The 133124-nt window shown below is 32.4% G+C and overlaps 12 protein-coding genes, 1 long non-coding RNA gene and 2 pseudogenes across 19 annotated transcripts; 7 read left to right on the top strand and 8 right to left on the bottom strand.

Annotated features, from left to right (window-relative positions):
• Window positions 1-470: 470 nt before the first annotated feature.
• Window positions 471-1749, bottom strand: LOC107921241 (uncharacterized). Its single transcript, XR_001690992.2, has 2 exons — window positions 1243-1749; window positions 471-906 (listed from the first exon to the last, which is right to left on the bottom strand). It is a non-coding gene; the product is annotated as an uncharacterized lncRNA (long non-coding RNA).
• Window positions 1750-6998: 5249 nt separating this feature from the next.
• On the bottom strand, window positions 6999-11267 carry LOC107922574 (probable beta-1,3-galactosyltransferase 4). Of its 2 annotated transcripts, none has more exons than XM_016852662.2 (11): window positions 10355-11267; window positions 9565-9667; window positions 9419-9483; window positions 9125-9336; window positions 8965-9028; window positions 8724-8796; window positions 8465-8585; window positions 8163-8250; window positions 7940-8065; window positions 7732-7838; window positions 6999-7473 (listed from the first exon to the last, which is right to left on the bottom strand). In XM_016852662.2, the coding sequence occupies exons 1-11, from the start codon at window positions 10465-10467 to the stop codon at window positions 7325-7327; spliced, it is 1221 nt and encodes a 406-aa protein (XP_016708151.1). In that variant the 5' UTR covers window positions 10468-11267; the 3' UTR covers window positions 6999-7324. The 2 variants fall into 2 exon arrangements, with proteins under 2 accessions (XP_016708151.1, XP_040942944.1); XM_041087010.1 differs by having other exon boundaries at window positions 6999-7639; window positions 10355-10866.
• Window positions 11268-33766: 22499 nt separating this feature from the next.
• LOC107921393 (heterodimeric geranylgeranyl pyrophosphate synthase small subunit, chloroplastic-like) lies at window positions 33767-35109 on the top strand (annotated as a pseudogene).
• Window positions 35110-36548: 1439 nt separating this feature from the next.
• Window positions 36549-38075, bottom strand: LOC107921028 (uncharacterized). The gene is made up of 3 exons (XM_016850882.2): window positions 37636-38075; window positions 37478-37534; window positions 36549-37329 (listed from the first exon to the last, which is right to left on the bottom strand). Exon 3 carries the CDS (start codon window positions 37317-37319, stop codon window positions 36708-36710), a length of 612 nt encoding a protein of 203 aa, XP_016706371.1. The 5' UTR covers window positions 37320-37329; window positions 37478-37534; window positions 37636-38075; the 3' UTR covers window positions 36549-36707.
• A 9751-nt stretch (window positions 38076-47826) lies between these two features.
• On the bottom strand, window positions 47827-48228 carry LOC121213547 (uncharacterized). The gene has a single exon (XM_041086338.1). It carries the CDS (start codon window positions 48226-48228, stop codon window positions 47827-47829), a length of 402 nt encoding a protein of 133 aa, XP_040942272.1.
• Window positions 48229-48357: 129 nt separating this feature from the next.
• On the top strand, window positions 48358-49871 carry LOC107917291 (aconitate hydratase, cytoplasmic-like; annotated as a pseudogene).
• A 408-nt stretch (window positions 49872-50279) lies between these two features.
• On the bottom strand, window positions 50280-51661 carry LOC121213828 (ATP synthase gamma chain, chloroplastic). The gene has a single exon (XM_041087009.1). It carries the CDS (start codon window positions 51534-51536, stop codon window positions 50403-50405), a length of 1134 nt encoding a protein of 377 aa, XP_040942943.1. The 5' UTR covers window positions 51537-51661; the 3' UTR covers window positions 50280-50402.
• Window positions 51662-51682: 21 nt separating this feature from the next.
• On the top strand, window positions 51683-54523 carry LOC107917897 (uncharacterized). Its single transcript, XM_016847301.2, has 9 exons — window positions 51683-51989; window positions 52597-52653; window positions 52819-52871; window positions 53107-53158; window positions 53258-53320; window positions 53411-53470; window positions 53574-53604; window positions 53899-53940; window positions 54053-54523. Exons 1-9 carry the CDS (start codon window positions 51878-51880, stop codon window positions 54114-54116), a joined length of 534 nt encoding a protein of 177 aa, XP_016702790.2. The 5' UTR covers window positions 51683-51877; the 3' UTR covers window positions 54117-54523.
• Window positions 54524-67785: 13262 nt separating this feature from the next.
• On the top strand, window positions 67786-74316 carry LOC107943386 (uncharacterized). Of its 2 annotated transcripts, XM_041087008.1 has the most exons (9): window positions 67803-68022; window positions 68146-70439; window positions 70605-71251; window positions 71338-71475; window positions 71570-71749; window positions 72016-72210; window positions 72747-72845; window positions 72923-73522; window positions 73637-74316. In XM_041087008.1, the coding sequence occupies exons 2-9, from the start codon at window positions 68162-68164 to the stop codon at window positions 73997-73999; spliced, it is 4500 nt and encodes a 1499-aa protein (XP_040942942.1). In that variant the 5' UTR covers window positions 67803-68022; window positions 68146-68161; the 3' UTR covers window positions 74000-74316. The 2 variants fall into 2 exon arrangements, with proteins under 2 accessions (XP_040942941.1, XP_040942942.1); XM_041087007.1 differs by having other exon boundaries at window positions 67786-68022; window positions 68146-71251.
• Window positions 74317-75436: 1120 nt separating this feature from the next.
• On the bottom strand, window positions 75437-78402 carry LOC107943391 (uncharacterized). Its single transcript, XM_016877142.2, has 6 exons — window positions 78117-78402; window positions 77853-77980; window positions 76924-77093; window positions 76777-76854; window positions 76177-76321; window positions 75437-76090 (listed from the first exon to the last, which is right to left on the bottom strand). The coding sequence occupies exons 1-6, from the start codon at window positions 78229-78231 to the stop codon at window positions 75677-75679; spliced, it is 1050 nt and encodes a 349-aa protein (XP_016732631.2). The 5' UTR covers window positions 78232-78402; the 3' UTR covers window positions 75437-75676.
• Window positions 78403-79706: 1304 nt separating this feature from the next.
• Window positions 79707-83070, bottom strand: LOC107957504 (cleavage stimulation factor subunit 77-like). 2 transcript variants are annotated; one of them, XM_016893025.2, is made up of 4 exons: window positions 82264-83070; window positions 81523-81582; window positions 81092-81244; window positions 79707-80234 (listed from the first exon to the last, which is right to left on the bottom strand). In XM_016893025.2, the coding sequence occupies exons 1-4, from the start codon at window positions 82396-82398 to the stop codon at window positions 80136-80138; spliced, it is 447 nt and encodes a 148-aa protein (XP_016748514.2). In that variant the 5' UTR covers window positions 82399-83070; the 3' UTR covers window positions 79707-80135. The 2 variants fall into 2 exon arrangements, with proteins under 2 accessions (XP_016748514.2, XP_016748515.2); XM_016893026.2 differs by having other exon boundaries at window positions 79707-80225.
• Window positions 83071-95753: 12683 nt separating this feature from the next.
• On the top strand, window positions 95754-96670 carry LOC107943388 (protein translation factor SUI1 homolog). Its single transcript, XM_016877141.2, has 2 exons — window positions 95754-96019; window positions 96128-96670. The coding sequence occupies exon 2, from the start codon at window positions 96163-96165 to the stop codon at window positions 96499-96501; it is 339 nt and encodes a 112-aa protein (XP_016732630.1). The 5' UTR covers window positions 95754-96019; window positions 96128-96162; the 3' UTR covers window positions 96502-96670.
• Window positions 96671-97060: 390 nt separating this feature from the next.
• Window positions 97061-100925, bottom strand: LOC107943387 (calcium-dependent protein kinase 33). The gene is made up of 10 exons (XM_016877139.2): window positions 100868-100925; window positions 100499-100787; window positions 99606-100372; window positions 98784-98927; window positions 98530-98682; window positions 98303-98418; window positions 97971-98138; window positions 97759-97886; window positions 97468-97567; window positions 97061-97380 (listed from the first exon to the last, which is right to left on the bottom strand). Exons 3-10 carry the CDS (start codon window positions 100336-100338, stop codon window positions 97309-97311), a joined length of 1614 nt encoding a protein of 537 aa, XP_016732628.1. The 5' UTR covers window positions 100339-100372; window positions 100499-100787; window positions 100868-100925; the 3' UTR covers window positions 97061-97308.
• Window positions 100926-123556: 22631 nt separating this feature from the next.
• On the top strand, window positions 123557-124777 carry LOC121213827 (NEP1-interacting protein-like 1). Its single transcript, XM_041087006.1, has 4 exons — window positions 123557-123776; window positions 123871-124022; window positions 124134-124394; window positions 124480-124777. The coding sequence occupies exons 1-4, from the start codon at window positions 123626-123628 to the stop codon at window positions 124624-124626; spliced, it is 711 nt and encodes a 236-aa protein (XP_040942940.1). The 5' UTR covers window positions 123557-123625; the 3' UTR covers window positions 124627-124777.
• Window positions 124778-128778: 4001 nt separating this feature from the next.
• LOC107933424 (uncharacterized) lies at window positions 128779-132254 on the top strand. Of its 4 annotated transcripts, XR_005909279.1 has the most exons (4): window positions 128780-129073; window positions 129826-130055; window positions 130472-131097; window positions 131868-132254. XR_005909279.1 is itself a non-coding variant. In XM_041087005.1 (3 exons), exons 1-3 carry the CDS (start codon window positions 128795-128797, stop codon window positions 132070-132072), a joined length of 714 nt encoding a protein of 237 aa, XP_040942939.1. In that variant the 5' UTR covers window positions 128779-128794; the 3' UTR covers window positions 132073-132254. The 4 variants fall into 4 exon arrangements, 3 of the variants coding, with proteins under 3 accessions (XP_040942939.1, XP_040942937.1, XP_040942938.1); XM_041087005.1 differs by lacking the exon at window positions 130472-131097 and having other exon boundaries at window positions 128779-129073; XM_041087003.1 differs by lacking the exon at window positions 130472-131097 and having other exon boundaries at window positions 131847-132254.
• The last annotated feature ends 870 nt before the right edge of the window (window positions 132255-133124 follow it).

Here is a 133124-nt window from a genome sequence, read left to right as displayed (position 1 = left end):
ACTCAATGGCAAAATATATTGACATCACGCATCACTTCTTCAGAGAGTTAATTGAGAGTGGTATAATCGAATTGGATCACATGCAAACTGAAAATCAATTAACTCGTCTATGTACCAAGATTCCAAATGCTATATGATCCAAAAATTAAGGAATAAAGTAGGGCATGTCAAGTTTAACTTGTTATAAAAGGCATGACACTAAAACAATACAATCTAGTGTCTTTTTGCATATTGGGGATTTTTTTGGTTCCTTATTCTTAGTTTGGAGGGGTAAAAATTGTGAAATATTTTACTTTCTTTATTTTGGAGGGAAAATCTAAAAAAATTGATATGGGTTTTTATGAGATGTGATTGTGTTTTAATTTGATAGTTACTTTCAAAAACAATGTGAAGCCTAATAAGGATATTCTCTTTGGAATTTCCCTTTTGCCACAAGATTTCAAGAAATTTTTCTTCGAAGTAGAACTTTCTTAAGAAACTCCTTCATGTGTGGAGTGAAGTTAACCAGAACCTCCACTCCCTCTTCCTCAAAGAATACTCAACAAAGATCACCGTCTCTAGCTCATTTACAAAAACATTCTAAGGAGAGTGATGAAATGATGAAGGTATCTCCTCTGTAGTTCCTCAAGCTGTCACTCAAGACATCCTACACAAGAACAACCTCCAGTTGTGTCACAATTTGCAGTTAATCAAGGAAATATAACTGTACAAACCCAATAATGCCCGGGCCCAGACCAACAAACAAGCCCAAACATTTAACCCTAGCCCAATACTTAAATAAAAGCAGAAAACCCTAGTAGCAGCAAGTAGCCGCCGCCCTCAAACGCCCCAGCAGTTTCCAGTCGCCGCAAGTTTCGGCCTCCACGCGTGCCGTTTCTCCGCAAACACCGCTCCTCAAGCACGTACCTGCAACAAGCGAAAGAGAAGAGCAAAGAATCGGGCAGCAATATGCCAACAAACAACATAGTAGATTTGTTGAGATTTTTTCTATTTTTTTTTCTTTTCTATTTCGGCTATAAAAGGCTGATTTCAAGCACTGTGAGGGGGAGGGATTCAACGTAAAAAAGGGACGAAAAGAGAGAAAAATACAAAGAAACGAAACAGATACAGAAATTTTTCGAATATATAAGGTGTCTATTCCATTTTTCATCTTTCTTAGTTTCGTTTCGTTTTTTTTTCCCTTTTAGCTTTATTTTATTTTATTTTTTATTTAAAATATAAAGAAAGGAGGAAAGGACTTACCTGGTCGCCGGAGTTGTCGAGCCGGTGTCTTCTCCGGCGAAATCGGGGCATGGGGCACTAGGCTCAAACGGCGGCGCAAGGAAGGAGGGGGTTTTGAAACCCTAACAGAGAAAAAGGAAAAAGAATCAAGGGTTTTTTTTTGTCTGTTTTAGTTATAAATGTTTTTTTTTAAATTTGGTTTAAATAAGAAGGATAAAACGGCGCCGTTTCAGCCTTACGACCCGCGCGGTGACCCGACCCAGGGAAGGATCCGCGCATTTCTGTAAAAGGGGCCAATTCCACATTTGGTCCTCTGTTTTATGAGGGGTGTTTAAATCAGTCTTTTTATTTTTTTAAATTTGGTCATATGTTTTAATAATGTTCCAATTTGGTCCATGTTGCTGCGCCGCATTTGGGAGGTTTGGGTACATTACCCTTTCGATCCTCCTACTGTTGCGCGCATCTTAATTTGGTCCTTATTTAATTCCCATCTTTAAATTTGGTTTCAAAACTTCGTTTATTTCTAATTTAATCCTTAATTTGTTATTTTTCTTTTTATATTTTTTTAATTATTATTATTATTATTATTATTATTATTATTATTATTATTACCATTACTATATATATACACATATGCATATTCTCTACAATAATATATACATATATTTTTTTAAAATGATTTTTATAAACCCATGCACCTTACTTATATATATATATTTTTATTATTATTCTACTTGCATAACTTTTACATACTTTCATATACATTTATATTTTATATAGATATGCATTGTTGTAACATATTTATTTCCTATATTTTATAATTTAAAGCATACATGCATTCTCTGTTACATATACGTACACATTTTTCTTTATTATTTTATATATTTCATTATTTTATATACATATTGTGCATATATAAGTATTTAAATTTCAATACATACGTATTTCCATGACTTACCAATACATGTACTTATACTTTTTCTTTTTTTTTGTAAATATATACACATGTACATTTTAAATTAAAGTATTTGTACCATTTCGTACTTGAACCTTTAAACACAACTTTTGGGAAATATATTTTGGTTTTGTCAAAGCATTAAAATCGTTTTTATTTTTAATTTGGTATTCATGATTCTCGGGAAAGATTGTGTCCTAACTTACTGGATTGCGATTATTTTTCGATGAATTTAGAAAGCCAAGTATTTGTTTTGCAATAAATTCGCAAATTTTAAATAAAAGCTTATTCTCGGGAATTCAAAATGTTGGGTCCTAACTTACTGGTCATGACATTTTCTTCTCGAAATAAGAATTTCCAAAAGCAAAAGGCAATATTCGGGCATTTTGAAGATTTAAAAACATTGTGCCCTAACTCACTGGGTGTGGTGTTTTATTTCTTTGAAATAAGAATCTCTTATCATTTTAATTCATTCATGAAATAAAAAAGTTTTCTTTTAAAATCTTTTCAAGTTTTCGACACCAAGGCATAAATAAAATCAATTTGGTACCAATTTTGGGCGTTACGAGGGTGCTAATCCTTCCTCGTGCGTAACTGACTCCCGAACCTGTTTTCTCAAAATTCGCAGACCAAAATTATTTTTAAGGTGCGCCGATCACACCTTAATAAAGGATCGGTGGCGACTCCAATTTTTATTTTTTTAAATCGACAACCAATTTTTTGTTTTCAAAAAACGGTTTCGACAATAACAATCCCTTAAAAACATAGGGTAGATAATTTGGTTTATCCAACTTACTATTCTGCCTCAAAATATTGTTGCTAATGAGTCCATTGAGGGAGGAAATGAGATTGTTTCTAATGTTGTGTAGGAGCTTAGAAAGCAGGTTAAATAATTAGATCATTTAATTGAATAAGGCTCGCATGTTCAATATTAGGCATTTGATCAATTGATTAAGGGAATTACTGAGAAAGATTCAACTAAATTTTTAGTAGAATTCCAAGGCTTTGTTAAGAAGGTTGATGAAGCTAAGAAACAAAATGAACTAGTTGTTGATGAAGAGACCAAAACTAATGATTCTAAGGTAGTTGTGACCTCAATTGCAAGTGCTTCTGCAACTCAAAAAAGAACTAGGGCTGCAATGACTAAAGCCTTCGAAATGGAGTATGTAAGGAATTGTTCATTCTTGAGGTTCCTAAGAAAAAGATATATTAGAGAAAGAGGAAAGCTCCTACTACTAAAGAAGAAGATGATGATGATGATGATGTGCCTTTTACTAATTTGGCACCTCAGATGGTGAAACATAGATCCAAAAGACCTAATATCCTATCTTTTATATAATGCAGAGCCTAATAAACTTTCCTGCCAGTGCGGAAAGGATGAAGCTCATGGCTCAAAAAGGCTTCATGAATGAAAGAAATATTCATGAATCCAGATTTATTGAACATGGCATTGAGGTCTTTGTAGAGAGGAATGAATTGATTCACTTAGTAGCTTATGTGAAGCCCTATGTCAAGAATGTGGTCCTGGAGTTTTATGTCTGTCTTCAGAAAAAACCAATCACAAATGAGAATGATCAATACTTCACGTAAGCCTATGTAAATGGGCACTATTCACCTTCAGCCCAGCTGTCATCAGCAAGTTTCTGTACCATACAGAATATAATGAATTAGAGGTGAGCAAAACTCGATTCGACTCGAAAAAATAAAAATAAAAATCGAATTTCGAGTTAAACGAATCGAGTTATTCGAGTTATTCGAATTAACTCGAATTTTTTTAGAATTTCGAGTTCGAATCGAGTTGAGTTTTCGAATTCGAATTATTCGAATATCAAACTATAATATTTTATATTTTTACCCCAAACTCCTAAACCTTTTTACTTTTCCTTCAAAACTTTTATTCCTTCCCACTTTCCCCCCAAAACTTTTACTCCCCTCCCCTCCCCTCCCAACCCCCCAATCTACCCAAAATTCATTTCCTACCAAAATTTTACTCTCCCATTTACTTTTTCTCAAAATTTTACTCCCAAAAACCCTCAAAACATTTTATTTTCCCCCAAAATTTTTACTCCCTCTCACTTTTCCCTTAAAACTTTTATTCCCTTCCCATCCCACCTCCCATCTATCCCAAACCCTCTCCCCTCCAATTTTTTTTAATATTTTCCCTCCAAAATTTTACTCTCCCTATTTACTTTCCCTCAAACTTTTATTCTCCAAAACTTTTTATTTTTCCTCTAAACTTTTACTTCTCACCCTTTACTCTCAAATAAAAAATCAAAATTATCCCAAAAAAAATCACTAAACATAAATAGTAATAGTTTTATTTATATCTACTATTTATATTATTAAATTAAATTTCACATTTTATATTATTTATATTATTGAATTGTTTAGTCATATTGAATATTTATATTAAAATTGAATTATTAATTATGCCATAACATATTCGTGTTAAAATTTTATATTGGTATCAATTTCACATCTTATTTTTAAAATAACTTTTATTAAAAAATCATATTTTTACATTTAATATATTTTTTTAATTCCAAAATACATAGTGACAAGAATCTGAAGATAATTGAAACAACTAAGCAAGCAAAGAAGCTAACCAGTATATAAAAAATTAATAAATAAATTATGAGGTGATGAAAGTTAATAAAAACTTTGATTAAAGTGGACAAATTTTATTACGATAGGTGACAATGGTTACAAGTACCCAAAATTATTTTTTAAAATTTAACTCGAACAAATATATTCGATTCGATTCGATTCGAATTTCATCTCACTCGACTCGATTCGAAAAAACTTCAAATAAAGTTAGGATGATAAAATGAGATTCGAAAACTCGATTAACTCAAAAAATTTCGATTCGATTCGATCGAATGCTCACCCCTATAATGAATGATAAATTTGTCTTGATTATGATCACCTTACTGAACACCTTACCAACAAAGTCAGAACCACATGTCTTGAAGGTCAAGATTTTAGGACATCAGAACAAGAACCAAATTATGATGCACTGCAAGCCTTTGCAACTCGGAATTGGCTACCATCTAAACAAAGCATATGTGTAAACAAATAGATGGTTTTCTTTTGTATAAGGTAGCATCCTTCATTCCAATTGATCTTGGTAAATTAATTTTTGATGAGATTGTAAAACACACAAAAACCAAGAACAAGAAACATATGCTACTGTTTCCCTCAATCAATCAAATCCTTCTGCAACAAAAGAAAGACTTAGTGCAGGAAGGAGAAGTCCTTGAAGCACCACAACTCATCTAAGTGAAACATAAGGAAACATGCAGCTGTTGGTTTGAATCTTGATGAAGAAGACTTTTAAGCTGACGAGGACCAAGTTGCAAATGGGTCTACAACTGCCAGTACAACTAATGCTAAACGAGTTAGATTAATCGAACATTTTGATGGAGTCGTGCACTACACTACAAAGCTTATCTTCTTGCTCAAACCATCTAACCAAACCTTTGGATATAAAAGAAAAAAAAAACACATAAATATATGATGTTAGGCCTTAATTCGTTCACATTTACATTATTCTTGAGTGATTTTTAATTAGTTCATTTTATAACTAGTTGGGGTAAAATGAGTTTTAGATTATTTTTAGTGATTTTATGTTAATTTTAAAACTTTGTAGTGCTTTTGATTAAATAAAATTTTTCAAGCTCTTTTCGTAAGCATGGAATGAGTTTTACAAAGAAACCGGAACCTACCTTAAAAGGCTGCGATCTTGGTTGGATTTCTAAGGCAAAATCACGAATTCAGGTGGAAAAGACCAAAAAACTCATTTAAGAACAGAAAAAAGCAAGCAGGCTTAGAAAGCCTCGTAAATAGCAAAAGCAACGAGGCATCCTTAGACTTCTAATTAGGTTTTCTTAGCTTTGAGTTTTGTAGCCATTTTTACATTCAACATTCATTTTTTCTTGTGCATTGCAACAACTTTTTTAGAGATTATTTATATTAAGGTTTTTTTTTGGTTTCATTTAATTCTCAATTAACATTCTTTATTTTAATATATTTCATGTTGTTTGATAATTTACAATAAATTAGATTATTTACGTAGTTCAGAAATCTATAAACTAATGTCATAGTAATTAGAATAGGATTAAAATTAGATATAAGAACAAGACTATGGATTAATTTTATGATTTGTGTGCATGTATTAATTCTAAGTGCGAGCAAGGTTAATAGGAATCCTAAAGAAAAAGTAGGTTGAGAGAGTTCCTTACTCAACCATAGTGATCTAGCCAAAAACTTATGCAAGAATGGTTTTGGGTAAAACGACCAACCGAGAACAATATTGCACTTAGCACGAGATTAATAAGTTGTTAAATTACTTGGAGGTGTTGGGTGTGCGACAGTGACATTTGTGTTTTTAGAACTTTACTTAAATCTAGAGATACATCCATGTATTCATTATCATACTGAATCAAAGTTGAAGAGTAATCGAGTGTTTTTATTGTTTATCTATTAAGTTATTATTGATGTTGCTTATTGGATGCCATATGGAAGTATTATTGAAGCACAATTTCAGGGATATCACATCAACTCTAGCTGAAAATTTGCAAACCTACTTGTTTACTTGGTTTTGTAGTATTGAAGAGAGCACAAATGTATGTTATCTTGAGTGCCAACACTTCGTAAGCAAATTGTTTTATGATCAATTAGTAGTTCTATTGACTTAACATGACCCGTAATAGCCATTGGCTACTGCAGTGTTTGAACTTGTGACGTCCAATTTTTGAAGAAATATTTATCACCCTTTTCAATCATAATCATATACCAGTCAAAAAGTAGAGTGAACAACTAATTCACGAATCAGAACTCAAAAGGGAGCAATGGCTTACTTATTATGGAGTTTGCCACTCACACCAAGAAAAGCAAACAAAAGAATGGTTAATTACAAGCTCTTCTCCTCTCTTCCTCTCTCTATATATAACTGCTGTTTGCAGTCTCTTTCTCCCTATATAAAATGGAGCAGACATTCAGCAGCTTCAACCTCTTCTTTTCCCCTCAACCCATTCATGTTTCTACAGTTATTACAGTCCCTTTTTTTTTCTCAACTCTCAATGCCCAAAAACCAAGCTCGTTTTGTTTCACTTGCTTCCCTCCTGAGGTTGGAGGAACTGGGCTTCATTAGAAAGTTGCAGTCCGTAAAGCATTATTCCCTTCTCCGCACCGCCGGTGAACATCCTTCATCCTGTCAACTGACCTGCAAATACCGCTGCAGGTCCAGTCAAATGAAGCAACACAGATGTTGCCCGCTTGAGCCTTCCATTCGCAATCTGCAGCAATGTTTGTTATTGTCAAGCTTCTGCTCACATATAATCCCAGAACTCAATGGTACATCATTCCCTGCTCTGCTATTGAATAGCCCAGGTGGTCTCATATGACCAGTAAAACCACTTATTTGATAACAAGTTCTTTAATTCGATGGTTCAAGCTATGCGGCTTTACAACCAGATGGTCGTTTCAAGATGCTAAACTCGATCAGATGTGATAGTAAGAAAATAAGAAGAAAAACAATGAGTATATAACATTACCTGTGGTACCACAGCAGAGTCTGCGGTCATCTATATGATCGACATCCAACCCGATAAACCATGATCCCAGTGAAACGTCTTCGTTGGCATACTTATGCAGCACATGCCTGAAAAATTATTGTTTCACAAGAAACGAAGCACATAAAACACAAATGAATTTCAAACACAGATAATATGATACTATTCTTCGGAGGATGCAGGAACTTACTGGTTAATGGATATGTAAGATGCCAAATCTTTAGAGATGGCATATAGCTGCCCCGTAGCATGACGGAAATACTTGTTTCCCTCCTCACCGAATTTCCAATATTCAGGTTCATGGTATCTTACTCCCCTGTTCACAGATGAGGAAAAAGTGAGAAAATTTTAAATAAAAGGTAATAACTTCGAGCTTTTAGTTAAAAACATAATATTGAACATGTTTGGCTTACTTTTGAGCAAGAACCGGACCAGATTTCATGCAACCAATGTAAACCCTTGGCTTGGACCGATGTCTAGCCAAAGTTGCTCCAAGTGTCGCTGCAAAAGAACATGGATAAATCAAATTTAAGAAAATGTACCAAGGAAAGCAACACCAAGAATCATTTACATAGTAATCTATAAATCCCGAAAGAGTAGAAAAACTCTCGATACTAATTTGAACTTTCAAGCGCAACATACATTTTGGCTGCAACATGAGAAAGACTGTTTTCCCTAAACGCAAAACCAGGCAATAGTATATTGCTTCCTTTACCTATATTTACATGCACATCATCATCAACTTTTACATAGAAATCAGCGTCCCACAAAGCAGCGGCAGTGGCAAAGTATGTCTTTGTCTTTGCTGATAATTCGAGGTAACCCTCAACATGCTCCTGATCAAATGAAATTTTTACAAGAATTAGAATATTGAAGAAAAGTTTTGTAGCTTATGGAATGCAGAAAAGAGCTCCTTTGTGTAGGCTCATGTCGAATAGAAGATGCCGACAACGAGCAAAGATTGAGGGTAGTACCAGCCTCAGAATGTCACCATGCTTCCGATCTTCAGCTTCAATAGCCCTATCAAGGATACCCCCTGAGGTAGCACTGTCAAAGGACAGATAAGACAAGAAATTGAGAAGATCGTATATGAAGCAATAACATTATAGACAACCAAAGATGTATCCACTGAATATTAGCCCAAACAACCAAAGGCTTTTAACTCGAAAGTGAACTTCCAACTAAACTAGCTTTTAACTTGAATAAAGCACCCACCTGTGACCAATTACAAATCGCATTACAACTCCCTTCTCTTCTTCGAGCTTCTTTCGTTCTTCACCTGGTTTTTCATACAGATGAAGGAACAGTAATGATTCATCTCACATGATGCACCAAAATGACTATTATATGGAATAAAAGAGCTCAATTTGCAAACCTTGAGGCATCCAAGTAGCACGAACTGAATCTCTTCGTTTTCTGCTGCTAAAAGCAGTATTAATACCAACGACCATTAAATATTTCCGTTTCCCACTCGATTCAGGGATTTTCAGGTCATCCGAAATGGGAGAGCCATTAATTATGGATTCCTGCATGGCCCTTGCAGTAGCTAACTCCATCTCCAAATTCGATATCGTTTTATCCAGTGTTCTGCATTTTACATTTAGTAAAACATAAGTCTTCCGCTAAATTAACCAAAAATGTAAGGGAAAATGCACAGATATAAGCTTACTGTATAGCATTAGGAGTCTTTGAAACTTCCCCGACTATATTCTTCGATCCACGCTTCACATCCTTCTGTTGACAGAATACATCATATGAGCTAACCAAACCTAACAATAGGTGACTTAACTTTCAAGTATTTGAATAAACACTCACTTGAATCGGATCACAACCCTCTGTAACTAGTTTTAACCTTTCATCTTTAATCCCGGTTTCTAGCGATACAACCTTATCTTCAGCTTCAGGCACTGTCCACATTCTATGCCAAAACATCTAATTAGTTTGAAATTCACACTGGTAAAAGAAAAATAGGACAGAAAATATCGTAATTATCGATCTGGGAGCACAAGTACACTCGTAATATTTGAACAAATTCACACTAACATCGCGGCAGATACCTCGAGTAACAAATGTCAGATAAAAGAACAGCAAATTAAGTGCTTGCACATTAAAAACGCCATGTCAAACTCTTTGAACTTTTAATCACCTTGATTTGATCTCATCACAGTAACAAAGCAAAGCTCAAATGGCCAAAACCTTAAATCCACCATAAAAAAAAATCATGAAACAAAGAACAGGAGAACCTACATAATACTCTATGAACTGCAGATCTTTGCTTTACAAGATCAAAAGTTTTCATAAACATTATCCATAAATAAGAACCCCACAAACAATATCAGAAAACTTACTAAAAAATGCCTTAAACCATGGTCCATAGAACTAATTAAATGAAACAGGATACTGCTTTCACTAAATTGTAAATACAACCAAAAACAAGACCATCCTAAATCAGGAAACTTGTAAAAGCCAAAACAATTTATGGAAATCAGAAACAAAAATCATAACTTTAGAAGCACCAACTTTCACCAAACTGCAAATACAAGCTACAACCAAATCAAGACATGGAATTTAAAGAAGCTAAAAAGAAAAAATGAGATAAATTTACCTATCGGAGAAGAGCATCCCAGCACAAAAACAGCCAATGCAAAGCAAAAGAGTCCACTTCTTAGTCACAAAAGACTTTGTATTTGACTCCAATCCTTTACTCTTCCAACCCATTTTTTTTTTGAAACTCTTCCTTCCCTTTCTCCCTCTAAAACTAATCAAAATCTAAATCAAAGCAAAACCCATTTCTTATCTCAAGTCAACAAAGTCAAAATGACCAAAATCTTTCAGATCCAAAGATCCCAACTTTCCTTCAAACCCAACACCAAAACACAGATAAAACAGCAACCATTTATTCCAAAACAAAATGTTTTTTCACTTAGAATTTGTATCTTTAAATTGGGTTTTGAGAATTCTTTCTGCTGGAAAATTGCAGAGAATAGAAAACTCAAAACTTGGTGCTCTTTTGGAAGAGCTCTTGGTGATGACCCCCAACAACTTCAACTGTAGAGTTTTTCTAATACAAGCATATATAGAAATATGTGATACAATTAATTCGTATAATTTATACAACCGACATTTAGAAAAGTAATTTTTTATTTTTATTTTATTTTTGATAGGGCTGTACATTAAATTGTCTGTCCTAGTTGTACATTTATTGACATTTTAACAACTCCCCTAATAGCAGTTGTTTGTTTGATGATTAACAATGGAACAAAAATGAGAGTACCAGTAGCAGCTAAGCTTCTATTTCTAGATCAGAAACAAAGTGGATTCATATTTGAAACATATGTTTTCATATATTGCTGCTATTTTTCATGTTATTTTGAAATGGATGCGCACCATTTGAATTCAAATGACATATGCAAACACAACTGCATGTGTGATGTTTTATGTCCTGATTTGCCCAAAGACAAAAATTCCAACAAGAAAAAGGGAAAGGAGAACAGTTGTAGAAAAAAAGAATAACAAATCACATGCCCTAAGAATGTAGCTTAGTGGAGAATATTTTAGGCTGTCAAGAAACCTGACATGTTGTTTCAAAAAAACTTTGAAAGATATAATTAGCTTAGTTTAGTTTAACTTCTTCATTTTTTTTTTCTGTTTAGATTTTGCTTTTGTCCTTACAAAGCAGCAGCTCCAACTGTTCTAAAATCCCAACACTTACAATCATTCATCATAGTATGGTTAGGACACATGGGACACATGCAATGAACATGAGTCCAATAATGGATTTTTCACAGGTTATCAAGACCTATGGTTCTAATTCAAGTTTTGATGTGTTTGAGACTGAGAGATTCAGATCACAACACAGGCTAGTTTGGTCCCAGTTCCAGCACAACTATTTTGGGTTTATATATGTACATATTTTTACTAAAAATCCAGGAATTCCAAGGTAAACTCCTTTGTTGACCGACAGTGCCATGAGTTTTTATTTATTTTCTTCTTTAAAAAATGAGTGATTAAAATGTAACATCAAACCTTCTAGCTTTGACTTTGGGAAGAAGACTCTATATTGTCTCTTATACGTACCATATATATATTTGAAAACAGATAAAATGTCACCATAATATCTGCTTGGAAAGAGAATGAAGACCTACCATTAAGTATGTTTTGTTTGATGGATGAACCATAAATTATCTTTCATTAAAGATATCAAAGTTTGATCATTTGTATCATATATGTACCACACATCTTATTCATTAAGATCTATTCTTAGTATTTGCTTTATATTGGTAAATCCTAACTTTCTATTTGCATGTAAAGATACTGTTGATTTTGTCCCTTCAATGCATGACAATTATGAACCAAAAGCTGCAAAATGCACTAGTGGATTTCATTTTAAGCCCTTTGGGGGGTGTTATGAAGAGCCTTTTCCTTGCCATTATAAGATCAACTTTAAGTCAAAAAGATTAACAAATTCGCCCATTATATCAAAATGATTGCCTTCTCTCTTCTTTCCTTTTTTTTTTTTAAATATTTGGTGGTAGGGGTAACCTCCATTGAGTTGAAAAGCAGAAAAAGGAAGCAAAGAACCTAAGCCCCCATTGAGTAGGCTACACTCTAAAAGGTTAATTAAACCCTATTTGCCTTCACTTTGTTGCAATTTTGAGAGATTAATTGGAAAGTGTCTAGTTTCTTGTTCTTCTAAGTAATAAAGAGGGGTCTGTTAATGAGTGTGGTTAATTAAGCCAAGTTGATGTGATTAACCATCATCAAAGTGGCCCCAATCACATGAGCAAACATCAAAAATTGGAACCCCCTTTTGCCATATGATTGTGGGTCTGAATCCCATGAGTTGGGCAATGGCACTAAATATTCAAATATAGATGGAAATTTGAGCACCAAACCTTACGTATTTTTTTCCCTTTTTAAAATTAAACTTTTATAATTATATTAATAGATAGGAACGATTCTGCGTAAAACTAAAGTAATGTTACATGTTTTTATAAATTTTGTATATCATCCATGTCAAGTTTTTAATAAATTAAAGATTTCTAACTATTTTTTACGTAAAAAAATTAATAGTTATATATATTAATAAAGACAATCGTTTGAATCAATATAGCTGAAATATCGCATTAATTCGAAAATTTACAAGAACAGCAAATACAATTATATTAATAAGTTTAACAATCGGATTGTTAAAATATTAATCATAAAAAAATATTTTTGAAGTGGGTTAAAATACGTAAACTACTTGAGTTTTATGTCGGTTTAAGTAAATCTCTTCCTTAATGTATATTATCAAGACCAATTATTACAACCCATCAAATTAGCTTAAATTAAAGAGACTCGAATCTAAATGGCGACAATTATAATGATAGCTTTTGAAACAAGAACTATGAGGGCCAAATCATTTTTAACCTTAGAAGAAAGTTAACTCTTAAATTCAAGATTTAGGGTGAGTTTGGATGGGCGGTGCGTTTACCTGCGGTTAGTGTAAAAACAGCGGTGGCGGTGAGATTAGATACTGTAGGGATACTGTAGCGTGAGACAAAAAGTAAGCTAAACGCAACGCACCGCAACGCACCCAATCGCCCATCCAAACCCACACTTAATCTTTTTCCCTCTTTTTAGCTAAAATATCTGGATAATCTTTTAGTTTCAAATTTACAACTAGGTTGAAAGTAAGATTATAACTGCAATTTGGGTATTTTATATATATTTTCTTGAAAAAATGATTGAAGAGTATTTCAGTCTAAGGGACTCTTTTTTTGGTTGGCTGAGGAAATGCACCCAAAGAATTTCAAGCAATACAATTAAGCATTGAACACCCAAATATTTTACCATAAAATTCTCTGCATTTCTTTTATGGGAAAGAAAAACAAATACCGAATACAAAAATTACTTGATTCTGATAGTCCTTATGTCTTACTTAATTTCCATCCCATTATAAATTTTCTTCATTAAAAAAATAAATCACCCTAAAACTTGTATTAAGCGGTGAAAAAAATGAAGTACTGCTTTAATAAATTATATCCTAAATCTAATACTTGAATTTATTCAATTTAATCTAAATCATAATTTTATTCTCCCTATAATTATCATCCAATCTAAATACTCAAATTCCCCAAACATATCTTACCATTTTCAACACTACACAATTGGTTTAAGGTGGAGACTATACCTTGTTAAAATCCTCTAACTTGTTTAAAACCTTCACTCTTTAGATAAAAAAAAAAAGAGAATAAGAAAATGCTAAGAGTTAGTCTATGAGCTGTCCTCATGAACAGTATATATTTATCTATTAAATAGGACTAAATTGAAATTATTGAGATGTGGTAGTTACTAATTGAATTGAAAAAAAAAAGAGGTTAATTAAACTCTATTATTAGTTCTCGTACTTTATGAAAGCTGTGGATTTAGTCCCTATACTATAATTTGATTACTTTTGATATTGTATTTTTCAAATCGGTCAATTTTAGTCATTACACTTTTCAAATTTTGAAACTTTAGTAATGACCCAAACAACAATAGTTAAATTCGTTGGGTTAAAATTCAGTTAATAGTCATGAATTATGTGTATAGTTGTAGATTTAATCAATATTCTCCAATCGGATCATTCTGAATCCCTATACTTTTTGAATTTTTGAAATTTCAGTGTTGACACAAATGACAGTCATTAACCCATTAATTAGATTTTAAGGGCGTAATACGTAGAAATAACAAGTTGACACATCAGGTTTTGGAAATAGTAAAACTTAATTTAATGAATTAAAATTTGAAATTTTGGTGAGGACTAAAATTTTAAATTTTGAAAAGTACAAAAACTAAAAATGACCAAATAAAAGTATAAAATTAAATTCATAACTTTTGTAAAATATAGGGACTAATAGAAGAATTTAACCAAGAATAAGTTATATAATATCCAAGTACATTTGGGGAAGTAATTAATCCCAGTTTCAACATTTCAAAAGGAGGGTAGATCATTTTCCTTAGTGGGTCATGGGGTCATGGCCTAATTGCTTCACATGAGCCACATGGTGTCACCTAACATTGTGACCAATTGCATGTTCATTTCACATGTTTGTTTACTTTATATACTTCACTCATGGGCCATTGACTTTGCTTCCATACAAACTAAATGAAATTTATTATTTCTGTCTTGAAAACTTCATATTATGTCTTGACAATTGGATAATTAATTGGTTAATAAAAAAATAGTGGTTGGTATTTTAAGAAAATTAATTACATTATTAAAATTTAAATAATAATATTGATAATAATACGGATTTAAACTCTGTCTTATATTAATATTGTTAGGATTTTGAAGTTTTTGAAATTATATGTTCAAATATTATCATATATGAATTATCTTCATATTTGTTTTTGTTTAAATTTTATTGTGCATAAATTTTATTTTAACATATTATGATTATCCATATGTTCATGTTGATTTTAATTGTAATTATTTGAATATATTAATTATAGTAGTGCTTAAAAGATGTTAATTTTTTTTTTATTTCTCAAGGTATCTACCAGAACGAACTCGTAACTAATCTTTTACATTCTGTAGGCCCATTAAAAAAGTAGATACTGAACACGAATTTTAAAGATATTAATTTTTTATACCAGATTGAAATAATAAAATTACCCCTTTTTTTATTCTTCAGAAGTTCCATCAACCCACAAATTATAGATCTATAAATTGAGTTATCCTTTTCAAATAGCTAAACCCAACCCAACTGCCAACATCATATCCATTCTCTTTCCAATCATCATGAAATCCGATTGGGCTTTTCTTTCTAGAAAATAAATGAAGTTTGGGCCTCCTCTGAGGCCCAATCCATTTATTTACTTTTTAATTTACTCATTTTCAGTCCCCTTCAACTTTTTCGTTAACTTTGTTAAAAAATTAGATACAATCACAAATTTAATCCCTTAACTTTTATAATTACTATCAATTTGACCCCTATTATTTTTTTCTTATAAAAATATTTAAAAATTATATTAAAGAACTATAGAATAGTTAAAAAAATTTATAAAATTTTGAAATGTGTTAACAAATTAATCATAAAAATTATGAGTTTATTCTTACCAATTGAAAAACTAATTTTCTTAATAATGAAACTTGGAAAAAAATTTCTCTCTCAAATTCTTCCCACTTTTTTCTTTTATATTCCCTCAACTCTCATAGTTTCCCCTAAACAAAAGCTTCACTCTCTCTTTTTCTAGAAAATCGAAATCCAAAGAGAATGAAAAGAACAAAAAGTCTTCACGTCTTTTTGTTTTTTTTTTTCATGATTTCTTTCGATTTTCCTAAGAGTCACAACCTTCTTTGTTGCAAGGGTCTTGAAACCCGATGAAGCACCATTTTTATTGAAGGCTATTCTCCAATTTTCTGAAAATACAATTTTTTTTAATTTTGGTTTCTAATTTTCAAAAAAAAATCAAGAATTTTCTTTTAAATCTTTTTGTGCTTATAAATAACAACATGCATACAAAAAAAAAGGTAAAAGATACAATTTTTTCAATTCTGGTTTCTAATTTTGAAAAGAAAAAAAATCAATAATTTTATTTTAAATATTTTTTGTGCTTAATGAAATAACAACATGCAAACCAAAAACAAAAATAAGTGAAAAGAATTTTCGGTAGAAGATACAATTTTTGTAATTCTGGTTTTTTATTTTCAAAAGAAACATCAAGAATCTTATTTTAAATCTTTTTTTGTGTTTAATAAAATAACAACATGTAAACCAATAACAAGTGAAAAGGGATTTTCGATTAAAGACTGTGTATTTATTTCGAATGTCATTTTGTATATTTTAGGGTAAATTATCAGTATGTTACGTTTTAATTACTTACGATGTCGTGTTATAATATTTTAGTCATTGAGCATTAATTGTTGTTAACAGGATAACAGTAATCTGACGTGACACATTAAATCATTATTTCAAACAAAAATTTTAGGTTAAATTATACAATTAGTCCCTATATTTTTTTTAGTTTTGAGCAATTTAATTTTTTCTTTTATATTCTTTGAACTTTCTTTTTTTTTTTTCATTTTCTTCTCATTTTCCCTTTGTTTCTCTCCCTTCTCCATTTCTTTTAACTAGTTTTTCTATGTTTTCTATTTGTTAAAATTAGTCCCTATACTTTTATTTTTGTTGAACAATTTAAATTTTTTTATTTCTTTATTTTAATTTTCTTCTTCCCCATTATTTTTTTCTCTTCTCATGTTTTTCACTACAGAAATATAATCTTTTCCCACCAAATAAACCAAATTCTTATTTCTTTCACGTGATTCCTAAATTGAAATTTACTCTAAACTGAATATCAATCATTCGTAATCAAATCTTGATTTGAATATAACCTGATTTTGAAACTAAAATTGGATCTAACTAATCAATATAAAAAATCATATCCTTAATCAAATCTAAACATAAATTGAATTATTTATATTCAAAACAAAATTTTTCCATTTCCAAACTTTTATAAAATCGTGTAGATTATTCATTTCCTTTTCTTTTATTTTCTGACGAATAAAATCAAGTAAACAATAAATTGATCTAAATCTTCTTAGATATTCCCAAGCAAGCTTGATTGGAAGTCGAGCATAGATGAACCAAAGAGAGAAAGGAAACATGGAACCAAACTAGTTTGGGTAAAGTTGAGGGTAAGTTTTGTATGGTGGTCGTTTTAGTCATTGAGAGTGTAGAGCTTGTTTGAAGAATTCATGAAACAACGTAGTTTCGAGAGGGCGAGAATGTTGTAGGTAAGATATATAAGGTGATCGTGGGGGCTGGTGAGGAAGTTAAAGGAACATACTTAGGAAACTTTGTTGAAGGTGGACTGTCATAAGTCACGACTAGCGAGGCCTTTGAGTGAGGCGAGCTTGTGGACTAGGTTATTGAGAGATCCAAATTGGTTCGTTAAAACAATGATGGACGACGAGGGTTTGTAATTGTGGGGTGAGAATATGCAAAACAAGTTTAATTTTGGTTTTAGCTTTCGCCTTTATTTTTTTCATAAACATAAAAAAAAAGTTTTAACAAATGGAAAAGATAGAAAATTACGTTAAAAGAAATAGAGAAGGGAGAAAAACAGAGGGGAGGTGGAACTTGAACCCGTAACTGCATAACCATTGTCAACTAGGCTCTTGAGTTATACTCCATCGTGACCGCACATTAACATCTGTCAAGTAGGAGCCGTAGTTATACTTCAACCTATGACCATATAAACACCGTGAAGTCCGAGCCCAAGTTGAAATGTGATGGGCTTCTAAGGCAATGGTTCCATCTTGACACTGCAAATGAAATGTATGGGTCTTTGAGCCCCACCGCATTATTGTGAACTCAAACACACCTTAAAGCTAGCACATTGTCTCCCTTAAACACAAATAAATCTTTCCGTCGAAAATTTTCAACACTAAAAAAACCAATTGAGAAGAGATTTTTTTAGGGTTAAGGGGTGGTGGCTGAGAGAGTTTATGGAGTAGTAGGAGGAAAACCCTCCATTTATATAGGCAAATGGGTGGACAAGAATTGAAAAAAAAAAGATGTATGCAACCAACAATTTTAATTTTTTGTAGTTGTATCGCCTGACACATCTTTCGGTACGTGGCCAACACGACTGATCCCCAACTGAGTCAGTCTGCTTCTTTCAAGTTGACGAGTTGTAGTAGCCACTTAAAATGTACCACATTTTGAGATTTATCGGGCATTAGAACACCACTGATTAACCTCAATATGAATGCTCGAGCGTGTTTTTCTCTTTCAAGGGCACTGAAGGTGTCGTCGAGATAACCGAAATTATCTTCCTACTATTTCATCTCTATCCAACTACCAAAAACTTGTCCGGCACCTTGCCTAATAGTTGCTCACAAATGTTGCTCCAACCGCTAACGACCACTAATCTCGTAACGACTGACACATGCATCAGTAAACCGAGTTGTAAAGCTACGTCCTCAAGTATGATTGTACACTCCCCGCATAGGGGATGAAATATGTGTGTCTCGAGTCTCCATATTTCCACCAACGTGCTGATAAGTGTGGGATCCAATCTACACCCCCTAGCATACGAGACACGTGCAAGAATCCCAACTCTTGCAAGTATCGTTCAATTACACGAGGTGCCCTCCATGATAGATTGTGTATGTACGTCTCCAAAATTTGATTTTCGACCTGGATATAAAAAAATTATAATTTTAATAATGTTAACAACTTAATAATGAACTTAATTAAAATTAAAAAATTAAAATATTTTCTTACTATTTGTAATTGAACGCCAAAAATGTGGTTGTCATCAAAACAAGTAAGAGTATTTACTATTATAAAAATCACTTGAAATGAATACAATACGTGATAGGTCTTGAGAGAATTGGATTTGGATGTACAATGGAGAAAATGGATAGGGTTTATATAGTAAATATATTAGTTGTTTTATAGCCATTTAGTTTTGTGACCGTTGAAATTTTATCGTTGGAAAAATATATCCCTATGACACACTTTCCTGCCACATAAGTAGCAGAGGACGCATTTTCATTTTCTCTCTCCAAAACCGACCTATTTCCTTAAATATCCCAAAAAATGGCCTAAAACCATAAAATTTTTTAAAAATCACCTTTTTTTATAAAATTTAGCCATTTATTATTGTTGTTTGTATGCACTTTTAGAAAGATAAAATGTTTATTTTAAACATGACGTTGTAAAATAGAAGATTTAAGGAAGGGACAAAAATGAAATTTTATTGAAAAATACTTTTACAAAAGCCAAAATTTTTTGCTTTTTAGCTTGGCTTAAAATCAATCTTTTAGTTCAGAATCATGGTTTGAGTTGAAAAATATTTTTCAACCTCAATGATAAACACATTTTTAGTATACATTTTGTTGCTTCAAGTAAAAGTTTATTTCAATTATTTAGAGTGGAGTTCACATATTTGTTAAAAACGTGCTAGACTAGGCTTTGATTAACTGTTAAAAACATTAAATTTATTAAAAATTAATAATTTCAATTATTTAATTTTTTACACATGTTTGACAATCCAAAATAAAAATAATAGAATAGAATTATTTTCCCTATAATAAAGTGTGAAAAAATAGAGAATACTTTCAATTACTTCAATTTTATTTTTATTTATTTTAATATTATATTATCCTATAAAAATTTTATGTTTAAAAATTGACTTTTGTTTAAAATAAAGTGAAATATTTAAAAATTAAGGATAAAATGTCGAATATATATTTTAATTTAAAATTTATATTTATCAAACAATCTAATTATATTTTATAATAAATTTTAAGTAATTTATCAAATAAGTTTTATAACTTTAATTCATTACTTAAATTTTCAATGCTTACACTTAAATTTTTAGTTTACCAAACAGCACCTAATCTATAAAAATTCTTTGGTGCATTTTAGTAACTTTCATCTGCTTATTGTTTCACATTCTTACAAAAGATTTTGTATTGAAACGAAATTCATAAATTAATCTTGGGCTAATATACTATTTGGTATATAAGTTTGGTTTTAATATTTAATTTGGTACTTAAGTATCTTTTTAGTTTTAATTTGGTATTTGAGTTTGATTTCAACGTTCACATTGGTACCTGAGTTTTTTAAATTTGATACTTGAGGGGTTTTTTTTTGTCTCAGCTAAACCTAAATTTGACTTCAATGTTCAATTTAATACTCAAACCTTTTTTTTCGTAATTAAGTACCTATGTTTTTTTTACTAAAGCATACTTGTCAAATTTTCATTGAGTCACATAATGTCATGTGGTCTGGGTACCAAATTAAACATTGAAATCGAACTCAAATACTAAATTGAATATTGAAATCAAATCCAAGTATCAAATAGTGTATTAAACCATCAATCTATGATTCAAAATCTCTAAAATTGATAATTTATAAATCGACAAGTCGGGACCCAACGCCATAATTTTCCCCAAGGCTGAAGGCCCCAGCCAGATCCATTCCCATCAACTCAAGTCTTACACACCCCACAATTTCGTGCTCGAACCACAGGCAGGTTGTATGCACTGTCACCAAAGGCACAATAACTTTTTTGTCCCTCTAACTTTATAAAAAAATCATTTTAGTCCATCATTTAATTTTTGTCTCCTTTAACCCTTAAATTTGCATTTTTTTGTCAAGTCACCTCAACTTATGAAACAATTTAAATTATTTTAATAGTAAGAAATATTAAATAAAATTATAAAGAAAAATAAAGACAAAATTCGCCATTGTGCTATGGCGATTTCAACCTATGGAATAAAGAAAAAAAATTCCTTACGGAGCAACTTATCCCTTAAAAAAGTTAAAATTATTGTTAGTCCCTATAATTTGACAAAATTTAAGATTTAATCCTTATACTTAAAAAGTTAAAAAAATAAGTAGTGTTATTGTTATTATTTAAAAGTCTCAGCCCTACTATTAAAATTGTAAGTATTATTTGTAAAAATTTGATTAGATTGTTGGCATATTGATTTATAGAAAAGAAATATGTTAAATTATCAAAATTTCATAGCTTTTGTTTGGCAATTTTTTTACTTTTTGATGGTTGCGGTTCGTCGAGAGTCGCTATTTGCTCGCTTTCCAGATGCTTCTAATCTCAACTTGTAACTTGGAACTAATGCATAATAAATTTAAGGAGCTAATTCTGCATGTTGTGTGGACTAAATATGAGATTTTACCTATTTATGTTATTAATAAAGACAAATGTCAACTAATCAGAGTGGCGCAGCGGAAGCGTGGTGGGCCCATAACCCACAGGTCCCAGGACCGAAACTTGGCTCTGATACTTTTGAAATGATCCATTTTCATATTTGTTTTGGGCTAAGAGCAATTATTTTTTACTCAAGATCCTAATTATAGTAATTAGATTGAAATTATGACCATAAAATTAAATAAAAACTGCACATATTTTTCAATACAATTACTTGCTAAAAAAGTTATTTATATTATAGGGTGTGATAAAGAAAATATAAGATATGTTTATCAAAGTTTAATTGAATTGATACGTAATTAAATATATTTTGTATTAAATTCTACCTATTGTAGAGAAAAATCATAATAGGTATAATTATAACCTGATAATAGGATAATATAAAAATAAACTAAGATTGTTAATTACTTATGCAACTTGCTCCCCATTTCTTTATTTATTAACATGGTTTTTTTAAAACTTAGGGTTTGTTTGTTTGGTGGAAAATATTTTCCGGAAAATATTTTTCTTAATTTCCAGTGTTTGTTTCGTGGAAAATAAATTCCTATAGGAAAACATTTTACAAAACACGGGTAAACGCAAAGCCAATTTATGGAAAATGTCTTACCGATTTCTAAGCCGTAAGACATTTTCCCTTCTCTTCGTTCTCCCTTCCTCTCTGTTCATCTCTGTCCATCGTCCCTTCTCTTCGTTGGCTTCACCAAGTAAATCTCTGCCTCGTCATCTCCGTCGGTCGACCGACCGTCGTCCTTACCTCTGTATTTTGAAGAAACTTAGCAACCACAGTCGAGAAAAGAAGACCCAGAAGGTTTCTCTCTCTGTCATCAACATGTATTTTGCCTATAATTTATGAATAGATATCTTGCTGTTTCTACTGGTTTTGACTTTTAGGGTTTAGATTTTTTTTGTTTATAGTAATTGCTCTCGCTTTGCTTGGTTATAGTATGTATAAATTTGTATTGATTTGGTAACAGAGGAAGCTAGTTGGATTCCTGATCAATGGGGTCATACTCGATTTAGAGCCTTAATTGTTTCTGCAGACAACGCGACAAATCAGAAACATTTAACTGGTTTGCGCTCACTTTTGAAGGCAAGTTTCTGAACTTTTGATTGGTTCTCATCTGCATATATCTTCATTAGTGCCCTCATAATTATGTTTACTATATAATTTCTTCTTCTTATTATTGTTGTTGGGTATAATTCTGAATAATCATTGTTGTGTTTCCTTATTGTGGTTAATAGGTTTGTAAAAAAAAGCATGCATGTCCCCCCTTCTCACAATCAAAAACCTTGTCTAAGATGCAGGGGAAGCTAATGCTAACTTTCAGGATTCTTGCACTGGCCTAATTACAGTATAATTATAAATGTTAATAAGTCATTGCCCTTTTGCTTTTACTCTTGATAACTTGATTCTCTCCAAGTGTTTATTTGACATTAGATGTCTATGAGAGCATCTCATGCCATGATTTTCCTTAGATTCTAAGCAAATTGGTTTTGTTCAAGCAGTCAATGCATGACCATGTTGATGCTTGGCCATTCAAGGAACCAGTTGATGCTCGCGATGTCCCTGATTATTATGACATTATCAAAGACCCCAAGTTATTACAGTTGCAGGTGGTATAGAATATCATCATCAAATTATTTCTCATGATAACTTAGGCTTCAGTTTACAGAGATGCTCGTTTGTTTAGAACAGTTATTGTTATACGAATGGATCAAATATATACATGTATGTATGCATATATATTTATTAAAGATCCTTGAATATTATCCTCAAACTGTTGTTCTTGAATATCTGGACTTGTTTTTTTTGTCATAAACTATTTATGCATATCTCGAATGAGCCATCACTTGCACCACAAAATGACCTCAGGGAATTCAATTGACCTTATTGCGTTGGTAGTATCATAGATGTGGTCAAAAAGATTGTTTTTTATTCCATTTTGTTTTTGGGGATGACAGGTTCTGATATACGAATTGATTAGCTACTTTACTTTTTACAATTTTTTGACCTGCTAAATTCGGATATTTTGGCAGATTCAGATCTTTGGTCTGTTTGTTAATGCATATTCAGACCGAGTCACATAGATGTAGTTAGTTTTGCCTAAGTTTTTGAGGGACTTGGTTCATATGTTCCCTTGCTCAATTTACAGCTGAAGATGCATATGTTTTTCTGGTTAACTGGTTTGAAAGGTTTCCACAATACAAGCATAGAGATTTCTATATGTGGATAATGGAAATTGAGTATTATTATAAATAAATCATTGCAATATATGTAAAAACAATTTCAAATATAAAAATTTATTAATATATATTAATATAGGTAAAAACAACTTTTACGAAAAATATTTTCAGGAAATCTGCCAAACAGCAGAAAATATTTTACATAGATTCATCCAAACACCAGAAAATATTTTCCAGTAAATCATTTTACAGAAAAGTAAAACATTTTCCAGAAATCATTTTACGGAAAACATTTTATTGGCAAACAAACGGATCTAAACTTAATCTTTATTTATTAACATGGTTTTTTTAAAACTTAATCTTTTCAACTTTAAACTCCCACTCTAACCATTATCACGGTTAGTAATTTCTATCCAATTTTGATAATTTAATATATTTCTTTTCTATAAATCAATATGCCAACAATCTAATCAAATTTTTACAAATAATACTTACAATTTTAATAGTAGGGCTGAGACTTTTAAATAATAACAATAACACTATTTATTTTTTTAACTTTTTAAGTATAAGGATTAAATCTTAAATTTTGTCAAATTATAGGGACTAACAATAATTTTAACTTTTTTAAGGGATAAGTTGCTCCGTAAGGAATTTTTTTTCTTTATTTCATAGGTTGAAATCGCCATAGCACAATGGCGAATTTTGTTTTTATTTTTCTTTATAACTTTTTTGTCTCCTTCAACTCACTATATTGTTTTTAAATAAGCCCTTAACTTATAATTTTTACTCATAAAAGCCCTTTTATTTTAATATTAAAACAAATATATTTTACCCAAAGTAAAACTATTTAAAAAATATATAAACTAATTCATATTTTATGTTGATGTGAATAGTTTATTAAATAAAAAGGAATTTAAAATTTCTTGAGAGTGCTTATATACATGATATCCTTAACTACTCTTTTGAAAGTTTTGATTACTTTTTTAGATTTTATGTTGATGTTAAAGTGTATATAATTTTTATTGCATCAACAAAAAATTAAGATAAGAGCTTGAAATTCAAAATATATTTACTTTAATACTAAAATAAAGTGCTTTTATGAGTAAAAACCATAAGTTAAGGGTTTATTTAACTACAAAAATAGGTTAAGGGCTTAAAAACAAGATAGTCAGTTGAAGGGGAATAAAAAGAAAATAATAAATAAGGAGGGCTTACAAGGCAATTAGCCATATTTAAAGTTTGATATCGGGACCCTTTTCCTTTTTTTCTAGCAGCCACTCTAAATAGAAAATTTTCATAATAGGTCCCTAAATATTTTAGATCATTATATTTCAGTCCAGTGCCTCCAATTTGACAGGCAGCACCAGTAAAACTATACCATTTTGGTAAATAATTTTATGGGCATACCATTTCAGTTATTAATTTTATTTTTTTGTATTATTTAAGTGAAAAAGCCTTGATACAAGTTTTAATGTCTCTCTATATAAATCAAGATAATAGAATACATTAGTTGGATCTCGATACTCATAGTGTTAAGTCTCTTTGAATGTAATTCAAGCATCCCGACCACTTAAATTAATGTTAGTGGCGTAGTTTCAACATTTATGAATTCAAGATTCAGCCAATATTTATGAATAAGTATTACGTTCAATCAAACAAATAAATAGTTTATCTCTAATGAATAAGGAGAATGCAAGTGTTAAATTCTCTACTTTTTTGCTCCTATTTTCACTTAGAATTATCTTTTTAACACGCTATTCTCTAAATGGTTTTATTAAAGTTTCAACATAAACACATACTTCTCTCAACTATAAATGTTGTAAAATTACTCAGGTTTTTTTTCCTTTTTTAAAATTTTGTTGCTTATTTTGTTACAATTAAAATCTAGGTAAAATATTAAAATAGTCATTTTTGTTTACCTCAAGTTACATTTTAGTCACTTATATTTGAAATGTTACGATTTACTCACTTACTTTATTGTGTTATAACATTTTAGTCACTGAGTAGTTAATTGTTGTTAACGGTGTAATGGTAAGCTAACGTGACACGTTAAATCATCATTTCAAATGAAAATTTTAGCTTAAATTCTACAATTGGTCCCTATATTTTTTTCATTTTGAGCAATTTAATTTTTTTCTTTAATGTTATTTTAACTTTCTTTTTTTTCTTTATTTTCCATTCTCTTCTACTTTTCCCTCTGTTTTCCTCCCTTCTTCATTTCTTTGAATGTAGTTTTTCTATAGTTTTCATTTGTTAAAGCTAATCTACAAGCTCGTCTCATTTGAAAAAAATAAAAAGTATAGGGTCTAGTTTTAACAAATGGAAAACATAGAAAAATTACGTTAAAAGAAATGGAGAAGGGAGGAAAACAGAGGGAGAAGCATAAGAGAATGAAAAATAAAGGAAAAAAAAGGAAATCTAAAAGAACATAAAATGAAAAAAATTAAATTGCTTGAAACGAAAAAACATGGGACCGATTGTACAAATTAACCTAAATTTTTTGTTTAAAATGGTATTTAACATGCAACGTTAGCTTACTGTTACACCATTAACGGTAATTTACAGCTCAATGACTAAAATGTTACAACGTGATAACGTAAATGACTAAAACGTAACATTTCAAACATAAGAGATTAAAATATAACCTGAGGTAAACAAAATTGATTATTTTAATAGTTTACCCTAAATTCTATTATTATTATTATTATCATTATTAAATTCTTTCTAAATTTTAGTAATTACATTTTTTTTTAAATTTTTAATAGGAGGAAAATTAAACTATTTGAGCCGGACATAATGTTTATTTTGGTGAGCCGAATCAAGGTAAGTTAATGAAGGTTATTTAGCGAGGGTTGGTTTATTAGCAGCAACTAAAATGTCCCACTTAAAAATGGTGCTAGAGTTGCTTACTGTCTCACTCAAAAGATGAAGACGAGAAACCATATACTTTTCATTTTTCATTCGAATAACCTACCATAAAGCTAGAAGATGTAGTTTGCCTTCCAATCAACAAACAACCTATAATTGAATAGAGTGCAATTGATTTATTGTTGCGATTTATCAATCATTAGATCATATTCTAATAATGAGAGAATGAATGTGATGGGAATAAGCTGAAATTCATATGACTTATAAAACTTATCAAGTCGGCTCTCAATATTAATGCAATTTTCAAGCAAATGAAGTTTACATGATATGCATTATAATAGCAATGTTGTTGCCAAACAAATTTGGCAACTTGGTTTGCTGTATGCATCTAAATCTATTGTTGATAGCTAAATAGCTAAATTCAACTAAGGTGCAATGACTAGCATTCTTGTGTAGGACGTTTTATAGGAAAATGTGACATTATTTTAAAGAAATAAAGAAATATTATCCACCAGTGTGGTGATTAGTGTATCTCAATTCCTTCGTAATAATATATTAAATTGTAAATATTTATCATTTCTCTTACTATTAATATCTGAACATTTTTATTAATTTACCGATTACTTGAATCATACCTGTTATTTACTGCTATGTTTATATCTGATGATGAATCTGGTCACTAAAAAAGTACCCTAACTATTTTCTTTTTGGTTCTAAATATTGGGATACGGTCGTGAATGGCATCATTAAAAATATCTTCAAACTTATGGCCAATAGATCTATTGAAGATATCAACATCAACACGTGGTCATTTATTGACCAAGTCTATCTTCATATTTTCTCTATTTATTTGTTGGCTATTTTTAACTTATTTGATTGGCTGTTACCAATTTTTTAGTGAATTTGTTTTGCCTAAAAATAGGTCTTTGCTAAGTCTATAAATATGCACTCATTTCATTGAATAAATCATCAACCCTTTGCATCTTATTCTTCAGGTTAGTTATTTGTTCTCTTTATTTTATTTTATTTTTTCCGTTTGTCAGCTATTTGTTCTTCAATCTGGTATCAGAGCTAGGTTCTCTTAGGCGCTGTCAAGATGGGCGATCTTCAAGTGGTTGGTGGAATCAAGAAACTCAACAACCAAAACTACAATTCTTGGTCTACATGCATGATGTCGTACTTGTAAGGTGAAGACTTGTAGGAAGTAGTAAATGGAAATGAGGTTATATCGCCAGAAGCAGAAGACACGAATGGTGTCTTACGGAAGTGGAGAATCAAAGCGGGTAAAGCGATGTTCGCCTTGAATACCATAGTCGAAGAAGATGTGCTTGAGCATATACGTGATGCTAAAACTTTGAAGGAAGCTTGGGATACGTTCACCGAACTGTTCTCAAAGAAGAATGATACGAAGCTCTAACTCTTAGAAAGTTAGTTGTTTTCGGTGTCACAATGTGACATGGCGATCTCACAGTATTTTCATAAAGTAAAGATGCTATGCAGGGGGATTTCTGAGTTGGATCAGGAGGCCCATATTGGTGATACTAGGATGAAACGAATCATCATTCATGGTTTGAAGCCAGAGTTCAGGAGTTTCGTTGCTGCCATACAAGGGTGGCAAACTTAGCCGTCGCTTGTAGAATTTGAAAATTTGCTAGCTGGTCAAGAAGTCTTAGCTAAGCAAATGGGAGGAGTCTCGTTGAAAAAGGAAGAAGATGCACTCTATGCCAATAGATGCAGGTGGAATTCTAAGCAACATACCACCGGTAGATCCAAAAAGAATAATGACAAGGCAAGAAGTCGTCAAGGCGGAGAGAACATTCATGTAGGGGGAGCTTCGAAGAGTCAAGACTACGGAAAAAAGTTTGAAGGGAGCTGCTATAATTGCGGAAAGAAGGGTCATATGGCGAAAGCTTATTGGTCGAAAAAAATCAGTAGAGAGTAATATAGCTGCTTCCAAAAGCGATGATGAATATGATTCTGAGGCACTATTGATAGCAACAGCATCTAAAAAGATTGGTTACAAGAAAGATTGGGTTGTCGACTCGGGATGTTCAAATCATATGACGGGTGATAAAGAGAAGCTGCAGAACCTGTCAGAGTATAAGGGAAGCCGGGTGGTTGTAACGGTGAACAACTCAAAGTTACCGATAGCTTACGTCGGTAATACGGTAGTCTCTTTTCAACATAGTGATACCGAGGTGTCACTCTAAAAGGTCTACCATGTTCCAAGTATGAAGAAAAATATTCTCTCAATGGCACAGTTAACATCTTCTGGTTATTTTGTTCTCTTTGGTCCACAAGATGTGAAAGTGTATCGAAACTTGGAGGTTATAGAAGAACCGGTGATAAAGGGACAGAGGTTGGAATCAGTCCACGTAATGTCTGCAGAAACTGCATACGTAGATAAGACAAGAAGGAATAAAACAGCAATTGTGTGGCACATGCGACTAGGTCATGTTAGCTATTCCAAATTAGATGTGATGATGAAGAGGTCAATGTTGAAGGGACTTCCACATCTTGAAGTGAAGAAAATATACAGTGTGTGTAGGCTGTCAGTATGGAAAAGCACACTAGTTGCCGAACGAAGAGTCTAAATTTAAAGCTAAAAAATAGTTAGAGTTGGTCCACTCTTATGTGTTTAGACCAGTTAAACAAGCTTCCATTGGTGGGATGAAATACATGGTGACTTTCATCGACGATTTCTTGAAGTATGTGTGGATTTACTTTGTAAAGAAGAAATCTGAAACTCTTTCAAAGTTCAAAAAGTTCAAGGAGGTAGCAGAAGAGGAAGTTGACAAAAGGATTCATTGTCTACGTAGTGACAATGGAGGAGAGTATACCTCAGATGAGTTTTGTGATTTTCTTCAAGAATGCCGAATACGCCATTAGTTCACATGTGCTAGCACTCCTCAACAGAATGGCGTAGCAGAAAGGAAGAATAGATATTTGACAAAAATTTGTTGAAGCATGCTTCACGCGAAGAATGTACCATGACATTTTTGGGCAGAAACAATGAGGACGGCTGCATTTGTGATCAATAGGCTTCCTCAACAAAGGTTATGTTTTACTTCACCTTTTGAAAAATTATGAAACATGAAACCTTCAGTTTGTTATTTCAAAGTTTTCGGATGTGTTTGTTATGTATTTGTACCTGATCACTTACGTAGCAAAATGGACAAAAAGGCTATTAGGTGTATTTTTGTAGGGTATGACAGTCAAAGAAAAGGGTGGAGATGTTGTAACCCGACTACCGGAAAATGCTACACATCTCGAAATGTGGTGTTCGATGAAGCTTCTTCATGGTGGTCCTCAGACAATGAAGTATTGCCAGACTCAGATGGTTTTAAAGACGTAGTGCAATCTTCTCAAATCTAATTGGGTTTAGATAAAACTAAAGATGTAGATGAAGAATGTAGTGTCGAAGAAGGTGTAGCTCAAAGTCTTTGGCAAACTGGTGTGTATCAACAACCAAGCGAACAAGATGAGCCTAGTGCAGTGGAAACACCAACTTCGTTAAAAAGGTCAGCAAGAATAAGAAAGCCAAATCCAAAGTATGCCAATGCCGCCATAGTAAAAGAAACAGATGCAAAAGAGCCGGAGACATTCGAGGAAGAGTTCCAGAGTCCAGAATGGATTAAAGCAATGGAAGAAGAAATTGTCGTGCTAGACAAAAATCAGACTTGGGAGATAGTGCCAAAGCCAAAAGATGTTAAGCCTATTTCTTGAAAATGAGTATACAAGATAAAGCGCCGCACAGATGGATCAATAGAGAGACACAAGGCTCGCTTGGTAGCTCGAGGGTTCTCTCAACAATATGGACTAGATTATGATGAAACGTTTAGTCCAGTTGTAAAGCTTACAACTGTACGAGTTCTATTAGCACTTGCAGCTTTCAAAAATTAGAATTTGTGGCAAATGGACGTGAAGAATGCATTTTTACATGAGGAGCTGGATCGGGAGATCTACATGGACCAGCCGATGGGCTTTCAGAATCAAGATCATCCTCAGTATGTGTGTAAGCTACGGAAGGCGCTTTATGGATTAAAACAAGCACCGAGAGCTTGGTATGGTAAGATTGCTGAATTTTTTACTCATAATGGATATTTGGTGGCAAGTGCGAATGCTAGCCTGTTCGTCAAAACTAAAGGAGAGAAGTTAGCTATTGTGCTAGTCTATGTGGATGATTTAATCATCATAGGAGATTGTGAAGAAGAAATTTTTTGAACTAGGGAGAACTTGTCAGTTCGCTTTCAGATGAAAGAACTTGGATAGCTCAAGCATTTTCTTGGTATAGAGATCGATTATTCTCAAGAAGGAATATTTCTTCATCAGCAAAAGTAGTCCAAAGATTTGTTGAAGAAGTTTGGAATGCTTAAATGTAAGCCAATCTCGACGCCAATAGAGCCAAATGCCAAAATATGTGCTTATGGAGGGAAAGATTTGGAAGATGCTACAATGTACTGGCAGTTGGTTGGAAGTCTTATCTACTTAACTTTAACAAGACCAGATATTTCTTTTGCAGTTGGTGTGATAAGTCGGTACATGCAACATCCGAAGAAGCCTCATTTGGAAGCAGTTTGTCGAATTCTAAAATATGTGAAGAATACGCTTGGCTATGGTATTATGTATAAAAGAGGTGGAGGTTGTAAACTAGTTGGTTATTGTGATGTTGACTATGCATGTGACCATAATACTCGACGTTCAACTACCGAGTATGTTTTCATGCTTGGGTCGGGAGCGATTTCTTAGTGTAGCAAAAGACAACCAACAGTGTCTTTGTCAAACACCGAAGTGGAGTATCGAGCAGCAGCGATGGCAGCCCAAGAGAGCAGTTGGCTTATGCAACTGTTAGGGGACTTGCATCAACCAGTAACGTATCCGATTCCTCTGTATTGCGATAATTTGTCAGCAATACGTTTGGCAGAGAATCCAGTTTTTCATGCAAGAACTAAGCATGTGGAGGTGCATTAACACTTTATCCGAGAGAAAGTCTTGCAAGAGGAGATTGAGTTGAAGCATGTTAGAACGGAAAATCAAGCTGGAGATTTATTTACAAAAGGCTTGAGTAGCAATAAGTTCGAAAGCTTCTATCATCAGCTGGGCGCGGCAAACAAAGAAGAAGTTGATGTTGAGGGGGAGTATTGAAGATATCAACATCAACACGTAGTCATTTATTGACCAAGTCTATCTTCATATTTTCTCTATTTATTTGTTAGCTATTTTTAACTTATTTGATTGGCAGTTACCAATTTTTTAGTGAATTTGTTTTTGCCTAAAAATAGGTCTTTGCTAAGCCTCTAAATATGCACTCATTTCATTGAATAAATCATCAACCCTTTGCATCTTATTCTTCCTGTTAATTATTTGTTCTCTTTATTTTATTTTATTTTTTCCGTTTGTCAGCTATTTGTTCTTCAGGATCTTCTAACTAGGGGTGAGCATTCGATCGAATCGAATCGAATCGAATCGAAAATTTTTGAGTTAATCGAGTTTTCGAATCTCATTTTATCATCCTAACTTTATTTGAAGTTTTCTCGAATCGAGTCGAGTGAGATGGAATTCGAATCGAATCGAATATATTTGTTCGAGTTAAATTTTAAAAAATAATTTTAGGTCCTTGTAACCATTGTCACCTATCGTAATAAAATTTGTCCACCTTAATCAAATTTTTTATTAATTTTCATCACTTCATAATTTATTTATTAATTTTTTATATACTGGTTAGCTTCTTTGCTTGCTTAGTTGTTTCAATTATCTTCAGATTCTTGTCACTATGTATTTTAGAATTAAAAAATATATTAAATGTAAAAATATGATTTTTTAATAAAAGTTATTTTAAAAATAAAATGTGAAATTGATACCAATATAAAATTTTAACACGAATATTTTATGGCATAATTAATAATTCAATTTTAATATAAATATTCAATATGACTAAACAATTCAATAATATAAATAATATAAAATGTGAAATTTAGTTTAATAATATAAATAGTAGATATAAATAAAATTATTACTATTTATGTTTAGTGATTTTTTATTTGGATATTTTGATTTTTTATTTGGGAGTAAAGGGTGAGAAGTAAAAGTTTAGGGGAAAAATAAAAAATTTTGGGGAATAAAAGTTTGAGGAAAAGTAAATAGGGGGAGTAAAATTTTGGAGGGAAAATATTAAAAAAAATTGGAGGGGGGAGGGTTTGGGATAGATGGGAGGTGAGATGGGAAGAGAATAAAAGTTTTGGGGGAAAAGTGGGAGGGAGTAAAAATTTTGGGGGAAAATAAAAGGTTTTAAGGGTTTTTGGGAGTAAAATTTTGAGAAAAAATAAATGAGAGAGTAAAATTTTGGTGGGAAATGGATTTTTGGTAGATTGGGGGGTTGGGAGGGGAGGGGAGTAAAAGTTTTGGGGAGAAAGTGGGAAGGAGTAAAAGTTTTGAGGAAAAAGTAAAAAGGTTTGGGAGTTTGGGGTAAAAATGTAAAATATTATAGTTTGATATTCGAATTATTCGAGTTATTCGAATTCGAAAATTAACTCGATTCGAACTCGAAATTCGAAAAAAAATTCGAGTTGATTCGAATAACTCGATTAACTCAAATAACTCGAAATTCAATTTTTTTTTTATTTTTTCGAGTCGAATCGAGTTTTGCTCACCCCTACTTCTAACCTTATTGTACTTTCCTTTCTCCTTTTTCTTTTTTTAATCTAAAGACATTTTGTTTTTTACTCCACATGATTACCGTTTTGACCAATTGAGTTGACTATACTTTTAGTGCAATTCCAAATATGTATTCTAAAAGTAATTATTTGAAATTCAATACATCTCATGTTTTCTTTATTTTTTTCTTGAAAAATATTGAGATAAATGATTTTGTTTTACCATAAATGTGAATTTTAAATTCGTTATTAACTCAAATGAATTTAAGCGTAATTTTGATCGGTTACTTCTGAGATCAATCTAAACTAATTAAGGGTTAATATCAATCCTTAATTTAGTATCTAAACTTTTTGTGCCTCAATTCAATTTGGTACCCAAACCAAACAACCCAATGAACGTGTACTCTAATAAACAAAATATAAGTACTCAATTGGGACAAAAAAAATAAAGCTCAGGTACCAAATTGAACATTGAAACTAAACTAGAGCACTTAAATAGGACAAATAAAAACTTAAGTATCAAATTGAACATTAAAATTAAATTCAAGTACCGAATTAAACATTAAAACTAAATTCAAGTACCAGATAATATATTAACCCTAGAATTAATATGAATTAAAACACATTTCATACTGTTTCTTTATAACCCCTCAAGAGGTTAAACACATTTCATATTTTGATGCTGAAACACGTGTCCCACGTGTGATCCCTATTCCAACAAGCAACATCAACTTCATATTTTAATTCCAATAGAACCACAAAAAATAGCAGACATGGTAATAGTGACATCCCATGTTATATAATTGTCCTGCGACTCTCCTCTTCCTCCACAATCTCCATTAAGTAATTCCAAAACCCAAAATCTCCTTTCTTCAACATCTCATCCATGGCCAGAGCTCTCTCCCATATCCATGGCAACCCAATATTCCATGTTCCTTACACACCGATTCCCACACGTCAATGTCCTTCCAATTTGCCTTGTAGGCTTTTCAAAGTCACCATGTCGAGTAACCAATCTTATTGGACCTCCATTAACGCTGACATTGAAGCTCATCTCAAGCAAGCCATACCGGTACGAGAACCCCTCTCTGTTTTCGAACCCATGAACCATTTGACGTTTTCCGCCCCACGGAGCACTGCTCCTGCATTATGCGTGGCCGCCTGCGAGCTTGTCGGGGGTCACCGGGACCAAGCTTTGCCGCGGCATCAGCACTTCAGCTCATGTATGCAGCTTCCTTCGCTCACGAACACCTTCCCTTGACCCAAAGCTGTAGGCCCAAATCCGAGATCCAACATCTCTACGGTCCAAACATTGAGTTACTCATCGGGGACGCAATGATACCATTTGGGCTCGAGCTGTTGGCCGTATCGGATGATCCGACTCAAAAGAATTCGGATCGAGTATTACGTGTAATGGTCGAGATCACACGTGCTATAGGCTCACAGGGCATGGTTCATGGACAATATTACGAAGTAGAATACGAGTCAAGCTGTATCAGACAAAACGAAGGTGCTAGTGAAAAATACGAAGGTACATTACATGGTTGCGTGGCCGCGTGTGGCGCGATATTAGGAGGCGGAAGTGAAGTGGAGATAGAGAAAATGAGAAGGTACGGTGTATACATAGGAAAAATACAAGGAATGATAAGAAGAGATGAAAGAAAAAGCAAGGATTTGAAGGAATTGGTGGAGGAGACTAGAAAATTAGCCACCAATGAATTGAGCGGTTTCAATGAGGCAAAGGTTGAAGCAATATCTAAGCTATTTTGAGCCTAGTTTTATGTAATGTCCAGGGTAAATTTGGCAAATGAGTTAATAAATATTGTGCTTTTCTGTCGTGGCATCTATTTGTCCACGTGTTGCCAATTTTCTCTCTAATATTTCGAATTCAATTTTATTAGATTTTATAAATAGATGTTTTAAGAGAGTGAATTAACCGTTAGATTTACCATTTTCAGGGACCCAATCCCCCCACATGTCTATTACTTCTATCATTATTGTGGCTCCCACTCTTTTTTTTTTTTATGGTGTAATTACTTGTTTCATCCTGAAAAGTCATTTTATTTTTTATTTAATTTTTAAATTTGTATTTTTGTTAAATCACCCTAAAATAAATAAAAAATAATATTTTTTTATTTTACCAATGTGGCATACATGTGGATTGTCATGTTACATTTAATTAATTTTTTAAAATTTTAAAAATTCAAAAATTTATAAAAAATATTTTTTACAATTAAAAATAATTTAAATGTTTTTTACAATTAAAAAGTCATCATGTCCTTTATGCCTTCGGTGACAGACGTGTACAATGGACATAAGAGAAAGGATTCTATGAAACAGAGATATTATCTCTTCCCAATAGTTTAATGCCACGTCAACAATTTCATCTTGAATTTTAGGAATTGAACTTGAATTTTTCCAAATGAAAATGCTGATATGACATTAAATTGTTGAAAAAGAGATACAGATGATGTAGCGCCACTATTTTATACCATCATAATATAATATGATATGGTATAAAAACATTTTCCTAAAATAGATTAAAATGGTGGAGTTCAAGTCCCTTTCCCTCGGCTTTGAGATTTAGGGCCAATAATGAAATCTGGGCATAGGTCATTGCAGGCTTTAAACATCACGAGAGCAGCCCACTTTCATTTTTCCTAACCCTAAAATGATTGAGGCCGACATCTTTTACATGAGACAAACAGAATTCAGACTTATTGAAAAATGTGCTAAAGTAACTGTTAGATTAAGATTAGATTTCTTTCAATCTCAACCATGACTCTTGGACAACCCTTTCCTTCTTTGATGATTTAGCAAGTCGGATGTGATTAAAAAGAGGTGTTGATTAATTATGCATCCAAATTTAATTGAAAACATAGATAGCAACTTAGATAATATTTATTAACAAAATCTAAATATTATCTTATTACATCACAAAATAAAAGAATATCATGTAATCACAAAAAACGTGATAGAAAGGAATCTAGAATAGAATGCGTCGTTTTACAAGTTTGTAATAAAATATGAAAAAGAAACCTATTCAATGAATGGAAGAGTTTTAATTGCCTAACCCCAGAGCCTAAAATGATAGAAACAGAAAGCAACATGACCAATATGGTCCCAAATCCCAGTTTTGGTACCTAGCAAGGCTTGGTTCAACCTTGTGAATGATATCATGATATGGACACATCAGGCACTAGGTTGAGTTGGTTCAATGCCAACTTATATCACCTTCCTTTGTACTCTGCATAAATTGATTGCATGTGGAAGGAGATGCCGAATGATTATGTCAAAATGGGTAAAATCCTCATCAGCACCTTGACAAGTATCAGGACTCGAATTTCACTGATAATTCAAATCCATGGCTATAATTGAATATTTTCTAATAAAAACACATCTGACAATGATCATTTGTTCATTCAAAATCCCTATACATAAACATTAGACTAACAAAATACCAACATTGAAAACAGTTCCACATTTGACATTTTACCATCTATGAATTACAACAATGGGGAAAAGCTTTAACATTGACCATTATTCAAGGAAACCTGTTTTTGTTAAAACTGCATTTCTCACTTTCCTCAAATCCCTCCCTTTGAGTTTCCTCCCAACACCTTCAAAAACCGAGAAAGAAGATATCTGACTCCTTGCAAGCCTCTTAGCAAGGAATTCATGTGGTGGCAACTTTGAATTGTACTCATCATCATCATCATCATCATCATCATCATCATCACTGTCTGCAAAACCAACCAAAACCCCATCACCATCCCCATCATCATGATCATGCCATAAGCCATTGGGACCCTTCTTTGACTTGTTTCTAGAGATGTTAGACCAATCAGGGATGTTGACAGGAGCTGATTGCTGTTTAACTCCATTAGCTTCATGACTGGAACTGGAGCTTGAACTGCCAATATTGCTACTGTTATTAATAGTAGAGAAAGTTCCAGGGATCATCCTTGCAGCACTTGGGAGATGTCTTCTAACAGGAACAGATGATTCAATGGATTGTTGACCAAGTTTGTTAGTAGAATCTTTTCTTTCCTTGAGAACTGCCCAAACATCTTCTTCCTCAAAATCCCCATCTCTCAAGGATCTCCATACACCACTCCCCTGCCTGCTATAACTATACCTATCACCTTCCATTACTGAATTCCTACATAAACATCATCTACTTTCAACTTTCCTCCAAATTCAACATATTTATACAAAAACAAACAGAGGGTACTTGCACAAATAATCCATACATGTTGGCAATGAATTAAACATTTATCTAGGTAAAAGAAAAAAAAGAAAGCATCTACCTTTCCTTGTGTTAAGAACCTCCAAAAGCCACAACTTTCCCAAGATTCTAAAGTGGTCTGCATCATGAGAATGAAATTTCAGTTAAAGAAAAGGGGTTTTTTTTTCAACAAATAACAAGAAATACAGATTCGAAATCCAGATATCTTGAGAATCTCACCTATAGAAATTGATACAAAAATTTTCAGAGAGATGATGACAAGGTGTTTTTTTTTTCTTTTTCAAAAGGAACTCAAATAGGCAAAGTGGAAGACAAAGAGCAGTGAACAATGAAACAAAGAAGAATAAGACAGGCCATATAGTTTTTGTCTTTACAAATCTGCTCCTTTATCAATGCGTGCTTACTGCCTCAAGTGTTTTGCTGTATTTTACTGACTTTCCTTAAATATTTTCCCAGGGTGAATCAGACATGCATGAACATCTAAATCCACATTAACTGTAACACCATTTTTACAAAAAGGATTTTTCATTAGAAAAATGGGTATTGATATTTTGAAAGAATGGAAGAGAAAAGTGAGAAGTTGATCTTGAGATGTGAATTATTGGTTATTGGTTTGAGCAAAAACAGCTTTGATTAATCTCCCCACTAGAGAAATACAACTATAGGGTTAACATCATCATTATCTCATTTTATATTCTCTTTTGGCAAAATGTGGGTTGTCTTATTACAGGATCAAATTGTATATTATTTTAATTAATTTTTTTTCTTTTCCTTCTCCCTTGATTTTAGCCATGTATTAAAGACGAATGCATCTAAATTACAAGCTATAATAAATAAACCATAGTGTTTGGTTTCCGTACAATTTTTAATTGAAAGGAAAAAAAATGGAGTTATTTGTCACACAATTATATTTAATAAAAAATTAATTATGTATTTGATTAATCAATAGTGAGGCAGCCGAATTGCTGATGGTTTCCAACAGTCACTTCTTTTAATAACAGTCACTAATTATGAAAACATTTCGTTACGATAACATTTCACTTATAACAGTAACATTTTTATATATAAAATACGACTTATTAAATTAGTTCTCTATAACAGTATATGGTCTAAATTTTCAAGTAAAATTATAATTATTTTATATAAGTAAACTTATTAATTATCATTTATTAAATAAAAATTATCTCAATTAAAATATTATTTCAATAAAATGATTAAATTTCACAGATGAAACTTATTAATCGTATTTTATTAAATGAAAATAATCGTCAATGGGTGGAATTAACGACACCAATTCAATAAATTATTAAGTTTCTTAATTAAATATTCTACTATGAATTTGAAACATCATAAACTTATAAATTGTGATAAATTAATTAATTTTATTTGATAACTCATATTGATTAATTGAACTTATTAAATTTATGAACTTTATAATTAATCATGCGAAATAACGTAAAATAAAATATGCATAAGCTATTATACATGTACTTGTTATATGTTTTTTTAATTTTGTTGATTTGATTCGCACTCTTTCTTCTTCTTTTTTAACACAGTTCTCAATTTTTTTTATTTGATGAAAATTCACTATATGAGTTCTATTGTAAGCTCACAACGATTATCTCTCTATAACAACATGTTGTTTATAGTTGTATAATAGCCACCTCTCTATATCAAGCAAAATCACCATTGTTATCAAATTCTCAAATATATCACCATTGTTAGATAATTTTCTTGTTTTAGTCACCTAATTTTAGTATGTTTTCATTTTGGCCTTTCACCGTTAATTTGGCTAACGACAATGTTACTATACATTTGTTTTAGGGTGGGTTTGGATGGAAAGTGCGTTTACCTACGGTTAGTGTAAAAACAACGGTGGCGGTGAGATTAGATACTGTAGCAATACTGTAGCGTGAGACAAAAAATAAGCTAAACGCACCGCACCGCACCGCACCCAATTGCCCATCCAAACTCACCCTTAGTCATCCAACTTTAATAAATATTATTTTCGTCACTCATTTCCTTTTTTGGAATTAATTTTAGTTTTTTTTTACATAAGGTTTTACAATATAAAACTTATGTACTTATAAGGAAGAATGTAGGTTTTATAGGGAAAATCATTTTATCTTTTAAATTTCTTTTATTTTTCTTTTTTAAAAATTAATTTTAGATTTATTTTTCAAAACAAGGGAAAAACCTAGATCTTTATAGGGAATTATCTGGTTTTTATGAATAATTCAATTCCCTGTAAAAATATAGATTTTTTATTTTTTAGAAAAAAAATTAATTAAAAAGAGAGAGGAAATGAATAACTAATATGAAAATTTACTATTGGATAATGAAAACGAGTATACAATAACATTGTTGTTAGCCATGTTAACAACAAGTGACCAAAATGAAACATTACAAAAATGAGAAAACTATCTAATGGTGGTGCTAATTTGAAAAAAGAAATATTTCAATGACTAATATGAAAATTTATTAAAATTGGGTGACTAATTATAAATTTATTAAAAAAGAAATTATTTTATGGACACTTTTCACCACATCATCCATGGTCCATTTCCAATTATATAATGATATTTTAGCAGTTTTTTTTCCATATCATTGATACATAATTTTGGTAATTTTTTTTTACTATGAACCCCAAACCTTGAGGGATTGTAAATGATATGATGGAAGGGTCCATAAAATAATTTCTCGAGTTTTTGCTCATTCTTTTAGTTTTGAATTTAAATTTATACTAACTATTTTTTGTTTTATGTCTAATTATTGTAATATATATGTAATAAATAAGTTTTTTTCTTATATATTTTATTTATATTTGTTAACTTTTAAATAAAAAAAGTAAAATAACCTAGCTTTTTATAATTTTAGAGTATACCTAATTATTATTGTAAAAGCCTTTCTCTAATTTTATTGTACTTTCTTCAACTGCGTGGGAATCATTCAAGTCATGACATCAAGCTCAATGGCCCATTATTGATATTTTTAGGATCCTAGGTGAAATAATAAATTGGGATCCCTTTTAAAAAAATTTATAAAATATAATATAATAAAATAAAAATATATATTAGTAATAAAATAAAAAATTGAGGCCCCTTTTATTTCATTTTTTTCTACTTGCAATAAATTAGAAAACTTAAAAGGCTGACTTTTTTTTTCACATTAAAACTTGAAAAAAAAATTTAGACCCCTTTCAGCACTAGGCCCTAGACGGTTGCACTCTTAAACTACCCCCAAGATTGGGCCAGTTAGTATAAGCTAGATTTCTTCACACACTCACTACATTGGTGACAAAATTAATATTTCAGTCACTCAACTTTGAAAAAATAACAAAACAGTCCTTTTAACCATTTTCGGTTACAGACGTAACAAAAAAATGACATGGCATTTAACGGTGGGTTAGCTATCATTTTAACAGTCCTTTTTAACCTTAAACCCATTTAAGAGCCCTGGGAAGTAGAAGAAGAAGATAAAAAGAAGAATAAGAGAAGAAGAAGAAGAAGAAGAAAAAGAAGAAAAAGAAAACAAGAAGAGGAGAAGAAGAATAAGAGAAAATGGAAGGAGCTTCGTATCAACGATTCCCAATGGTCAAAATCCAGGAACTCAAAGACGACTACGCTTCCACGGCACCAACACTTCCATGGCCAACGCCCTCCGCCGCACAAGTTGAGTGCATGTGCTAATGCACATATGCAGTTTGTGCATTGATTCTGAAGTTTTTTTTCTTTTGATGATAGAATGGACTTGATATCAAGGTTGAAAAGTCTAGAAACATATAAAGAAAAGGAAAAACAAGGCTAAGAAAGTCAGAGGTGTAAAGAAGGTAATTGGGGTGTTTGTTCATTCAACTATTTTTTCTTGAATTTATTTTATCTATTATTTGTGACTTTGCCCACATTGCAGACTAAGGCTGGAGAGGCTGCCAAGAAAAAGTGAGATCCCCATAGATATGAACTAAGTTTCATGCAGCAATACAATCAAGCCCTTACTTATTTACCTCAATTTATATTGTTTGCCATTGAACTTCAAATGTGTAATGTTGAGTTCATTCTTCTTTTGAATATCCATTTGGATTTTTGTATAATGGACCTACTTTACTTGTTCCTATGGAAATTGAAATATGAATTAGTACCATGTTATGTCATCTAATGCTTTGAAATTTGTATTTACCAATTATTGGTCCTTTCTTTTTCTTTGAATCCTATAGTTTGTTCATGTTTGATTGGAACCACTGACTTTCATGGTGCTTGAGTGCTTGGTTTTTCAAGGATGAGGGTGGCTTGGGGTTGTTCAGCAACGGTTGTTGTGGCTCCTGATTTGTAGCCATTGTTCTGTTGTGGGTTTGGCCCTTTGGTTTTTGTTGAGCAACAACCCATTTTGATTGAAAGAAAAAGACCCAAATTCAGGAGATGGTAAAAGACGAGGTTGAGGGAGAAAAAAGATGAAGAGAAAGAAGAGAAGAACAAGAAAAAATAAAAGAAGCATAAAGAGAAAGAGGTTGAGGGAGAAGAAGATGAAGAGAAAGATGAGAAGAAAAAGAAGAAAGACACAGAGAAGGACCAATCATCTTTTCTTTTCTTCTTTGACCTTTTGACTACTCGTCCAACGTGGCAAGTTAACTGGCCACATCAGCTAGTTAATTGGCCATGTCAGCTATCCCGTTAAGTTTGTGACGGAAAATGTTAATGAGTGACTGATTTGTATCTTTTCAATAACATTAGTGACTGTTTTGTTATTTTTCCAAAGTTGAGTGACTGAAATGAAACCTAGGTGACTGTTTGACCCTTTGACTACTCGTCCCACGTGGCAAGTTAACTGGCCACAGCAGCTAGTTAATTGGCCACGTTAGCTATCCCGTTAAGCTTGTGACGGAAAATGTTAATGAGTGACTAATTTGCCACTTTTCAATAACGTTAGTGACTGTTTTGTTATTTTTCCAAAGTTGAGTGACTGAAATGAAACCTAGGTGACTGCTTGACCCTTTGACTACTCGTCCAACGTGGCAAGTTAACTGGCCACATCAGCTAGTTAATTGGCCACGTTAGCTATCCCGTTAAGCTTGTGACGGAAAATGTTAATGAGTGATTGATTTGTCACTTTTCAATAACGTTAGTGACTGTTTTGCTATTTTTCCAAAGTTGAGTGACTGAAATGAAACCTAGGTGATTGTTTTGTCAGCTACCCCAAAGTTGAGTGACTGTTGGTGTAATTTATCCTATAAAAATAAATATACATATAATTGTTGGTACTTAAATTATATGTTTTCTCACTTTAGTACTTGAATTATCATTTTTGTCTTAGTTTACTCTAAAAAATAAACTTGTCAATAAAAATGTGAAATGTGACATTATTATCGGACACCAATAAATTTATGTGTAAAATGGAACAAAAATTATAGTTCAAATAACAAAATAAAAAAAAGGTTAAATACCAAAATGAATAAAAGGTATAATTTAGGGGTTAGATTGTAATTTAAACTTTTTTAAGTGGAGTACTGCTTTTAAGAAAAGCTTCTTTTATTATTTTTTAAAAAGTAAATTACTTATATAACCCTATCAAATAATATATTTTTATCATTAAAGCTTTGATTCAATGATAAAATGGAGTGCGGAGCCCTTAAGTATTTTGAAAGTTAAAGTTTGAATTTTATCGTATGTATGAATTTCCTTCAAATTTATTCTAGGTTTAATATTTGTATATATATAATTGTAGTCGAACCATTTTAAAAAGTAAAATAGTTTTATTTAAATTTAATTATAAAAATATCTTAATTTTTTTAATTAGTGTGAAGAACACATTTAGAATAAATGGTATCGGAGAAACAAGTGTTTAACCCCATTCAATCCGAAGGGAAATTTTCGGTCATTTTCATGCCCCCGTTGGTGCCCTTTTTATGAATGGGGCACAAAAAGGTTTTCATTAACTTGATCCATATATAAAAAATTAAAATTTTTGGAGAGATTAAATACCAATAATGAGATTGTTTAATTTGAGATACTTTGAAAACCTTTTGATGTAGAAAAGTTGAGGCTCACTTTTTATGCAAGTTGAAGAGGTGGTTTTTAAGGTTAAAATATTAGCCGAAAGGTATGATGAAGTCAATAAAGACGGGAAATCCAGCCCATAGATATGTAGTTTAAGCCTAAGATAGACAAATCCAAATGGGATTTGAAATGCTATACAATGTTTCATGTCAAACAAAATTACACCCCAAGTAGAAAAGATAATATAATTTGAGATTAAGGGGAAAGTTATTGAAGGCATTTAGATACTATATATATTTTATCAGCTTTAACATTCACACATGATGGTGTTGATGACAGTGAGTAGTGCGGAATTATGTTCGAGTCAAAAGAGGTCAAGAGTCGGGAAAATTTTGATTATCCCTTCAAATTTTTTAATAAGAAGCTTAATGAAACATTCCATTCCGATGATGAGATTTAACATCAAACTAACTGTGACGGTAAAATTAAAGATTTGATGAATAATCCAGAGACAAAATTGCAAGAATGAAAATGATATGTGGCAACGTGGCCCACATGCATCAACTGGGTTCAAAGAATATGGCAAAGCGTAAACTAAACCAATTAAAATATTTACGATGATTCGATGCTTTTCAAATCAAACTCTTGTTGAAGAACAGGAATGTGTTTTGTTTTCGCTGTTGGCTCCATTGTCAAACATAAAGACTGCAGGTTCATGCGCGATGGTAGACTCATTTCCCTGTGAAAATTAAAAATAGATAAATAAACACATGCTCTCCACCGTGGCGGCCATGAAACCTACTTCCTCGCTTTCTTGTCTTTTTCGTCAGCCGACATCTCGTTGATTAAAACCAAAAATGAAAAATAAAATTTCTGTAACCAGGATTATTTCAGTTAGTTGAATATCCAGTGAATTCAGAATTTCTTTTAGGGGATTCAAATTAAATTATTAAGTATTAAATATAAATTTTATTACTATTTTATTAATTTTAAAGAAATTATTTTTGAGTTCTTTGAGGGGTCAAAGCACAAATTTCCACTATATTAATGTATAATTTAATCATTTATAAAAGAGTTAAAAATTATAATTTTTAAATTTTGGGGATTAAGATCCCTATCTACCCTTGGGCCCTATAAACTAATTATTGTTTATTAAATTAAAGAGTAATTTTCTTTTTTACTTAAACTTTTCTTACCAATATGAATAGACTGAATTGAACACTTGTTAATATTTTAATAATAATTATTATTTAAATCTCATGAATTAAATTGAGATGAATTTATATAGGAAAATAATTGGTAAATGTATAATGGAAGGTAATGTATTATCTAGTTTCTTTATTAAAAGAATAAACTAATTATTGTTTATTAAATTAAAAAGTAAATTGATAATTTTTATTAAAATTTTTATTTATTTATTTTATTAAAAATTGATATGGTTGACAAAATAGTCAAACGAATACATAGGGCGTGCTACATGTTCCTTATTATGATGTACAATAGAAATGGATGGAATTTTTAATAAAAAGACCAATTTGCTTTTTGATTTAATGTACAAGGATTAATTTACTCATTTTTTGAGTCAAAGGGGTAAAATACAATCTAACTCTTAATATAAGTGTCTCTATAATATTTTTACCGAAACTAATAGCATTCAAATGAAAACATCATTAGAAGAAGAAAAAAGAAAGTACTTGTTAAATTTGATCCTAAATTTGATGGGTTCCAATGGGGATTTTCCTTATAAGTATTAAAAACAACTTTTAACTTTATTATTATATATATTAATAGTAAGCAGTTGATTGAGTTTATGTCATTTTTCGATCGGATTTTAACTAAGTCAGAAAATTATCAAAAATCTATTTTCTTTTATAAAACAATAAATATGGGTATATATATATTATTGTTTTCTTTAAACCTAAAAGCATAAATACATATAATGAAAACCATAATTTAAAATCGAACAAAATGAATCCCATGTGATGGCATGATGGTCAATGGTGCTCACTGTTCTAGGTGTGGCCTTAGCTTGAGTTGTACTAATTGTGTTTATTATTTAGATTTTTGCACTATTATTGTAATTCAAAAAAAAAACCAAAACAATATTTTTTTAATATTTTAATTTTATCATTTCAACTAAATTTAAAAATAATTAATATATCAATTTTTTTATATATTTATCACATCAACCGCAATAATTTAATCAATTTTATTATATTTAATATATATGCAAATTCCCAAGCCGGGTTTACCCAAGTTATTCGGAGGAGATTAAAAATTTGGACAGTCGGCAAATGAAAATCCGGGCATCTTTTTCAGGAAAAAGATTTTCCTTTATATACCATGTGATAAAGAAAACTAGCTGACAATTTTCTCCACCAAACTGCCATTAAAGGTGTAAGCATTAGCTTAATTGGTCAAGATGAACAACCATGACTGAAACACGAAAGATTTTAGGACAAGAACAAACTTCCACTTATCATTCTTAAATATACAGCAGAATCTACCTAACATATTATCACCAGTGGTACACAATTCCACGTAATATCATCTTTTTTTAAAAAAAATTCACTATTATATTTAAATTTCAACACGCTCTCACTCTTCACATGTAATCTGGACGAATGATTAATGAATTTGTGCATGAACTCAAGTTTGAAAGAGAGAAATACAGTTGTTAGCTCGAATATAATTAAAGTGTCCAAAGTCATTGGATGAAGAAATATTGAAAGGGTATGGGAGGTGGGGGAAAGATAGTACTTTATATCAGATTGAAAATTGAAATTGAAGTTGATGACTCAGAAAGTCATGGTTGGAGCTTTTAGTGTAAAGTTCAATTATTGTGTTATTACTTTGTGGAAAGATCATTCAAAAGAGTACTAAATCTAAGGATTTGAAAACTAATAAAAGCACAATACTTTCCAAGCATGTGTGGTCTCTTGATTTCCTGAAAACTTTGAACACTATTTGCTTTAGGATTTTTAACAATGTCTAGAAATACATTTAACTTGGATTTGGTCGTTTTTCAGACAAGATCAGCATAAAGGTTTTGGGTAGTTTGAAACTCAGTGCAAAGAGACTAAAACTTATCAAATGGTTGAACATAATGCTACTTGGATCCTCAAAGTTAAGACCAGAAATCTGAAACTATGAACATGTAAGGCCTATTTGAAAGCATAAATTTGCTAGGAATTTGTCTGTTTCTGTTACATGTTGCCTGAGGAAGCATAACATTTCAATTTATGACTATTTTTGGAGAGACACAGATGCATCATCCATGATACTAGAGTGGCTTTCAAGAAATAATGAATTAATGTAAGATCATTACGTCTCGACTGCTGAGTAAGCAATAGTCAGTTTGATTTGAGTTAAACTGTTCAATTCGGTACTTGTAATGACTGACTCTGATTGGACGCAATGAATGACAAGTTTTATGTTCAGATACAAGTAATGATAGGATTCTCCAAATGGTGATAAGGGTAACATTCAGGCTTCATACAGGAACAACTTTGGTTTTTGGATTGATAGGAGCATTGAAGTACATGATTGGCCACAATAATTTGCTTTGAGAGATAAACAAACAATAATAACATAGATGCAAGTGACTACTAAACTAAGAACCATGAATAGGTTTGGACAGAAATGTTATAAAACAAACAAACAACATATCAACTTTCAACGAAGGAACAGATTCACATAAAGGCCTAAACATAAACTTTGGCTGTAAGCAATGCAGTATTCTCCAGACTTCACATTCAGGGATCATTCAGTTGAGAGTTTGAGCTAGATTTCAACTAAGAAGCTTAGTTTTAGAACCCTGGAATCAGCTCTAGTTCCCAAAGTTTCTCTTCATTGAATATTGCACGTTTCTTACTTCTTGGAAATGATACAACTAAACATAAGGCAACATAGACAGATATGGCAAGACAAATTGGTTACTTGAGATTTTAATCTACCAGAAGGATAAATTTCCCCTGTTTTAAAACCTGATTCAACCTCAAATCAGCTTAACTAACGACATTTGATTCAACAAAAGAAACCAATAGTGTAGTTTGACAAATCCCATTTGTCCTTGATCATGAAAAAGATCAGAAACAAGAACAGTAATTTAAGATGTGAATGAGAAAGACTAATTGTATTTCTTTGATTGACCACTTCATACAAGGACAAGAATATTACTGTTGAGTTATCCTTGAGTTCCCTAGGAGACCAAAACATTGGTTTAAATGAACATCAGTAGTTATAACTTACAATCACTTGTGTCATAAACGAAAGGAAACAAATTTTGGGGTCATTCCACCATAATTATAAGCGAAACTTCACATTCAATTTCCCTGTAAAATCAATACCACAAAAAGGAAGAAACTTTACAAGAGAATGCAAAGAGAACCCTTTTTTTTTTTTAATTCACCACTTCGATTCAATGAGCCACAACAACATCATTGTTTAGCACGTTAATCAACAAATTATCACCATTTCTATTACTTCTACTCTCACTATTATTATCGTTCTCCCTAGATTCTAAACTTTGACTAGAAGCCTGAAAATTGACAAGCAAAAGAGATTTGGGAGCCAAAAGCTTCTTCCTTTGGAGACAACATGAACCTCCATAGATCTTGCTAAGGAACCTTGGGATCTGATCAAAATCTGAAATTTGGATCTGGGTTTGGCTTGGACTCAAAGATGGGATCGAGTCAAGTCGAAATAGCTTGAGCTTGTTGGATCTGGCATTGATTTTGGAGTCCCTTAGTTGGGCTAAAGCTCCTGGCTTTAGATACCTGTGGAATGCTTCAGCCTTGAAGGATCTTGAAATGGATTTCATCTGGAAAATTTTGGGAAATTTAGATGGATACGGAACTGTGGAGTAAGTAGTAGATAGATATTTTATTGGATGAGAAAAAATGGGAGAGTTTTATAAGGGAAAAGAGGAGTGTTTGAGAAGCGGGAAAATATGGGTGGGAAAATTGGAGAAATAGGGCTGAGAAAGAAAGAGAATGTTTTTAGGGCTTTGAAAAAGGTAGGGCGGGAAATCCATGCATAGTTGGACTGAATCACGTGATTTCTCTTGTTTATTAGAGATTTTAAGTAGCAACAGGGTTAAAATTTTGGAAGCAAGAGGTTTTGTTTATGTAGAAATAAAATTATTCAAAATCTAGTTCTTGTGATTTTTTTGTGCTTTATTAAATTTAAAATCAAGTTGCATCGTATTTTAACATTGAACAAAAATTTTACGACACTATGTTTTTTTTATCTACAATATTCCTTTTTTTTATCGAATATTAAACTTCACTTAATACGCTTGCATCGAGATTTAAAGATAAAAGGAAAATTGAGTCAAGCAAGGAAATGAATCTTTATTTTGTTTGGATATTATATTTTGATGGAATATGGAAAAGTAGAGGTGTTCATAGATTCATCATAAGTCTAATTTTAAAAGAAAATTCTAGGTTTGGATCTAGGCATCAGAACCACTCAAATGACTTGTTTACTGTTTAAAAATAATAAAAATATTTTTTAAAAATTTTAATGATAAAAATATGCAAGTAAATTGTTCTTATGTTTTTTTATTTTTTTGAACAACAAAATGGATCAAGTAGAGGGACTTCAATACCTATGGTAGTCGTCGAGGCAATGATGAGGTGATGGCAAGGGGTGCATTTGCCAATATTCTCCTTGTTAACAAGCTCTTGAAGGGGGAAGTTAGCCCCAAGATAATTCATGTCCCAACAGGAGATAAACTCAATGTATATGATGCTGCAATGGTGCGTGTTAGCATCATTATTTAGAAATACATGACTTAAGCTTAGACCCTATTTAATAAATACGGAATATCATCTACTCGCAGAAGTACAAGGCCACCGGGCAGGACACTATTATCTTAGCTGGATCAGATTATGGAAGCGGCAGCTCACGAGATTGGGCGGCCAAAGGCCCAATGTTAGTGGTGCAAATAGCCAAATACATCTAAATGCCATGTTTTTTTTTTGTTTCTAGCTCATCTTATCTATCAATATAATTCACCTTTCTTCCACTTTGTTTAGGGAGTCAAAGCAGTGATTGCTAAGAGCTTCGAGAGAGAATCTGGTCGGTATAGGGATCATAACATTTTGTTTCAAGGCTGGAGAGGATGCTGATACACTAGGATTAACAGGTCTCGAGCGCTATACAATTCACCTACCAAGTAAAATCTGTGAGATAAGAGCAGGCCAAGATGTTACCATCACAACCGACAACAGAAAATCCTTCACATGTACTGTCCGCTTCAATACAAAGGTATGTCACGACTCAACAGTTTTATGAAGAGAAAAGGGGAGGGTTTTTTGTCAAGCATTCAGGATTGAATTACCAGCTTTATGCATATAAATGTTGCTAACTTGCATGAGAATTAATCTGCAGGTGGAATTGGCTTACTTTAATCATGGTGCAATACTTCCATTCATCATTCAAAACCTTAACAAGGAGTGAAGAACTTAGCTTCAAATCAGTAACCTCTCCACTTTGCAATCGACATTGCTTGACCTCTTTACAGGTTATTGGGGAGGGGGGGGGGGCTTCTGCATATGATCACTAGCGGAGCAGAGAGGATTTGCATGTACCCCAAAGCATTTTTTTAAAAAAATGAAAAGAAGTGTGTTATACCATATATATAAATCTTGAATATATTTATTACAACACATTAATGTTGTTAAAATTCGTAAAAATCACCGCTTCATTTTCTCTAGTTTCAATCTAATATGTACTGTAGAACAAAAGTGCAACACCAAATGTAACCTTGAAGCACATAAAGTAGTTTAAATTGCGAGTAAAGGCACCATGCTGAACAGTGAGACATAGCATATGGTTGAAGATAAAGGAGCAATGAAGCAAAAAATATTAGAATCATTGAACAAATTCCTCTTTATTGCAATCATAATCAAAAGACTATGCACTTCATAAGGATATTGGAGGAAAGAAACATACAAAGTAAGGAGTAGTAAAAACGGTCCAATTATGAATTTATGTAAGTGCCTCAGCTCCAGCAACAATCTCCAGAATCTCACCGGTTATTTTTGCCTGTCGCTCCCGATTATAGACAATTGAAAGATTCTTCTTCAACTCAACTGCATTATCAGTAGCATTACTCATTGCATTCATCCTAGCTGCAAGCTCACTCGCCAACGATTCCTGCAATGCCCTCAAGATCTGACTGTTCAAATAAAGAGGCATCATGGCATCAAGAATTTGAACCGGATCTTGCTCGAACTGCATAAGAGGAGAAATTGGCCCTCCTTCCACCCTCACTTTATCCCTCTCCACAGCCAGCTTCCCTTCCTTGGTTGTCAACATAAACAACTCATCTTCCACAGCATCAACACAATTCCCATTCACATCAAAAACCTCCCCTCTCACCGACAAAGGAAGCAGAGTACGGATCAACGGATCCGACTTCACCAAAGAAACAAACTTTGTGTACACAAGCTCAACCTTATCGACCTCTTCAGTAACAAACAATGAGAAAACATCATCAGCAATCATCTGAGCTTCTTTTGCAGTAGGAAACCCTACTCCTTCAACAAATCTTTCAACCGAAACATCATCTTTCCGACTAAAATAAGAATTACCCTTTTTTCCTACACTAATAACAGTGTAATCCAATCCAAGACCTTTCAAATTCGAAATCCGGGACTCAGCCTTTTTTATCACTGCACTGTTGAAACTACCACAAAGACCCCTATCACCAGTTATAACAACTAGAGCTACTTTCTTAACAGGCCTAATAACAGTTAAAGGACAATCAACATCGTCACATTGTAAACTTTCATTAATAGTGTAAAGTAACTCAACTAAAGCCTCAGTAAAAGGCCTACCATTGATGACAGCTTCTTGAGCTCTCCTAACCTTTGCAGCAGCCACCAGCTTCATTGCTTCAGTGATTTTTTGAGTGCTTTTTACTGTTTCAATTCGTTTTCGGAGCTCACGAAGGCGGCAACGAATCCGAGTAAAGGGTGAAGGAGATTGAGAGAGGCTTTTTGGTGGTAATCTTTTAGAAAATTGGAGAAATGGGTTTTGGTTAAATTGATATAAGAGTATATTTTTATTGGAATTTGAAGGTTTTGATGAGACCCAAGTCGGTAGATTTGATGAATACATTATTGAGAGAGGGGTTTTTGCAGGGTTTTGGGATTAAGCTTAGAATCCGATCAAAGTGACAAACGATTGCTGTTGGGGCTTTTTTTTGTTGTAAGACTCTGTTTGGGCTACTTTTATTAATAAATGAACCGAGTTTAGATTAAAAGAGAATTGTTTTTGAAGTAACAAACAGAGCCTAAAAGACAACCCACGGGTCACTTCCACGTGAATTAGAACTTTAAGACTTAAAACGGCATGTCGTTTTGAGCTACTTTCAGAGACCTTAGCTTCACCCTCCAATGTCGCAAAGTCCTTAATTGAAGTTACCAAAAAGCCGAAAGACCGCAGCTTTAGAAGCAGAGATGTCAAAGCTGTTGTCTAGAATTGCTGGGTTTTTCAGCAACAGAACATTCATTGGTGTAGATAAAGCTGGGAACCGTTACTTCACTAGAAAAGAAGAGATTGATGGTATTTGTAAGTGGGTCTCATTCCCTTTTCTTTTTTTAATTTTAAAAAATTTCACTCTTATGGATATGGGTACTTGTTGTTGATCCTGTTTGTTCCTTTTCTGTATGGGTTTTTTACTTGTGATTCTTGTTTGTGTTTTTAAACTTTTTATTTGAATTATTGGATTATTTGTCTGGGATTTTGAAGAGTTGTATGAACATGTGTATTTTGTATTGCATTTCGTGTTTATAATTGTTGCAAATAGCTAGCAATTTGACATCTGGATTCCCCTTTGATTTACTTTTCTTTTAGCTATTGCTTGTTGGGAGATTAGTTCTTTGTTTATGAAATCATGTAGGGTAAGACTTGAAGCCTTCAAGGTCTAGCTAGATATGTTTATTTGATGTCTTTGAGCTGGATTTTCATTCTTGTCTTTTAAGGATTTTTCGAACTATGATGCTATTTTACTCCAAGGGCCTCGTCTGAATGTGGGGTTTAATCGTAAGGAGGTTTCAAGAAGGAGAAAGTAATAAGGAAAATAGCAGGCCTGAACACCGTATTTGGAATTAATGCAGATTTTTGTTGCCATTACTATTAAGTTTCTTTGACATTGTAATTTCTGTCTATGTATTAGTAAAGGAGAAAAGATGGGTGGAATTCAAAGGAGAGCAAGATCCAACATCCATCTCAGGTAAGCTTGCTCGCTCTTTACCCATGTCCATTAATCATAGCATAGAATAGAATAGACAATGATACTCTCAAAGTAACTAACCGGTATGTTTGTCAAAAGCTACCTTAACATGCACTACATTTTTTTTATCCTTACTTATGGTTTCTTGTCGTTCAATTGCTGTAGTTGAATGGATATGTTGGTTGAACGGGCAGCGAAAAGTAGCTCCGACTCCAGAGGTACTTACAAATGCATTATCAAAATTTTTCTCGAAGCACCAAAACTTTCCCTCATCAAAAGATGAAGTGAACCATAATTATACATTTAAATGGATAAATATCTCTTAAACAGATAGCAGATTTGATGAAAACATTTTGATATCAAATCTTTTACTTTGGTTGCAAGTTTTCCGGGTAAGGATCCTGGTGGAATGATTTCAACTCCAATTTGACAGTTTATTGTTTCTATCTTCAGGAAATGATGGAACTTGAAGCAAGGCGTGAACGTGTTAGGCTTAATGTTGCCCGTATGTATTACTAGTACTAGTAGTATCAATTTACACGTCTCGATACTAAATTCTCTGATAAAGATTTGTCTTGCCTTTTTCTTTTTTTTGGGAAAAAAGTTCTGAAGAAGGAAGAAGAAGAAAGGAAAGCCAGAGAAGGCAGTAGGAAGGCTGTGAGCTCGGGTTAGTGTTTAGCTACTGCTTTTGTGTTTCCTCATCCCCTGTTGCTATATTTCATTGTCTAGATGTTGATAACTATACTGTAACTTAAAGGTAAAGTTGGAGGTCCAGACTTAAAAAGCTTCATTCGGCAATTTCCATCTGCTTCAGAAGGTATTATATTCTTTTACTGAGCTGTGCATCTGTTCTAAAACTTAATCAATATAATTTATCAAAGCTTTGCTGCCAATGTTTTCATTCTTATGTTTTTACTCAGGTGACAAAGTTGAACAAGCATCAGATGGAAGGTAAGAGACAACAAACTATTTTGCTACTTGAACTAAACATTGCTGAGAATTGAAGCAATAATAATGCTACTTTGTTGAATTCTTTATCGCTGTGGTTTTATCTTTTTCCTAATCCGATTCCTATGCTGGATTCCCCTTTCTTTTTAACTCTCCCTGCATTGCACCGGTGACCTTTTTTTTTTTTTTTTTCTGGTAAAATGAGTTGCCATTGGAGCTTATTTGTTTTTCTTTTTATCATATCATGATAATTGCTCAATACTATGAACGCTTAAACATCTCATCTTGTATTTACAGGATCAAAGAAACACATGAAGAAAAAGAAGAGCCAATTCCAGAGTAAGTTTCGGTCCCTTTTCGAAAATATAGCTTTATACATGGATACTCTCAGCTCACTATTCTTGCTAACACGAATTATGTGTTCTTTTATCCTCCAATCTATTTTTTTCAGGTCTTCGGAACCAACAGGATCTGGTGCAACCTATAAGCCAGGAACATGGCAACCACCAACATGAAGATAATCAATGCATGTTGAGAGCTGTTTACGGCACCATAATGCCTACATTTCTGCCCTTCGATTCATACCACAGAATCTACTCTGAGATAAACCACCATTGTTGTCTGGTGAAGCCTCAATTTTGGCACTCTAAACGAACACATTCTTTAGCGGATCACATTTAAAATTGATTTTCGTTTTTGGGTTTTGATGGATGATGGTTGGTATTCACATTTTATCCATCAATGCATGATTTGAGGGCTAACCCCAAACCTTTTCTTCATGTTGTAGAGGTGATAAAATATTGCTAGTATTCTTTTGGTTCACTTCTCTTGAACATTTGAACATAGACAATACTATTCATTAATCTTAGTTAAAAAAGAACTGTCTGAAAGAGCTAAGAGCATAAATAGCTCTGTTTAGCAATGCTTTATATCTTCCTTTTTAACCGGATTATGTGTAAACCTGTTTATGGGTTGGGCCATTCGCTTGAGCCCGGAAGTTCGCTAAAAAATTGGAGGGTTTGGATGAAATACGAGGTTTGAAAAATGAGTTTAGATAAAAATTAATGCCCATTTTTTATATAAGCTGGGTTTTGGGTAATATTCTTTTTAGGTTGAGTTTAGCTTGACCCAATTTGTCCCAAATATTATGTTATAAAATAATATTATATTAATTATATATGTTAAATAATAATTATATATATTTATATTTATATTAAATCATTAATCCAATAACAATTAAATTCATTGCCCAAGGCTTGAAAAAAATTTATCTAACTAAATAACTCAACTCAAAATATAAAATTTTAAAATTTATATATTTAATACAATAAAATATTTATTATATTTACGGTAGTGTTTCTAAATATAGATAATTTTTAATGCATTTTTATCGTGTTGGAAACTTTTATTTTAGTTTTTTTAGTTTTTTAGTATATTATATTTTTAAATAAAATTAATCTAAAAAAATCAAATATGGGCAGACCAAGTTGGGCCCGAGTTTTCTTTTCTTAAATTGAGTTGGGTTCAAACAAAAAAAATTAAATCTATTTTCTGGACCGAATTAGGTCTGAACTTGAAAAAGTGACTTAAATATCTTATATTGACCCGGCCATTGAACACCTTTAATTATGTTTTGTGTTAGCTAATTTGCAAAGAAAACAATCTTCTTTTCATGGTATAAGACTTGATAAGCTAAGTCTACTATTTAACTTTTTTTATTTTTAAATGTGAAAGTATAAATTACAAAGAGCGTTCCACTGTGGTTCTTCATCCTCTCCGGCTTTCCACCACCAGTCGCGTGGTGGTTCTGGCAGCATTCGCCTTCTCTTCACTTTCTCTTTTGCATGAGGGTGACAATTGAGCCCTTTTGCTGAGTCGGTGGTGGCCAGGGGTTTTGGGGCGAAATTAAAATATATATTTTTATAATAGTAAAAATATAATTTTATAATTTTAATATGTTATATCTTTATAATTTTTAAAAATTTAAATCAAATATTTATTATTTTTAAAAATTAAAATATATTTTTATCATTATTAATTTAAAATTTTATAAATTATAAAATAACTTAAATAAAAAAATTTCATATTTGAGGCTCGAGCCCATTGGATTAGCCACTCGTGGTGGCTGATTCCCATCCTATTTTTAGCTTCTTTTTCACAGTTGTTGTTTCAAGCTAACAATATCATTTTATTTAATGGTGATAGGAGTGAGGGCTTAGCAAGGGTGGCTTTCACATCAAGGCGGCTATGCTGGCTTCGATGGTGTGTCCACTAATGTGATCGACATGAATCTTCCTTTCCTTCATCTTTTACCAACAAGGAAAGGCTAATTCAAGTATGATTATGAGTCTCGATTTGTAAAGCACTACAATAATAATAAAGAGATTTGGTTATTAAATGTTGACAAAGATGTGGGTGTTTATAAAATTTTCAAACAAATACTTCTGAGAATGAGTTCCTCTTAGAAGAGTCATTAATTTTCTTGTAACCACTAAAAAAAAACCTTCCAGAAAGTTGTCACCGTCGTGCCAGGACATGCAGGCACCATTTCAATTTTACTACTTTTTTTACCTATTCAAACTTTGCTTTCTAGTCCAAAAACAAAAAGGAATTCTAATAATTATTTTATAATTAAATTAGTTGAGCGATTTTTCATTATTTAAACATAAAATTTTAAAATATAGTTTCCTCCTTTTCTTCATTATATATATTAGTCAACTAGTTCACCAATAACTATGATTTAAAATGTGAAGTGGCAAAAAGTTCTAAATAGAAAAAATCAAAATACTATAATATATATATATATATATAATCAAAAGAAATAGCTAAACATTTACATCATTATTTTCTTCTCCTTTTTTAACCAAACAATTCTCAACGGAAAAATAATTTTGGGAACCTTTTTATTTTCGTTTAGAAGTTTAATTCAATTTGAATTTATAATTGAAATTTAATAGGATTATTGAATATCGGTGAAATAGGGATGAAAATTCAATTATGTGAGGAATAATTTGATTTGAAAGGTAATCACGTCTGTTATTTCAAATTTTACTACGTAGATTTTGTGGAAAGGGTCTTTACGCAAAGGTTGAAGTCTGTTAAAGGGATCAGTCGAAGGTGTCTTCTATCTCGATACATTTTTGTGTTTTGTATGGAATAGTTGGGACATGGTATTCATTCAACTACTTCCAGTGGTAGATGGTGTCCTATTCGATTATCTCAATTCAGGCCGGAGTTATCCCACCTTTTCTTTATTGATGATCTGATCATCTTTTCCAAAGCAAATTTGAAACAAGCTCGGCTTCTCAAGGAAACTCTGGATAGTTTTTGTGCTTTTTCGGAGCATCGGGTTAATGTCTGCAAGACTAATATTTTCTTCTCTAATGGAGTTGACGAGGAGCTAGGTAACACGATAAGCACTTTACTTGGATTTCAAATGGTATAAAATCTCATAACATATCTGGAGTGCCTTTATTTCAAGGTAAAATAACGAGCAATGCTTTAAGGTTTGTGGTTGAAAAGGTTCGCAATAAATTGCATAATTGGGATTCCAGTCAGCTTTCTCTTGCGAGCAGAATTACTTTAGTGCAATATGTGCTCCTGATAAGGAATTGAAGCGGAGGAAGTGGAAGAATGATCGTATTCAAGTTGTTCGACTCGAAAGAAAATATTTGAATCTAATATGAAAGGAATAAATAAACAAATTTAGTAATAAAGAAATCGAAATAAGTAAAAGAAGAAATTTGAGAATACAGAACAAATAAAAATTATAAATAAATAAGAAATAGATATTAAAAAAACAAAATGGAAGATGGAACGATAAATCAATGGATGGATAAAAGGATAAATGTCTAATTGAACCCTTTTGAGATATAAATCTCAACAAACTTAATTAATGGCTCTAATCAACCCTCCAATAAATAATCCTTGACAAATTGAAGGGTACAGAATGAATTCTCATAGCCCGCTAACAAAATCGAGAAGAAAACTACTTCTAGAAATCACAAAAAATAAATCTTGCACAAAGAAACTAACTCTCATAGTTAAAAACTTTATTAATGAAAATAATTATCTGCTTAATAAACAATGAAGAAGCATTTATATTGGCTAACTAAATACATCCAACTAATACTCTAAAGTATACTGAAACTCTAATTAATCTAAACAAGAAACAATTTTAAACTAATCTTTCTTGTTTGCCTAAAAAACAAAAATTGCTAAACAACTTAAAATATTTAAACAATATCCAAAATTCGGAATAAATAAATAAAACCTAATAAATATAATATTAGGCTCATATCTAATAAAAATTAAGCCTAAAATCGAATCCAATATGATTTAAACTCAAATTAAAAACTCGAAACTCATAATTTCTGTCATAATCCCATCTAAAAATTCTATTCGCTCAGTTTTCACTAAAACGATCATAACTTGAGCTGCCAAACTCGAAATTGAGTGATTCAAAATGCATTTTGAAGCGAAGAGATAAATATTCAAACATTGTGCAGACATCTAAGCCTTATGTAACACCTCATACTCAACCTAGACATTATAGTTGAAACCTTATAATTACATATGTACGTTTGAAAACTAGAAACCTAAAATTTGGAAACATTTCGTAAAACAATACTTGATAACAATATTTCTAATTTTTAAAGTAAAATTGTCTTATTCAGTTACTTCATTTTAACTTCAGAAAAACACATACAAAATTACTTAATTTTGCAACGGGAACCTCAAGTTAAAACAAAGTTTTGAAAATCATAATTTGGTTTTGAAATTCAATGCATTGCAATTTGAATTAAAATAATCTACAACATTAAAGCAGTTCAAAATAAAAAATAAAATCCAAAACATAAACAGTCTCCAAAAGTCCAAAAACAATCTAACGGAAAATAATATTTAAACTGAACAGAGTAATTAAAAAAAACTTTTTTCAATCGAGCTCCCACCACATCGGTCTGTCCTAAGTCTGTTGGTTACTTGAAGGAAAAACAAACATAAAGTGAGCTTACGGCTTAGTGTGTAACACATCTCAAACAACAAATCATTAACATGTAAATTAACAGATAGTATTTCAGATTTATGCTTAGATACAAAATCAGAAATATTTTTATTCATAGAAACAGATGCAGAATCAGATCCTACCCCCATCCGCTACACTCCATCTCTGATCATCCTCACACACCAATTAGGGTATCAAGTATCCATCTAACCCCACACACCAATAAGTGAGTGTATGTCACTTTTTAGAAGTAGTGTAGTCAAGCTGCCAGTTAATAATATGCGGTAAATCGCCAGAAGCATATATACATGGCTGAGCCACTAGAACATGTATATGTGGTTTTAAACCACCAGATAAGGCAGATAATTAAACTGCCAACGTTTCTTTTATCATATTATATCCCAACCCAATGCACATGTACATACTAACAAGTAATCAATATACATATGTCATATATGCTTTTCGTATGTAATCATGCTTTTAGAATTGTCATAACACAGATCATACATATATGATTCACATACCTTAATCTAGAGGTGATTATGGGTTGGGCTACCCGGCCCGATCCGACGGCCCGCTCGAAAAATAAGAGGGTTCGGGTAAAAATATAGGCCCAAAACATGGGTTTGGGCAAAAAAATGAAGCCCGTTTAGAAAACGGGCCGGGCCTCGAGTAAAATTTTTTTTCCTCGGGCCCAACCCGTCCCGGCCTGAATTATATATTAAATATATTTTTTTATTTTTAATCAAATATACTTTTTAAAATTTAATATGCTATTTTCTTTTTAAAATAAGCTATTTTAGTGTTGTAAAATTTAATATGGGTCGGGCTGGGCCAAGCTCAAACTTAGCAATTTTCTTTTAGGTCGGACTTAGACAAATTTTTAGACCCATATTTTGGGCCTGGCCTGGACCTAGAAAACGGGCCTAAAATTTTATCTGGGTCTGACCTGAACCTAACCCAGCTCGACCCATGATCACCTCTACCTTAATAATATCACCTACAGACGCATATTAACAGATATCATATTTTCAAGACTCATTTAAGCAATATGGACCCTACGAATAGTTTAAATATGAATCGCAGATCAAAATGACCCTACGTGAATTTCCAAAAAATAGGCCCACATGACCCAGCTAGCTTAGCGCATGTGACCCACACAGCCTACACATGCCCCAAACAACCCAGACCGTGTGGTCCATATAGTTTGGCACACGACTATGTGACATCGACAGTGAGTTTTTTGGCTTTTTGCTGTTTATTGTTTTTACGAGATCGAGTCACATGCCTAGATATTTTCTGATGCGAAACCAACAACATGAATATCAGAATCTAAAATCGACATTTAACACGCTCAAATCAATAATGATTCTCTAAAAACTAACCTGTTAAATCAACAACATATGCCAAGCGGGCCTAAAATTTTATCTGGGTCTGACCTGAACCCGACCCAGCTCGACATATGATCACCTCTACCTTAATCATATCACCTACAGACGCATATTAACAGATATCATGTTTTCAAGCCTCATTTAAGCAATATGGACCCTACGGATAGTGTAAATATGAATCGTAGATTAAAATGACCCTATGTGAATTTCTAGAAAATGAGCCCACACGACCCAACTAGCTTAGCGCATGTGACCCACACAGCTTACACATGCCCCAAACAACCCAAACCGTGTGGTCCATATAGTTTGGCACACGACCATGTGACATCGACAATGGGGTTTTTGGCTTTTTTATGTTTATTGTTTTTATGAGATCGAGTCACACACCTAGATATTTTCTTATGCGAAACCAACAATGTGAATATCAGAATCTAAAATCGACATTTAACACACTCAAATTAATAACGATTCTCTAAAACTAACCTGTTAAATCAACAACATATGCCAAGCGATAGTCCTAACATCACCAATTAACCACAAGCCCAATTAACAATTACATACCCAAAACGAGCAACTCCCAACAATAATTAATTTACTGGAGGAACGATTGTCTCAAGATCCTCATTCACACAAATTAAATCTACGCCACATAAAAATAATAAGTTCATCCTTCAAAAACCTCTTTTAAAATCTAGTAGCAAAACACTTACGCACAACTGCACGAAAGATTAATAGTGCGAAAGGTAGAACACAAAGAAGCAGATTTCCACCACGAAGGTAATAATAATGAAAGAATGAGAGGGAACAAAGATTGTATCACAAGAAAGGCGTAAGGAAGAAGAAGAAGAAAGAAAATAAAAGAAAAGAAAAAGAAAAAGAAAAACAAGAAAGAAAAAAAGTAACAGACATGAAAAGAAGGGAAAATAGTGGACGGCAGCAGTGGGGGAAACTTATGGGCAGTTTTGGAAAATAAAATTCAAAAAGAAAATAAAATTAAACTAGCCACTTACCTACTAACCTAATCATCATCTAAACAGATTTTGTTTTTTGTTTTCAGAGTTTAAATTCAACCGAAATACTTCTATATGGACGGCACATTGAAAAGTTAGCAAAAATTATTCTCGTTTGCTCACACAGGGATTCAAACACAAGACCAAAAAATTAGCTGAAACCTTACCACTGAAGCAACATGTTTGTTCCTATCAATGGACGCGCACAAATGGTTTTTAGCCTAGATACTCAAACTTAGGGGTTTTAGACAAAATTTAGCCAAAATACCAGGAAAATGATTTGAACCCGAAACCTCTTAGACACTACTTACAACACTTAACCACTAAACCAAATCAAATTACTTATCAATTTCTAACAATTCAAAAACTTAAAATTTTGGGCTGTTACACATAAATGCCTGGATCCCATCCTAAAACTCATCACAAGTTGACTAATCTTTTCAGTTTGAAAATTGACAGCTTGGTTGAATTCGTGCATGTATCATTCATCATTTTCTTGAAAAGATTCATCCTCATATATTGCCTTTAATCGAATCTTGGTTTGATTTGCTTGGCCTTTGACCTTGTTGTTGGGCCTTGAGGTAGTGTAAGCCCATCACATCTATGGGTCTAAAATTGGGCCTTGAGACTCACATTAGCTTATTTCTATTCCTAATTACTTTATGCAGTCCATGATGTTTCCCAAGTGTATCTATGAGGAGATCGAGTGTATAGACAAGTAATTTATTTGGGGAGCATCGAATGGTAGGAAGAAGATGACTTTAGTTAATTGGGATTTTTTGTGTCAATCTTTTGTTTGTGACGGCCTTGGAATCTGACACTTGGAAGACAAGAATGCTTTATTTTTATTAGGTTGGAGTTCGCTATAGTCTCAAAGGATAATATTTTATGGGTTCGTGTTATTCTATTGAAGTATATCATAAATGAGAGGATGTCAGATAGTATAGCGAGAGGGAGATGTTTATTCTTTTGGAGGGCCCTTGTTAAGGTATGACCTTTACTTCGTGAGAATTTAGTGTGGTTTGTGAGTGATGGTTGATCTATTTGGTGTTGGAAGGACTCTTGGATTCTGCACTTAGGGTCATTGTTTAAACAAATACCCTCTCATGGAAATCTTTTATCAGATTGTCAGCTTAATGAAATGGTTACAGGAGAGGTGCGTGGAATCTTGAATTGTTTCATGTTTGGCTATCAAAAGATTTTGTTAAAAGAATTGTGAGCATTCTCGCTCCTCATCCATCAATAGGACTGGATTAGATCACTTGGTTAAACACTCAAACAAGGTCTTTCTCTATTAAAAGTGCGTATTGAGCTATTTAGGAGACTTCGTGGCATGTTAAAGCAAGGTTGTGGAAAGTCCCTTGGATGTATAAAGGACCACAATGAGTTCGAGTGTTCCTCTGGCTTGTTTTCAAACAATGGATCCTTACTAATGAGGAAAAAGTAAGGCGGGGCATTGGACAATATCACTCTTGCTCGTTTTACCATAACGACTCAGAGGATATTCTACATCTGCTTAGAGATTGCTTAGCTGCAAAAGAGGTTTGGAGTGAGGTTGTGTCTTTCAATCAATAAGGTAGTTTTTTTTCCCAAAAATTTACTTGAATGGTTGGAATATAACTTAAATGATCACTTATGGATGCCTAGTGTGGGGGTTAGCTGGTCTTGCCTTTTTGGGTTGCTTGCTTAGCGTATCTGGAAAAATAGAAACATTTTCACTTCCCAAGGAATAACTTGGAGCCTTCGTGAAATTGTAAAAGTCTTTGATAGTTGGGTGAAACAATATGCTTTGGTTCATATGAAGATCTCACCTGGATAGCACGAAACAGATTCAGGTCCTTCTTATACAGGTAATTGGTGCCTCTTACATATTGATGGGGCAGTCAAGTCGGGTGTAGGCCTTATTTCTGCAAGGGGAGTGTTGCAAGATCATAATGGAGAGTGGGTCTTTGGATACAATCATTATTTGGGGAGTGTTAGTGTTTGATGTTGAACTATGAGGGGTTTTGGATGGTCTGATTCTTTTTCACAGGCAAGGACTTGACAAAGTGATAATCTACAATGTTAGCTTAGAGGTGGTCAAAGCTATTTAAGATGGGCAATTGATAGTTTCGAATTAACCTTGATAAGGAGGGTTCTTCAAGTTCTTAGGGAAAAAAAATAAAACTGCAATAAGAAAGGTGTTCGATTTTTTAACGAAGTTCTTGGGGGAGCTCATAAAAATTTGGTCAAGTGAAACTTTTTCATAGTAGTTTAATATAATTATTTGTTTATCTTTCAAAAGAAAAAAAAGAAAAGAAAATCAAAAAGCTTTACTTTTTATTTTTACCTAACAAGGTAGATTGCTTCAATACCAAACATTTTCTTTTATTTGTCAAAGGGAGCCTTTAAATTTAATATAAGAAACATGTGCCATGAGATGAATCTGGCTACTTGCTATACATTTTTATTATTTTCCTATTACTTTTGCTTATTTCTCACTCCTATTTCTCATTTTTTAATACTGACTTTGACATTATTTAAATATATTTTAAAAATTAAGGATTTGTTTGAATGTAAATTAAATGTTAAAAATTTATTTAAATACAATAAAAAAAGTTCTCTGAATGGAATGATAAGAATAGTTCTAAAAAAAAAGGCAAATATACTGAAAAAAATCAAAGGGGAAAAAAGGGGAGATTTGGACCAAAAAAAATATGGAACTTTTTTCCTCCATTTATGGTTAATGAATAATGATTTTTTTTTTTGAAAAATAATGTAAGAAAGTTGAGAAATAAGTTGTTAAGATATAAAAAAGTTGATTTTGTTTGAACAGCTGGCTCTTGTTCATGGTTTCCCATTACAGATCTATAATATGGCAGACACAACATGTAATGCAATTAAGGTTGCTATCAAAACAAACCCAAAATAAAATTTTGGGAAAGCAGTGTTGAAAGATGTAACATCTTTTGTTTTAATGTCTAAGCTACATCACCATGTTTCACATCATCATTTAAAGTTGATTAAATATAAAAAATTATTGATATTATCGATTAAGTATTGATTCGGTTAACATCGACATTATTATTTATAGAGGAAAATATGAATTTTATATGTTGAGGTGCGTTTATTTTCTTATTTAATAAAAAAATTATTGATTATTTTGTTTCTTCTAGATAACCCCACAAAAAATCATATATTTAAAATAATTATATTATTGGTTAAGCAATTAGTAAATAAAAGTGGGATAGTGACCCAATGTTAATCCATTGAAATCATATGGCACGAGAGAATATATATTTAATTTTCCAATTGGAATCATAAAATGTCCCAATCAAGTACTATTTAGAGCGTTGAGGGCATGCCCTATTCTTTGGGTCCATTTTGATTTATAGATGAGCCTCTACAGTTCTTGTGGTTCACCTTTATATCTGCATAGGGTAAATTATAAAAATAGTTATTTTTATTTGTCTCAGATTATATTTTAGTTATTTATGTTTGAAATGTTATGTTTTAGTCACTTATGTTATCGTTTTGTTACAAAGTAGCCACTCTGCCGTTAAGTTTCGTCACCTCCCTAATGACAATCCTACATGGCAGTCTAAGTAGATTTTAAATGCTAACTTGGATGTCCAATTGGGATAAGAATAGTTTTTTAGTCAAAATGAAAAAAAAAGAAAGAAGATGAACGGTTTTTTTTCTAGTTCAAAGTGTAATTAATTTAAAATTTTTAATTAATTAAATTTATTTAATTAAATACCTATTCTCGTCCCAATTGGACATTCAAGTCAGCATTTAAAACCCATTTGAACTGCCACATAGGATTGCCATTAGGGAGATAACAGAACTTAACGGCAGAATGACCACTTTGTAACAAAGCGATAACGTAAGTGACTAAAATATAATTTGAGGCAAACAAAAGTGACTATTTTTGTAATTTACCCTTTTTTAATGTATTTAGTTTTTATTATAAATTTATTTATTTTCTGAAATATATTTTTTAGTATCCAGGTTAATTTGTTTTCATTAATTCCATCAAATAATTTTAATTTTTTTATCTTATTTAAATGTGTAAAATATTTGTCTAACTATAAAAAATGCTAGATATATACACACTATAATTTTATAGATCTATAAAAAAAATATTTGTAGTAAATTACAATTATATTTTAAATTTAATTCATCAACAATTTCAAATATTAAATTTAAGCTTAAAATATGTTTTTATTTTATCTATTTATTTAGGTAATATGTTTATAAGGTTAAAAAGTATTAACTTATATGTCTCTATATTTGCTTTGTATCAAATTAATTTCTCATATTTAATTTATATCTAATATTTTTGTTTTTATTTATTTAAAATGAGGTCTAATTAGATACAAATCTAAAAATAATAATTTTCTTAAATACAAAGGACATAGGAAAAAACAAAATAAAAACCCATGTTCTCCGCAATAACTACCAAGGAAAATAAATATCTTGTATATATTTTTATTGAATGCTGTTTAGTCTAGTGGTGTAGAGCATGCCTAATATTAATATATACCATTTTTTTTATTTTAAAAATTGATTTGACTTTGACCTTAGCTGTAATTAGTTAAAAACGCAAAAGTTAAAACAAAATTACTAGGAACAAAAGGACAATAAAATGTACAGAAGAACGATCTTTCAATTGTCCTATGGCTGCTGCCGACAAGTCAAGGAATTAAAAATAAAATAAATATAATATAAAAGTAAACTAATCTCCAATGGATTTTAAACTTAAGAGTTTTTTCTTTTATGGGGATGAGACGGGAAAAGGCAATTTTTTTCTTTTTTCTTTTTGCTTGAAAGGCGGGCATGGAATAATTTTGACATTTTCTTGCTTCGCTCCGCCTCGTCTCGTCTCTAAAATTTGAAATTACCATTTTAACCATACATGTTTAACTTTTAAAGAAAATAAACGTTAATTATGCATTAAAATATTTAGATGAGATATTCATAGATCCCGAGTTATTGCGAAGTAAAAAAAACAATGAAATTATGAAAGTAAATATTCTCGCATTTATTGCTACAACGCTGTTCATTCTAATTCCTACCGCTTTTTCACTTATAATATACGTAAAAATTGTCAGTCTCATGTCTTAAATAAAATGAATGGACTAGAATCAACAGTATCTTATAAAACTCAATAGTATGGTAGAAAAAAAATATGAATCTTTATGCTTCTATATAAGTGAAATGCACGTTAAAATTATTAAAAATAAGAGCAATATAACGAGATGATTGTGAATGTATCCAATAATAAAAATAATTAAATTAAATCTTAGATCTAACTTAAATTTTATAATATCTCAATTAATATTTTTGGACATATTCAAATTGATAAAAGAAAAGAAAATTGAATAATTGATGTATGATTTATAATTTTAGTGGAATAAGAAAATTGAAAATTGAATGAAAACAAAAATCAAAATCATATTATACTTTTGGGGAAACTTAGGATACCTTTTGAATAATAAAAAAGAGAGAGAGATCCTTGAAATGTTGCATTGAAAGAGGGGAGGGAATCACAGAGCTCACGAGCTTTCTCATCTCCTCACACCTGCACCATCACTACACACAAAAAGCTCCCTTATCTCTTCTCTCGCCTTTCATCATCTTCACCCCCACTTTTTTTTTCTTTTCTATATCATATTTTTATTTGTTTTGAAATATTATGTCTATAATTACAAGTAATAAATTTAGAAACATGGTCAAATTAAAAACCCATAATTGATAAGTTTTCAAAGTTGAGGAATGCGTAAGTAGCAGAGGTGTCTATGTATCGAGTCGGTCGAAGTCTGATTCTAATTTTTAAAGCACAGACTCGTTATTAATTTGGCCTAATTCGTTTGAAAAGTCTATTTTATATATTTTTATTATTAAAGTTAAATTCAAATCAAGTCAACTCGTGAACAAATCTAATAAACGATGTCTTTGGCTTCCTTTAAATATTTTAATCTCTTAAATAATATTTTATTTTGATTCATAATTGAATTAAGCAAAAGGGCAAAATGAAGAAGTTGGAGATTTTTTATTGTATAAAATAAAACTCATAACTTAAAGTAGATAGGACTTAAGAAAAGAGGTATGCGTCTCAAATAGCAATGGGTGATCTCACCGCTGACATCATAATTAACTTCAATATCAAACAACAATTTTTTTCTTTAAAAAATAATTCTTATCCACTATCATCTTTGCATATAAAAAGTAATTCTTTAATGATTATAAAAAAAAACAAATTGTTTATGGGTAAGTTTGAGGCGCTGAATTTAAGGTTTTAAAATTAATTAAATCAATTATTAAAAATTTATAATAAAAATAAAAAATATTATTAAAAGTAAAAAACTCGATTCAACCAAATTTTTTAATCTAATTTAATGATTCCAAATAGTTGACCTTTTTATTACATGTCAATCAATTCTAACAATCATAATTGAATCAAATTTGAATTTTATTTTATATAAATTAAATGCGGATTTAAATTAGGATTTTTCAATTTAAATTTATAATTTCATCATATTTTATAATGGATAATTATTTAGATGGGTATTATTAATATTTGTTTTTAAAAAGAATTTATAAGGTTAAAAAAAAAATTACTTTTCAAATGTAAAATAAAATTAGGAGATTAGAAAGACTAATTGCAGAATAATTTTTCAAGTAAAATAATATTATTTTTGTAATTTTCCCAATTAAAGAAATTGATGTGTAAATAAAAATTAACGAAAAAGGAAAAAGAAAAGGAATTTTACTGTGAGATAGTTTCATACAGTCACAGATAGTAGATGACTCCTTCCTCTCTTTCTTCTCTCTCATTTCTCTTATATAATATATATAAAGGAGAGAGTATATGTATATTTTCGTTTTCTTCTTAACTTTTCACAGCTTATTTTTCATTTAATTTGCTCTTTCTTCTGTGGATTCAATTGATCACTGCATTTTCCGGCATTGGCGCCGCCGAGCTCACTCCGGCTACTGCTTTTTTGGCCATTCCATTTGGATTCGTTTTCGAGTAAGTTTTTGAACTTTTGTTCCTTAAGATCTATCTATCTATATATATTGAAAGAAAGAACATATTTTTCTATAATTTTTAAAGTGTAATTTAGATCTAATTTTTTATTTATTTATTTTTTAGTTAATTTGGAGCGAATATGACTGTGGATGAAGTGATGGCCGTGCATGCGGTGGAGGAGGAGATGGCGGCATCGTCTTCGTCCAAGGTTGAGACTGTGGTGAAGGAAGATCACGGGAAAGAGAACGAAAAGGAAGATTCCAATGGCACCAATGGGAAGACTGTCAGGGAAGACACCGATGGTGACGGTGATTACGTTTACGTTAACGGAAACGAAGCCGAAAACGGAGATCTAGTGGAGTCGAATCTTGACAAAAACGGCAATGGCATTGGTGTGGAAGATCAGGGGTTTGAGAGTTTGGAGACTAAAGGAGAAGTCAAATCTAAATTTGATTTGGTAGAAAAGGATGAATCTTGTATTGGAATTGTGGATCAGGACAAAGAATCAGTGGAACTGTGCCACGTGAAGGCTCCCGTTGATGAACAAAAATCGGGGGATCTTGTCGAGGGCGGTCCTGTTTCTGCTACTAATGCTGGGATGGCTGATCAGAATGGAATCTCTGAATTGACTGAAGATGTATTTGTTGATAAGAATATAGTTAAACACACTGTTTCAGAAGCTGCTGTTGTTGATTCCAGTGCTAGACAGAGTGATGAGATTTCTCCTGTCCCTGGCCCTGATGGTAATGGCTCGGCTAATGATAGTGCCCTTGATTTTAGGTCAAAAGAGAATGAGGGCTCCGAAATAGCTGTAGCTGATGATGGTGATTGCAGTGGAGATGGTTTAGTTAATGATAGTGTTGAAGCCCCTGTTTCTGAAGCTGATGTTCTTGATTTCAGGTCAAAAGAGAGTGAGGGCTCCGAAATGACAGTAGCTGATGATGGTGATTGCAGTGGAGATGGTTTAGTTAATGATAGTGTTGAGGCCCCTGTTTCTGAAGCTAATGTGCTCTATTTCAGGTCAAAAGAGGACGGGGGCTCTGAAATGGCTGTAGCTGGTGATGGAGATTTCAATGGAGATGGTTTTGTCAATGACAGTGTTGAGGCAACTGTTTCTGAAGATACTGTTCTTGATTTCAGGTCAAAAGATAATGAGGACTCTGAAATGGCTGTAGCCGATGATGGTGATTGCAATGGAGATGGTTTAGCTAATGATAATGCTAAGGCCACTGTCTGTGAAGCCAGCGTTATCAATTCCAGGTCAAAAGAGAATGAGGGCTCCGAAATAACTGTAGCTGATGATGGTGATTGCAATGGAGACAGTTTAGCTAATGATAGTGCTAAGACCACAGTCTCTGAAGCCAGCGTTATTGATTCCAGGTCAAAAGAGAATGCGGGCTCTGAAATGGCTGTAGCTGATGGTGGTGATTGCAATGCAAATGGTCTATCTAATGATAGTGCTGAGGCCACTGTCTCTGAAGCCAATGTTATTGATTCCAGGTCAGAAGAGAAAGAGGGTTCTGGAGTGGCCGTAGCTGCTGATGGTGATTGCAGTGGAGATGGTTTAGCTAATGATAGTGCAAACGCCACTGTCTCTGAAACTAATGTTATTGATTCCTCGTCAGAAGAGAAAGAGGGCTCTGAAATGACTGTAGCTGCTGATGGTGATTACGGCGGAGATGGTTTACCTAATGATAGTGCTAAGGCCACTGTCTCTGGAGCCAATGTTGAGGAATCTGAAGTGGCTGTAGTTGTTAATGGTGATTGCAGTGGAGATGGTTTAGCTAATGGTTCTGCTGAGGCCGCTGTCTCTGAAGCTGCAGTTGTTACTAGGAATGAACATAAAGGGGTCTGTGATGATGAGGTTCCTATTGTCTCTGTGCCTGACAGTAATGGGGATTGTTTCCCTGATGTTAGTGAAAATGACACTGTTTCAGAAGCTGTTCTTGTTGATTCCAGGGTTGAACAGAACGACGGTGTTCCAGTCTGTGTCTCTGGTTCTGATACTGTGGAAGATACTTCAGAAGTTTTCAAGCCTGAACAGAATGAGTCTGAAGCTGATTCTCCTGGTCCTGTATCTGATGGTGATGGTTATGGATACAGGCCTGAGCAAAATGGGTTCTCTGGAATTGCTGAGACTGTGCTCCCAGATGTTGCATCTGGAAATGAATTGGTTAAAGATGGGGAAAGTTTAACAGCTGTGGATGACTTTCCTGTGGAAAGTGGTTCAGATTTGGAACCAAATACTGAACGAGATTTGTGCTTGGAGGCAGATATCCATTTAGAAAAAGAAACCGGTAATGGTTCTTTATCTGATGAATGTGGAGAGGCCTTGCAGGATGTTCACACTCAGGATGGTATTTCAGAGGCAGTTCAGATTGACAACTCCAGTGATTCAGGTTTAAACTCACAACAAGGTCAGTCTTCTGAATTTGTGGAAAGTATAAATGAGAATGTGCATGTTGAAAGGGCTACTACTAATGATATGGTAACTGACTCAGCTGATGTTGCGGAAGGCTCATCCTCTAAAGTTATGCTCAGTAATAATTTAAGTATTGAAAATGGTGTTATTGATACTACAGATAAGACTTTTCCACCTTCTTCTGTTGATGATGAGAAACTGGAAACTGAAGGTGAGAATAGCAGAGTGGGTTTAGATCCCTGTCTTGTTGAGAACTCGGAGATGGATATAAAGGCTGAGAGTGATTCTATTGATGATAAATTTAAGTCAAGATGTGTGGCAAATGATGATGATTCTATCATATCCAAAGAGGCCGAGGTTTCAAAAGTGCTTGTTGAATGTCATAGCACTGAAACTGATGAGAAATTGGTAGCTGTGGCTGATGTTCAAGATGATAGTAACTCGGTTGCTGCTGTAAGTAATGATGAGAAAGCAGCCGCCCCAATTGAACAATTGTCTGCAGATATTTCTGACAATGATGAGCTTGTATATGAATCTAGAGAATCAGATTGTGATACTAACAACAATGAGCAAACTTGTGCTGTCATAAAGGGTGGAATTCAGTTTGGTAGTGTTGTTACAGGTCAAGAACCAGAAGAACCAGAAGGCGTTGATGAGGTTGAAAGGAAAAGTCCATTTTACTTTTTGATCAGGGTCCCAAGATATGATGATGAAAATTTAAAAGAAAAAATCAGGCTTACTCAAATTAGAGTTGATGAAGAAACTCAAAGTCGGGATGCCATTCGAATTGAAATACAAAAGATGAGGGTAAGAATGTTCATGATATCCTTTCTGAAAAAGAATTCATATATTTGTTTGTTTCTTTTCTAATGGTTGATAAAATGCTTAAATAGGCTGTTTGCAAGAAATATGGCGATAACATTGATGCTGCCATATCCCAAGAAAGAGCAGTACGAGATTTGCATAGGTCCAAACGTCAAGAAATAGACTCTATTCAATCTATGATGAACATTGAGGATATTGATGCTCAGGTAAGTTCCTGTTTTATTCCATTTTGGATATTTTTGTCTATATTTTCTTTTTAAATATATGATTGATTGTTCTCACCATATCACCTGCAACCAGATACGAAACATGGAGCACATGATACAACATGAAACCATGCCTCTTAAGGATGAAAAACAGTTTATTCATCAAATCAAGCAATTTAAGCAAACTCGTGAGCGGATCTCTTCTAGTATGAGCAAGCAGGATGAAGTTCAGCAGGGTTTGGACCAAAAAGACCAAATTAAGGAGCGCATGAAGGTAGTAATTTCAGTTTACTCTTGTTATACCTGCCTTTATGTTTTTTTTTTTCTTTTTCCTACTTTGCTTTATGATTATAGATTCCCTTAGTATTGTCTACTAAAATTGTGAAGAATTGAAGGGAGTCATTCCTTAGTTTTATTTATTTGATAATAATTAATGTAGGATGATATCCACCATGTTAGTTGTTAGACCGTACATCTTTGTTCTGTACTGTTAATACTTTTTTTTATTGCTTATTTAATTTCATTCTTCTCCATGTACAGCCTTTAAAGAAAGAAGCAGATCAATTGAAAGTCAATCTCCTGAAGGCCGAGGCAGTTACTAAGGCTGCTAAGAAAGAGTATCACGATGAAACTGAAAAGTTAAACAAATTGCAGTCCCAGTTCAAAGCTGCTGATGACATTCGCCAAGAAGCTTACGCGCTGCTGCAGAGTTTGAAGAAACAATCATATGAGAAGGTACTTCTAATCCCTGCGAGCCTTTCTTATTATGTATAGGAAGATGGTCATTATTATATCTCTCTTACATCATGCTAACTTCTGGTCACTCTAAGATCCAAAAAAAAGTGAAAGCGCATATTATAGGAATGAGATGTGGAAGTTATTGTACACTTGTTTTTATGATGTATCATGCATTGTTAGTGTTTCATCCATTGAATTGTATATTGCATACCAGGATTGCTTTAAGAATGTTTTCCCATTATTTTCCTGCTGTATCTGTTGATTCAGCAGGTGTTCCTGCTGGAACTAATTTTGTGGTTTTTATTTTCTATTCTGAACTATGTTTAAGGTCAATTGAGATACTGCTTCTTATCTTCTAGGCTTCTTGCTGAAGGTTGATCACCATTCCTCTAGTTTTTTACTTCGTATCTCTTCAATACAGTCTGGTGTTGTAGTGTAATAAAATTGCATTTTATTTTTCTGTTTAGGTTGACTATTTGTTTATGAAAGTAAAATATTGATAAAAGATGATGACCTACTCTTGAATTTTGCAGAACAAATACTTCTATCAGTACAGGGATGATGCAAAGGCAGCAAATGATTTGGCTTTGAAAGGGGACAAAGAGGCACTCCAAAATCTGTGTGTTAACCAGGTGAGCTTATGCTTTTAATTTTAATTCTTGAATGTCAAAATCGTATGTATATTTGTCTAAAACAGTTGATGGTTCAGGTGGAGAAATTTATGGAATTGTGGAACAACAATGATGAATTCCGTAAAGAGTACATCCGATGCAATACCAGAAGCACATTAAGGAGGCTGAGGACATTAGATGGCCGTGCACTTGGTCCTGATGAGGAGCCACCTGTAATTCCTGCAATTCCTAAAGTTGTAAACGAACGAGTGGCCAAGGATCAAACAGTTTCCAGCTCAACTTTGGAAGAGCGAACTCAAGAGAAGACTGCACCTGCAAAAGCTGAAATAGCTAAGGCTAAACCTGCGGCAAAGTCCATGGAACAAAAGAACCTGACAAGTAAATCAGAAAAGCCTGTGAAATCTGTCCCTCCTGCAAGTGGTTCAACCACTGCTTCTAGCAGGGATAAAATTGAAGAAGCAGAAGAAAAACCGAAGATAACAAAGGAGGAAGAGGAAATGGCTAGGAAGGCAGAGGAATCGAGAAAGGAAGAGGAAGCAGCTAAATTAAGGGAGCAACGTCGGTTGGAGGAGATAACTAAAGCTAAGGAGGCACTAGAAAGGAAGAGGCGAAATGCGGAGAAGGCACAAGCCAGGGCTGCACTAAGAGCTCAGAAAGAAGCTGAGCAGAAAGAGAAGGTAAATTCCTCTTGTTCATTCACACTATAATATTCCATATTGGGTCCTTGTAATGTAGCAATACTCGATACATTTTGCCTGTATACGGATTCAGTGGAATAATCCTTCATGCAGGAAAGAGAAAAGAGGGCAAAGAAGAAAGAAAGAAGAAAGGTGGCTGCAGCAGGAGTAGGGGATGCAAGTGTTACAGACGAAACCGAATCTGCTCTGACTTTGGAAACTCCAGCTGAAACTCCAAAAGATTCTGAAAGTAAAGAGAAACCTGTGACAGTGGCAAAGAGGTCTCAAAAGCCACCACAGTTCACAAAACAAAGCAAGGCAAAATCCATTCCGCCGCCACTTCGTAACCGTGGTAAGAGAAGGATGCAGCAATGGATGTGGGTCCTTGTTACATCCCTGATTGTTTTGGCCTTGTTTTTGGCCGGAAACTATAACTTCTCTTTCAACTTTGGGCTGCTGCAAAAGTTTAACTTTTAGACACACACATATATATATACATATATTGGCTCAATTAGCTGGCAAGTAATCAACATAGACTGGGTCGATATCTCCATTTGATATAGGCAATTCTTTTGTGCTCTTCTCGGGGTGGGGTTTTTTTTTTTTGTCATTATTTATTCCTTAGTCTTGAATTCTATTACAATAGTGTCATTGGATTAGATTGGTTGACGGTCAACTGCTAAGTTAATATAAGAGAACTTCCACTGGTATTGTTAAGTTGGTGTGTTGATGGACGATATATTATTATTATTTTATTATAATAATAATAACGAGATACTATACTGGTTTCTTTATAGACTTCTCCCTCTACTATTTCTTTCTCCCTTCATCAGAATTATTTTGTTAAGGAATCTTACTTTTTTTTCCTATGTTAAAAATACTCAACAATTAAACTCTGCGGTCATAGAAATTATATTATCATTTTATCATAGAAGAATATCCACAAAAGAAATAGATACTTATTTTCGGAAAAAAAGTATTGTTAGATGGCTAAACAATCTTATTTAAGGGTTAAAGTGGGGCTTTGGGTAGTTCTAGACATTATATATATAAAAAGAAAAAGAAAAAATATGGCTAAACCATCACTTGAAAAAATAATATAGGAAAATATTTAGTACAAAATCAGTGAAAAAGGACTTATTTAGAAATAAAATAAATTAAAAGTTCTTGTTTATTGAAAAATATAAATTAAAAGTTCCGGTTTATTGCAAAATTAGAGATGAATAACACCACGGTTAACCCTTGAATGCCAATGAATAAAACAATTTTGGATGTGACTTTGTCATCAATATATCCTTATTATGTACCAAAGGTATGAGACTTAGATCCATATAAAAAAAAAGTAAGAGTTTTCCTAGTGGAGTTTATATGGATTTAGACTGGACTAAGTTTAATAACTAACTTTTGGGGTGTGATTATTTAAAGATCTGTATCACCTTTAATCGAATAATTCAAATATTATAGGATTCATTCTTGGATTTTTACGTTTGTTAGTTGTTTAAATATGAAATGACACAAACCTTGAGAATTTACACCTAATTTTCTTTAGTAATTTGTGAAAATTAAATAAAATCAAATTCTTATGTATAAAATTGCACAAAATCATAGTTCATATATAACATTGCACATTTAACTAAAATCCATATATAGTTTTGAGATTTATCAATAAGCACAAAAGATAAAAGACCTTGAAGCCAAACATGAGAATCAAACTCATTTTTTACCCTTAGTCAAATGAGTTCCAACATTCAATCTTTTATCTCAAGTGGACTTGATCTTTGAAAGTGGAACTCAATTGAGCTCTAGCCAAACTTTGAGCTTGAGTTTCGATTTGTGCTCTACTTGACTCAATTACACCCCATAAACATACGTCCATGAAAGGCGACGTTATAGAACAAAGTATTAACATTTGCATACAAAAATCAACAACTTATACTAATTTAAGCGTGCCCTCCAATGTTCCATTTGTCTCCGAGAGGATGATGATGGATATAGGCAAAGAATGCAAAATCAAAGTTATTGCCAAAGCCCTTGCTTACTCCATCATGTATTTTACAGGTTCTATTACACATCCCCGTCCCCCAAAAAAACGAAAATAAGGTGAAATGATGAAAGCTTATGGTCTATTAGTGCAGCACATTTAACATATCTTGATCAGCTTCGACCATGTAGAGATTTGGTTGCTTTTGAGGCCAAAGCTAATGCCTTGGCTCGTGTACTTGTCATCATCCACTCCCTCTCTGCACGGCGCTGATGCTGTCTTGCATTTTTTGCACGCTTTGGAGCTAAACGTGTGTCTCTTTCCACAAAGGCAAGTCTAAACTTTTCTGCTATGGATAACTCATTGGCACTTGAAAGTGAAGGAGACATTGCCTTTGGCATAGATCGACAAATAGACCATGTTTTGGGATCAATGTCCTCAACAATCGGATCATCCAAAGCAACATCTGGAAATGCTTCCCTAGGAACTTCAGTTCCTTTAAAACCAAAGAGTGAGGGCTTCGGATTTACAATTATCCGTGGGCATTCAGCCGACAACATCTCCAATGAGTCTTCATCAATTTTCGGCTGCCGAAGAAAAGCAACAAGGTTTATTATCAAGCCTTGACCACATAGATTTAACGGGATGAAAATAAGAAAAAGCAAGTCATTACCCACACAAGCCAACGCAAAGACTGTGCACCATGACCAATCTCCATGGTATCAAGCTCCTCCCAAGAATCTCCCTCCACATCATTCAGCTTTGGCTTCAGTATGCCTAAGCATCGCCGGGCTGTTGACTCGCTTGAAGGGCACCCTCTGCAATATTAACTTTGGTTCATAGCCTGTTTATGAGGTTTATACCCCTTGTCAAACCCTAATGTCCTGCTTCAATATCATTGCATGCGATTGAAACAGGAAAAAAAAAAAGGGTCGAAAGTACCAAGTCTAACTAGTTTCATGCGCAAAACAGTTCAGTAAGCTACAATTATCTGTCTTCAGGGTCTGACAAGTTCAGAACATTTTAGAATCAAAGTGCTTATTCATTAATTGAAAACTAACAAGGTTCAACCAAAATACCACACATCTATCTATTCTACATAAACCATCTGATATGAGATCATTATTATTTATAATGTTAAAGCATTCAAGATTATCTTGTTAGTGAACCCATAAATTTGAAGAACTTAGAGTGGAACTCAATTATTCAAATATATAAAACATGAAATTTGCATGAACCCTAATAAATAACATGCATGGAGATGAGAGTTTACCCGCATCTCATCGTCTCCAATGAATGACAGTGCCGTACAAGTTCAGAAACACCATTGGCAGTAATTTTTTTGCATTGGCTGCATAGAAGCTGTCTCAGAAACCGGTTTATCAATTGAATTCAAAAGATAAATTACATATTTTCATACCTTATATCCACAGCCCGAAGAGATTTGCACATTTCAGCTACTTTAGCTAAGCCAAAATTGGAAACATCTGAACCAGAAAGGTCAAGAATTTCCCAAGAACTATCGGCCAAGGAGACGATGACATCATCATTCAGTAATTTTCTTCTCCTTGCTATTGCTGCCAATGGTATCTGTCATCATCCAGTAATGTGACTAGGAATACTAATAAAATACTTCTTAAGCAAAGATTGTAGAAGTAAAATCAGAAAATACAATTAAACAATCCAACAATGCAGTTCCCATAAGCATAAAAATGAACCCTAGAGAAACATAAGATAATACATTAATCATCTTCATCTTCCCTCTAAAGCTAATCCTTACAATTGCTGCCAATTTTATCTGTCATCATCCAACAATGTAGCTTAGAAGAATGCTAATACAAAGTTTCTTCAGCAAGGATAGTTGATATAAAATCGGGACTTATAATTAAACAATCAACAATGAATGAAAGCAATTCCCCCAAGCACTAAAATGAACCCTAGGGAAATAAATGACAATACTTAATCATTTACGGGATGGAACTATCAACCTAAGCAAACAAAGTCTTACAAATACATCATCTCCTCAAAAGCTAGTCTTACAATTGCTAGCAATGTGCCCTAGAAGAATGCCAAATACTAATACAAAGTTCCTCAAGCATGGTTCTAGACATAAATAGACATATCATTAAGCAATTCAATGAATGAACGAACGCAATTCTCCTAAGCATGAAAATGGAACTATAAACCCTGGGGGGAAAAATACATTAATTACCTACGGATGAAACTATTAACCTAAGCAAACAAATTCTTCCAAATTAATCATTTCTTCGAAAACTTTAGGAAGCAAACCCTAATACAAGATTATTTAACACACGCAATTAAGGATTAACAGATAAAATTAAATTTCACCTTAATATCCGCGGGAAAATTAACAGCAATTTCACTTAAATCCTCGATAATTTCCTCCAGATGCCGACCAATAACTCCAAGGCACAAGCTCACTAAACTAGGAGGTTTCGTCTTCTCAATGCGTAACCCTATCATAAAAAATCGTAGTCTTTTTTAATTAATTCAACTACAAAAATTTTTTTGTTCTTTCAATTTCAATTACAAATAACATAGAACTTGCATCAAAATTTAAGAGAAAAAATGCAGAAGAGAAAAAGAGAATACTTGATGAGTGAAGAGAAGGTATCAAACGAGAGGATTTAAAGTTCCAATCAGCGTTCAGATCGAGCTTCTTCAACGAGATTTCTACGGCTTGTCGAGCAGATTTTCCCTTTTCCATCAAAATTTTATTTTTTAATTATTCAATTTCGTATAGAAAGAGAGGCGATGCGATGAATTTGGATTTTTGATTAACTTCGCTCCTCTTTTATACGATTAAAAAACCATACCAAAATGATTGCCGACTTCATCAAGAGAGAAAATAAATAAATGAACTTCACCAATAGTCCCTATATTTTATTTAAAATTACGTTTCAGTTATCAAAATTTTAAAATTAACAAAATTATCCGTTATTAAATTATTATAAAATAATCACTCTTATTATTGAATAATGTACATTTGATATCACAACATTTTGCACATGTATTGCCACATAATTAGCTGATGTGGTGATAAAATGTTCTTACAAGAACATGATACATATTTAAATTATTTGGCAATTTGCAATTGTAGCATATCCTAGGGCAAGTACTTGGAGTCTTCAGTAAGGTTGCCAAAGCTGCCATCTGTGTTGTTTAGCGTATCTTATAGTATAGCCTTTTTATATGTCTCAGGGTGTTGGTCTTCGCTTGAAACTTGTTGAAACCATTTTTTGAAAATAAAAAAAATTTTAGGTTGTCTACTTCTTAAAAAAAATTAAAATTGGGAATCGTCACCAATCTTTATTAGGGTGTGATTGGATCACCTAAAAAACGGCTTTGGTCTACAAGTTTTAGAAAAACGGATTCGGGAGTCAGTTACATATGAGGAAGGATTAGCACCCTCGTAACGCCCAAAATTGGTACCTAGTTAATTAATTAGGGCACGTTTGGTTCGCTGTATTGGATTAGAGGTGTATTGGATTAGAGGTGTATTGGATTAGAGGTGTAATGGAATAGAGGTGTAATAGCAAATCAACTGTTTGGTTGAATGTAATGGAATAGAGGCGTAATAGTAAAACTGTGTTTGGTTGAATGTAATAGAGGTGTAATAGCATAATGGAGAAAACTAAAATGACCAGAATACCCTTAGCATAAATTTGTTTTGGTAAATGATTATTGTTATTGTTATTTAAATTTTAATAAGATTATTTATTATCAAAAATAAATAATTTAATCATATTTAAACATAATTATTATTAAATATATTAAATATATTATAATTAAAATATATAATTTAATAAAATTCTTAATAATTAATATTCTTATATGAATTTACTCAAATCATAATATATGATACTATAAAAGATAATTTGAAATGATTAATATTAAATATATTTTAATTAAAATATATGATTTAATAAAATTTAAAATAATTATAACTAATAAATTATCTTATATGAATTTGTATAATTTAAAATAATTATTATTACATATAATTTAATAAGATATAATTTCATAAAATTATTGATAATAAATTTTCTTATATGAATTTATATAATTTAAAATAATTTATATAATAAATCTATTGTATAACTTTCTCAAAGAGGTTCTTTCATCGTCGGGCATGGGTGTTGAAATCAAATACTTTAAGAAAAATGAATACTTTGACAGGGGTATAAAAAAGGGATACTTCAAGCAAAATGAAGAGTCGGAGAAACATAGCTCTGTATATTCTCTCAGTTGCTATATTTTTTGGTTTTCTTACCTTATTCTCTGAATTTTCTTCCTCAATGAGGTTCTTTTTTATTTTTTGATTTTAGCTTTGCCCCTATGGCATGAACCTTGTGATGAATTAAAAAATTAAAGAAATATATAAAAATGGGTAAAATTACAATGAATCATTACTCCAAAGTTATAAACTAGTTATTCTAATATGATATTAAAATGCCAAGAGTGCAAAACAAATAATTTTCCAAGGATACCAAATCAGAAGGGACTTAAAAGGCCAACTAGACAGAGAAATTCAAGCAGATGCATCGCCGTATTTCATCATTGATATGTTGCATTTTGGATCATAATTCAAATTCAACTACAAATTATAGGTTAATGGGTTTGAAGCAGCACCAACAACTGTAGCCATGGGATTCGACAAATTGGGAGCAGCAAGAATTGCAGTAGTGGTGTTTGATGGAACTGTAGTTCCTACATTCAAACAAGTTTAGTCAGTTAAGTATCTAGCATTTCAATATGATTCAACAAGCATACAATTCAATGTTATAAGAGGTAAAAGCATAACATTTGCCACTCTAAGTCATGTCAATTGCCGGAAGGTAAATGAGCAGAACTGCTAAAAGCTGGTGACCTTTAAAGCCATTATCAAGCCCAAAAGAACAGCAAAATAAAATAATTCGTTGTACATATCAGATATAGATTTTAAACATCCGACCCCAGCCTCTCTCAAAACCTTCCCTCTTCTATCTCGATGAGGAAATTACACAAAAAAGGGAATGGAAAAAAGAAACAACGTAAAATCCTAACAGCTATAATTCCTTAAAAGTTACACCAAGGAGTATAACTGCACCGCATCACATGATCAACCAGCACCGTTTCTATTGAAGTTAATATATTGAAAACGGAAATATATTCCTTGTGTGTATACACTCCATTACACAACCTATTTATACTAATAATCAGATATACTAAGAAGGAAAGTCAAAGATTACACATTACACAACCTATTTATGCTAATAATCAGATATACAAAGGAAAGTCAAAGATTATAAATCCTAATGTGGTGCTAGTCAATCCCTAGAATCATGATACCTTAAGACTACTATCACAACAAGAAGCATATTTTCGTCAAATAATTTATAGCCAGACAAATTAAACATGCAAAAACTAAAAGGGAATGAAGTAAAAGTATCACTGAGAACTTCAATAATGCATCTTCTTCACAAGTGCACATGAATATTTACACATAGATCAAACAAATGAATGAAGGATGCAACCTAGAATGTAATCCATCTAAAATGACAATGCTATATCCTGATAGGAGTAACCTCTTGTCTGGACAAGTGATCAAGATCCTTGGAGGAACAGGGCCAGAGATCCTTGAAACTGTAGCGTGATATAAGATCTAGTAGAGAAGTCTCCAGTGCAGAAGCACCCTCTTCAATTGTTCCAGAAAGAGCTTCTTTCCACCTTTGTTCAACCTACACGGATAAAACAATAGTTATGGCTCTTCTTTGGCGGCCCGGGGGGAGGGGGCGAATCAGCTCAAAGAAAAACAACTCCCAAAGATGATGATTGGGGGTTGACTAAAATATAATTGAAGATATTGTTCAGCAAAGCAGATCTAGACCAGCTTCAAAATAATATCAAGAACTCCTTCATGCATAAAGAAACAAGGATCTAAGAAACCTTCAACAGCTTCGAAAACACACTGGAAATGTATTAAAGTACCGGGTATGATCCAACAGAAATTCTCTACCTTCAACATGCTAGCTAGATCGCCATAAGTTTTCTCGAACTGGGTGAATCGTTTCCAGATCTGCAAAGGAGGGAAATTTCAAACATTAGATGCTATAATGTTAACAAATATAATCAAAACTCACTGTTTTACAAACAAAATATAAACTAGTCATTTCAAAATATACACTTTTTGAGAATAAGAAAACATAGCATTTTCAAATAGTAACTATTTCTCAGCTCTTCTATCATACGCTTGTAAAGGTGTAGTGTCAAGGATGTGAATGAGAAGATTAATTAAGATGCTGCCACCTTCTGCTGGTTCTAACTGCTCAGAAGACAGTAAGATTCTCTTCAAAGTGCAAAACAGTAAAACCAAGGATGTGGACACTTCCCCTTACGGTTGGATATCTATTTCCATTTTCATTTGAGGGTTGATAATATTTTGGACAAGGGCTATTAGCAATGACTTATAGAAAATTTTATAATAAATCAGAAAAGGGATCTGTTCTTGCATTCACATCCTTAGTGGTAGCTGTAGATATCGACACTGATTAACTATATACAAACTTAATTCAAGTAAACTACTCACAAAATTTCATGCTTCTCTAATCCTTGTCATACAATGTACAAACTTAATAAAACTTCTCCAAGAGAAAAAAACAGTGCCCCTGTATGCTCTAGATTATTCAAAAAAAGAAAAAGAAAAACTAACTAACTAACTAAAGAAAAAGGAAACAGTTTATTAATTTCAATATAGTACCTCAATAGATTCTTCTTGTGGTAGTGAGCTTAAGGCTCGCTCAAATAATGCCCGGATGTTTCTGTCATCATTCAAACAAGACAAAAAATCTGCATATCTGCACACATCAGAATATAACAGTGTCTTTATCCACATTGTACAACTTTAATTGCAATGAAAGCAATGAATCATTTAGCAGATTATATGCAAAAATATTAAGACATTCAGCACACTTAAGAACAAGTTGATCACAGCCAAAGAACACTTGAGGCGCACAAGTTTACATTTATTTAATATTTAAAATAATAACTTCAAACTACATAACAGATCAACAGGGCCTTCAGCACTCAAGCCACATGCAGGGAACTCGCACGAGCTGTTCTTAATCTAATCTCTTGTTCTTACCAACAATTTCTCTTTCAAAACTAAAAACCTGATTTCACTAACGTTGTAGGACTAAGAAAACTTGAATTGAGAACTCTAAAACAATGGTTCATGTAATTACTCTTCTGACTTAGATGGTTTGGATGGGATTAATCTAAATAGTCTAAGTTTTCATAAAACAAATGACTGAATACGTCAATTTCCCTCTAAGCAGTAACTAGAAAATCAAGAATTTTAAATGATCTAGATTGAAAGTAAAATTATTGTTTAATTAGCCGTTGAGGCAACAAGGGTAAATATAATAAAGGGAAAGGAGTTAACACTTCGACTTATCTCAAAATTTACTGGCATGACATTTGAACTCTTACTTTCAAGTTGGAGAGCTAATATATATAATGCTTTTACTACCAGTGTTCATTTTCAAGAAAAACATCAAAGAGAACAAATTCCTACAAAACTATCCAACGAGGTAACAACTAACATGCTAATAAAAATAACGAAAAAACAAACATACTCAAGAGGGTTTTGGTGTGCGGAGCAGATAGTGTTGGGAGGAAATGGGGAAGGGAAATTTGATGCCGAGACGAGAAGAAACGATACGACAGATTAATCAACGGAATCAGTGGGAAATGGGAGGAGAAAATGATTAGGACGGAAGAGGAGAGGGTCGGGTAGGGAGGGAGGGTAAAACAGAGAGATGGGGAGGGAGGCCGGGCGTAATGGCTAATACAACGATTTGGGAACGGATTGTAAAACACGGGAATTTGGGGATTAGGGGCGTAATGTAATACGCGCGTAATGGCTAATACAGCGAACCAAACGCCGGATTAGGGGCGTAATGTAATACGCGCGTAATCGGGGCGTAATGGATTGGGTAATACGGCGAACCAAACACGCTGTTAGTGTCTTAAGGTCGAGAATTTGGAAAAAACGTAATCCTTAGCAAAACTTAAAAGGCTACGTATTAAGACCCTTATTATTTCAGAGAAAGAAGATACCACACCCAATGCGTTAGGGCACAGCATTCTAATTTTCCCCAAAATGAATTGGGCCAAAATACTTGCACAATAAAATTTTAAAAGAACATCCACTTATCCAAGATTTAAGAAATCACACCCAATACGTTAGGGCACGATTCCTCTAGAATCCCAAACTCGGAATATTTCCTTTACTTTAAAAGAACATCCACTTATCCAAGATTTAAGAAATCACACCCAATACGTTAGGGCACAATTCCTTTAAAATCCCAAACTCGGAATATTTCCTTTATTATTTTTAAAAAAAATCTTCATTTCGAGAAATCAATGCGTCACATCCAATACGTTAGGACACAACGTGTTGAATTCCCAATAATGAGTTTTTATTTTTTTTTTATTGAAGAGAAATGCTCGATTGTCAGATTTAACGAAGAAAATCGGAACCCAATACGTTAGGGCTCAATTCTCTTGAAAATCCTAAATACCAACATTATCTCAATTTTAAAAAAAATTATCTTTAAATTTGAGTAAAAAATGATGTAACGTGATTTTATACATACAAATGCTATAATAATAACAATAATAAATACATAATCGACATAAAAATAATATAAGCAAATGAATAAAACGAAATAAAAAAAGGGTAATCCATGACATGCAAAATATTAAATGTAAACACAATTATACAATGGATGGGATAGCAAACAAATAAATAAGGATCAAAAGATGTACACATGGAAATTATGAAGATTAAAAATATACATATAATTTACAAATAAAATTTTAGGTTATAGAATTTACATATAAATACAACACATAATATACTTATGAAAATAAGGAAAAAAAATAAGTATATTTTAAAAAAGGAAAAAAAGGTGAGTATTTAATCACTTAAAAACGTAAATATATACATATATATATGAAAATATTCATTTAAAAAAAAGGAAAATATTCTTTTTTTAAAAATATATATATGTGTACATATAAAAGGAATATATATAAATAAAAAAATTAGAATAAAAATAATAATTACACTATTAATTAATAAAATAAATAAAAAGAACATAAAAAACTAAATTGAATTGCAATTAAAAAATCTGGGGTAAATCCACAAATAAATAAAAGTAAAAGGACTAATTTGAACGCACGAGTTACATAGAGGGGCTGGAAGGGAAATTTTCCCTTCTCTTCTAAAACGACGCCGTTCAAAAGGATTAAATTGGAATTTAAAATAAATAAAAGGGTAAATTAAAAAAAACAAAAAAAAACTTAATTACAAAAACATTAAAAGGCGGAGGGGCTAAATAAAAATAGAATAAAATTCGCAGTGGTATCACCTTCTCCTTTTTTTTAAATCGTAAATAAGTAAAAAATAATCGAACGAAAAAAAATAGTAAGCCACCTTTAAAAAACTGTCAATCGTTCTTTTTTTTTATTTCTCTTCCCTCCCTTTTCTCTCTTTTTTTTTACAATGAAGGGAGAGGCCTCTATTTATAGCTGAGCCTCCCCAAATCCAACGGTACAGACCAGTTACATCAACGGCTGAGATTAAAGGGTATCTACAAATTAAATCTCTAAGATTACAAAATCATATATTCTAAGATTGCATATCATATCCAAGATTATATATCATCTCTAAGATTGCATATCATATCTAAGATTGCATATCCTTAAAAATTATGTTTCCATATGTGAGCCCGGGCTAAAATTGGGTATTACAGCTGCCCCTCTTTACTCGTTCTTGTGTAACAGGGACAAAACAAAGACTTTAAAAATGCCCGATTTTGTCCGGTCCTGCTGGATCTTGGTACTCTTCTTCTTTAAGTAGCCTCATTCCTTCCTACTACATCTTCAGAGGTATAGGAATTAGTGCTTCAATCTACTCCACTACAACTTCAGGGAGATAAGACTTGCCATCTTCAGTCTGCCTCACTGAAACTTCAGGAGGATAAGACTTGCTTCCTTAGTCTGCTCCACTGCAACTTCAGGGAGATAAGACTAGATGCGATCTGCTCTCTGTAACTTCAGAGAGATAAGATCTGTGATTTTAATCCGCTCTACTGCAACTTCAGGGAGATAGGATTATCGGCTTTAATCTGCTCCACTGCAACTTTAGGGAGATAAGATTTGCCATCTTCAGTCTGCCTCACTGTAACTTCAGGAGGATAAGACTTGCTTACTTAGTCTTATCCACCGCAACTTCAGGGAGATAAGACTAGATGCGATCTGCTCTCTGTAACTTCGGAGAGATAAGATCTGTGATTTTAATCTGCTCTACTGCAACTTTAGGGAGATAGGATTATCGACTTTAATCTGCTCCACTGCAACTTCAGGAAGATAAGATTTGCCATCTTCAGTCTGCCTCACTGTAACTTCAGGAGGATAAGACTTGCTTACTTAGTCTTGTCCACCACAACTTCAGGGAGATAAGACTAGATGCGATCTGCTCTCTGTAACTTCAGAGAGATAAGATCTGTAATTTTAATCCGCTCCACTGCAACTTTAGGGAGATAGGATTGTCGGCTTTAATCTGCTCCACTACAACTTCAGGAAGATAAGATTTATCATCTTCAGTCTGCCTCACTGTAACTTCAGGAGGATAAGACTTGCTTACTTAGTCTTGTCCACCGCAACTTCAGGGAGATAAAACTAGATGCGATCTGCTCTCTGTAACTTTAGAGAGATAAGATCTGTAATTTTAATCCGCTCCACTGCAACTTCAGGGAGATAGGATTGTCGGCTTTAATCTGCTTCTCACTATCTTAGAAAGATATGATTTGTCGTCTTCGATCTGCTTCACTACTGCTTAGGGAGATAACATCTACAATCTTCAACCTATTCCACTACTGCTCAGGGAAACAAGGCTTGGTGGCTTAAATCTGCTTTCCACTATCTTGGAAAGATAAGATTTGTTGTCTTCGATCTGTTCCACTATTGCTTAGGGAGATAAGATCTACAATTTTCAACCTTCTCCGCTGCTGCTCAGGGAGACAAGGCTTGGTGGCTTAAATCTGCTTCCCACTATCTTGGAAATATAAGATTCGCCGTCTTCGATCTGCTCCACTACTGCTTAGGGAGATAAGATCTACAATTTTCAACCTTCTCCGCTGCTGCTCAGGGAGACAAGACTTGGTAGCTTAAATTTGCTTCCCACTATCTTGGAAAGATAAGATTCACTGTCTTCGATCTGCTCCACTACTGCTTAGAGAGATAAGATCTACAATCTTCAACCTTCTCCGCTGCTGCTCAGGGAGACAAGGCTTGGTGGCTTAAATCTGCTTCCCACTATCTTGAAAAGATAAGATTCACCGTCTTCGATCTGCTTCACTACTGTTTAGGGAAATAAGATCTACAATTTTTACTGATCTGTTCTCTGGAGAACATGACCTGTATAATGAACCTATATTATGCCTAAGATTAGGATGGCATGATCCAAATGCGTCAAATGCTCTTAACTAGATATGTGCGAATGATGTTTGCATGAATGTTTTTTTTAAGAGAATGATCCCACCTGGGTTATCATTGTTCGAAGGTTATTAAGGCTTTAACAGTGACGTGCTACAACGCTTTCTTGCTTGGCTGGCTTTTCTGAAGAAATATTTAGCAGGTTGCCCTCACTGTAAAGCTCAAAGTTTAATCCATTGGGGCGCAAAAATTCATACCATTGTTCTCCCACTGTAACCCAAGGGTATGTGGCTTTTCTTCAATCCTCTCCTATCACAACTCAATGATACAAGATCTAAATCTTTCTGGTCTTTTACACCATTCCCAGGGTGTCGTACCAAAAGCTCATGCGCAAATGAAGGCTCTCTTCCCTGAGGTAACCTCTTTCTATGGCCCGGTGATCATTACTTTGTCACCCACCTGATGTCTTTTTATTTTGTTCGATCAATGTTTTTTGACAATAAAATCCAAAGAGATAGTCTTCATTTAGACTCTTCCTTCTCAGATTTCTAACCTTTTTTAAAACTTGGTGCGTTCTAAACAATAGTCCTGTTTCAGGTTCCTGTATTATTTAGAAACTTCTAAAGTAATATGCAAAACCTCCATTGTGAAAGTTTTATTAGTCCATTAATCATTATTCCAATGCAACATGTTTGCTAAAAGGGTATAACAATGGATGAGAATACAATTGGTTCTGAGCATAGCTCGAAAGGAATAAATTATCAACAAAAGTAGATAAGGATAGCAAAGAAATTGATTGGGAATGTGTATCTTAGAAAAGAATGAAGTATTCCAAGAATAACAAATTCAATATAAAAAAAATTGGATGCCCCAAATATCGCAGCTTGAACTTCTCTGTACAAACTTTCTGAAGACCCTCCTGAGTTTGACATGTGTTTGAGAGATCTACAGTACTCTGTCGCTGCCTCAAGATGTCGTCTACCCTTTCCTGTTGATTCAAGTATAGCAAGATCATCATATGCCCCAATCTGATCAAAATTTGAACTGCTCTGATCACCTCATGCCCCATTTTAATCAATATTTGAGCCGCCCTTTTCGGGTTTTCAACTCAAATCCCCTTTGGTCTGAAGGCGTCCTTTGCAGATTTTCCTTTTACTTTTTCTTTTTCTTTTTTCCTTTTTCCTTTTCTTTTTTCTCTTTTTTTTTGAAATATTTTTTGATTGAATCTGAACTCATAGGATTAGGCATGTCCTTGTTATCCCTTCTGATCGACGTTTTTCCAGATAAGGCCCTCAATATAAGGTCCTTCTCAACTTGGATAAAATTCTTTTTGTATGGGAAAGATCCTCTTCAATACCAGGTCCCTCTCAAGGAGTTCTCTAGTACGGATCCTTTTTTGTGAGGTCGCATCATTTTCTTTTGGCGCATTTGACCATGATGGATAACATTGAACATTCATCTTCAATTAGATCTTAAAACTTAGAGTGAAAGAATCTTGCCTTCAATAGGCAAAACCACGATAGGCCCAAGAGAAAGTCATTGCCCCGGTAGAGTTCCTTTTTTTGCCATCTTTTCTTTGGGCAATATAGCATTAATCGTGAACAGACTGCAAACTTTTGATATTGTGCTATTGTTCAAATTTAGTACATTGTCAGATATGATCCTTTTGGCGTTCTATATGATTCTTCAAGAATTGACATACGAAGTAGCTTCCACACATTTAGTAAAGTGATTGACGATCACAGAGATGAATTGATGGTCGTCAGACTCTTTTGGCGAGATCGACCAAATGACCTCTATGCCCCACATAAGGAGAAGTCATGTACCCTGATAATTCTTTGTAGGGTGAGATCCATTTTCCGACTTGTTCTACCATCCTTAACAGGTCCAGAAATAGGCTACGATCTATGACATCTTCAAAGTTATGAGATCCTTCTAAACACATGTCTCGCTCAGAAGGAGATTCTGAGTCAGTAGCAGCATCACTCATGTCATTGATATTTGAGGACCCATAGTAATTGTAAAAGAATATACAAAAGAATGTGTGAATTTACGAATGATTATTTATACAATATAATTATGAACGAAAGAATGATGTGGAAGAAAATGCAAAAGAATGAAAGAATAATTACTCGCAAAGAATAAAAAAATATTGGCTCAAATACAAAGATGTATGTTATTAGAATAATGATGTTCAGACATGAGCCTATTTCACAAAGGAATTCCTATCGTTTTTAGGCTAAAAGCAACAAGAATGTTCTGAACATTACTCTAAACAAGCTCTAAAGACTACAGAGATTTCTTCCGCAATCCAATTACTTAGAACACTCCCAAATTTTATAAGGGCAGACATCTAACAAGGTCCCTTTTCAATTGTGTCTCCGTATGTGAACACTTCTCAACACCTCTTCATATATTGCATTCATACCATTATCAATCATGATTGGGTAGTGAATTTCCTGCATTAGATGAGTCATCCAACTTGACAATACCCATGTTGATGAATTTTTCAACTAGCTTTTTGAAGGCAATGCATTTCTCTATTGAGTGCCCCGTAATTCCCGCATGATAATCGTATTGTGCACCTGTGTCGTACCATTTGGGATACGGGGGCTGTGGAGGTTTCACACGTAAAGGAGCAACAACATGCATATTGAATAAGCTTTGATATAGCTCCTTGTACGATAATGAAATTGGCGTGAACTGGAGATTTTCAGTACATGGCTTCACATATGATTCTTGCTTTAAAGGAACCTGATGGCTGGTGGTTTCTGTCTTTAACCGGCCCACAGCGATTGGTCTTGGGTGGCCCTTGTTATATCTGAATTCATTTTTCCCCTTATTCCCTTTCTTCCTAGAGGCTTTTATAGTATCTGGGTGCTCTATCTTCACCTGTTTTATTTTTGATGAATTATCAAGAGCAACATGATTGGATTTTAAGTTTGTCAGGCGATATACTGGTGTCGATGTACCAGTCAGATATTGCCGGGATCTGATAGTAAAGAGTGCCTCTTGTGGACATGCGTCTGGTTGGGCCTGGACACTTATCAAGGTAAAATCTGGAGAATATATAGGGTCCTCATTATCATCCCTAAAGTGAGTCTCTAGGCTTTTCCCTTTACCCAATAACTGGGTTAGCTGGCTCATATTTATTTGGAATTCTAGCATCTGATTCCTCATTTCTTGTTGAAATTCAGTCAATTGCTTTTGCATCTGTATTTGCATTTGCTCTATTCTCTCCAATCTTTGGTCCATGCCTCTTGGCTTTGCTCGGGTACTATAACAGTGTTCGGTTGATTGGTTGGTTTCCAGATTAACTGAGGAATGATGTAAATTAATTAGAATATTTTAATGTTTTTAAATGCATGTGAAGTAATGCAATGCATGAATGCAAAAAAGACGTCAATTTTGATTCAATTCCATATAAGAAAACCTTACTAGAAAGCAAATTTCTTTACATAAAGCGAATTACAAGTAAGATTTTGCCTTAGTACCCATAACTCTGATCTTCCTAAGTAACAAAACTAATTCTTGCCTCCGATCCGACTCTAATTCATACTTCATACTCAGCATGTCAGCCTGTACTGCTAAAATCTGTATGTAATCAACTACTTCTCGAATCTAGACCACAGCTTCCTTCATAAGATGATCTCTGCTCCTAACTTGACTCTGAAAGTGGTGGAGCTGTTCATTATTACTACTTTCGTTTGCGTTCAAGTGCTTGATTTGGATTTCACAATTTTGCAGCATCGTTTCTAGCTTTTCCAAGGAATGCACTTGCTGTCCCTCTTTTGCTTAACTCGTGCAGCGACCCACTACTCACTCATCCATGTTATACCTATTAGCTTCTTTGAAAAGGTTGGCACATTTACCGTTCTCGAGTAAACTCTATCCACTTGAAACTTTGAACATCGGAGTAAAGCCACATATTTTTCTATCGTAGGTACCAAATCGACATTCCCAAACGTGAAGCAACTGTAAGCAGGATTCCAAAACTGGGCGAGGGCTCGAAACAAATGTTTGTCTACCTTCACATCAAGCAAATAAGGCAAGTCCCCATAATTGTCGTAAAATAACTGCCTAGCCTTATTATTCCATTGATTCCAAATTTCTTTCAACTCCTGCAAATTGTTTTGAGTTACACTGATGCGAGTAAAATCCTATAATTCCGATACATACCTATCGGCCAGGATATCACCCTTTTCTTGCTGCGTTGTTTCAGACCAAGTTCGGACAGCCGCATTGTCCTCCACTTTATCAAGAAACCCTTTTTCCATGTCAAGCTTTCTATCTAGCAACCGAATCTGAACTGACGCCTTTTATGATGAAATGAAATGACATGTCATGCAAACAAAATAAAACACAAAAGGTCAGTGTCATATAATATAAAATATAATCAAGAAATAGTAAAACACCTAATCGGATGTCTACTAGGGTTCAGTATAGTTCTACCTAGGGTGGATTCCTAAGGTTCATTATATGAAGTTTGGCTTCTAGGGTAAAGGTACCCGAATCAGCAGATTCCTCCATCCTCACCCATTATAGGCTCATATGGATCGAGTTCGGTTCAGGGGAATACATTTCCCTATGACTGCACGGAGATGAAAATCTCACGAAGACATAGGTACGGATGTATCCTGAAAGCAATCCACTACCCTACACAGAGGTGAAAACCTCACGAAGGCATAGCTTCTCACTTCCACTTAAAAGGGTACAAATGTTCAACTCATGAAATGTATAATGCAAACAATATTTAAGGAATACGATAATGAATGCGAATGGATGTTATGATTTTTTTTAAAAAAAATTTCTCGACCGTAAGACAAAAATTAATCAATTTTGTGGCTCGACTCTCTTCTTTTTAAAAAAATTTTCCCCAGTGGAGTCGCCAAGCTGTCGAAACCATTTTTTGAAAACAAAAAATTTAGGTTGTCGACTCTAAAAAAATGAAAATTTGGGAGTCGCCACCAATCTTTATTAGGGTGTGATTGGATCACCTAAAAAACGGCTTTGGTCTACGAGTTTTAGAAAAATGGATCCGGGAGTCAGTTACGTATGAGGAAGGATTAGCACCCTCGTAACGCCCAAAATTGGTACCTAGTTAATTAATTAGTGTCTTAAGGTCGAGAATTGGAAAAAACGTAATCCTTAGCAAAACTTAAAAGGCTACGTATTAAGACCCTTATTATTTCAGAGAAAGAAGATACCACACCTAATGCGTTAGGGCACAACATTCTAATTTTCCCCAAAATGAATTGGGCCAAAATACTTGCACAATAAAATTTTAAAAGAACATCCACTTATCCAAGATTTAAGAAATCACACCCAATACGTTAGGGCACGATTCCTCTAGAATCCCAAACTCGGAATATTTCCTTTACTTTAAAAAAACATCCACTTATCCAAGATTTAAGAAATCACACCCAATACGTTAGGGCACAATTCCTTTAAAATCCTAAACTCGGAATATTTCTTTTATTATTTTTAAAAAAATCTTCATTTCGAGAAATCAATGCGTCACATCCAATACGTTAGGACACAACGTGTTGAATTCCCAATAATGAGTTTTTATTTTTTTTTGATTAAAGAGAAATGCTCGATTGTCAGATTTAACGAAGAAAATCGGAACCCAATACGTTAGGGCTCAATTCCCTTGAAAATCCTAAATACCAACATTATCTCAATTTTAAAAAAAATTTATCTTTAAATTTGAGTAAAAAATGATGTAACGTGATTTTATACATACAAATGCTATAATAATAACAATAATAAATACATAATCGACATAAAAATAATATAAGCAAATGAATAAAACGAAATAAAAAAAGGGTAATCCATGACATGCAAAATATTAAATGTAAACACAATTATACAATGGATGGGATAGCAAACAAATAAATAAGGATCAAAAGATGTACACATGGAAATTATGAAGATTAAAAATATACATATAATTTACAAATAAAATTTTAGGTTTTAGAATTTATATATAAATACAACACATAATATACTTATGAAAATAAGGAAAAAAAATAAGTATATTTTAAAAAAGGAAAAAAAGGTGAGTATTTAATCACTTAAAAATGTAAATATATACATATATATATGAAAATATTCATTTAAAAAAAAGGAAAATATTCGTTTTTTTTAACTATATATATGTGTACATATAAAAGGAATATATATAAATAAAAAAATTAGAATAAAAATAATAATTACACTATTAATTAATAAAATAAATAAAAAGAACATAAAAAACTAAATTGAATTGCAATTAAAAAATCTGGGGTAAATCCACAAATAAATAAAAGTAAAAGGACTAATTTGAACTCGCGAGTTACATAGAGGGGCTGGAAGGGAAATTTTCCCTTCTCCTCTAAAACGGCGCCGTTCAAAAGGATTAAATTGGAATTTAAAATAAATAAAAGGGTAAATTAAAAAAATAAAAAACTTAATTACAAAAACATTAAAAGGCGGAGGGGCTAAATAAAAATAGAATAAAATTCGCAGTGGTATCACCTTCTCTTTTTTTTTTTAAATCGTAAATAAATAAAAAATAATCGAACGAAAAAAAATAGTAAGCCACTTTTAAAAAACTGTCAATCGTTCTCTTTTTTTTTATTTCTCCTCCCTCCCTTTTCTTTTCTTTTTTTTTTTACAATGAAGGGAGAGGCCTCTATTTATAGCTGAGCCTCCCCAAATCCAACGGTACAGATCAGTTACATCAACGGCTGAGATTAAAGGGTATCTACAAATTAAATCTCTAAGATTACAAAATCATATATTCTAAGATTGCATATCATATCCAAGATTATATATCATCTCTAAGATTGCATATATCATATCTTGGATTGCATATCATATCTAAGATTGCATATCCTCAAAAATTATGTTTCCATATGTGAGCCCAGACTAAAATTGGGTGTTATAAAACTTATGTGGAGTTGATATCAGGATTACATAAAATAAAGTACTTTTTAAGGGTGATTGCACATAATGATGAGTACAAATTGTGGCCCTCAAGCTGAAGACCATATAGATCATGTCAAGGCACACAAGTCTGAATACGGTTTAAGGCGCAAATGCCATACCAATGGTCATGTCGGAAGAGCTAAGCCCCAAGGGCAGCCATTCTATCGAACATGGAAGAGATGGAAAACCAAATGAGTGGACAACAACTGTTAGTGTGAAATTCGTTCTCCCTAATGCGTCTACTTGATGAACAAAACCAAAACCTATGACAAGAGTCAGAAGGGCTATATCAAATACAACAAAAGCAAAACGGGGAGTTAGCATCGTCCAGCCTCGGTGCACAAACACCAAGTCCTTTGAGGCCAATCGCAAAGCAAAATAAAAGAAGCATAATAGGAAAACTGTAGAGATAGTCAAAACCAAACACAAAGGAGCAAAGGAGGAATGTCATTCCAAATGGGCAGAGAGGAAAGCATGATGGTCGCAAGGTGGGGAGTGAGCTCAACCAGCCAAGCCACTCACATGGCACTCAAAATACATGGTTCTGCATTACAAATTATGCATCTAAATTTGATATATAAGTAGACTTATACATTAGTTGGATTGCATTAGAGGTGTAATGGGTCAAGCTAGGCCGGGTTCAACTAAAATCTTAAGCCCATTTGTTAGGCTCGGGCTTAAAAATTAGTTTAAAATTTTGTCTAAGTTCGGCCTAGATAAAAATACTAAAACCAAGTCTGACCTGATCCGACCGTATTAAATTTTTTATATAAAATATTTTTAAAAAAATATAATACATTAAAAATACAAAAAATATTAAAATAAATATTTCCTAACAAATTGAAAATAAATTTAAAAGAATGTATACTTAAATAATGCTAAAATAGATGCAACTTAACAAGCAACTACTTTTAAAATAGTAACAAAATTAATAATAATACAAAAGTTATACAATATATCCAAACAATATCAACAAAATAATAGTAACATAATAGTAAAATGGTAGCAAAATAGTGAGAAAACAATAAGAAAATAACAACAAAACAGTAAAAAAACAGCAAGAAAACAACAAAAAACAGTTTTTGTTTTACAAATTCGGGTTGAGCCGGGCTCGCACAAAAACCTTATCGAGGGCCAACTTAACTTCTAAACGGACTTTATTTTTGTCCAAGTCTATTTTTCGAACTTATATTTTTACTCAAATCATTTTATTTTTCAAGCAAGTATTAATCAGACCGACAAGTTATGAAAAGACCAAAACTGAATTTAATAAGTACAATTCAATAACTCATTTTTATATTTTTTATAAAAAAATAAAAATTTTAATATTAACTCCAATTCATGAACGTGTGTGCGCCCGGGTAACAGCTGGTGGGGAGTTAGCAGTCGACGGCCACCCTTTTGAATCAGGGTGGGACGCGGATGCTGACCTTTACTTGCTTGACTTAAGAAGCAAGTTATACATATGGTCAGCCTTGTTGACAGAAAAAGAAAAAGAAAAAGAAAACTAATATCTTATCTAAAATTTCAAACAGTAAAATGTTGAAAAGAAAACAAAATTCAACAAGAAAATGTGTAGTTCCTTTTGGCAAAAGCAAAATCAAATTGGTGGCTAAAAGAGGCCAACTTGCCAAGCATCAGTTCCGATAGCCAAATCGAAGCAGAACAGAATAATCTAATAATATTTGATGGACTATCTAACATTTATAAATATTCAGATAATTTTTAATTTACTAATAATATATATTCCAATGGATTTAGATGGAGTTGGGAACCATAGCTTTTTCTCCGATTTCCAGATTCTTCCCCCTTTTTTTCTGTTTTCAATCAAACTCCATCTCATAATTATTCCTACTCAAACAATCTCGACCATCCACGTTTCAAGATTCTGATCACAACTCATCCAAAATACAACCTTAACGTTAACCACAGTTAAACCTCCTTTTCCTATATAAACACCCCGCTTCCCTTCTCATGTCTTCATCCTCATCATCGTATCAAATCAGAACAAAACTTCCAAAGCTTTCAGACAAGACTAGGTTTGGTTTCTTATCAAAAACCCTTTTCCTTTCTTAGCTTCATGTTCTTGTTTGGTGCTTTCATGGGATGATCTTCTAACAGTTAAAGGTTTGTTTGTTCTGTTGCAGTGATTCGTGTTCAAAGAACCAAACAAGCCAAGTACATGGTTGATTTGGACGTTCAGATCCCTACAACTTTCGATCCATTCGCCGAGGCTGGGGAATTTGGTGGCACTGGAACCAAGGAGTATGTTCATATACGGATTCAACAAAGGAACGGGAAGAAAAGCTTGACGACGGTTCAAGGCCTGAGGCATGACCTGAGCTACGAGAAAATCCTCAAGAGTCTCAAGAAGGACTTTTGTTGCAACGGCAACGTTGTTAAAGACAAAGAGCTCGGCAAGATCATTCAACTCCAAGGCGATCAACGCAAGAACGTGTCGCAGTTCCTCGTTAATGCCGGGATCGTCAAGAAAGACCAAATCAAAATTCATGGTTTTTAAGGATAACCCAAGTTGCTATTTATGAAAAAAAAAATCAGCACTGTCCCTTTATTAGCTTAAATAAAACTCTAGTGCTGCTGTCTCTCTAATTTATACACCCTTGGTGGTTTTATACTGTCATGGAATATGGGATTTCTTTAATAAAAAATGGGTTTTTTATTTGCTTTCAGAACTTTGCCATTTGAATTCTTAGCAAAGGTCTATGAAACTTGGTTATTGGTTTAACTGATCTATGGACCTGTGATTTTAAGGCAAAAAAATAAGGGCATCATGTACAACTTTATATTTAGATTTATCTGCTTGACCATGTTGTCCGAGTGGGATCAGGTAACCGGTAGGTTCGACCGGAAGAACCCGTGTCGAATTTATGATTGCCCACCAAAGGGATTGTTGGCAACAAAGATGGAATCTAAACCTTGTAAGAGAAGTATAAATAACAACTAGTAATGAATCATATGAAAACTTTCCATAAACCCTTTCAAGCTAAGGTTTTATGGAGTTTCTAAGAGAAAGGCCGTTCGTGGAGGTAGGTTCAATATTTACTTTAAACAAATGGAAATCAACATAATATGCTGTGCATTCATGGGTTTGAGTTTTCCTAGCTCTGAGAAACCATAAGTTTAATCTCTCTTCTCAAAATCCGTCGATAAAAAACCATATGTGAATATATTACACTCAAAATGAAAAACCAAACCAGAGAAAGTCGTGTAATTGACTGCCTACACCATCTCTTAGAAAGTTATTTTGCACTACATTTGGGGGGAACCTTTTAGCTGATTTCTGCAAGACCAGTGTCGTGTATAAAATCTAAAAGAGTTGTGTGTGTTGGGTTCCGCTTCTCATCATGTCCCGGAACTCCTCGTAGTTGATCTTGCCGTCCTGTAAACAAAGGCATAAGTGAGAACCGATGCATCATATGCAAGAAAAGAGAATGTGCTTCAAAAGGTAGAAAACAGGGGGGCTTACGTTGTCGGTGTCAACTTCGGATATTATTTCCTTGATTGTGTCATCATCACCCATTCCGTATTCTTTCATGGCTGCTTCTAGCTCATCTCTTGTGATATACCTGCAAAATGTTTCAAACAAGTTATTCAATCCGATCATATAATATGATTTAATGGTTAATTCGTGTCATTGATGGAGTGTTGCCCCAAATGTGATTAATTCACAGCAGCCAATTCTTATACGCTTCACACAAAACTCGGAATTACGAGCTACTGTCCTAAAATGATGCTGCAATTATACAAAAATACTCACCCACTGTTGTCCTTATCAAAATGTTGAAAAGCTTTGTAAAGATGTTCATCTCTTTCAAGCCTATGTCTATGCATTGTAGCAGTGATGAATTCAATGTAATCAATACTACCATTTCCATCCACGTCAGCCTGCAACAAGTAAAAACCGAGAGTTGGAAGCTATGATATGAATCGAAAAAGATAGACATACTATAGATCGAATTATTATCTTACAGCTTCCATTAGTTGCTGCACCTCTGCCTCTGTGAGCTTTGATCCAAGTCGAGCTAATCCAGTCTTAAGTTCTTCATAGGTGATCGTGCCACTGTTGTCAGTGTCGATGTTTGCAAACATTTGCTTCAGACCCTGGATTTCTTCGCTAGAAAGATTTTCCGCAATGACCTATATTATAATCCACCAGGCTTGTTACTTGATGGCAATTAAAGTTCACATTATCAATGGTATAATTGGAGATTGCAAAATGACTACCTGGTTGCTATCGTATATCAGTAACAAACTACAAATTCCGGAAAACAATTATAGCATATAAATAAACCAAAACTTACCTTTAAGGCAAGTTGCTTTAGTTTGTTCATTCTTCTGAATTGCTTCATTCTAGAAAGGACTGCACTATCTATAGGCTTGTCTGATGCACTTCCACCCTCTCTTATCCATGGATGCTCTGCATAAACCACATAATATCAATCTTGTTCGGCTTGACATGAACTACAATAATCCGTACGCAGTAGAATAACACACACATGTATAGGATGTGATTGAGCATCATAAGTACCTAGGACTTGAGTAGAAGTAATCCGCTTTTTCGGATCCTGTGTTAACATCCGGCGCACTAGGTCCTTGGCACTCTCTGAAATAGAAGGCCATGGTTGACTTTCGAAGTCAATTTCTCCTTCTAAAATAGCATCGAATATCCCCTTCTCCGTTTCTGAGAGGAAAATCGTTCGTTTAAATTATTTACTAACATGAAATAGCAGTTCTGAAGGCAATTCAGTGAAGTATTTTCCTTGATCAAGCTTTGAACTTTACCTGCCCAAAATGGAGGCACACCACTGAGTAAGATATATAATATAACCCCTGCACTCCAAATATCGATTTCTTTCCCATATTTACGCAGTAATACTTCAGGAGCAACATAGTACGCGCTCCCGACTATATCCTTGTACACCTTTCCTGCAAAAGGTACCAAGAACAATCAGAAAAAAGGAATGCCAATGGTTATGTTGCACATGAAAATTCAATTATTGCTATGCTAGTACATATCACGCGGATGGATATGTGAATCAATGTATCCATATGTAGAAAAAAACTACAAACAGCAGCTATGCCTCTTGCTTAAATGAAACTTAATCTTCTGGTTCGGTTTAAACAAAACTTATTCACTGCTAAACAACATTAGACCACTGACCTATTCAGCTTCTAAACACAACTTAATCGGCAAAGTAAAACAGACTGCCATTCACGGTCTTATTTAGTAACAAATGATTATCTCAGAGAGCAGAAGTTGAAACTTCAAAATGCCATAGTCACACTCACAAATCTTTTACAATTAAACCAATTTCAAATCCACAAGAAGACGATGAAGTGAAGGACATGGTCAAAACAGTTGGGAAGATTACCCTACCTTCCATCTTAATCAGGAAGTAAATGAAGGCCAAACCAATAATATTTCAGAATTCAATTGAACTTAATTGACTTATTCTTCTTTCACTACTCATAATATCATTTAGGGGTTAAGGATAAGATCAATTAACCAATTTACACGGACATCATATAGATCCTCAAACAGAACATGCTAAAACAATGGGAATATGCATAAATTTCCTGAAATTAGGAGTGGCAAGAATTTACCATCTTCAAAGAACACTGACAAGCCGAAATCGGTGGCCTTCAAAAGAGCATTCTCACCCTTGCTAGACAACAAGAAATTCTCAGGCTTAAGGTCCCTATGCATCACTCCCATAAAATGGCAAGCATGGACAACATTCACAATTGCCCTACAAATGGAAGCAGCTGCCCTTTCACTATAATGTCCCTTGGCAATAATCCTATCAAACAATTCACCACCAGCACATAATTCCATTACAAGGTGAACAGATAGCTTATCCTCATATGCACCTTTAAACTCCACAATATTAGGCTGTCCACTCAAATGCTGCATAATTTGTATCTCCCTTCTCATATCCTCCTTATCATTCCTCGTGACTAATTTCTTTTTGGATATGGTCTTGCAAGCATATTGCTTTCCAGTTGAATTTTCAATACAAAGATAAGTCACACCAAACTGACCTTTCCCTAATTCTTTACCAATTGTGTAGTGCACCCTTATATCTTCAAATGGTTTACCAAGAATGGTGTCAACCCTTGGGGCAACAGGCTTGGGGCTTGGTGATGGAGCCACTGGCTTCCAAGATGTTTGAGTACCTGGTTTTTCAGGGATGTGATGGAATTGGGATTGAACTGGTGCAGGCCTAACAGGCTCCTGGTACCTTTGTTGGTGCACAGCAGCCGTAGTTGTTGGTCCTGATCCATACCCATTATGCTTTGGCTTCGAGTCTTTGCTTTTCGTCAGGCAAGAACCCATCTGGTTTCACTTGTAACACCCAAAATCACCAACACTGAAAAAACAAAAAATGACCCAGATTCAGAAACTGAAAGAAAATTAAGAAACTGGATCAGAATTCAATGATTTACTAGAAACAAAAACAACCCAGATTCAGAAACTGAAAGGGAAAAAAGAGTACCAAGATAGTGACTCAGGAATCTACTGAGAGATTTGATGAAAAAAGAATCAAACTTTAGGTTTGTAAAAGAGAAGGATTTATATGGGATTAAAATAAATATATAGAAGTTTCAGGCTTTGAAGAGGCTAATTGCTATGAGACAAAGAAAGAGGGGGAGGCTTGGCTTGGGTTGTTGAGTTGGTCAACTGAGTTATGTTGGAAAGACGAAATTTTGATGAGACCAAAGACAGAGAATCTTCTTGGCAAGAGATGACAGCAAAGACAAAGAGCAGCCAATGCATCTGAAAACCTGTCAATCAAAATATTAAATAAAAATGAAGATGCATTAGCTGTCTCAAGTCTTAAAATATTTTTTTCCTACCATCATACCATGTTTTGGGGGAATAAGATCTACATCTTCTTTATTATTTACGCTGCCATATTATTTTAAGTACTTAATTATTTTATCAATTCTTGTAATATATGATTTACACAAACACATTTTACTTTAATTTCCTTTTTAATACCAAAAAGCATTATGCTTGCTTGGATGCTAAGATATTAGTTTATGGAAAAAGTTGTAAGCAATATTGATTAAAATTGTATTTATAAAATACTTTAATAATGTTATTTTTCGATAAAGATAGGTTGTTAGTGTTATTCATATATGGGATCCGAGACTAAGAATATCCACATGTGAGTTAGTATATAAAACTATTTTAATGATGAATGCATTATTTCTCTTGAATATGATTTGATTAAAAGGTGGTGTACTTTATTCTTTTTAAATTTAAATATTTTTTAATCTGAAAAAAATCAAACCATTCGCAATATATCTATTTATAAACCACAGGATCAAGCTTTTGGAATTTCTTTATTTAAGATTCATATATTTATTACTTAAGAAATAATATTGTCACTGAAAAACATGGCATAAACAACGGGGAGATAAACCCAAAAATCAGAGAGCCGAGATTCAATGATCATGAAAAGATGTGAGAAATCCTGAGCCGCACGATCATCATAGGAATTTTCACAAAGTGGGTCCCAGTATGATAAAGTGGGGTCCAGCCAGTGGTAGAAAAATTGACGGAGGAAGAAAACGTGGAAATTGGTTGGAGTTGTTAATGACTCAAAATTAGACGCTGGAATTAACACGGTTTTACTAAAACCCAATTCAATTCCCAAACTTAAATCAAGACTTGCACGACACACGGTTTTCTTGTATAGAATGTTTCTTACGTAGAAACAAGAATGACTAAATTTGAAGCTTCCTATTTTATTCTTGAATTTTCTTTATGTCACTATTATAATCAATGTTTAAGTCCGAAGATCTGTTTTTAGAACAATATTTTTTATCTAAACTCAACCCGATCTGAATATCATATATTTTTATATTTTTATTAAATCACTAACCCAATATCAATTAAATCCATTACTCAAAATTTTGAAACTAACTCTAATAAAATAAAATATTTATTATATTTATGGTAGTGTTTTTTAATATAAATACCTTTTAATGTGTTAGAAAATTTTTATTTTAGTGCATTTAGTGTATTATATTTAAAAAAATTAAATAAAAATTAATATTAAAAAATCAAATATGAGTAGGCCAAGTTGGGTTTGGGTTTATTTTTCTTAAATTGGGTTAAGCTTAGGCGAAAATGTAAACTCATTTTTCGAATCAAACCCAAACTTAAAAAATTAGTTTAAATACCTTGTATCAGTCTGACCCAAACCAAACCCGCCTTGTCCCATGAACACTTCTAATTACAATTTTTTTTAAACTAATCGATGTTTAAAAAAATCAAAACCCAACCCATCGAAAATCTAACCTAAGAAAGATGTGAAAGGGTTGCGTAAGATAGGCATGTTGGTGTTGCTTTAGAGAAGCAAAACCTAAGGAGGAAAATTCTCTACTTTAGAAGTTTGTGCTTTTTAATCCATTTGTTTTTTCTTTCCCTACAAATATAATTATTTTTTTATATTAAATTATAGATTAAAAATTAAATAATATTATATATTGTAAGTTTATGTAATTTGAATTTAAAAATTTAGATCCAATTATTAACATCATAAAAATTCTTTTATTAAAACGTGTGGATGTGAAATTTTAGAAATTAAAAAAAAACACTCAGTAATCATATAATAAAAAAAATAAAATTATAATAAATTTGAATTTAAAAGAGTTAATAATTCTTAAAATTTCACATAACTATTTTAATCAGAATAAAATATTTACATGATATATAAAAATTGAGATATTAAATTATATAAAAAAATTAAAATATAAAGATTAAAAAATATCAAATATAAATATAGCATAGGAAGTAAAACTAAAATTTGGATTAGATTTAAAAATTAACAATCATTTAAATTATTTTATTTGTGTTTTTGTAATGTTTGGTATTTGTTTTAAAGTGAAGTTCATGGGCTAAGCCCAAGAGAGTATCCTTTCAATTTATCGTATGGGGATTTAGGCCCATTAAATTATGGTTCCATGGTTTTGTGGATATTTCTAAGTAACATGCATAATGAAAATTTAAATTGTTAATTTTATTTAAGTACCAATTCGTAAAAATAATATTTTTAAATTAATACTAAAGTCTAGTTTAGGAATACTTTTTAGAAAAAAAATTATTTTTGGGGAGAAGTTAAAAATTTTACGTTTTGAAAAAAAAAACTTGTTGACCAATTTTTGACTTGAGAGAATAACTTTTTTTCTCAAAAAGCAGCTTGTTTAGGAATATTTTTGTCCTTAAAAATGTTTTTGAAACAAAAAAATACTTTTGAGAAACATTCCTAAACTAGATCTAAATAAACCATTGACAATAAAATGGGTTTAAGTACTTTAAAAAAAAATTTCTAAATTGAGTTGAAATAATTGTATTAGTAGCCCATTTTAAGAACTTGAATTTATACTAAAAAAACATTTTGTATTTTTTATATGAATATCAAATACAAAAATTGAACTTAGATTGGGTAATTCCAACCTTGGAGTTTGATAGCTAAAATCTAAAATTTAAAATTCTTTCTTAAAATTGAAAATTTACAAAATTTAGCTCATTGATTTGTTCCTTTTTCTAGTTCTACATTGTTATTCAACCTTAATTATGAAAAAAACAACTTTATCATATATATATAATTTTAATAATATATACAAATAATCTCTCAATTCAATAATATTATTTATTTTGTTGGTATTTTTTATATAGATTCTATGTTGAGAAATCTTAAGTAAAATGAAGTGTGTTAAAAGGCACACCTTTTATTACACCTGCATATGTTACGGCCGCGCAAAATGAGTTTGTAGTTGTGCGTATATTTCAAAATCTTCATATTCCCTTGGGATCATTTGGCTCGTTGGGACTGACCTATCATATAAAATAGATTCAAGGCTCATCTATTTGAATCCTGATTGAATTGAAACACCCCAGTAAATTATATTTTATCAGAATCATTCTTGTAAATATTTAAAGATAAATATGCATAGAATTTAAATCTTGTAGGACTCTCTTATTGTTGATGGAAATTATTCTCCGCTATTGATGTAATTCGATCTGTACCATTGGATCTAGGGGAGCTCAACTATAAATAGAGGCTTCTCCCTTCATTTGTAATCACTTCATTTCTTTCTAAGTTAAAGAAATATTTGAGAACATTTTCTCAAACACTTGGCGTGCACTTTCTTTTTGTGGCTTTCTCTATTTGTTCATAGTTTCCTCCTTTTCAAAGTTTACTTCCACAATTTCTGCAAGAGTTCTTAGTTTCTAACCCTAAGACTGACTTAGATAGATTTGAATCCAAGGAATTGTCTAGGGTACGAAAATTCTAACCTTGTGATACATACACAAAGATAAAACAAGAAAATAAAATATAAAAAAGTTATTAATGTAATTAGGATTACGAGCTTTGTTTAGAGAAAAATTCTCGGATAGGATGATTGCAGTTTTATTCAAGTAGATTTAATAGTATAGTATAATGCTTTACCCATTCAAAATGAAAAAGTAAATCACATAAGAGTTCCCAACAAAATAATGCACATGTGTGTCTATGCATTTTTTAAATGTTATGTTGAATTATATTATATAAAAAATGTGAGTCTATTTGCCAATCTTTTAGAGCTCTAATGTTATGTCAGGTGTTATCCTGTTCATGCTATTTATAATAGTCTTAGTAATTAACCTAGTAAATTGAAAGTATAACTATCAACTAAGTTAATTGTTATAACTACTATAACAAATACCAACAAACTCAACAAATATGGATACTCTAACATGTTACACCCAAATTTCGCGACCCCATCTTATGAGTCAACATTTTTTACTAAAGAAGATCACGTTACGAACTTGACATAAACGAGACTCACAGATATTTAATCCCCAAACATGTCAATCCATACCTAAACCCTGTCAAGGACAACCTACAATGATAAGACACCTATAGACTTGTAATATCTCGAAAATTATTACAATAAGAAAGTAAGATAATATCCTTGATGTAGTAAAATAAGGAAATAAAGTGATAAAAAGGGTAATATTGAGTTATGTCAACATTGGGAAGTATATTATGACATATTAATTCAAGAAAGGATTAAATTGCAAAAGTGAGAAAAGTTTTGTTGCCCAAGAGTAAATATTCAAAATTTGAGGGGTTAAAGTGTAAATACAAAAAAGTTGAAGGACCAATAGTGTAAATATTTTAAGGGTGGAATAATCTAGAAACTAAGAAAAATGGATGAATTAGGACCAAATTGAAAAGGTGAAGAATTTTGTGGGACTAAATTGCAATTTTACCAAATTAAGTGATGACTCAAAGATGGAATTTCAAAAGATTATAAAGGGAATAATGGTCAAATAGAGAGAGAATTCTAGAAGGTAATGATGATGTTTGTGATATTTTTAATTAATTAATTAGATAAATATTATTTAATTAATATTTTATTAAGATTTTTAGTATAATTTTATTATTAAATGATTAATATAAAAGGGAGGAAAGATGATGAAAAAAATTATCATCTTTCCATGCAACCAACGTTAGAAGAGAAGAGAAGAGAAGAAAGTTTTGCTTTCTTTACAATTTGGTCCTTTCACCAAAAATTCACTATTTTCACCTAGAAATCAAAAGAATTTCCATAGCTTCCAAGAGAGAAAAATAATAAGGAGACAATGGGGAGCTAGAATGTCAAGTTAGATTCAAGAAATAGAAGCTGGAGGAGAGAGAAAATCAAGTTAAAGATTGAAATCAATAGCACAAGGTAAGAACATCAAGATTTTAATATATTTTTAAGTTTGTTATTGTTGAAAAAGCATGGAAATGATGTTATAGTAGAGTTTTCTTAAATAAATTCTTATGTTATTGATATAGTAGTGAAGGGAAATAAGTGAAAATGAGGGGAAATATTATAGAGAAAGGGAATTAGGGAGTTATAAACTTAGTAATCAACATCTTGCACTAAAACAGTTTTGGACAGCAGCAGTAGGTTAACTTTGAAAAATCACCATAAATTGTGGAAATTGAATTAGAGGATGAAAAAAGTATGGAATTAAATATTATTAAGTCTAGTTTCTCATAGAAGAAACGGTGTAAGTAATGGAATTGTAAATCATGAGATATAATAAATTTTGTGAGACAAGGTCAGAATGAATTCGGATTCCCCTTTTCTGACTTTGGAAAATCATAAAAAATTTAATAAAAATAATTAGAGGCTTAAATTTATATTTTTAAAATCCTGAATGAGTCTATTTTCAATAGAAACAAATGGAAACATCATCCAAATTCTGTACAAAGAGATAATTAATTTTTAGTGAAGAGGGGTCGGAATTATCAAACAGTGAAATAGGGGAAACTTTAAAGAATAAACTGTACTTATTGGATAAATCAAAAATTCTAAAAATCTTATGGTAAGAAGATATGTGAGTCTAGTTTCATATGAATTTAGTGGATCTTAATTTGGAGTTCCGTAGCTTAAGATATAAATAATTTAGTGGCTATGACTCAAGTGGACAGCTTTGAATTAATATATAAATAAATGGTGGAATTATAGATAATGTTACATATAAGCATATTATACATTAATGATGTGGAATGGAGATGTAATACTCCGAAAATTTTTACAGTAAGGAAAGTAATATAATATCTCTGATATAGTAAAATAAGGAAATAAAGTGCTAAAAAGGGGTAATTTTGAGTTATGGCAATATTGTGAAGTATATTATAACATATTAATTCAAGAAAGGATTAAATCGCAAAAGTGAGAAAAGTTTTGTTACCCAAGAGTAAATACTCAAAAGTTGAGGGGTTAAAGTATAAATATGAAAAAGTTGAAGGACCAATGGTGTAAATATTTTAAGGGTGGAATGATCTAGAAACTAAGAAAAATGGATGGATTAGGACCAAATTGAAAAAGGTGAAGAGGTTTGAGGGACTAAATCACAATTTTACCAAATTAAGTGATGACTCAAGGATGGAATTTTAAAAGATCATAAAGGGCAAAATGGTCAATTAGAAGAGAGAGAAATCTAGAAGATAATGATGATGTTGGAGATATTTTAGATTAATAAATAAATAAATAAATATTAGTTTATTAATATTTTAATTTGATTTTTTTAAATGATATTATTTTATTATTATTAATTAATTTAGTATATATATATGTGGAAAGAAGGATGAAAAGCAACCATCCCCACCATTTTTGCATGCATTAACGTGAGAAGAAGAGGGAAAGAAAGAAAGTTTTGCTTTCTTTACAATTTGGTCCTTTTACCAAAAATCCACCATTTTCACTTAGAAACCAAAGAAATTTCCATAGCCACCAAGAGAGAAAATTGACAAGGAGACTATGGGAAGCTAGAATATCAAGTTAGATTCAAGAAATAGAGGTTGGAGGAGAGAGAAAATCAAGTTAAAGATTGAAGTCAATTGAGCAAGGTAAGAACATCATGATTTCAATATATTTTTGAGTTTGATATTATTGAAAAAGTATGAGATTGATGTTAAAGTAGGGTTTTATTATATAAGGTTATATGTTCTTGATATGTTATTGAAGAGAAAATAAGAGCAAGTGTTGAGAAATAGTGTAGAGAAGGAAAGTAAGAGTGTTATAGACTTAGTAATCAATGTTTTGCACTATAACAGTTTTGGACAGCAGCAGTAGGTTAACTTTGAAAAATAACCATAAATTATGTAAATTGAATTAGAGGATGAATAAAACATGAAATTAAAGCTTATTTAGTATAGTTTCTCATAGAAGAAACGGTGTAAGCAATAGAATTTTAAATTATGAGGTATAATAAATTTTGTGAGACAATGTCAGAATGAATTTGGGTTACCCTGTTCTGACTTTGGAAAATCATAAAAAATTTAATAAAAATAATTATGGGTTATAATTTATATGCTTAGAATCCTTAATGAGTCTATTTTAAAAGGAAATAAATTAAAACATCATCCGAATTCTGTACAATTAGATAATTCATTTTTAGTGAAGAGTGGTCGGAACTTTCAGACAGCAAAATAGGGGAAACTTTAAAGAATAAACTGTACTATTTGGCTGAACAAAAAATTCTTAAAATTTTATGGTAAGAAGATATGTGAGTCTAGTTTTAGGAAAAATTTACGGATCTTAGTTTAGAGCTCTGTAGCTCTAGATAAAAATAATTTAGTGACTGTAACTTGACTAGACAGCTTTGAATTTAAATATAAGTGAATAGTGAAATTATGTATAATGCTATTTAAGTGTGTTATATGCATCAGGGATGTGGGACGGAGAGGAGGAGGTGGACAATAAAGTATATGAATGAATTGTGTATAATTGGTTATATTCTTGATTATAATTGATAAACGATGAAATGGAAATGATGCTTATATTTGTGCATTATTGGTCATGGTCTAATCTCATATATGAAAATAAAGTTTCATAGTATGTGTGTATGGTATATTCGGTATATGATTTTGGCATAAAAAATATCATGAATGGTTTATGAATTAACACATGTTGGTAAGCGTGATACATGAATAAATGTTGTGCTCATCCATGCTTATAATGCTTATGCTATATGTGTATTTGGCTAACACATTTAGTGTTGAAATGAGAATAAAATAAAAATGCGAAAATTGAATAAATGATCAAATTGAGCGGAACGCCGAATTTGAGTATTTCTGATCAGTGACAAGTGACAAAGTGATAAGTGGTAGCTTTAGCTACACTTATCTGATCAAGTGACAAAGTGATAAGTGGTAGCCTTAGCTACACTTATCTGATCAAGTGACAAAGTTATAAGTGGTAGCTTTAGCTACACTTATCTGATCAGGAACAAGTGATAAGTGGTGACAAAGTGATAAGTGGTAGTTTTAGCTACACTTATCTGATCAAGTGACAAAGTGATAAGTGGTAGCCTAGCTACACTTATCTGATCAGGGACAAGTGATAAGTGATCATACGTAAGACCATAGTTATACTATGGCAAAGTGAAAGTGAAGTACTCAATTTTCCGTAATCGTTCCCTAATTTGATTAAGGATGGTAAGTGACAAATGGACCCAAAAGAATTAAAGAAAATGGATAAGTGATAGTGTATTTATACCAGGATGATGCTGTTATATAAGCTAAAATGATATATTCATTGCAAAATTTAGAATTTCATAAATGTGTTAATGAATGGTATAATCGATAAAAGTTGAGTTAAATAGTAAATACGTATTAGTGTTGAACTTAATGACATTAAATTGTACGCGAATTAAATGAAAATTGCTAATGATATGATTTAAATTGTCAGCATGACAAATTGCGAATTTAATGAAATGGAAATGAAGCATTAAATTGCATGAGTATGTATCGGGTCTCGTAGGCCCTAATTATTATGATCATAATATTTTGATGATATCTTATGAAAAATTATAAAAGCATGTTAATAATTTTGAAAATTTTAATTTAGATGAAATTTTATAACTCGGTTAAATACGTTTACAAGTGTATGTGTTCTAGTAATGCCTTATACCCTATTCCAGTGTCAGATACGGGTAAGGGACGTTACAGGAGAGGAGGAGGAGGAAAATAAATTATTATTCAACTAGCATGAGTTCTCATTAAAAATGACCAATTTGCATGTTTTAGGTTCAATGACTAAATTGAATAAAATTAATATTTTAAGGGTAAATTGGTAAAAATGTCAAAAAGTGACCAAATTGCATGAAATTAATTTTTCTATTATTTAAATTAATAAATTGAATGAAATATTAATTTATATCAAGATTGGGTGGAAATTCAAGGAAAATAGAAAATTACCAAAATGTCCTTGAATTTTAGTATTTCTACAATTTAGCCTGGTAAGTTCGTGTAACTTGAATTATATTCTTAGATGATTGAAATATATATATTGGATTGAGAAATTGATTTGAATTGTGAACATGAGAAATTGTGAATTGAATGAAATGAAAATGAAGCTTTGAATTACATGAGTAAATATTGGGTCTCGTAGGCTCTATTTGTTATGAATATAATATTTTGAGGATATGTTGTAAAGAATTATAGAAGCACGTTACTAATTTAAAAGTTTTATGGGCACTAAGAAAAGATGCCAAAATACTTTCTCTTTTAAAAATAAGTTCCCAACTCTCTTCTATAAGAGTCTCCTCTCCAATCATTTCTCCATAACCATATCTTGATCATCATAACTTACCTATAGCTCTTCATCCTTCAGATGAACTGCTTTAAACTGCCTCAAATTCATTCTTATATCAACAATACGTATATAAAATGTAGCCAAAACTACCTTGATACACCTACATTCGAAAAATAGTTAATCAATTTTTTAATCATAATTGGATATTATGGATTTCTTTTTACATAAATGAAAGAAGTTAAAAAGACCTCTCCAATCTCTCTCTCTCTCAATTTAGATATTGAGTAAATTGGTTTCTTTCACAACGATTGGAGAAATTTAATCCATGTCAATCTCAAAAGTGAGCAACTAAGGACAATTAATCACAATATTAATATTTTTTTGTCAATTTTACATAAATTTGAATAGTATAATAACAAATTTAACTCTCATTATTTACACAGTCTATCAATTTGGTCATGATTTAACAAATTTAGACCACAATATTTTGTAAATGAGTATATGTTGAGGTTAAATTTGTTGAATTTTTTTAGAATCAAGACCAAATTAACAAAAAATGTAATCATTGAGGGTTAAACTTGTTATTATTGTAACACCCCCATTTAAGAAGAAGAAGAAGAAGAAGAAGAAGAATATTTATGGTAGAAGTCCTTGAATAAGTGATTTATAAATAAATAGTAGTATAAAAAATTATGATCGTTTTTAGAGGAAACTGTGAGACATGAAAACATAGAGAATTATTAGTAGGAGTATGTGGTTGATGGGTGTTGATGAGCAGTATAGGGAGTAGGGTCGATCCCTCAGAGACTGGGTTTACTTCAAATTGTTGCTCTCTTGACTAGATTTATGTCGGGGCAGTTGTCGTGCCCAAGATATTAGGGGGGAGAATAAAATTGAAAACCTGGAACCTGAAATAAATAAATAAAACGCGTAAAAAGTAAAAGTTGAAAATGAAATAATAAAATGCAGTTAAATAAGTTTGAAGAAAAATTAATTAGAATAAGCTCAGCCTTAGGCACGGATGTTTCCTCGTCTTTGAATCGATCCTCGAAATTAGATGAACTCCTCCTATCCAATAAGCTAGTTATAGCTACCAAGGACACCTCGGACACCAACTCTTCCTTGTGTAAATTAGTTATGGAACGTCCAATAACTAACCCTTACCGATCGAACAACCACGAAACGTTCGTGATTTAGAACTCCGGCAGCTTTGCGTTCTAGAAGAGCCTAGCTCGAACCAATGTCCTCAACCGCGTGGGACATTTAAATCCAATTACTACTTCCCTTGACGGAACCAAACAGCTATCTCCACTTAGCACGCCAATATGTTCACAGAAAATCGATTAGAAACGTTCCTTTCGGAATTCCAACTGTACGTCTAACCACACTAAATCAAATGACGTCTTTTTGACTTAATGTTGATCTGACTTTGTGAGTTGAAAAAATCATACTCTTAATCTGGAGAAATAATAATTACTGGAATTTAGGAGTTAAATCACTCGGGTTCGTAACTCACGGGTTTTGACGAGGCTAATTCCGGCCTAAAGCTGAAAATGGGTTTAGTTGGCTAAGGTTTGAGGCATGTTGGTATTGGAATAATTAAATAAGGTAAAATGGATGAAAGGAATGGGAAGCGTGATTTAATTTGGGGGGGCTGAAATTTTGGTGGTGAAATAAAGTAATAAAGTGAATTAGCTACTGGAGATGGAAAGAAAGTTTGAAAAGGAAATTGAAAATGGTTTAAGTGGTAACAAGCTGGAAAATTAGGAATTGAAAGTAAAGGAAACTAAAGACAACAAATAAATTTGTGAGAAAAGAGAGAATGTATTGAAAGATGAATGCTTGATATTTCAATTGATGATTAAAATGAACAAATGTAGCCTCTATTTATACTAGTGGCCTTGCTAAATTAAGAGCCAACTAGTATAGAAAATCAAGGAAAATATAAAAAATATCCCAAAATAATCTCCCACTAAGTCAACAATTTCAGCTAATTATTCTTGGAAAAATTCTGCTTTGGCCCTCCTTTGCTTCTTTCTTCAATCTAGCCCAATTGTTTCATTTTTCTTCTATTTAGCCCCAAATTGCATTCCTGCACAAAATTCAATAAATATGGCAAAATTAGTGGTGCATTCTCATAAATTAACCAAATTAATTATATAAAATATGTAACTTTAGCATTTAATCAGTGGTTAAGTTAAAAATTCGGTTTCAAATTCAGAGACTAAATTGGATAAGTTGAAAAAGTATAAGAACTAAAGTGTAAGTATTCCATCTTATTTTGATGGAAAGGACTTGATGACAATTTTACCATTACTTAAAAAAATTAATGGTTTCATGATTGTAACGACCCAAAATCCGTGGGCACCGAAAAAGTGTGTGTATTATCGGGCCTCCGTCTTAGTGAATTGAGTTTGAAAATAATTATTAGAAATATTTACGAGACTAGTTGTGTGTTTAATTAGGTTTTAGATAGGTGAATTTAGCTTAATTAAGAATAATTAGGAAAAAGGATCAAATTAGTCTAATTATAGATTAAAAGAAAGTTAAAAGGACTAAATAGGCAAATATGCCAAGTCCCATAAATGAGGCGGCATATATGCATTAAATTCAAGATTTTATTTAAGTTATATATAAATATTATATGTATATAATTATTATAATTATTATAATTATTTATTCAAATGGTAATTTATATTAATTTTATTATTTTATTATGGAATAAATTAAAATTAAGACAAATGTATGGTGAAAAGATGGTACAAGTGTAATAATAAATATATATACACTTGTATTATAATTATAATTTACTTAAAATTTAAGTAAAAGACATTAATTAATTAAATAATTATATAATGAGACTTTTAATTGATAAACAAATTAAGTAGTGACAATTGTAAGGTTATGATGTGGTACAAATGTATTAATCATATTTGTTGTTAAAATAGATATTTTATAAATAATAATTAATTAAACATAAAAGGAAATAAAAACAAAGCAAAAGAAAAGAAATAGAATAGAAAGAACAAAGAAACAGAGAAGCAAACGAAACAGGGAAAGAAAGAAGAAAAAGAAAGAAAAAGGGAAAATAGGGTTTTTAAAGCTTGGAATTTAATTTGGTAAGTCAATCAAGTCATTTTCTTTTAATTTTGATGTTTTAGAAGTTTTCAAACAAAGTTTTGTTAAAAATAAGTTGATGATTTGAAGTTTATAGATTATTAAGCATGGTTCATGTTGAATAAATTGTTAAATTAGGGATGTATTTGATAGAAATTTTGATTGGAATTGAATAAAGGATTGAATTGTAAACTAAACTATAAGTTTTGAATTTTTGGGATTAAATGTAAATAAATTCGAAATTATGAAAATATGATAAAATTTAGATAGTTAAATATGAGTTTGGCAAGAAATTGAGTAGTAAGAAGGTATGAATTGAGAAAGAAAAATATATAGGTTTAGTTAGGATTAAATTGAAATTAAAGTAAAAGTTAGATAAAAATTTCAGCAATTAAATTGTGTTGTGCTAATGATTATGAAAATTATCTTAATTTTTTTTCGTAGCTAATATCGCACCCGAGGCATCCAAGAGGAAAGGAAAAGAAAAAGTGGACGAGGAATAGACACGAGAATCACGGTTTGTATCACTATAATTCAAAATTTATTATTATTAAGTGTTTAAATTGTTAATTATGTGTGGTAAGTATTTTAAGGTAAGTATTTAATAAATGATAAATTTATAATGTAGTATTGAAATTGAAACTGATACTGAACTGAATTATGGAATACTAGATATTGTTTTGATTACTGAGTGAATTGTGAAAATACTGAATATTGTTATGTATAATGCATTGAATTGTGAAATTACTGCAATACTGTGAAACTGATTGAAATAAGGAATTTATAATCGATACTGAACTAAAATGGAAATTGTACTGAAAAGTAAATTAAATGCCCTATTAACTAGTCGGGCTAGTCGGATATAGTTGGCATGCCATAGGATATGGAAAAGTATGGGGTATTTGCCGGCTTACTGATCAGGCACTTATGTGCCGACTACTGTTACTATTACTGATTCGACACTTTGTGTGTCGAATACTGTTATTGTTACTGTTATCGACTCGGCACTTTGTGTGTCAAATACTGTTACCGTTACTGTTACAGGTTCAACACTTTGTGTGTTGAATACTGTTACTGTTACTGTTACTGCTACTGTTACTGATTACTGTTTACTGGTGTGTTTGGTTGGAATCCGTGTATCCGCCGAGTCCGAGTCAAGTTAATAGGGATAAATAAAATAAATTTACTGATTAAACTAATCTCGTATGATATAGTATATGTGAAAAGTGAAATTTGAAATAAAGAAATAAAAATGATATATATATAATTAATTGATAATATTAAAAGATTGAATTGTTTATTTGTGGTGATAATTGTAATGAAAAGTATGTGTGTGATTTAATGTATTTAATTATAAATTGAATTATAGTGATACCACTAAGTATATGCATACTCAGCGTACGGTTGTTTCCGTACGCAGGTTGTAGAATTCAAGTACTGAACCAGCATCCAAAGCCAGACCCGACTTCAGCAAACTTTTGGTGATGTATATTTTCTTTTGGTAATGTGGCATGTACATAGGATGTGCATAAAGGTTATTATGTTTTTAATATAAATGGTTAAAAAAATGTTAGTATTATAAGTTTATGCATTAAAATGAAAGAAGTTTAATTATTTTTATTTAATTTAGTATGTTGTTAAATTTAAATTGATATTATGTTGATTAAGTTGACTAGAAAGTATTTGGAATCGAAATTGAGAATGTGAAATGAATTGGTTGAATTGGTTGAATTGGTTGTGATTGGAAATGATATGGTTTTTAATTGCAGGGGGTTTAATATGAAAATAAGCAGAAATGCTGCCGAAATTTTGTAAAAAATAAAATAAAATAAAATAAAAATTAGAGTACTTGAACGAGTTTCATTTTACTTTTAGTTCACGTTTTGGATTTCAAAAGTTTATTACAGGGACTTAATTATAAAATTATATTACGAATGTTATTTTATTATGAATTATCCGTAAATTGTTTGATATGTCTGGTAATGCCTCGTAACTCTGTTCCGACAACGGTTTGGGGTTAAGAGGTGTTATAATGACAGCTTTTAAATGATATTTATATTAAACAATAATATTTTAATAAGTAATAATATTTTATTAATTAATATTATAATACATAAAAAGAGAAAAAGAGAGAGAACATCTTTCTCATCTTTCTTTCTTTTTACGAAAACTAAGTGGGGAAGAACAAACAATTTGTTTCATTATTTTCCTTCAAATTCAAGCATAAGATATTGTTTTTTCTTCAAAATTTTCATAGATTTTGAATCTTTAAAGCTTGTTTTACATTTATGTATCAATAGTTTTTTATTTTATTTTATCAAGTATATTGAAAGTTGTCATTAAAGGGCATTGATGGAAGCTTAGAAAACTTAAGTGAAGTAGGCATATTTTTGGATAGGAAATTATTAGTATATGAATTCTAGCTTGTTAGTGTAAAAAAGAAATAAAAATGGATGGAAAGTCTACTTGGCACATTTGGCCACGGAGAGGAAGTAAAGAACCTTGGCCACTTTGTGTAATATTGGTGCTAAATGATAGCTTGTGAAGTAGCGAGTATTCTGATGAAGACGAAATTAAAAACGGATAATCGAGTCAAAAGATATGCGAATTTCGGACTAGGAAACTTAAATTGTCAACTTGATTAACCATGCATATTTAAGTTTGTTATTATTAGTTGTAGTATTAGAATGAATAAATGACATTGTTTCGTATTTAATTGACCCTATTGTAGCTAAAAACAAACCGAGCATTTTGAAGGAGAAAGACGAAGAAAATGAGTAAAGCGACTGAAATTTCGGTTTGTGTTAATATCTTATTTTCATTACATAATGCTTTAGAATATCTAAAGCTAAATGCACTTTCCGAGGCAACTATTGAGATAAAAATAGCAAGAATATCTCAAGCCATTTGTGCAATAATAAGGATTTGTTAATACAATAATAAATCAAATAAACCTAAATTGTTTACTTCTTCCTCCTTACCCAAATACCTATCAAACTCATATTTACTTTCTAGTCCAACTTGTTTTTTCTTCTTAAGGTATTTTTCCTTGGCTAAGTCCGTTTGCATTTCTAGCTGATCTATTTCCATTGAATTGAAAAGATTTGTCAACTATATCTACCTTCAAACAATTGAATTCTCTCGGCATTAGAAGAATACTCATTGAACAAGCAATGCAATTATTTATCAATCATTTTCATAATGTCATTAGCAACATTAGGAAAAAGCAAGTTGACCCCAAAGTCCAAAAAGCTCATTTTACATAGCATATCAAAGATAACCGCCACAATCTTGTTTCTTTCACCCCAATACTTATTATAATTATCCCTTATTTTGGAAGTCATGGAAATTATATCTAAATCTCCACAATCTTGCCACCCATAAAAAAGACAATGCACATCTATCAATACTTTAAAAAGTGAATGAGAGGTAACATCCAAATATCTGGACACCTTTAATGTAATATGATAAAAAGGCTCTAGCACTTTTATAACTATTCGAACAATTTCCCAATCATCAAATGTAGAAACTCCATCTTCAGCAGTGAGATCAAGAAAAAAGTTATGATCATCATGTACATATGATTCAAATGCACGCTCATATTTTTCTTCGACCTTTAACATCATATAAGTTGAGTTCTATCTAGTAGTCACATCTAAACACAATTAAGCCTTACTATCTATCATTTCTTCTTTTGCTCGTTGGTTGAATTTTTTTCAACCTTGATGGTAATGCTCTTATATACCTCACAACACCTCTAACTCAATCTACAGACACAGAAGCATCCTTAATACTATATTGTAAAAAGAGATTAAGAATGTGTGCAACACATCTCATATGCATAAATTTCCCATTTGCAACAGAAGCATTTCAATGATTCAATTTCTTTCTCTAATATTCAATGGCAACACTATTGGTGGATGCATTATCAACCGTAATAGTGAAGACCCTCTAAATCCCAAAATCTCGAAGACATTTTTCAAGAGCTTGACCTATGCTTTCACCTCTATGAGTAGATATTGGACAAAAATTTATAATCTTTTTTCGTACCCTCAACTCATCATCCACCCAATGTGCCGTTAAAACCCTGTAAGATATCATCTGCAATGAAGTATAAGTGTCTGTTGTCAAACAAACTCAATTTATATCCTTTTCAAAATAATTCTTCATTATATTTTTCATGGAGTTAAATAAATTTAGACAATCCCTTCCAATTGTCCAACGAGATGGAATACTAAACTGTAGGCATGCTATAGAAAGAAAGTATTTGAAACCCTCTCCCTCTACAATTTTAAAAGGTAGTTTACCCAATATTATCATATGAACCAATGCCTTTCTAACAGAATCTTTATCAAACACCCAAGTTGATAAATCCGTTGTTTCTTGGCTAGTCTTCACAAATGTTAATTCCGATTGCTTCGAGTCAGAAGTATTACCTTATGGTCTTTTTACACATGTTTTTAAATGATTGTTCAAATTCGTTGTAGAAACAGAAGTTGATTCCATGGTGTAAGTAGCATCACAAGCATTGTTCCTTGCTCTCTTCTCCCCTTTTTCAATTACATATTTGGTGAAATGGCCCCAACAAGCTGCCCTTGGAATAATCTTTCTTCAAACATTTCCCTTGGTTGTTGTTTAATCATCTCTACTTGGCGAAGAATTTTGTGAACTTTGAGTGGAACCATCTCACTTTGGATCACTCATCTACAAGTTAAAAAGAACAAATTAACTAATGACAGAGTCAAAAAGAACAAATTAAACCCTTACTAGAAAAAAGACAAAATTAATTAGACAAGGCTGAATTAACTATCTATTTTAGTATCTGATTTAAAGTTCTAAATTGAGTTTCATATAAGCAATTATTAAATATAATAATTACAAAATTAATTGGTTGAATTGGCAGTTGAGATGTTATATGGTCTAATATATGTCTGTTACATATTAACTAGTCAGGCAATGTCTTGCTACAATAAAATTGTTGTCACTTATTTCGTACATTGTTTTGCTCTCTATTGACTTAGTCATATCTTGTTAACAGAAAGCTTACTACTATTGTAGACAACATTATCATCCGGTTGACCAATCAAATATTCCTCGTCCAAGTACTGTCCAAAATGTGAAGATATATATTATCCTCTATCTAAGTATCAATGTAGTATCCTTTCCAATTTTACTAGTAATGAAGAATAAGATGTTTACTGGTTTTAGAACTAAAATACCTATAGCTTAACTTCTTTACTACATTACACTTTGCTAGTTGCTTGTGACATTTTATTGAACTCAATACCTTCAAAATTGAAAAAAATTAAGTTATTTCTTTTTAAAATACTAATATCGAAAATGAAAGTAACCAAAATGGGATTTTTTAACTTCAATAAATCTATGAAGTCTTGTTATAACCATCAAAACAAAACTAGTTGCAGGGATGAAACAAAGGGTAGGTACTTCAACTATCGTTGCTCTGTCTCGACGAATCACCATGTTTTCTCAGTTTTGTTAAGATGTATGCCACTGCCCACTATAACTTTGGTACCTAAAGCGGAGTGCGCACGATATAGGTAGGTCACACCCCCAAGAAGAAGTAATGTTTTTGCCACAAACTTCTTTGATGGTCTTTTTAGTAACTTTTTCTTCCTAGATTTGTCATTATAAGGATTTTGATTTGGGAGGTTTGAATGAACTGACGAAGAAGAGAAAGAAGAACTGGGGGTTTAATTTAGGGTTTTTTGAAGAAAAAGGATAAATTTTGCATTTGGGAATTGGGAGTTTCAGGTTTGAATTGAAGAAGAAGAATGGACGATGGAGTCTTGACTTTTGGGGAAATTGGGAAAAAAATGGTAAGGCTGACTAAGCTTTGGGAAATTGGGAAAATGGCAGATGGGCTTTAAGGGGGAAATAGGGTGGGTTTAGGCTTTGGGAGGAAATGAGTATTGTAAAAGGATTTGGGCCTGGGGAATATAAATTTAAAAATTAAAATTATATAGTTTATATTTGATTTATTCAAATTCAAAAATTCAACTTGGCTCGAACTTGAAGTTTGAAAAAAATTTTGATTTGATTCAATTAACTCGATTAACTAATTCGAAATTTAAAATTTTTTTCGAATTTTTCAAGTCGAATCAAATTTTGCTCACCTTTAACTATTGCGATGCCCGGAGGTGGATATCGCGATATTCCCTATTTTTGGACCTTGTAAATTCCCATTTTTTTTGAGGTATTGTGATATTGAGAGTTGGTTATCGTGATACCACTATGTAAAACCAAAATTTTTAACTTTTAAAATTCCAGGGGTATCGTGATACCAGGGGTCCAATATCGCGATACCCTAAATATTTTTAACCCTAAATTGAAACTATTCGAGAAATTGCAATACCCCCCTTGGATATCGTGACTTCACTGAACAAACCCCAAAATACTTATAAAATTATCAAATTTTCTCTCAACTCTCAAAAATCCAACCTACCAAGTTCAAAATTAAACCAATATAAATTAAAATTCTAATATAAATGTAGAAAATATGTGGAGTGCATACTTAATAATCCAAATATTTACAAATTTTTGGTTCAATTGCTACACGCGGCAAGTTAAAAATTTCTCTCAGGGTGATATGTAACACCCCCATAGTGATGCTTGCACAAGGTTCCGAGTACCAACAAACGTCTCGTTTTCTTTAGCCGTATGGGTTGGTTCACTAATCGTCTCTTCATAATGCCTCATTTCCTCACTCGAATGCCTTGCATCCTCAAATTTGAACTTGCAAACATACATCACTTCAAATATTTCACATTGTCAGGTACATGATCGGACACTACTTGAACGACTTGGCACTCTAGCTCATTATTAGGGGACACTTCCTTCACCTTAGGTTCAGGTTCTACACACTTGAAGTTCTTTACCTCTCCACCTACTTCCACCGTCATCTCTCATTTTCCCACATCTATGGCGACTTTAGAGGTAGCTAGAAACGGTTTCCCTAATAGAATTGGTATCTCTAAATCCTCGTCAAAGTGAAGAACTATGAAGTCAATCAATAAAATGAATTGTCAAACTCTTACTAAAACATCATCCAAAACTCCCTTTGGGTGAACTAGGGACCTATCGGCTGGTTGGAGAGTTACTGCAGTTTCCTTAAGACCTAACCTATGGTAGATGGACAAAGATAGTAAGTTTATACTTGCTCCAAGATCGCAAAGTGCATTGCCAAAATTAACACCTCCAATCTCTATGGGATTGGTGAAACTACCGGAGTCCTTGAGTTTTGTTGGGACTCTTCTAGACACAACAACACTACAATCGACATTAGGAGCGAATCCCTTTTCTCTCTCAATATTTTTTTCCTAAACATTACTTCTCTAAGGAACTTGACATATTTCAACATTTTTTCTAAGACCTCAAACAATGGGAGATTGACATTCAAAGCCTTAAACATCTTAAGGGAATCTAGAAACTCTTCATTGTCTCACTTCTTCTTCTCTTCTAGTCTACTCGGAAAGGGTATGGGGGTCAGATTTGATTGTTGTATTAGAACGGTTCTATCCTTTGGTTCAGTTCGTGTGGGCTCGCTCTCTGATCCTTCCTTCTCTCCCACCCTATCTCCAACATTAAGAGTGCTTGTGCTCTCATTCTTCTTTTATATCCTTCTCCCCACTAATTGGCAGGATAGGTTTCTTAACCACAACCCCGAATCTAAGGGTAATTGCCTTAGCATGTTCTTTTCCTTCCCTCTTCGAGTATGACTCGATATTACTAAAAATGCTAGAGGTGCATGGTTTTGCAATAATTGCATGATTTGGTCTAACTGACCACGAATTTGATGTACATCGGCTTGCAACACATGCAAGCCTTCCTCTACCTTACTTACCCTAATTGACATTAGAGGGTCACTATTAAAAGTTGGTTTTCTTTCCGGATCTTGGGATGCCCTAAATGGTAATAGGATTGATAAGATGCATTGGGTCTAAGAGGATTAAGATTTTGGGCTCCTTGATTGGAAGGACCTCATTGGTTCCCTCCTTATCTAAGATTAGGATGGTCACGCTACCCCGGGTTATAGGTGTTGGAGTATGGGTTATATCCTCTATTCCTACATAGTTAACCTCCATTTGGTTTCTCTCATTAAGCTAATGTGGGCTTTTTTATTGGTCTAGTAACGAAATTAACCCTATAATATTTGCACATTCTATCAATTTGGTCTTAAATATAAAAAAATTCAACAACTTTAACCTTCAATGTTTACAAAATTTGTTATTTTAGTTCTAATTCTAAAAAAAATCAATAAATTTGTCCCTCAATATTTACAAAATCTTTCAAACAAGTCCTAACTCTATTTTTTTTTACAAAATTCATTTTTAAACCTTTATATAATTCATCTATTAACCAATGCTATTGCAATAATTAAGAGAACGTAAGTCTAAGCATGCTTAAACATATTTTTTTTAACTTAAAAGATTAAAAATATTTATAAATAAAAGCAAACATTATAAAAAAAACAGTAGCCATTGCAGGCAAAGAGCTGTTGTAACATTAAAGTTTGATGAATATCTTGCGACATGATTAAAATTCCTTAGATATTTTCATCTTGAAACAAGGTTAAAAAAACATCATTAACTTTGGTTTTATTTACTGATATTTATTTATAAACCCAAAGAAACTGCAAGTGACAGTGTCAATAATACATACTGGTGGTAAATATATATACCATTTAAAGGGAATCTCCTAAGAGAAAAAACTGTATCAGGGGTTCACTGAATCCCTTAATCAATGAAGGGGAAGGAGACCCCATGCTCAGTAGATAAAATCAATTAATGCCCATTTAAAGGACCACTTGCCTCCATCCATCCCTTACCTCAATGTCTTTCCACTTTCTAATCCATACATTGTATTGTGCTCGTATTATTTTTCGTATTATAATCATCTCTATATTCATTCATACGTCTTTATCGTATTTGTTCATCGAAAATTATCTAATTTTTTTAATAAAAAAATCTCTTTGATCTCTCTTAATTTTAATATTAAATAAATTGATCACTCTTTTTAAAAAAATTAAAATAATTTAATTCCAATCAAATTAAAAAGTGAACAACTAAAAAATATTAAAATGAATATGATAATTAATTATGATTACTCTTCGAAATTGAGAGATAGTGAAAAAGTGTTTTCACCTATTTTTTTCCAGCCCACAGGATTTAACTATATTTTGCACATGGTTTCTCACAGGTTTTGAACTCTAATCTACTTTAGCCTGAAATTGGTTGCCCATTGATTTTCTATTTTGGCAACTGACAAGCCAAAGCAACCCCTTTTTATTACATGAAAATCAACTGTTTGGATAGCTTTGGACAACCAATATCTCCATTTCCAATTGCTTAGGGTTTGCAGACAAGTTGTCAGGTTCTTCCCCTAATGACCAATTGGACAAATTAACCCAAATTTATTCATAACTCATTGGACTACTTGGTATTGAATGACTCAAATTAGCATTCATTATATAGATTGTTGATAAACATCATCTTTTCCCCATTTTTTTCTCATTTTTTGAGGAAATTTTTTATTTTTTATTAATTTCAGTCTCACTTAATTTTTTGGTTGTGGGTTAACAGTGTTTTCAAACGTTGTCCACGAATAAAATAATTGTCCTACTTGAGAAAGAAAACAAACAACTTTATTAGATACTAAAGGGTCAAATGATGAAATCAAAATGGAGGCAAATTGATTTAACTAAACACTTTAAACACCACAAATCTAATGTGATTTTAGGTCTTCTCACCTAATGTTATTAGTATATCTTAAGCTTCTAATTTCTTTATTAGGGAAATCAAGATAAAATTAAAAAGGAATTAATGGTTTAAATTGAATTATTAATTTTTAAAAGGGACTAAAATGTAATTTTTTCATTTAAATTGAGGGGCTAAAAATTAAATTGAATTGTTAATCTGGAAAAAGATAATATACCATCTAGGAGTCCATGCTTCTTTTTCTTGTATGCTGTAAAAGGTTTCCTATAAGAAACCTAATTGATGACAGTTTCTCGTGAAAATCATGTAAATATATATTATCCATATCCTTATTTGACAATTTTAATTTCCTTTCTAACTTAACATTGTCTCGTAAGGGCAATTCAGAATCACCATTCTCAAACACACAGTAAAATGTCCAAAATTCCAACCCTAAACTCCTTAAATGTCATTTTAGATGGTACATTGACATTGTGAGAATCTAAAATACGTAGCCCCCTCCCCCATTGGATATTTCGTGCATGCATTAGGGGCCTTACTTTACTTGGCCCCTCATTAATGCCGCCTGCTTTCTTGACTCTATAAATGCTTTTCTAAACTTCTTCAAAACCATCTCTTTTTCATTTTCTAAAACATTCAACCAAACAGCCCCCTTCACTGTCTTTTTTTTTTTTGCCAATGTTAATGGAGTGGTTTTCATGCATAACTGAGGTGCCATTTAGGTGTGGAGACTGGGTTTTTGCTGCAATGAAACATCTTCCAATTGGCTTCTTCATTAGTGTGTTCAAAAGAACTTTCTTTGCTGCTTCTACCTGCACTTTTGCATTAGGTATATATACAAATTATACATATACATATATAGATATATATTATATATACATGTTTTCTTTGAGACTCAACGTATGTTTGTTTGGTTTCTAAAGGAGGATCTATGGTGGGAACAGTAGTTGGAGCAATGAAAGGACAAACAACAGAAACTGGGTTTTTGAGAGGAGCTGGAATTGGTGCAGTTGCAGGTGCAATCACAGCCGTTCAGTTACTGGAATCATTGGTGGATGGGGAGTCATTATCAAAGGTATATACCTATATGGTAGGATTTTGCTAATTCAAGTTGGGATGAGAAATAATTTCCAGACCACTACCATATTCGTTTTTAACAAAGCATTAAATATTATTATTTTTATAGGTAGCTTTATTAGTTAGCTTAGTAAATGGGAAGGTGTTCATTGAATGGGTGAGTCCAGCAGTGTTGAAAGCTTACCAATGGCAAGTAAGTAGTAACTCAGTTGAACCAACATATAGAGAAATCTCAGACATTTATGATGTAAATGGAGCAAAAGGCTTGTCCAGACATTGCATTCAAAGGCTTCCACTACATCAGTTTCGTTCCAGTGATGACATCATCATCAAATCAATGGAGGAACCTTGTTGTTCAATTTGCTTACAGGTAAGAGCAAATTATAATGAAAAAAATAATCAGAAAACAGTAAAGGAGTGAAATGAGATGTTTGTGTATGTGCTTTTTTTTATAGGGTTTAAAGGAAGGAGAAATGGGCAGAAATCTGCCAAGATGTGGCCATAGCTTCCACTTGAACTGCATAGATGAATGGCTAAGCCGACAAGGGACTTGTCCCATGTGTAGAGAACATGTTCTTAATGATGCTTCTCACCAATTGTAAATCATCAAAATTTTGGTTTACCACCAACAAGAAAATATGGTGAATTTTTTTTTTTTTGGAAATGAAACTGGATGTGGGAGATGATGCAAAGAAAGAAAAAAAGAACAGTTGTATTTATAGATCATTGAATTTGAAACCTCTGATTTGAGCATTGATTGATTTCACTTGTAAAATGTTGTACAACTATTCATTTCAAAACAGAAAAATATTAGACAAACCTTTTAAAATAACTACAAGAGAATCATTTTTAAAATTAAATTTATATGTTTGGGTAAACAATAATTTTAAATTTTTAAAAAAATTTCAAAACAAGTAACTCAAATTTTTTATTCAAATTTCATCTAGAGGTTGTTTTTCAAAATTCATTTTATTTTATTAAATGTGCTATCACAATAAAATAAAATTTATAATGCTAAATTTTAGTTATCAATGTTTACATCTTTTGACAATTTGACCCTTATTCTTTTTTACTTTGAATAATTTTTTTAATGAGAAATATTGATTAAAATATTAATTTTTAATAATGTTGGCATGTCACCTTACGTGGCAGTCCACAAATAGCTCATATTAATATGACACTATCTGTCTTACATATTATGTTAACAAATAACAAATTTATAAAAATATTTTAAAAAATTCAAAATTCAACATAAAATTTCAAAAAAAAAAAAAAGCATCGAGTACAACTAAATTACCTTACAAACGACAACATTTAAAAGTTTAATATGATTATTTTTATATTATTTATTTTTATGAACAAATCGATTTGTTATAGAGAAATAAACACACGATATTTATTGATGCAGTTCAGATTCACCAGTCCTACTCTACAGAATCTCGCTCAATGAATGATTTTATTCAACAATTGTTCAAATAATTTATTGGCTTAAACTTGATCTACCCTTACACAATGGATAATTACAATGCAATAATGAACCCAATTGTTGCAATCTCAAATAACCTCACATACAAATCATAGAGGCTTAATGATAAATTTGGCCATTAACGTTTGCATGTTTTGTCAAAATAGCCTTAATTGTATTTTTGAGCTTTTTTTAGCCATCAACCTTTATTCTCCTTTCCAATATGTTTTTTCTAACATATTTAATGAATAAATTTAAGGTTTTAATTTTTCTTTTCTTTCAAAAGGTTTCAATCTTTCATATGTTTGTTTATTGAGTTAACTTTTTTTTAGATAATTACGTTTATTTTCTTTAAATTAAGAGTTATTTTTTTAATTTAATGTAAATTACGAGTTGTTTTTTTTAAATTTAATGTATTATTTATTTTATTATTTTCCACATGTAATTATCTTATTAAGTTATCTAAGTAATAAATTACATCCACTACACCAAAACAGGTTTTTAGCGGCGCTTTTAGTGGCGTTTGTACAAAAAACGCCGCTAAAAATCTAGCATTAGCGGCGCTTCCCAAAAAACGCCGCTAAAAATGATCATTAGCGGCGTTTTTGCGTTTTTCTAAAAGACGCCGCAAAAAACCTAAACCCCACGACGTCGTTTTCAAACCTTGTGGGTCTTTAGCGGCGTTTTTCAAGAAGCGTCGCTAATGCGTGGACCTTTAGCAGCATTTTTCAAGAAGCGCCGCTAATGCGCAGACCTTTAGCGGCGTTTTTTAAGAAGCGCCGCTAATGCGCAGACCTTTAGCGGCGTTTTTCAGAAAGCGCCGCTAATGCACTGACCTTTAGAGGCGTTTTTTCATGAAGCGCTGCTAATGCGCAGACCTTTAGCGGCGTTTTTTGTAAAGCGCCGCAAAAACATATTATGTATTTTTTTTACTTTTTAATTTGTTTGTTTATATTAATTAAAATTGAATATATTTTTAATTGAATATTTGTTAAAAATGGATAAATTTGAAATAATGAGACATTGAAATAATTTGAATTAAAAAACATAGCAAAATATTTGTTAAAAATGAAAAAAATTAAAATACTATTAATTAAAAATATTCTAAATTTTTTTGGGTACATGATTGATTGCTTTTTAATTTATATATTAAATAATTTCATACATAATTGTAAAGGATACAATAGTAATAATTTTAAAATATTTATTTTGTATAATTATCATTATATATAGTTTAATATATACATGGTTTAGGGTATATGATTAATTTAGTAGTTAAGGCCGGTTTAGGAGTCACAATTTTTAGGTTTATAGATTACGGAATATTTAGGGATTATATATGGATTAGAGATTCTAGTTTAAGGGTTGTGATTTAAGGGTAATGGGGTATAGGGGTTATGGGTTAGAGGTTAAGAGCTAGTTAGGGATTTAAACGGTTTATGGTTCGGTGTTAGGTTAGGGTTTAGGGTCTAGATTAATTAGTGTGTTTTAATTTATATATTAAATAAGGTTTAGGGGTCAAGGGTTCGAGGTTAAGGGCTGAGGGTTATGAGTTTAGGGTTTAACAGTTTAGGGTTAACGGTTTAGGATTTAGGGTTTAGGGGTTAAGGGTCGGGTTAGAGTATGGTATTTGATTTAATTTCTGTTTTTTAAATTATATATATTAAATAATAAGGATTAGTAGTTAGTGGTTAGTGGTTAATTGGGGTAATTAGGGTTATGAGTTTGGGATTAGAGGTTTAGAGTTAAGATTTAGGGTTTAGAGATTTGGAGTTGAGTTAGGGTTTAAGGTTTAGGATAATTAGTATTTTTTAATTTATATATTAAATAAGTTTTTATATAGGTGTGAAAGATATAAAAAAATTGTAAACATTATTAATTTTTATATAAGTTTTTATGCTAATTGAATATAAAAATTGAGATTTGGCGGCGTTTATAGCAAAAAATGCCACTAATATACATTCGAATTTTTCTAAACGGTGCCGTTTCATTAGAATAATTGAATTTTATAGTGGCGTTTAAGCCAAAAAACGCCGCAAATTTATATTCTAAATTTTCTATACAGCGTCGTTTAATTTGAGGAATAAAAATTTTATACCGGCGTTTTTCGGAAAAATGCCGGAAATATGATTTTAAATATGTCAAAACGATGCCGTTTACGTAAAGAATGAAATATTTTTGTGGCGTTTTACTGAAAGCGCCTCAAGTATTTTTGACATTTTATCAATGCGGCGCCGTTTATGTCCTGGATTGAAATATTTTAGTGGCGTTTTGTAAGAAAACGCCGCAAATACTTATTAAATTTTGCCAATGCCCAATTTTAAATACTTTTCCAACTTCAAGCTCGTTTTATCCAAATCACCCATTTCATTGTTTAAAAACAATAAAAAATATAAATCTAAGCCTAACCATATTTTGGACTAGGTGAGTTGTATGGGTAGTGAACATTTCTAATTATCATTTAAAGAGTAAATAACATATATTTTGTATGGGTAGTGAACATTTCTAATTATCATTTAAAGAGTAAATAACATATATTTTTCTAAAATTTGAAAGGTTTTATATTTTACGTGATTTAAAATTTTAAAATGAATTTTCAAAGATTTTAAAATTTTTTAAAAAATTTAAAAAAGATTTTAAACTTTTATTTTTATAATATTTATATACTTTTACAGAAAAGACCCAACTTTCCCCCTGAAACCCCTAACCTTTAACCCCTAATTTAAATCATAATGATAATTAATCAATATTGAATTAATTCAATATAAATCATAATATTAACTATATAAAGCTTTTAAAATTTATAAAGATATTGATATGGATAGTTTTTTAAAGCTTTTTTTCCTTCATATTTTAAATTTTTTTTATTTTCTTACCTCAAAAATTATATAAAAATTTTAAACATTATCTAATTCTTTAAAATATTACTTAATTTTTCAAAAATTATTTATTTAAAATTAATATGAATTATATAATAATTAAATATAAAATTACAAAAAAATTCAATCATTAGCGGCGTTATGAGAAAAATGCCGCTAAAGGTAAGCAATAGCGGCGTTTGAACCAAAAACGCCGCAATTATGAGAATTTTTATTTTTCAAAACGGCGTTTGAATCATTAGCGGCGTTTGATACAGGAATTTAATTTTTAGTGGCGTTTTTAAAAAAACGCCACAAAAGTTATATAATTAGTGGCGTTTTTTGTAAGCGCCGCAAATTTTACAATACCAAAACGAGGTCGTTTTCTTCCCCAAATCTGATTTGACTTAAAAAAACTTAAAATTGAGCGGTGGGTTTTATTACTAAATGCCGCCAACCCCCCCCCCCCCCCAAGTTCTGAAATCAAAATCCTTCACTTCAAAATTTCGCTTTCCCTCACTTCAAATGCCGCCGGCGATGCCTCTCCTCAAGCTCCCTTGCCTATGCTCAAGTCCACCATCACTGGCGCCGCTTCCACCTCTCTTTTTGCTCATAAGAAGACCAAGGGTCGTGGCTTCCATGAGGGCGATGCTGACCGCCACTCCCGTCTTGCCTCCCGCGACTTCGAGTCCCTCGGCACTGACGGCGGCCCTGGTCCCTAGAGATGTTAGTCCCTTCACTAAACCCTAATTTTTTCTCTCCCTGTTCACTTATATTGTTTCATTTTGTTTGATTTTCTAGGGTTTTATTCTTATTTTTTTCCCTACAAAACAAGATGATTACGAAATTGCTTTCATTTTTGCTGTATGGAAGTTGATCTTAATTTCATAACAAAATTGGGTTTGAAATAAGTTGGGAATTTGATAGTTTTCGCTTAATGCTGAACCTTGAGCGGGTTTCTATTTTTTTTTTGGGGTTATATGAATTATCTTCACTGTGTTTTTTTTCCCTTATTTATAGTCTATGAAATTTAATTGAGTTTAATTGTTATTTCTTTGTTGCTTTTAATACCCTTTCACTGTTCTTCGATCTTTCTTTCATTATTTGTTTTTTGGAATCGATTGTGCGTTTTGTGATAAAACATAGAACTCGGCACATGATTCCAAATGCAGTTTTGTCAATACCAGATAAAATGTTACAATTGCTAAGAAATGTTCTGTCTTTCCTGTTGAATTTGTTGGTGAGTATCTTTGATATTCTTATCATTCATTTTTGTCACATAAAGGGCGGTTGATATTCTTATCTTATATTTGATATTTTTATCTTCATGCAATGGATGATTTCTTTTTGAATGTCTCATAGCTTTTTCTCCTCATTATTTCTGCTTTTTTTTATAACTACTATAATTGGCACTTTTTAGATTACTGAAGAGTAAGGATTTGTTCTACCTTAAAGGCCTTTTACTTTATGCTGTGCAGGTTCAAGTGGATTTTGATGATAAAACTAGATGGGAGTATCTGTTTAAGGTGTACTGGGTTCTTTTAAAAGAGAAGCTAGCTTTAACTTTAGATGAGCTTACTAACTCTACAAATCCATGGAAGGAACTTAGAGAAGCTTCAGCTAATATTGAACCAAAGCATCAAAACGACGTTGCAGATTTAATAAATAGTTACAAAAGTTTATACCCAAAATGGGTTTTTGATCTCAGGTAATTTAAAACTCTTATTTACTTAATGGTGTAATTTTGAATTTCATTGGAAACTTTAATTTGTTAGAATTTGATCATATTAATTTGTTAGATTTTCTTGTTTTTATGTTTATACAAAGTCGTTTCCTTCCAGTTTGCCTATGTAAACTTGGACGCTTTTAATTATAATAAAAGTTAAAACATCCAAAAACTTATATAAAACTCACATTTTCTTAAAGCAGGACATCAATAGGCTCTCATTTTGGGGGGCCTGGAACTGATATCAGCTAAAATGATTCCATTTTAATCCGTGGCCTCATTGTGGATTAATTCCTTTTGATGCTTGCATACATGTATGCACTCCTTTGTGTTTTATTCTATTTTTGTTCTAAGATCTATTAAATCTAACTTAATTTTCACGCATTCTGTTGTGCAAGTTGGAGGTCCATGGGATTTCTGCAAAGTCCAAGACCAATAAACCAAAACAACAAAAATTACGTATCTGGAATCGTGAAACGAAGGAATTTGAGTGAATTCGATATGTCAAAATTGGGTATTGGAGTTGATGATGAGAAGTCTGAAAGAAAAAATCGGAAAAGGCATTAGTTTTGTCTCAGATTAACGTTTGAAAAACAGAAATATGGATGTGCTGCTGTTTGATTTCATAGAAAATAAGGAAACTAGAAAAATGTATGTTTTGAAAATAAGGAAATATGGATGTGCTGCTCTTGTTACTACCATTTTAGTCTAGATATAATTCCTTTATTTATATCAAATTCATATTTGTCTCTTTATTTTACTTCCATAACACTTACGTTTTTTAGGTTTGGTATTTGTGTTGTTAATGATGTTAATATCTATCTAATTCCTTTACTTGATCCTTTTTTAGTGTGTTTTTATTTATCTGCATCCTTAGCATGTGTAACTAATCCTTTCTTGTGTAGAACAGATATCTTTGTCCTCTGTGACTTCAATTATAGACGGGTTAAAGAGATTGTACCTTTAGAAGTTGAAGCCTTTAGAAGTTACATATCATTTTAATGATTTTGTATCCCCATTGTTGGTGAGTGAGTTATAGATCCAACTCAGCTTTAACTATCCTTGACTATGTGCTAAAAGTTCTATTTAACAGCTCTGTAAAGCTAATCAGCTAGTTCTGATTTTTGTTTATTGCAGACAAATAGTGATTTTATATGCCCTTCGCCTTTACCAAAACCAACAGCCTCCACTTGTTCTTCACCATGGAACCAATAATCTTCGCCTTTATCAAAATAGTGTAGTTTATAAGTTTAAATTGCCTTTATCAAAGTTTAACATAAGCAAGTTAGAGAGGAATCAAGAAAGGGAGCACTTCATCTAGGATACAAACAAGCTTTGGCTTTTTGCAAGTCTTATACATAATTTCTTATACATAATTTTTTTCTTGATTTATTTATGTGTTCTTGTTACTGTAAAATTACATATACAGCATGAATTACTGTAAAAAGAAATAAATGGTTGAAGTTGAGCAGGTGTAGACAATATTTCATTCTTTATACATCTCTCTTTCTTACTCTCTAGTGCCCTTCTGTTTTTCAGCTGGTGTTCCATGCACCACAGTTCCTTTTGAAGAATGAAAATTGAAGCTTTTTCTTTCCATGTTCTCAGATCATGGAAAATTCTTTATACATTCCATGCATAAATTGCGTATTTTCTTAGCATTAGTTGTTAATGTTCACAGACGTGTAGATTATTTTCGATGGCAAGCTAGAGTTTTTATTTAAAATATTTGAGGATGGATTTTGCATCGCTAACTTGATGCTTGATTGTAAGAGTCGTGAATTTCTATGGCAGGAAGGGCATACTGCCTTCGCAACAAAGGAAGAGGCAGACATTGAGTTTGTGGTTGAAGGCTTCAGTGCAAGACCTTGCTTCTCGTGCAGCTAGTCGAGCCATGGCTGAAGCTGCGAAAAGCATCAGCCTCCAAATACAGCATATCAATTTGAGGTTTCCTGTAGAGCCCTATCTAGTGACCGTTCGCTACAGGCTCATCTTCTGAAGGTCTCTGTTAGTTCATATTTTCTATTTCTGTTTTACATAATAAGGCACCTATATGGGGTCCTTTAAGATGAATGTCCATGTGAATGTTATTATTTCTCGTCCAAGTCTCTTCATTTGTCCTTGTATACTAGCTTCTTTAACCATGATTGTTAATTATTACGTGTTTTGTAGCTTCTTTTATATTTGGCCGAGTTAATATAGACCATATGAGTTTGAACATAATATTTTAATTCTAAATTTAAATTCATTAATTTTTATATTTACCTTTAAAGTTAAAATTTTAATAGAAAGTTTAATTTAATTTAATTAATTTTTTTATCCTTAAAAAGTATATAGTTTAAAGTTTAAATATAAAAAATAAAACATAATATAATATTTATCATAAAAATAAATATTATTTAATTAATTTTTTTAAAGTTATGTTTTTAGCAGCGTTTGTGAAAAAGCGTCGCTAAAGGTCGTTTTTATAGGGCCTTTAAAAGTTATGACTTATAGTGGCGTTTGTGGTAGAAGTGCCGCTAAAGGTCTTGGTCTTTAGCGGCGTTTGTGGTAAAAGCGTCGCTAAAGGTCATGATTTTTAGCGGCGTTTGTGAGAAAAGCGTCGCTAAAGGTCATGGTTTTTAGCGGCGTTTGTGAGTAAAGCGCCGCTAAAGGTCATGGTCTTTAGCGGCATTTATTTTTTAAAACGCCGCTAAAGTTAGCGACGCTGTCATTGGCGGCGTTTTTTGCGGCACTTCTTAAAGCGCCGCAAATACTTTTTAGCGGTGTTTGTGGTAAAAGCGTCCCTAAACCCTAAACCCTAAACCCTAAAGGCCTAAAAAAGCGCCGCTAAAAGCCTGTTTTGGTGTAGTGATCTCACTAAAAATATTTCACATATGAAATTCTATATCATCCCCGTTAAATTTTTAATAATACTTTCATTAAATTTGTTAGAAAAAGTAAATTGAAAAAAAGAACAAAGGTGTCAAAAAAGGCTTAAAAGTACAATTAAAATCATTTTGAAAAAACATGCAAATATAAATGGTCAAATTTATCATTAAACCAATCATA

Source organism: Gossypium hirsutum, chromosome D01, assembly GCF_007990345.1.
Source record: "Gossypium hirsutum isolate 1008001.06 chromosome D01, Gossypium_hirsutum_v2.1, whole genome shotgun sequence".
NCBI classification, from domain to species: Eukaryota; Viridiplantae; Streptophyta; class Magnoliopsida; order Malvales; family Malvaceae; genus Gossypium; species Gossypium hirsutum.
The sequence above is the reverse complement of the archived record's forward strand: the minus strand, read 5'-3'. Positions and strand labels throughout refer to the sequence as shown.

What these genes read in the sequence shown, in the direction of transcription:
- LOC107922574 (XM_016852662.2), bottom strand. Translation starts at nt 10,467, where the DNA reads ATGGGTTGGAAGAGTAAAGGATTGGAGTCAAATACAAAGTCTTTTGTG. An exon ending in TGATGTGCATGTAAATATAG is followed by an intron (nt 8,251 to 8,464) that starts GTAAAGGAAGCA and finishes GTTCTTTTGCAG; the next exon opens with CGACACTTGGAGCAACTTTG. An exon ending in TCTTACATATCCATTAACCA is followed by an intron (nt 7,839 to 7,939) that starts GTAAGTTCCTGC and finishes ATAATTTTTCAG; the next exon opens with GCATGTGCTGCATAAGTATG.
- LOC107921028 (XM_016850882.2), bottom strand. Translation starts at nt 37,319, where the DNA reads ATGGAAGGTGATAGGTATAGTTATAGCAGGCAGGGGAGTGGTGTATGG.
- LOC121213547 (XM_041086338.1), bottom strand. Translation starts at nt 48,228, where the DNA reads ATGAAATCCATTTCAAGATCCTTCAAGGCTGAAGCATTCCACAGGTAT.
- LOC121213828 (XM_041087009.1), bottom strand. Translation starts at nt 51,536, where the DNA reads ATGTATTCATCAAATCTACCGACTTGGGTCTCATCAAAACCTTCAAAT.
- LOC107917897 (XM_016847301.2), top strand. Translation starts at nt 51,878, where the DNA reads ATGTCAAAGCTGTTGTCTAGAATTGCTGGGTTTTTCAGCAACAGAACA. An exon ending in TGTTAGGCTTAATGTTGCCC is followed by an intron (nt 53,159 to 53,257) that starts GTATGTATTACT and finishes TTGGGAAAAAAG; the next exon opens with TTCTGAAGAAGGAAGAAGAA. An exon ending in AAAGAAGAGCCAATTCCAGA is followed by an intron (nt 53,941 to 54,052) that starts GTAAGTTTCGGT and finishes TATTTTTTTCAG; the next exon opens with GTCTTCGGAACCAACAGGAT.
- LOC107943386 (XM_041087007.1), top strand. Translation starts at nt 68,162, where the DNA reads ATGACTGTGGATGAAGTGATGGCCGTGCATGCGGTGGAGGAGGAGATG. An exon ending in TTGAAATACAAAAGATGAGG is followed by an intron (nt 71,252 to 71,337) that starts GTAAGAATGTTC and finishes ATGCTTAAATAG; the next exon opens with GCTGTTTGCAAGAAATATGG. An exon ending in AAATTAAGGAGCGCATGAAG is followed by an intron (nt 71,750 to 72,015) that starts GTAGTAATTTCA and finishes CTCCATGTACAG; the next exon opens with CCTTTAAAGAAAGAAGCAGA.
- LOC107943391 (XM_016877142.2), bottom strand. Translation starts at nt 78,231, where the DNA reads ATGGAAAAGGGAAAATCTGCTCGACAAGCCGTAGAAATCTCGTTGAAG. An exon ending in ATTTTCCCGCGGATATTAAG is followed by an intron (nt 77,094 to 77,852) that starts GTGAAATTTAAT and finishes GGATGATGACAG; the next exon opens with ATACCATTGGCAGCAATAGC. An exon ending in CTTTGCGTTGGCTTGTGTGG is followed by an intron (nt 76,091 to 76,176) that starts GTAATGACTTGC and finishes TTTCTTCGGCAG; the next exon opens with CCGAAAATTGATGAAGACTC.
- LOC107957504 (XM_016893025.2), bottom strand. Translation starts at nt 82,398, where the DNA reads ATGTGGATAAAGACACTGTTATATTCTGATGTGTGCAGATATGCAGAT. An exon ending in CACAAGAAGAATCTATTGAG is followed by an intron (nt 81,583 to 82,263) that starts GTACTATATTGA and finishes CCTCCTTTGCAG; the next exon opens with ATCTGGAAACGATTCACCCA. An exon ending in ATCTAGCTAGCATGTTGAAG is followed by an intron (nt 81,245 to 81,522) that starts GTAGAGAATTTC and finishes TTATCCGTGTAG; the next exon opens with GTTGAACAAAGGTGGAAAGA.
- LOC107943388 (XM_016877141.2), top strand. Translation starts at nt 96,163, where the DNA reads ATGGTTGATTTGGACGTTCAGATCCCTACAACTTTCGATCCATTCGCC.
- LOC107943387 (XM_016877139.2), bottom strand. Translation starts at nt 100,338, where the DNA reads ATGGGTTCTTGCCTGACGAAAAGCAAAGACTCGAAGCCAAAGCATAAT. An exon ending in TAAAGCAACTTGCCTTAAAG is followed by an intron (nt 98,139 to 98,302) that starts GTAAGTTTTGGT and finishes ATTATAATATAG; the next exon opens with GTCATTGCGGAAAATCTTTC. An exon ending in TTTGATAAGGACAACAGTGG is followed by an intron (nt 97,568 to 97,758) that starts GTGAGTATTTTT and finishes AACATTTTGCAG; the next exon opens with GTATATCACAAGAGATGAGC.
- LOC121213827 (XM_041087006.1), top strand. Translation starts at nt 123,626, where the DNA reads ATGTTAATGGAGTGGTTTTCATGCATAACTGAGGTGCCATTTAGGTGT. An exon ending in ATGGGGAGTCATTATCAAAG is followed by an intron (nt 124,023 to 124,133) that starts GTATATACCTAT and finishes TTATTTTTATAG; the next exon opens with GTAGCTTTATTAGTTAGCTT. An exon ending in GTTGTTCAATTTGCTTACAG is followed by an intron (nt 124,395 to 124,479) that starts GTAAGAGCAAAT and finishes TTTTTTTTATAG; the next exon opens with GGTTTAAAGGAAGGAGAAAT.
- LOC107933424 (XM_041087003.1), top strand. Translation starts at nt 128,795, where the DNA reads ATGCCGCCAACCCCCCCCCCCCCCCAAGTTCTGAAATCAAAATCCTTC. An exon ending in CGGCCCTGGTCCCTAGAGAT is followed by an intron (nt 129,074 to 129,825) that starts GTTAGTCCCTTC and finishes TATGCTGTGCAG; the next exon opens with GTTCAAGTGGATTTTGATGA. An exon ending in AAATGGGTTTTTGATCTCAG is followed by an intron (nt 130,056 to 131,846) that starts GTAATTTAAAAC and finishes CTTGATTGTAAG; the next exon opens with AGTCGTGAATTTCTATGGCA.